We start from the raw sequence: 126105 nt of genomic DNA, 5'->3' as shown, positions 1-126105 counted from the left end.
TTTATTAGTCTTAATAACACCTATACGGTACATAACTTGAACATAGTAAGATTTTTTTTTCAAATTTAGTAAACAAACTTATTTGCAATAATAATTAGTCAGTGATTTATTACAATTGCCAGATCTCAAACTGTATAAAATGTAAATAATTTAAAAAATCTTTTAATGAATTATTTTTTTCAGGAATTAAATCATGATCTCCTCATCAAGCGCCCGTAATAACCATCAGACCAACGTGGTCGTAAAATATCAAACGTAAGTATTATGACAATAATAATAATAATTCTTTAAAACCGTTACTGATATTTACATTTACAAAACACAAAAAAGTAAAAATAAAAAATAACAAAACAAAATATTAAAACCCGCATACCTCTACTTAACACTTAACAAAAACATTAATTCTCGACCACTTAAACTAAAATAACACTTAAAATACAACTTCCTTGAGAACTTAAATTTTTTTTTAAGTACCCAACAATACATTTGTATTCTTGAAACTTAACAATGACTTATCTTTTACAAAGGGTCGTAAACAGAAGAGTGGCAATAAGCTGCAAAACAATATGAGTTTTAAGTTATTGTGAATTTAGAATAAATGCAATAAAATTGTGATTTTCCATCAGGTAATATTTTCTTCTAAGGATAAGGGTATAGTGCCCTTGTGAATGTGTTTGTATTTGCTTATTCTTTATTGGTGGTGGTACTTCACATGGCTATTTGTAATCGCTATTGGGTATTTGTTGTACTTGGAAAAATATTTGACGTACAGATAAAGCCGTGGTAACCTGACTGTTTGACTACCTCTCTAGCAGAGGCCGTGGGTTCGAACCGGGCTCGCATCTGTGAGTTTTTCGGCATTTATGTACGAAATCATATTTTTAGTAATTTTTACGATACTTAGCATTTACAATTTAATGTATTTTTTATTACTATCTCATATAATATTACAGTGCTTTAGTCTCACTACTAGTTACAAAGCTTTATTTAATATGACGTGAAATAAAATCAGTGTTGGGTAGTTGTTCGAGTTTTTAGATATATTTCAGACTTTTTTCTCGAAAAAATTGTTTCAATTTCTATAATATTTTTATACATTCTCCATTACTCTTTCCGGTGAAGGAAAACATGTTGATGAAACCTGCACATCGCAAAAAGTTCACGTCCTTCAGAAAACCTGTGAAATCCAATTCGTACTAGGCCAGCGTGGCGGACTATGGCCTAAACCTTCGCCTGAGAGGAGACCCGTGCCCAGCAGCAGGACGTATAAATGCGTTGATGATGAAAATAATTAATATGACTATAGTATGGACGGTTTCCTTACGTATTTGCCTATTTGACTTCATTGTTTGCTCTATTTGTCGAATACAATATAAATATAATATAATAAAACATAGCAAAATACTTTGCCCCACATGCCATGTACACATGGTGATTATTCGCCAAATATTATATCAAATACGCAAATAGAAATAGCCATATGAAGTGCCACTATAATAATAATATAAATATAAGAAATTTCAGATACGCTACTTAATACTGGGAAATAAAATGTTTCACTTACTATTATTTCGTTAAAGTAAAATTTTTGTTAATGTAATTTTTGATTAACAATTGTCTTAACTCTAGAAGAAAATTATAAGAAAAACTCAATTGTTCGCTAAATTAATCAGTTTGCATCGTAAAATATATATATTTTTAATTCTAAAATTAAGTGATTATGGATTTATTTTTGCCGGGTCTAAGTTACCTTTTGTTTCTCAACTAAGTACTTAATTTGATTCGGTGTAAGATGCCTATATGTTAAAAAAATATTACTCAAAACCAGTGGTTCGATGGCATTAAGTAAATGGAAATTTAGTATATAGCAGTAGAGCTCCTTGTGATACAATGCGTCAAAAAGAAGGTTCTGCCACCATATTTATTTCTGCCGCCAAGCACTAATGTGAGTTCTTCAATTACTGCGTTCCATAAAATTACAGGCACATGGGTATTTTAAATTTATATGTTTTTGAGATTTAAAGCTCTGAGTAGCACTGCAACTTGTTAAAGACAGGACATTGTTGGGACACTTCTATTTTTCTTCTTCTTATCGTATCGATGGCATACACTTTAATGTTTGCTATCGTAGTGAAAGGCTTTGCCAGGCTGCGTAAGATTCTCGTTGATTGTTACCCAGGATGCGCCAGACATGCTGGAAAAGAAGGTAACCTGTCACAAACTGCCTCCGTGGCCGAACGGTTACCATGCCGGACTGCCACGCAGAGGTCCCAGGTTCGATTCCCGGGCCGGGAGAAATACTTGTATGGCCTACATTTATTTCTCTCGTGAGTTTGGGTGTAATTTGTGGTTGTCTATGTGTGTGTCCATGGCACCCGCGACACAGGGTTTCCCTAGTGCGGGGCTATGTTGATTGTGAGCGTTATTATTATTATTATTATAAGTCGAAAATTTTTTTGTCCGAAATAACGTTTGTTCAAATTTTCATTACATCGAAAACCGAATTATAACGAAACAGTTGTTCTTTCAGGATACGTTGAATGTTTATCGCAAAGACACGATTAGGTTCGGTAAGGTTAGGTTAAGGTAGGTTTAAAAGAAAAAACCTTTTGCTCTCAAAATTACTTTCGAGGTTATGAAATTTCGTTGTTTCTGGAAAATGTCATTTCGGACTACTAATAGGTAACCGTGAGGCGTAACATCACGTGAACTGTTTTAAAGGGTAGAATGCTGGTGAAATTGCAGACACGTTGGAGTTGTCAACTTTTGAATCAGGGTGAGGGGCGGCTCTGAGAGGCACAGCAACTGTTATGGACTGGCGTGTTGTTCATCACCAGGCGCACGAGTTGTTCTTCCCCTCACTTCGGTATTTCAAAAAATCATTTTCGATATCTAATTGTGAGGTTTCCATAGTAGACATGAAAATAAGACTCCAGTGACTATAATACATATCTATATATATATCTATATATATATATCTTTTCACAATAAATGCAAACAAAACTAAACCACCCCGTTTCTCGTCAAATATGTTTTTCGCAATGGCGGCCGCCCATCAGCGAGCGTTCCTTTGATACCCTTTCTTTATTTCATATTTCAATAAAGCTACTATTTAAAATAGATTAATATAACCATTCCGGAACACAATCTTTTTTTTTTAATATCAAGTAAAATATTAAATACCATTAAATAAATTGGTTCCATTATTTCTGCTCTAACTAAATAAATGATGTAATTATTGACACAATGCTGTATTTGGTAATGTTTTATGACGTCCAGAATCATTTATTGTAAATTTTACAAAACCGACTTCACGATAACATCTCAGGACTTTTTAGAATCTAACGTTAGACTTATTAATACCTTCTAACACAGTTTTAATGCCCGCTAATTGCTACTCGCATCTAAAAATCCCTACCCTTACAAGCGGGTCAAGTAATACTCCACAATTATTAGAAAGGTTCAATTGTACTCCTTCACAATGAGATGACGGAGGGCTTTTATCGCTATGAAGATAACAGCTTCAAAGATAATGACTGATTGTAAAGAGAACCAGTCATGTTTTTATTTGAATTTCAAAATAGAAGAGTCTCGATTTTTCAAACGTATTGTCAGCATGCAGAGTTGTTTTACACAGTATCTTTTAAACAGTATCTTTGATTGTTTAACGAACACTTTTTATGACATTCTTTCTAAATGAAATTATGACATTTTTATACATATAATTTCATTAAGAAAGAAGATATCCATAATATAATCTTAAAAGCAAGTCTAAACTCTTGGTACCACGTTTTTGATTAACTAACTAAGGTAAACGATTATTTTACAGGGAACTGTATATGTTGTTACAATAAGATTCCGGGGCATATATATTAAGATTGATTCCTTTTGACGCTTTTTGCCAGAAACGCAAAATGCCAAACGGACAGAATGCCACATTCGCAAAATACATTATCATTTCCTAAAAAATTTAGATTAAAAGTATTTTAATTGGAAAGTATAATTACGAAATTACATGTTGTAGATAAAGAAGTATGGAAAGGCCACAGGGATCTAGATTCTATACAAATTTGATTCAAAGTGATTTCCAATGTATTTAAGTTTATTTGAAGAATAAGCTCTAGAGTTTCTTGCTCGTTTTTCTCATGGATGTCACCACAGAGAATGATGACCCGTAGCTTGAAAAATGACGTTTTCAATTGTACATTTATTTTACACCTGGAATAAATATTTTTTTTTATTTTCATTTGGACTTTGACATGATTTTTTTATTATTTCCTTCCCATGCGAATTCTGCACCAAACTACAGTTGGCACTGTAGAACTCAAACTGCCGTTTGAAAAAGAAAACAATCGTCAAAATTCGTAACGGAAGTTATAAAAGCAAATTATGTACTTAATCTAACAAAGGGAAAGACTGTATATTCTATTTCTGGGCTCATTAGAGGCAAGTCAAAGATTCTCTCGAGACGGTCTATTTATTTTAACAAAATTTTCTTCTAACTTAATAAGGGGCCCTTAGCAAATATGTTATCGCACTTTCTGGTTTTATATTTAATATTATATTTTAGTGCTAAAGTTAAATTTTGCAAAATTTTAAAAACTTTTCTTCCGTAGTTCCAGTGTTATTTTTATTGCCTTTCTTTTTTTTATTTTTGTTTGTTACTGTTTTTGTTTCTGTATAAGATCGACGGTCCAGATTCTTTATAAGGTAGTCCTGTCCATGTGTTTTTTAGACCCGTTAATCTGATAATGTGTTATTAATAGCTTTTTTACGATATCAAGAAACGAGCGAACAAGTCGTGCGGTTGGTGATAAGCGACATGTCTCTCAAGCAACTGTTATTAGTTGTAGTGTCTGTCACTAACGACCTTTAAAGCGCAAAGCTCTGATGACACCGCTACCTTGACCAAAAATTGGTAAGTCCTATGTGCCTGTAACTTTACCAGCACTCTTAGGCTCGGCGTCCAATGACGGCATAGCACGGAATTTTTAGGTGACGAAATGCTTTCTGTATATTTTTGTCTTATGATATTATCGTTGACATTTCAATTATAATAATGGTCATTAAAAGCAAAGTTGCAGTAAGCTTAGGAATACCGAGACTGCAGAATCCGGAATTTCTCGGCAGCTTGCGAAGGTTATTCACCTAAAAACTTTTCCCTCTCGGACTATGGTTTTCTTTGTCTTCTTCAGCAAGACTGCCATTTTTAAACTGGTAGTAAACCAGCTTCTAAAGTTACGATTGTTCTGAAGAGAAACTAGGCGCGAGCACGACGTCGTGACGATATGCTTCAGATAAAGTGGCATAACCGCCGTCAGTGTGCGCTTGCATGTAAGAATTCTGAAGAATTCTTTGCTATGCCGTTTCGCTGATGGGCGCCGGGCCTTATCCTTCAAAAGCGGAATGCAGTACCTACCACTCGTATTACTATTACTGGTTGGCGGCAGAAATGGGTATCATGACAGTGGTTCCCTGGACGAATTATTTCATAATAATCTATATTCCACTTAAAAAGAATTCACTTCCACTTAAAAAAAGAATGAAAAAATTCAGCCGTTAAGTGGCCACCATGGTTTAACACCGCTGGATTATTTTTATGGAGTTATGTTAAAGACAGAGTCTATACGGTGCCAATCGAATCGATTGCAGCCTTAAAACTCAAAATTCGTGAAACGATTAACGAAATACAACCATCATTTTGTCAAAAGGGATAAAAAACTTCGATGAAAAAATCCACATCTGTAACTGTGGTCTTGGTGGACATTTATCAGATATCATTTTTCATTCATATTTACCTTACTTTTTTTAATACAATAAAAATTTTAATCATTGTCATCTAAATTTGTTGTTTTATTTTGATTTACAAAACAAAATTCTTGTTGAAAAACCCTTTATAATCAAATTTAGTTTACTGTTGTGATAGGATTATGTTTGCATTGTTGTTTTTTTTTTGTTATTTTATTTTTTGTTTTACTTTTGCTCTGTCTTTTTTTACTTCTTTCTATATATTTTTGTGTTGCGGCGTTGTAATAAATGATTTCTATTCTATTCTAAAATTGGATCCAGTTTGTGACTATAAAATCTATTGCTCAGGAGACTCGAAGACTGACTTGAAACGAGTAACGTTTACTAAAAAAATCCATTTTCTCTATTGAAAAACATAATCAATTACTTTTTTTTCCTTACATATTCCGAAACTTAATCAAACAGAAAGCTGATTGTTTAATAACATTAGGGCAGGTGTGGTGAGTCATCCGTTAAGGCGTCAATATAGCCGGCAACAGGGAAAGACAATAGGGTGTTTATATGATGCGTAAAAGTTTTATATTTTAATATTTATTTAGTAAATTACTGAAGGGGGAGAAAGTTTGTAAATATTTTAGGAAAATCCAACCTAAACTAGGTTTAATGGAATTAATACAGAAAATATAGACTTTATTGAGATCGTTATTATAATAATAACAAATAAAGGCGTCCTTTTCAACTGCCATTCTTTCAGAGTATTCTCGATCATTACAATGTTAGATTCTTGTGTGTGTTTATATTATAAATCTTTTATGGTGATGAGAACATTTTACGAAAATTAATAATTATTTTGATTTTTAACTAAGGAAATCTACTAATTTCAATTTTTAAAGCAAGTAAATACAATACATAAAATACTTAAAAAGCACACAATTGTGATCATACAAAAATGCTTTTATCATACGAAAGATGCTTATACCGTCAGGGATAGTACAAATCCGCGCATCTAGTATTGGTAATTGGCTTCGACTTCGATTTTTGTACAGTGAACATTAATTTATGTTGTGTACGGACAGATAACAACAGATTCCCGTAAATCACGCTAATTTGGTTGCCACGACATTTACGCAAATTTGATTTGGTCACTAAATTACCGAAATGGAAACTCATAATCCAATGCTAGTTACGCGTACTATCCCCGACGATATGTGAAATTCTTCTGTATAAGTATAAAAAAAGTTGTCGACTAATTTCGTTTTTAGTAATTAAGCCTCTAAATCTAAATTATCATTTTGAAACATTTGTCATGTGGCCTTGTTAAATTAAAGGTCTTCATCAACCCATTTAGTACGTTCCACTATAGGGCACGGGTGTCCTCTTAGGGTTTAGACACAGTCCACCATGGTGGCCCGATGCGGGTTGGGGACTTTACTCGTTATTCTGAGGATTGTAAATCTTCTTCGACATGCAGATTTCATCACGATGTTTTCCTTCACCAAATAGCTTATGGTAAATTTCAATTTAAATTTTTCACATACATTTCGGAAAACTCAGAGGTGCGACAGACGTTCTCTGCTTGAGAGACGGTATGTCAAAACATTAAAGGTGCGAATTGTAATTTTAAATTTACATTATTTTTGTAACGGTAGATTAATAATTTGTATGTACTTAGAGTCACCAATTAGGTTTATGGTAGAAATTATTTAGGTAATCTTTGATTGGTAGATGACTGATTGATGAAGTGTTCGTTCAGGTAAGTACTGCCACCTTACCTATTTCTGCCGCCAAGCATTAATGTGAGCATTACTGCGTTCCGGTCTTGCGGGGTAAGGGTGCTGGTGAAATTATAGGCACATGGGACTTGTCAACTTATGTCTCAGGGTAACGGGCGCAGCAGCAGTGCCCCTCAGATCTTTGCCATTTAAAGCTCTAAGTGGGCACTCCTACTGTCATGGATAGGCGTGTCGCTTAACACCAGGCGCACGACTTGTTCGTCCCGTCACATATTATTATTTTAAAAAAAGTAGTCGGTCAGACATATTTGATCCCGTTCCACTGGATCAAAGTGAGAAGGAACGTGTGTGTTTGCGTTTGCGCGGACGTTTGCTCACTTTTCAAGTATTGTATGTTGCATAATAAAGACCGATTCTGTTTTTTTTCAGACTTCTATTTTATCGTAATTGATTTTTTTTTATTGTATAGTTGATTTATACGTAGTATCTGTACGACCAACATTTACCTTCGTTCGTCTTGTCGCTTTATGTACGTAAAAAAAAGAAGATTAGGTATACTGTAGTTAGAAAACTTATACAGATTTGTTTCGTGCGTCATTGTGCTATATTATTGTTATTTTCTTGCACCAAGACGTACCTAAATGTGTATTAGCAGGTCTGGTGACTGTTACAATTGGTACTTCTAAATTAACATTAAACGATGACTCAATAATACCACCATATTCCACATTTCCCCTCCAATTAAAACCCGTTGTCTTAAACACGTCCCTAGGTATAAAATAATCATAACTGTCTTATGCCATAGTACTAATACTGTAGTAGCAATCATCCATTTTCTTTGCTATTTAAAGCTCTGAGTGGTACTGCAACTGCTTTGGTCAGGCGCGTTGCTTCCCACCAAGGGCACGACTTGTTCATCCTGTCACTAAATGTTTTTCAATGATTGAAATTGATTAAAACTAATTTCTTGGAAGAAAAGGCATACAAGCCATCATACTATATAGTTTGCAAAGCGAGTGAAATGTTTTGATTCTTACCCTTTTTAATTTTTATGGCATTTTTTACGTAGAAATGTGTTGTTTTTTTACGAAAATTTTCCTTCCCCTAAACATAGGTATAGAACTTGAAAATTTTAGCCAATTAAATCAATAGATTATTTTTCATAAAAAATTTTGGTTTTGGTCTTTTTCTTCCACGATGTATCAAATAATAATATCTACGTATCGAGTTCTTAGGTTTTTTTTTATAACAACAAGTAACGGGGCGAACAAGTCGTGTGCGTGATAAACTACACGCCTGTCTATAACAATTACAGTGTCACTCATAGCTTAAAATTGCAAAGATCTGTGGGTCATTACCACTGCGCCTGTCATCCTGAGACATAAGTTGACAAGTCCCATATGCCTATAATTTCACCAGCACCCTTACCCTTCAAAACCGGAATACAGTAATGTTGATATTAGTGCTTGGCGACAGAAATAGATAAGGTGGCAGTACTACCCTAGACAAATTCTTTCACAAGGAGCTCTACTGCTGTTTTACTCCCACATATTTGTTTTTCCAGACAAACAACATTTCGACTTTAATATCATCTCAGTCAGCCGTGACCTGTGTTTTATTTCGCAATAATGATTATGTATATGATATAAAAGTATAGAGTACTCCTGTAGAGTAAGAAGCTATCGGCAAAAGTAACTAATGTATTTTTTTACGAATAAGAAGATGAATGAAGACAGTACCAACAAAATAGGCTTTATTTCTATGTCAATAGCGAAGGCGAATAAATAGCCTCCTATTATAAAAACAAATAAAAAACCATTGAGACGCTAAGCTTTTTGAATTTACACAGCGTGGAAGGCTAGACGAAATATCGTAAATCAACCAGTGACTCACCAAAACACCCGCTGCCCGTCCAATTTTGAGTATCCACGCCCCATGCGTCAGTATATATCCTGCCGGGCATTCGGGCTGCACGTGTCGCATTCTCATGCGCTCGATTTTGCAAGTTTCGCGTAACGTAGATACAGTAACTACATTACGAACTTCTTCGAGTATTTGTGTTCTGAAGATTGTGTGTGAAGGATTATTACGAAAACCTTTTCAAGGTGAGTTTTTCTGTTGTGAATTTATCTAGTTTAATTATTTGCGGTTTTCTTTCTTTTCTGTTCAATTACAATTGGAGTATTTGTTTTTATTGATTCTGTTTTAAGATTTGATTCAAATATAGTGTATTTACGTGAAAACAGTATTTCTAAATTTATTTCATTACTTCCCATGTGGTATTTACAAATTTATTTTCAAAACTGTACATTTGTTAATATTAAATTGTGGTAATAATTATTTTTATTGCTTACGTTGATATGGTACACATCGCATGTTCAAAGCCATACGTCACTATTACGCAAGTGTCGCTTTTTTCAAATTTAAACTTATGCTCATAAACTTTACGTACGACGTACTTTAAACTTTTCGTTTAGTGACGGTAATAAATTTTACAAATAAAATAAAAAAGTACATGGTTTATTTATATATTAATCCTCTTAAAGACTACATAAATGTGCACAAATTGTATCAGACAATAATTTAATCTTTAATTAAAAAAATAGTCAATAATAATAAGGCTATTGGGTAATATTAATATCAATTCATTGAAACATTACTCCATACTATACCAACCCAGTCCTACTACTGAACACGGGTCTCAATTAAACTCTACATATATTAAAAACAGACACAACGTAATTAATATTATGTTATATACATGTTAGTGGTTATAATTACATATGTACGTGATAAATTGAAGTTTAGTTTATTAATGTACTCAAAAATTATTCGAAACCATTATTTCTTACTAGGGTATTTGACAAGTTTAAGAAATTTTTACTTTAATAACATTTGAAAAATTAGTTAAACAAAATTTCGAATGTGAAACGGGAACTTGGTATTCGATGGAAAAAAATAATTTAAATAACATAAAATATTGTTTTAAATAACCACTACCAATAATACCAAATAATAGCACCATACTACCTACATATTAATGATGGCTTTGCTAAAAAGCGACAGAGAATATATCTACCACTAACTTTATCCATTAATATCCATGGTGTTAGTGGAGAAATAGAAAAATGAATCAGTTTCAGCATATTCACGTGAACTGTTTGTATAAATGAAAAAGTTTTGTCAAATACTCTGTTATAATTACATTTTGTGTGTATTCAGTAATTGTAGAATTTGTTTTAGGCACGAATTATTTCTTATACCTTGGTTAACACTTTACTGCATTATTTAGTAGCAGTAGAGCTCCTGGTGAAACTGTTCGTCCAGAGAAGTATTACTACCTCACCTATTTTTGCCGCCAAGAAGTATTGCGAGCGTTAATGCGTTCCGGTTTTAAAGGGTAAAAATGGTAGTGAAATTAGCAGTACATGAGACTTATCATCTTATGTCGATGAACGCAGGTTGATGAACGCAGTGACAGTGCACCTCAGATCTTTGCAATTTAAAGCTCGAAGTGACATTAGAACTGTTATGGACAAGAGTGTCGCTTACCATCAGGCGCACGATTTATTTGTTCCGTTACTTGTTGCAGTCCATGTGTACGATAGTCCGAGAATCAAAAGCAGCAATTGATATTTTTAATGGGAAAATTGTACAATTTTTTATTTCTGAAACAATTCGATTTTTTTCAGAAATTACCAATGCTAACGATTACTTGAGGGTTTAAATATGATAATGGTAAAATCCGAAGAACAAAGTCCGATGTGATTATACAACGAAAATAGGATATATGTATACATAATCTCCTTATTCAAAATAAGACCTAGCTATAGGTGTTTTCATTATTTGATGTATTATTTCGTTTCGGAAATATAAAATCGATCAATGGTCGCTCTGATATCCAGAGCGAAGAACAGCGAACGAAATGTATAATATCCTGAGAATAAGCAGTCTTGCATATATAAGTCTTTGTTCTACGGATAAGTCGATTTTTTATCGCGAATTCCACTGTAGAGTCGGACGGACTATTACGGACGTGATTTTGTTGACAATTTAAAATAGAAGATTTCGACAGTGATATGCTTATAATAAAGTCAGAATTTGGAATCATAAACGATCTGAATACAGTGGTATGCTACAGGTAACATCCGTGCTTCCATTTCGACTTCAAAAAATGCACTGAGCTCCTGAGTAAGTCAGTGTTGTTGCATGCAGTTAGTTTCAGTAAACATTGCTCGTAATGCAAATGTGTTAATAGAGATCGTTATTAAACAAACGCGTGGGTATCCAACACGGTCTGCTTGTTATTTTCAGGCCTAAACCCTTGCCAGTGGAGTAATCGCCAACCACCTTTATTCAGAGCCCTGTCTTAGGTGTTAAGGATAAGTGGATAGAGAGAAGAATAGAGTGGGACTTGCCTGGTTTGAGAAAACAAATATGCACGATTTTAAGCCTCAAAAATATAGTTTTATTTCTAGAAGAGAAACTTGTTAAATGTAAAAGGGAACCGAATGGAAAAGATGTTTAAGCACCCAATTCGTCACGACAGTTTTCATATAAGCAATATTTACATTATTTTAACTTTAATCTTTCAGGTGTCTATATATATGGTTAATATCTTTTTCACCTCACTAGCTCGGAAAGACTTTCTTTCTCATTAGAAATCAGCGCGCAAAAGCGTTTTTGCATGCTAGCGCAAAAAACCTTTTCCACGCTAGCGTGGAAAATGTTTTTGAAATTGGTACTTGACGTTGAACTGTGGTGAACCTAACTTTTTATTTCCAGAAGAAAGAAGAAGAATTGAAAAAGAAAAAGAGTTTTTTCAATGAGACTGCACAGACTTGTATAAGAAACGGACCACAGACTGCTATAAGCTACTATAGTAGTAGCAAATATGATATAAGGCCATCATAATAATTATGTTGGGTTGGGTATATTTAACAGGTCTTCGGTTTTAATTGAAGGGGTCATTTATGGTTTTACTGTGCCGCCGCTTAATGTTAATTTACGAGGACTAATTACTAAGTTGGCTATATGTAACAACTGTGCAAATTTAAAATTTTACTTTTAAATTTAAAAATATTAAGGGTTTTTTATTACTGCCTTTTTATTTTCTTTATTGTTTTGTTTTCTGCTATAGTCTGTCTTTTTTGAAGACGGAGTAAAATTACATTTGCAAGGTAGCCATATTCATAAAATTTTATATAGTAATGTAGTTGTTATCAATAGTTTTATCGATAGATTGTGAAAGAAGATAACATTTTGTCAAAAATGTCTGAATGTTACCACGTTCTAATGATGCAGATTAACAGGCAGATTTGATAACCTATATTGAATTTTTTATAACACCAAATGACGGAATAAACAAGTCGTGGGCCTAGTGGTAAGCGACACCTCTGTTCATAACAGTTGCAGTGGCACTCAGAGCTTTAAACCGAAAAGACCGGATGGGCACTCTGCACCTGTCACCCTAAGACGTAAGTTGATAAGTCCCATGTACCTGTAATTTCACCTATCCTTCAAAACCGGAACGCAATAATGCGAGCATTACAGCTTGGTGGCAGAAATAGGTAAGGCGGCAGTACTTACCTGAACTAACTCTTTCACAAGGAGCTCTACTGCTATTAAATTACTTTTTTTTCATAACATCAAGTGACGGGGCGAACAAGTCGTGCGCTTGATAGTAAGCTACACGCCTGTCCATAACAGTTCAAGTGTCACTCAGAGCTTTAAATTGCAAAGATCTCAGGGGCACTACCACTACACCTGTCACCCTGAGACATAAGTTGACAAGTCCCATGTGGCTGTAATTTCACCAGCACCCTTACCATTCAAAACCGGAACACACTAATACTGATATTACTGCTTGGCAGCAAGAATAGGTAAGGTGGCAGTACTACCCTGGACGAACTCTTTCACGTGGAGTTCTACTGCTACTAATTAATAATATACTGTTTTAAAAAAACCACACCCATTACCTGGTCTCATACTAGGACATTCGCTTTACTTTGAATACGTGAGCAACGGAATTCCGTCTGGGGTACTTGCCAGAGTACCCAGACCAGAACCAATTTAGAAAATTTCATTTTTTAATTTGGTCCTACGGGGAATCGAACGCGGAACCTCCTCATCGAGTGCCCACAGTAGCACCCGTGCCCGACCCGGGCCACCGAGGTCGTCAATTGTAAGTAATTAAGGTATTGGTACTAAATCATAAATTATGTACGTCAATTATAAATTATTGTGACGCCGCCATAGAGATTCGAACCATCGACCACTCTATTCAAAAACAACCAATACAATACAAATATACTTTATTGCACACAGAACAAATACATTACAAAAAAAACAAAAGACAGGTACAACAGACCTTATTGCTAGTGACACCGTTTATTAACGACTCACCCACACTACGAGGAATTTCAACACGCAGCAGTGCGAGCGCACACAGTACACATAGAAATATTTTTGTACGACGAATGAGTGGTATACGAAAAAACTACTTTAGTTTCTGTTATGGTGGCACTTCACACGGATAGTTGTATTTGCATATTTGATATATTTGGCAAATAATCACCATATGTAGATAGCATGTGTGACAAAAGTATTTGCCTTGTTTGCCTATTCGACAAATACAGCAAACACTAAACTCGCGCTTTTATTATAATATCAAGTGATGGGACGAACAAGTCGCATGTCTAATGGTAAGCTACACGCCTGTCCAGTTGCAGTGCCACTCAGAGCTTTAAATCGCAAAGATCTGCGGGACTCTCCCACTGCACCCGATATCCTGAGACACAAGTTGACACATGTCCCACGTATACGGTGCAATAATATCGTACATTGTGTTTATGCGGCATTTTACGTATTCATGCGACATTTAGTTATAATTTATATTTAGTTCACAATCACTCATCGCGCAGTGTACTCATTTCACACCTATCAAATGTATCATTGTTAGTTGTAAATCAGAACTAATAAACACTCTTAACAGGTATCATACTATCATTTCTAAGTGTATGGAACACCGTATACATCTTTATGGTCCTTCGAGCCGGAGCCTGTCTGTAATTTCACCACCACCCTTACCCTACAAAACCGGAACACATAAATTCTAACATTACTGCTTGGCGGCAGAAATAGGTAAGGTGGCAGTACTTCCCTGGACGAAAACTTTCACAAGGCGCTCTACTGCTACCAAAAGCTTGCTGGTCGAATTCGACACACATCAAAGGGAGCTAAATAGACAAATACGCAAGTAAACCGTCCACACTATGGTCATATTCATTATTTTAACTCCTTATTTGGCTCCGTGTGTAGACGATCATATCTGTCAGTGTCTGCATGTTTGAACGCCAAAAATTTTTCCACGTACAACAAACACCCAATAGCAAATACAAGTAGCCATGTGAAGTGGTGCAATGTTTTATTTTTAGTGCCTTACCAATCTCTTCCATGCAAATGAGTCCGTATTACTGGATACAACATAAATTGACAGCAATTGGAGAAGCAGCAGTTGAGCTAAGCAGTTGAGTTAAGTACTTACATTTGCGCACTACGTCTAATTCGTATCAGGGGGTCTACTCTCGATCTCCGTCCGCAATCCGTCCGAAACAATTACTGCCAAATAAGCAATACTTGATCAAATGAAAAGACGCGTGATGCGAACGAAGCTTCATACTGGATACTTGTCTTTTAATTTTGTCGAATATTACTTATTTGACAGTAATTGTTTCGGACGGATGTCGGACGGAGATCGAGAGTAGCCCCCCAGTTCCGAATCCGACAAAATGGCAATCCGAAATGTCATAAGTGTCATTATTCGTATTTTCTCGGATTCGAATGGCGGAACGGACTTGCGTGCATTAGCGTCATTCGAAGTGGGTCTGAGTTTTCTAGATTTGTTTAGTCTCGTACTCGGAACGATCACAATCCCTACTCCATTAATTACATCACTTACACCCCAAATTTTAGCACTATTATTTATATAGCATTTTCATTTTTCTTCTATTGTAACCAGTATTGACTGTATATCACAGTTACGATCAGCACAATCACCGTCACTTCCGGCCGTCCATAAAGGCGTGCTGAGCCCAATTCTTCGCCCAAATAAATTTGGCATGTCTTTAAAAATATTATCAGCTTGTATATAGGCTACTACTAGTTAGTAGCAGTAGAGCTCCTTATGAAAGAGTTCGTCTAAGGTAGTACTGCCACCTTACCTATTTCTGCCGCAAAGCAGTCATGTCAGCATTACTGTGTTCTGGTTTAGAAGGGTAAAGGTGCTGGTGAAATTACAGGCATGTGGGACTTGTCAACTTATATCTCAGGGTGACGGGCGCAGTGGTAATGCTCCGCACATTTTTGCAATTTAAAGTTCTGAGTGGCACTGCAACAGTTATGGACAGGCGTGTAACTTACCATCAGGCGCACGACTTGTTCGTCCCATCACTTGATATTATATTTTTTAAATGGTACATATTATCATATCATTATGTTAAATATTTAGCTGTAGAAATGTATACGTTGAGAAACTGTGCAACAGGAGTCTCTTGGTTAAGAGACTGATCAGGTCATTGACTGTCGTCCGGGATTGCTTCAAATTTGAAATGTCCTGCTTCCTTTTGTGAGAGGGGACAATGTCTCAAGCGCTAACGACTTTCAGAAGAAATCGTTCACAATATTTGATAAACATTTAGTGATTCAAGTTTCTTTTAATTTATGCCTATAGACTGATCAGATATGTAAATATTTTTATTAATTTCGGTTTTTTTGATGTTCTGTATGTAAAAAGAAATATTTTTGGACTCCTAACTCACAAAAAGGAGAGTAATAAGCAGTGATCGGAATTTAGGGAGTTAATTTAGCTAAACTAAAAAATACTGTGAACATTTCCCCCTACAAATCCCGGGACCTCACGGAACTAATTTTATTCTAATGTGGGTATTATTTATTGAAATTTAAGTACATTGATGACAAATTATTGTTTCCTATTCAGTATTTGCTACAAATTATTATCTGAAATAACTTTTTTATAAAAACAAACAGACCTCAAAACTTCGTTGAATTACGTCATTTTGCCATCTCCTAGGGCAAAAGTTAGCAACCTCCTCCCTCCACCCTTTTTCCAAAAAAAACAGAATCATCAAAATCGATTCACAAATGCTGGAGTAATCGCGTTAACATACACACAAAACAAAATACAGTCGAATTGAGAACCTCCTCCTTTTTTAAGTCGGTCAAAATTATTTGTGTTTCGATAGATACTCAGGTACGCAAAATTGCATATCTCGGTCACGTGCTTCGACACGATGGGTAAGTACCAACAGCTTCAACTTATAATGATGAGAACGGTTGAAGGCAAAAAGACGCGCTGGTATACGTGAAGTCATTGTTACGCAATATAAGGGAGTGGAACGGAGTCAGGTTAGCTTACGGATAGTGTCTTTATTGCCTTTTTGGAGTACATTGTGTTGCATTATTTTTCAAAATTTTTATTTAAAAGTCGATACAACCTCGAATGGCTTTGGTTGATTCCATATAATAGTGAGTGTAGAATCAATTCTCTTTGGAAAAAAATCGACTCGTCCGTAGAACAAAGATCTATGTGCAAGACAACTTGTTCTCAGGACGTAGTACATTTCGTTCGTTCTTCGCTGTGGAAGTCAGATCAACCGTTGTTCGATTTTATATTTCCTTAACGAAACAACATGTATAAATAATCAAAACACCTTTACATAGGCCTTAGTTTGAATAACGAAATTATGCTCGTAACGTACTTATCCTCTTTTCGCTATATGTATAATCACATCGGACTCTGTTCTTCGGATGAGTCGAAATATAGTAAAATTGAAGACATACACTGATTAGTATATGGTGCGAAAACACGTTTCCCAAAAAATATCACTATAGAATAAAAACAAACTTATCTCAAAATTTTACAAGAAAACCGTTGCGGTATTCAATAGGTACTGTACATATCGACCTTGGAAAGGTAAAACGTCGAACGTGCATTTGGCAAACGTTACGGGAGAGCCAAATATAGTATTATTTAAGAAAAAATATCATAACTATGATTTTATTTGTTATTTGGAAAGTTAAAAGTTTCAGTTATCATTCTATATAACAAATAATATTAAAATTTAGATTTTTTTCTTAAAAATATTAATTTAAATCGGTCTCCTGTAATATTTTCCTAATGCACTTTAGACGTTTTATCTTTCCAGCGTTATTAATATAAGCGTTAATAATATTATTATACCAATGTTCTTTTTTGTATCAACTGAACTAGAGAACACGTATAGTATACCTACGACATATAATATTTTTCAATAGGCTTCAATGTTGTTTCTAAAAAAATAAATTCTGAAATAAAGCCAGTGACACTGCGGCTCAACCCGCGCAATAGAAACGAATCAGTACGGAAAAAATTTAATTCGAGTTGAGGTAGTATCAACTCTTAAGTGTTGTATACATTTTCTGAAGGACCGGAGAATAAACAGCAATTGGCTAAGTGGGAAAACTGTTACCTCTCAATTTGACAATTCAAATCCCCATGATGGCATGTACTTTAGGCTGCAAAGTAGACGACAGCGATGCGCAACTTGATCAAAATGCCTAAATTTGTGCTCTTCCCGACGGAAGCGACACGGGCGGCGGTACACGAGCGGCACCAATCGAGCCGTGAATGCACGTTCGAATAGTCATCAATTTGTTGCTGACCCACACCTATTCTTCGACCAATTCAATTTAGAGATGTAGTCGGAGGAATTAATTTCAGTACTTTTAGAAAGACTACCAATATGAAATAGAAAATATATCGACCATAAAAGTAGAAGAATATCATTCGTTCGTAATTAGTGTGATTCTAATTCTGGCTTAATATTTGCAAGAATGTAATGAAACGTTTCCACACACGTTTCCACAGTCATTCAAACGTTATCATAATACTCATCCGGATTTTGTCTTTAGTTTTCGTAATTTTGGCGAAATTCGCGTTGTTGCTTTCTTTGTTTGTAGTACGAGTTCCGTCTTCTTACGCCCATAATAACTCATACTGAATAAAAGAAGTAGGTACTGAAAAGGTCACGTCACAATATCGACATCTCGCTCACACTCTCATTACGTCACTTTACCGTCGCAAACTAAGCGATCTGTTCGCTGACGTCGAGAACAAGCCACTTATCGCGCCTCCGCCCGCATCGCTGCCGCCACCGCGCCGCCGCCGGTTTCTGGCGTCCAGTTTGTGGCCTAAGACTTAATTATGTCACGGATACTTACTACGTAACAGATACATCTCTCTCACAAAAAATCGGAAAGAGGAAAAATTAACCTAAGCACGCGCTCTGAGAGGTGAAAATAAGGTTGCCCGCCGTGTGCAGTCGTGAGGAGCCGAATTCTCATAAAAGAAAGACTTATATGAGCGTTTGCGCCGACGTCGAAAACTGCATGAAGTTAATGCGTGAAGTCGTTACCATCTTCCTGCAGTCGAAGTATCGGATAAAAACTTCACCCATTAACTGCATGCAGTCGAAACCGACTTCATGCAGCCGAGATCGACTACATGCAGTTAATGCGTGAAGTTGATTACGACTTCACATGTTAACTGCAAACATGCAGTCAATCTTTTAGCAGCCTAATAATATAATTAATTTAAAATAAAGTTGCAGTATTTAAAAACTTCAAAACCTCGTTTAAATCAATTTAAGGTCCGAATATATTTAAGACCTCAGGAAAACATAGAAAGTTCCAAACTTGAAGTTTACCAAACTTGTACCGCAACATACAACAACTTATAATTACCCTGTACTATAGAAAGCCTTTGTAGTCTGCATATTGCACGCTAAAAATGGTAATTGGCTCTTGATCTTAATAAACTTCAGTTTGACTTAAGTCTTATGACGTTAAACGGCTTGTTGAAGTATTTGGGATTTATTTATAAATATTCATTGATCGACAAAAGTCAAGTGGAATTTTCTAAATTTTCCAGCAAAAGTAAAGATAGATAAGAAAGAAGATAAGAATAGAAAGAAGATACAAGATAGATAAATAGCTTTTTTCATAAAAATAAACCGACCTCAAAAGTTCGTGGAATTACATCCTATTTGCCAAGTTTTATTGAAATCGATTACCGGAAAGTGCGCGAAACCCGATTCATACACTAGTTTGCCACCAAAAATGGTACCAGTACCCTCTTTCCAATAAAAAAGAAACATCAAAATCAGTTCACAAATTCCGGAGTTATCGCGTAACAAACATCTTAAAAAATACAGTCGAAGTGCGAACCTCCTCCTTTTTTAAAATTTATTATTATTGATACAAAGATCGAACAAACCGCTCTGCCAACTGGCATACGGATCGTAACCACTTTGCTTCGAGTCCAGTCGCATTTGACATTTAATTTTGACGTATGATCGCAAATGTGTCTTTATTATACAAACAGTACGATATAAGACTTCAGTAAAATGGCATAATCGTATTGATACTCGGTGCATAATTTGATTAAATTAAGGTTATTGTTATTGATACAAAGATCGAATAAACAAAGAAAAAATCATTCGATACGATTTGATACGAACCAGCAGCGTTTGTTACCTATACGTGGCTACCCGTGGTGTTAAGTCGCATCGAGGGATTTTTTCTTTGTGTTTGTTCGATCTTTGTATTAATAATAATTATTACAAAGTAATAGAGTATTTTTACGAAAAAATATATTAATATTATGGTAATAAAAACATCATCATATTCAATAAAAATAAATTTATTTATTATTAATAAACTGTTTACACACTTATTGGTTAATAATATAATTATTATCAATCAAATTCAGTGGAACGTAATATTGGATTGGTAATTTACTCACACTGCTATAGCTTTGCCAGCTTGGCCAGCTGGGTGTAATGTCACAATAGATTACTTCCTTCGTTTAAATTGAACTAATAAAGTGTAAACTTTATTATACTCTTCTCGTACGCTAGAAAGTGTCTTTATTATAACCAGTACTAGTATCAAAATTGCTAAAAAATAATTAAGGCGGAGTTTTTTTATTTTCACGGAAAACCAGGAAATTGTCATTTTGACTCCTAGAAATTAAGGAAAGACGTTAAAGCCGAATTAAACTCAAATGTTTGAAAAAGAGGATTGTTACGCCACCCTTCGCGTTAGGGGGTCGTTCCGTACTTTCATTTTGTTTCTTGTATTCTGACTTTTTAAATTATGTAGTTTCGACTAATGTCTTAAAATTACCTTACTTACTTAGTCCACTACTCTCTCACTGACAATTATGAAACATGGTACTAACACATTTCTTTAGGGTTTTCAAACTGTGGTAAAATTTGCTTGTAGCAGAGTATGTCCAGTGGAACAGCTTCTGTCGCAAACTAGAGGATATCCTCTAGTTATCCTCAATTGTGCATATGCACAAAGACGGTTTTTTGTGGTGTTACTTTGATTTTAGAACGTATTCATTTATAATAACCAAACATCCATAGGTGTTTTGAATGAATGGTGTACTGAGTAACCCCCTTATGGGCAAAAATGCTTTTTCTAAATAACAAGTGACGGGAGGAACAAGTCGTGCGTCTGATGGTAAACGATACGCCTGTCCATAAGAGTTGCAGTGACACTCAGTGCTTTAAATTTATTAGCTTTTTCTTAAATAAATTTATATTATATAAATATAGTTCTTTTTTATTGCGACTCTAATAGGATAGGGGTTGATACTGTTTTAAATTTAACTACATATATAACACATGAAAGCTATAAACACTTTGACTTCAATGACTTTGAAATCACAAAGATCTTCGGACACTGCCACTCCTTACGCCGAGACATAAGTTGAAAATAGTTTGATTTAAACTTTCTCGATTTTCACACACCATTTGATTTTTAGTTCGGGACTTAATCATGTAAATGTAAAGTACTTAAATTTTAATTAACTCGACGTTCCGGGCGTATTGCAACGTTCATGGTCTCGAAGGGACTCATAAATGATAATTAACTGACAAGTCTCATGTGCCCGTCATCTCACGGTTGATATTTGTTGAAATCAGCGCTCTGGATCTCAATGTTAGCTATAATTTAGGTTACGACAAGAACTCACCCTGAGACATAAGTTGACAAGTTCCATGTGCCTGTAATTTCACCAGCACCCTTAGCCTTCATAACTGGAACACAATAATGCTGACATTACTGCTTAGGAGTTCCTAAATAAATTAAAGAATTAAAAAATATACATTATTTAAATTCGTATTAAATTCATATTCTATTATTTTTTGTGAAATTACTCCAATACAAAGATAGAATACTTACAAAAAATTCCTTTGATCCCACTGCGCTTGTTGTTGGATCTTTGTATTTGGTTTTGCAACGACTTTTTAGAGTAGCGCCATCTATGAGAAATGTACGAAAGTATTTCGTCACCCACTTGAAGGAACTATTTTTAAGTGTTCGATATTTGTATTAATAATAATAAAGGAAAGCTCAGAAGTTTTATTTCGCCGACTTGACCAATATCTAGGCTGTCGTAATACACTGTCAAGTTCTTAGGTACGCGAGAGTGGCCAACAGAACAGCATACATTTTGTCTTATCTAAATTCTCTACCAGATTATTAAATTGTAGCTATTTTACTATATCACTATGTGTATTGTCTAAACTTGATTGATATTTATTAAGACGAAGTATTTCAACGCGAGCCTAGATTTTAGGTGAGATGTGCGTCACTCCTCGCGTCCTGCAATCCGCGCGCTGAAAATCAACACAAATAAAATAAGAACAGGCGGAGAAAATTTGACACACATCAGACGTCGACAAGCGCCTGATAGCGACTGGCGGGGCAGCGGGCGACGCAGCGTTAAACCGCAGGGAAATTTGTAAATTTTGAGATAAATGTGAATTTAATAATTACGGTACTTCGGTTAAAACCAAAATTTAGCAGGTTCTCTGTGGTACTTAAACATAAATATCTCCATATAAGAAGTATGTGCAAAATTAGATATTTTATTCTTAAACAATTAGTTTTAATCTTTTATTTTAGCCTGTTTACAGGATTTTATACGATCGGATAAAGTATATCCTATCGCGTAACAAATTAGCACATTCTTTAGATAATATCCTTAGACGTATCGCATATATTTTTTTTAAACTTATTAACGTTATTTAATAATAAATACATAAACCATTTGATCTAGCATAACAGATTTTCCCGCTTCTCCTTCGGAGACTCACCTTAATATTAGAAAGTATTTACCATAGATGAATCATCGGGGATGAGAACCAGTTTGTGTTTAACGTAGCCTGGTAAGTTATTCATTATATATCCGCTCACGCGATACATGCAGCCGTAGACGCATACAACACCTAGAGGTGCCGGTGATGATTTTATACCGATTTATCGGATATCGAAGTTATAATAGGTAAAACAACTAATATTAATTGCTGTTTCGGTAACTACTATTGCAAACCATAAAGTTTTTAATGCCTGGGTCTGTCATTAAAAAAATCTTCAAAAATACGTCACGACAATCGCGAGTGTTATTGTTTGGGCTGGTGATGTCGGTGTTTGTTTATTAAAAACATACCGTAAGTAGCGTTTTTTAAGTTTGCCCTGAATATAAATGTTTATAAACTATACTTTAAGGAGTAATTTCATGATAAACGTTAGAACCACTCCAACGGAATGTTATTATATTTATCCAAGTACACCAAAAATTTCATTAGTGCTTTTTAAGTGCAAGATTTGCGGTGTATTACTGCATTTTATTTCAGATGTTTTTGTTAGTAGTACGGAGGGTATTTATTTAGCAATGCAGAATAATAATTTTTATTTATCTAGACTTGTATTTAAACTGAATGCTTTTCTAATTTGCGAAACCAAATAGCCGCCATTTTTCGATAGGAGGAGCGCATCGCGTGAGCGGCTAATAGTAGCAATAAAGCTCCTTGTGAAAGAGTTCGTCCAGGGAAGTACTGCCAACTTACCTACTGCTGGCGCCAAGCAGTAATGCGAGCATTACCAGCGTTCTGAAGGGTAACTACTGTATCGACTCATCCGTAGAACAAAGTCCTATGTGCAGGACTGCTTGTTCTCAGGACACAACATTTTGTTCATTGTTCTTCGCTGTGGATATTAGTTCGATAGTTATTCGACTTTATACTTCCAAAACGAAATAAGATATAAAAATTCTGATATATAACTATAACTAGCCTTGGTTAGAATCATGATATTACGTATTTGTCCTCTTTTCACGTAGGACTCTGTTCTTCGGATGAGTCGGTATACTGGTGAAATTACAGGCACATGGGACTTATGAACTTATAATAAAGCACACACTCTTACAACCAGGTGTACAAGGACGAACAAGTCGTGCGCCTGATGGTAAGCTACACGCTTATACATAACAATTGCAGTGTCCTCAGAGCTTTAATTCGCAAAGATCTGAGGGGCACTGCCACTGCGCCCGTCACCCTGAGACATAAGTTGACATATCTCATGTGCCAGTAATTTCACCAGCACCCTTACCCTTCAAAACTGGAACACGGTAATGCTGACATTACTGCTTGGTAGCAGAAAAAGGTAAGGTGGCAGTACTTCCCTGGACGAACTCTTTCACAGGGAGCTTTACTGCTATTAAAACTATGGTACACCGTTTCCACAATTTTCATATTTGGTTTTACGTCTTTACACATACGCTTGTATTTGCTTCTAACAATTTTGAAGTACAAAGAAGACTTAGTAAGTTTGCAATCTGGATATAATTAATTTTACGTGAAAAAAATCTCAATTTGATTTAAGATCAATTTTCATAACGAAATTTTACCAGGCACATTTTCAGCAAAAAATGAAAAAGGAAGACAGAAAATTTTCATGTTGCCCAAAAATTATCTTTAATAAAAGCATTTTCACCGCAGCGAAAAGCCCCGCAACCTATCAACAAAATCCTTGACAATAATATGGCAAAGTACTTTTCGTGACAAAAGCTGAAAAATGTCAATTTTCCACACACCACTTAATGTCTCGAGAAACTTTCGAACATATTGTTGTTTTCCATCCAACGTAGCTTGATCTTTGATATTGTTTGTATTGATTAACGTCGTTCGATTAAGCACAAGTACTTTAGAGTGTCCGCTAATGAAAGTTTCACTATACAATGGCGATCAAGATCTTCACACGCCTTTGAATACTTTTCTATCTTTAATCTGTATAACCAGATGTTTTCCTTCACCGATACGAGGAGTCGGGTACGAAGTGTAATTGTATAACAAAATCATTAAGGTAAAAGCCTCAGGATTTATTTTAACAATCTGCGCTTGAAACACTGCGCCATCTATTGACTTGATTAAAAATTAGCTTTAAAATATGAATATTGACAATAACAAGTGTAAGAGATCATCTAAGGGTGGCTAACGCCAAAAATGCGCTTTGGAAATGTTCCATAAGAAACGGGCGAGCGTAATACGACAGTTTTCTTTAGGATTTTTAAAGAATTTCCATTGTGAGTGGTCTCGACGCCGAGGAGCTCAACACCAATTAGTGTCAGTCCTTTATTATTTCGCTGATCGCTACTCGATTTATTTGATAGGATGTAGCGGGGGCGGTTTTTGTTTCACATCATTATTGTGTCTATATCATTGGGTTTAACCACCTCGTTAAAAACATGTCTTACCAGCTTATTTTATTGTTGTGACAAGGTATCATGTCAAGCTAAATATTAGCTTCCTTAACTGTAATAGGATGAAATGCCCAATGTTCATTAAGATGTACTAAATATGACTGACTACATGCTTCAGGCCCAAGCAAGTATATACTCAGTTTTGTAAGAAAAACGTAATCTCTATTTGTGAACCGATTTTGATGTTTTTTTTTGTTGGGACAAAATACCTCGGTATTGATCCCATTTAAATTTGAAGAAAATATTCCACCTCTAAGGATGGCAAAAAGTTATAATTTCCATATGGTCATATAGAATGTATAACGCTAAATTGAATGCGATATTATCATTATAATGTCTAGTATAGCAGTTATGTGAGCTTAAGGATAATATTGACGGAATATGCAGGGCTAGCATGAAAGGGCGCGACTTGCGCGAGAGCGACATAAAGCGCGAAATAATTTTTGCAACATTAAGTAGTATCCAGCACCTTATGTCACATTCACGCAAGCCGCGCCCTGTCGTGGTAGCCCTACTGAATCACGTATTATGTACATTTTGATGTACACAGGGCTCAGTAGGACTGATTGTACTGTGAGAAAAGCTGTGAAGTACACACAGTATACAACAATTTAGAAATAGCACGTTGTTTTAAAATATTACAAAATTCACGCTGACAGCTTTTAGGCTGCATGGGCAACGCCAGGGCGGGTATAGTTCATGTGTTAAATGGATTTAGCAGTAAAGTTAAACGCTCTGCTTTTCACTTCGAGAAAATAAAATAATATATAATAAATTAAAAATTTGCCAAGGACTACTTTCACGCCATTATCATTTTCTTTTTCTTCTTTTTTTTATTCATTTTCATGAGTAGAACACAAAGGCAAAAGGAATTTAAGGTATTTTATCTCGTCATAGTTCCAATTTAAATTGACTGTTTATAATTTTTCCACGTCCGAAAATTAATTTTAACAATTGAAAATCCATTGGAAATAATAATATTTTCCCAGATCTAAACCTACATACACACATACATCAAACACAAGCATCTAGTATGTTTTTACCAATTACGGAAAAACAGGTTTTTTATTATTTTTTTTAATGCCGATGGATTTATTTGAATAGTTTTATAATTTGAATACGAAAATGAAATTGACCAAAAAATAAATCCATTGGTGTTAAAAAAAAACTAAAAAAACATAATTTTCAGTAATTAGCAAAAACGTGCTTGATCCCTAAATACATTTAATATGAGTATTTGTTTTTTCAAACGAACCGACGTTTCGTATAGCAATCGCGAAAACTAAGAAGAACTGGATGAAATATCGTTTTTTTGACTGCTTATCCCATACATGGAAACCTACTTTTCAAATAGCCTCGAAAGTCGAAAAACGATTTTCCCGGTATTTTCGAGATCGCATCGACTCTCGACATTTTTTTCCAAGACGCGGAAGTGCAACCAGATGAAAGCTCTAGTAGCAATCTTACATGTCTAAGAACTCGATAAGTTAAATGTAATTAAAGCTTAAATGTCCAATGTTTCTTTCTCTACATGAAGCATATTTGACGGACTTCATGAACATAACAAGTTAAAAAAAAATTCTACGTAACTACCGCTGTGTTACTGTCGTCATTCTTCTTTTCTGGTGTTCATTTTTGTGTAAAAAAGTTTTTCATATCACACCTTCAATAATAAACTATAGCGCATAGCGTCTGACACGGTTTGCTGGAAGACGATGACTCGAATCCAGCCGGATCGATGGACTTTTTCTACATGAACCTTTGTGTTAATAATTATAAGAAACTAGTGGAGTAATTTCACAAAAATAATTGAATATCATGGTGGTCAAACATCGTGATATTCAATAAATTTAAAATTGAAATTAATCATAATAAAAAGTTGAGGCGGTTGGATTTTTATTATGTTGATATGGCACATATTGTTCAGTCCGGTTCTTGAACCTGAGTCCTTAACTCCGGCCGACTGTGCAATTGCCAAGAATACTGCCTCTCCCATTCAAAAATTCGAAATTAATCTTTTATGCCACGAGGCAGGCGAGAGTCTAAAATAGATAATAATATTGTAGTAGTTTAATGTCTTTCATTATATATAAATACATAATGAAAGACATTAAAACACGAGTGACGGTTTATGAAACGAGCAGATGGGCAAGTTTCCTAAAAACATCTAACGAGTGTTTTGATGCCTAATTATGTACAGTTACATACACTGCTTTATCTACATACATATTATAAGTTCTCTATGATGTGTTCAGGAACCGCATGTTACGACAGGTGAAATGGCAGCAAATAAAAACTTTTCTCACGCATGTCATACAACCGTAATTTTTATTTTTAATTCATAGACAATCTAAAATCGGCCTCAACTATCATATCGTTCGATATCAAGTAACGTGTGAAATTGTCAAAATTGTTTGCTATTGACATTTCATTTCGAATAAAACTTCATCTCGTCTCGCAATAATAGCATTTTCACAGATAAGAAATTTGTTCTAACAAAACAGTTTGTCTTTATGCTGGTCATAATTTGCAGTTTTTGAACACATTATAGAGAGTTTATGATATGTGTGTAGATAAAGAGTTTTATTTATCTACATCACGATAATAGTTTAGTCTTAAATAACATCATCAGTAGGGCTAATAGTAGGCGCGACTTGCGCGAGAGCGACATAAAGTACGAGACCTATAGAGGTCGGGAATAGTAGTATCTCGAGCTTTGTGTCACTCTCGCGCTAGTCGCGCCCTACCGTGCTAGCCCTACTGAAGTAACACACATTATGTAGATAAAAAGTCTCACCTTGAGCTATTTTTTAGACTCTACCTGTTTGGTGAAGCTAATTACATTTTATTATGGTTGACGCGTCTCGACTAACTCCAATAAAATTATCACTAAACAGAAAATATGTACAATTCAAACTTAAAGAGTGAATAGGCGTTATTGGAGTGTGCATGCTCCATCGTCGACCTCATCGTCTATCAAAACAATTAAATTTCTACACTCGTCATTAAGGATTTTGCGAAACGTATTTAATTTTACATTATTTATAAAAGCACAAATACGCTTTATATGTTGTTATCAGTTTTGTAATAATAAAAAGTAGAAAGATACTGCGTAAATCAAACGGATGAATTACCTAGATCCAAAGGCACAGACGCGTGAAAGTGCGTGCATGTACGTCACATTGAAATATCTTTCTTTCTTTCTTTTTTTTTGTTTCTGCCTAGACTGAAACGTGTATACAAATTCACGTGCTGGAAAGGATCACTAGTAACTAGTTTACGTATTTGACCTATATTGACTGCCTCCGTGGTAGAACTGTTACCCTGTGGTTAGATTCCCGGGCCGAGAGAAATATTTGTAAAGTATTCATTTATGTCTCTCGTGAGTTTAGTTGTAATTTCTTGTTGTCTGTGTGTGTGTCCATGGCACCCGCGACACAGGGTTTCCATAGTGCGGGGCTATGTTGAGTGTGTGCGTTTGTGCGTTATTTATATTCAAAATGTTACTTTTTCTTGTGACGGCTAGGGGTATTGTAGGGTCGGTGCCCTCACTTAAGTATCCACTATATGTACTAAGTGCTATTTATACAAATAGTGGATACCTAAGTGAGGACACCGACTGCACTATAATGCTAAATTAAATTTTATTGTAATGCTAAACGAAATTGTGATGTTGCGGTCCGTAACGACAACTATCAATGTACACTCATGATAGAAACTATACCAATCCAGTGCCGGTAGAAAGGTAGAGAAGAAGAAATCAAATCTATCAAAAATTTATAATGAGTATAACGAGCATGTTATTTTACCAATTCAACCTTACCTATTCAAAAGGATAGTGACCTATTCAATCTTTTCACATGTTTTTGCTACACGCTCGAGTAAACCTGTTTTGACTCTGAGACGTAAAATAAATTAAATCAATATATATTTAAATCTGGTTTGAGCTAATGTTTGATTTGTACAAATTAACTTTGATAGTTTCATGTAGAACCTCAAAACTAAGATAAATAAGCATTAAAAAAACGTGAAACCATGTTCGGAAACGCAAGCAAATTCATTTCGGACACTCGCCGGCTGCTGTCGTGTCACGCTCACTTCGTTCGTTCGGTTTATGCTGCTTGTTCATATAGGGTAAAACCGGGGTAGATGGTAATAGCTTTTTCTATACGCTGTCAAAATAAAATTTTAGATATTACATTGCAAATCTTTATTTGTTATTAAACCTTGTACTATTAATTATTTAACAAAAAAAGAACAAATTGTCTTGAGACCAACCTCGAAAATAGTTTTAAAAAAAATTACTATTGGCCATCTCTTCCGAGGTGTCCGGGTGTGATGACCATAGGAATATAGGCAAGATGGCTAGTAATTATTTGTAGACTTAGATAAGTCTTTTATTGGGTTTTTTTAAGTCTTCTATTTTCTTCATGTCGTTAAATTCTCTGTTTTCGTGAACCAAAAAGTGGCATACGACGCATCGGAGCCAATCTTCCATGAAGCAGGTTTTATAGCAGCAGCAGCTTCAATAGCTATCGAGTTCTTGGATTTTCGCTATTGTTACACTTATGAAAGGAAACTATTTTTCCGAAATTAAATCCCGTATATTTGTTTTCTCAAACAAACCAAAATTTCGGGCCTTTTGCAAGTATTGGGAAATTTCCTAAGCATTAATAGCAGCTATTAATGCTTCTTAAGTGCAATTCCCTCTCATTGCGGTACCTTTCTTTTATATTTAGTAGGTATCGAAAACAAGTTCGAAAATAAATAAATTATTTTAATAATGTATAATCGTTTGTATAATCGGTTTAAGTTGGTCACATGGCTATCTTACACAGATTTTGATTGGCTATCCGTCCTAATATTCCGGGAGAGTTGGCCACACATAAAATTTCAACAAGACGAAAGATGACACGTGAAATTTTGAGCTTATAACAAAGCACTGGCATTTAGAAAAAAATAGTTCATTGTAATCCCCTCCCCTCCCCGAAAAGAGATACACAATGGTCCCCCGACACTAAATATAAGGCTCGTCGAACACCAGACGAGCCTTCCAACTCGGGCTCATCCATGCTGGGTAACGAACTCCCCCGTGTCGCTACCCAGGAGCCATGGGGGCGAGGACAACATCCTCTCAACTGTGAAATTCAGGGGATGCTCTCTCAGCCCCCGCAGCGGATCTGTTGGTAGGCTCCGCCGCAATACCCTACACGCATCCGTGTGGACTCTCCGAAGAGAGTCCCTTGGAGCACCCACCGCGTCATGGCCAATCGCCCAAATTCGGCCGCGGAGGACAGGACGAGCGGCAACGACACACCGACATGTTTCTTCCCCCGCAACCCTCCTACCCGAATGCATACGTGCAGACCCGCTCGCCCTAAACCAAGACGAGCACGCGTGTATGCCCTCCTCATCGGGCCAGCCTAGCTCCATCGACCGGCCCGTGGATTCCTCTTAGCATCACCGTGGGATGAAATCGACCACGGCTTCTAGAGCCCCCACGCCACAAGGCGGGAACCCATTCGGCCCCCCGAATAGTCATCTGCCCCCTATGGCCATCTACCCTGGCTTTACCCTATTAACCTAACACAACGTATTGAATGAAGGACACAGCCAAGATTTGAACTATATGAAAAAGAGCATCGAATTTTTTTTACTATCAAATTTAACATTAATTTAGTATGCTTAAACATAATGATAGTGTTAACTCAGTTCATTTATAATTTCTCCATAGATCAACTAATGTAGATGAAGAATCTCAAACATAAAAACGCTCAGTACAGAGAGCACCAAAAAAACCGACCTCAAAAGTCATTCATCCCTTAGTTTGCTACACTTAGAGGTGGAATATTTTCTTCAAATTTAAATATGGCTACTCCTGAGGTAACCTCTTTGTAACAAAAAAAGAATCATCAAAGTCGGTTCACAAATACAACAAGAAACGTACAGTCAAATTGAGAACCTCTATTTTTTTTTGAAGTCGGTTAAAAATATCGCTTATTTAAAAAACTACATTTACAATAGATCAATTACATCTTTGCGTTTCGAATATATCGTTCGAGTATATCGTAATTAAATTTAGCCTTTTATTTAAACCCTAACCTCTTTCAACTTGTTTCAATCGCTTGCACCACGTTAAAGCTGACCGAGGAACAAAAGTTTTTTTGCTAAAAAGTTGTTTATTTTAAACAACATTCGTTCTCGAACGCTCTCGCCGCCGGAACCATTAGCTGCATTTACTAGATGTCTGATTCAAACCAAGGAGATGAAACTCATAAAGCGTTAACTCTTCTTTCTTGAAAATATTTTTTTAAATATTTTTTATATTTAAATATTTATTATTTTATATTTTTACTTATACAGCATTGACTTACAACTGAATGGACGACGGGTCTAATACAAAAACCACGAAAAAAATGTCCCAAGTCAACCTATTCGAAATTTAAATTGTAATGTCATCGCAGTATCGCGCTGTCAGTAGAACAAATGAAGACTAAAGCGGAGTGTCGCGCTCTGTATACGATTTTAGCGCCTTACAAGTGCGGACACTTTTTAGCGCGGACCCGACATCCATATAATTGTAAGTCAATGTTATACAGACATTGACTTACAATGTATACAGATAATAAGCTCGAAGGGTTGGGCTTGGTAATTGTCATAAGAAAACCAACTTAACAAATTTCGCATAAAGGCTCGATCTACCCCATTAAATACATTTTGTGTAAGTATGAAATTGAGGAAAAATAATTGAAAACGACGTGATATTAATAGATTTGATTTTTTTCATATAAATATTAGACAACACCACATACGTTACTCTGGTCCCAAAGTAAGTAGCTAAAGCACTTGTGTCATGGAAATCGGAAACAATGACGGTACCACAAACACCCAGACCCGAGACATAGAAAAGTTAGTTTTTTCTACATTGACTCGACCGGAAGTTGCACTTTCCGGTAACCAATTTCAATAAAACTTGGCAAATGGACGTAATTTCACGAACTTTTGAGGTCGTTTTTTTTTGTAAAAACATTAATTACTATAAGCTGTTTGTACACTTTAAAAGAAAAAAATAGCAAAGTAAGATCTTTGTGGAGAAACCGTACTGAAAGGTAAGAAGATCAAGTGCAATCAACTCAGACTCAATAGGTCAACGTTTTTTGCAATATTAAGGATACTTTTTTAATATTGCAAATTATTATATAGTCAGTGGTGGCGTTGCCGATTTGAATACGTTAAAAAAATGTTTCAATACCGTCTCGATATTTCCGATCGAGATGCCAAGAATTGTCTAAAGAGTTGTACCTAAAGTATTGCCCAAAGTTTTCCTAAGTTATTAGCTTGTTATAACTTCTCCTTATTCGAATAAATTTACGGGATGCTATTGACATTCAAATTAGACTGAGTATTCCTGTTAAATTATTCCGCGTTATTTACTTTGCGAGTTTGCGAATATTTTTTCCTTTTGCGAAGAGATAAAATAGTAAAATGTATGTCAATTTATGATCACGTTTGTATATGAAATTCTGGTGAAATATGGGTTATATAGTGTATTTGCAGTAGTGCGGTAGCTTGCGCTGTCGGCTTTGATGTGAAACACGCGCAAGTGCAGTATCCGTATGCTGCATGCAGCAACAGTCGACCGTAGAGCAGATGTGATAGTTCAAACGAGCTCGCTAAGCCTTTACTTATAAACAAACCGTGTGACGTTTTATGCCGTCAGCTGTGTTAAAAAAGAAAGCATTTTACAGTCTGTAGCAGTCTACTGCACCTTGTGAAAGAGTTCGTCTAGGGCTGCCACCTTATCTATTTCTGCTACCAAACAGTAATGTGAGCATTACTGCGTTCCGATTTTGAAGGATAAGGGTCAAATTACAGGCACATGAGACTTGGCAACTTATGTCTCATGGTGACGGGCGCAGTGGGTGTGCCCCTCAGATCTTTGCAATTTATAGTTCTGAGCGGCACTGCAACTATTATACACAGGCGTGTAGCTTACCACCAGGCGCACGACTTGTTCATCCCGTCACTTGATATTATATATAAAAAGTAATATTCGCGAGACCAAAGAAATATTTCATCCGAATTGGATTATATGTAACTAATCCACTGATTCGCTATATCAATGTAAGCTTAGGGGAAGGTGCGAGGCTTTCCCAACAGAAGCATAAATTTGTTTAATGGGAGAACCTCATCTAAGATATGTATTAAATTTGAGAAATAAATACTTTTTTATCGAGTTCTTAGGTTTTCGCGGTTGTTACACATAGGAAATGAAACTATTTTTCCAGGTTTAAATAGCGTATATTTGTTTTTCAAACAACCCAACGTTTTGTGCCATTTACAGGTCCCATGGTCACGGTTGACTAACTACATACACTGCTACATTACTACATGACTAACCTCTGTGTCACTACTACTTTTCATACAATATCTAGACTGCAAAATTGACGCGCGCGTGGTTTTTATCTTCTGGTTTTAACCCTCTGTCACTTTTTTCAACAATAACACAGGAAAAAGGATACTTCGAGATAGAAAGATCTGTAGATGAGAGGTAAACGGCCGTAATTCAATATTTTGGAATATAGATGTTTTTAAAAACATTACTTTAAAAATTTAAAAATCACGCAATGGTATGACACAGAGTCCTATTCTCGTTTGTTTTTATATTTTTTTAACCAATTTAAAAAGGAGGAGGTTCTCAATTCGACTGTATGTTTTCCTTTTTTTGTGTGTTTATTACGCGATAACTCCGGTATTTGAGAACCGATTCTTTTTTTGTTGGAAAGAGGGTACCTCCATAGTGGTCTCATTTCATTTTGAAGAAAACCATCCACCTCTAAGGGTGGCTGATCACGCATGAACATTCATTTTTATTAATAGCGCCTAAATTTTACTTAAGGAACAATTATTTTAATGGTTGGTTTTGCTATTCTCCAATTCAAGGCGTTTTTCTCTCTCAATATACTTTGAGTACTGAGAACCGATTTTTATAAATTCCTGTGTCAAGTCCCGTATGGTGGCGAACTAGGGGATATTTCAATAAAACTTAACAAATTGACGTAATTCCACGTACATTTGAGGTCGGTTTTTTTAGTACTCTGTACTGAGATTATTTGAGTGTAAGATTGATTCTTCTTCTTCGTAGCGCGTCGACTCTGACGTTTATATTTGTGAGTACTGAGAACCAGTACTTAGCGACTGACACAGCGTTATCAGTGGCGTTGTACAGAGCCTCACATGTGCAGGTGTAGGGGGACATACACGACAAAATATGTGCCATTGTTCGGGGACCGACACCACACTTAAATGAGCTCTCCGAGCTATAACCCTACCCGTGCATGCTAAGACTGATTACCGATTTTCCGAACGCTCAGTATTTAAACTTACGACTTGCCACTAAAGGTTCTTTACCTCTCACGCACAGTACACGAAGTAAAATCCGAGGCTCTTTTTCTCTTTTTCCAATGTTAAAGGATGAGAGAAAGAGAAAACAACAGTCATGATACTGTATCTAAATAAATCAAAGTTTTTCCAATATACGGCGTACCCGAGGTTTTCCTTAATAAACATAATATAAACTTCACCAACCTACACATCGTAATTCAAGCTCCAAGTGGCACCATCAATCAAATCTTAAACTAATTGCCTTAAGTGAAAACTCCAGCTTCAGCATACTTGTTAACTTGCGAGTTCAACTCAGTTTGCATTAATTTTGTAAATGACTAAATATTCCTTTTGGTTTCGAGGAGCGTTTAGACTGGAAAGTAGAACCGTGTTACTTCGCCCCTTACAATTTCGACGGAAACTTATTTACATAGCTAAGTTCACAATTTGATGCTCTATTTTGTTATGTAAATAATTGGTTTTAATAAGTAACTTTCATCAGGGTTTTATTAGCGTTATACTATGGCTGCCTCCGTAGCCGAACGGTTACCATGTCGGACGGACACGCAGAGGCCCCAGATTCGATTCCCGGGCTGGGAGAAATATTTGTATGGCTTACATTTATTTCTCTCATGAGTTTGGGTATAATTTGTGGTTGTCTATGTGTGTGTCCATGGCACCCGCGACATAGGGTTTGCTTAGTGCAGGGCTATGTTGTGTGTGCGCGTTATTCGCAATACAGCTATTTTATGAAACAGTTCATCCAGGGAAGTGCTGCCATGTTACCTGTTTCTTCTGCCAAGCAGTAATGTGAGCATTACTGTGTTCGGGTTTAAGGATGCTCGTAAAATTACATGGGACTTGTCAAGTTATGTGTCAGAGTGACAGGCGTGTCGCTTACCACCAGGCGCACGACTTGTTCGTCCCGTCTCTTGGTATCATAAAAAAACCTTTAAATGATATGCCTATATATTGCATATCATTTAATGGCACAATATAAAGATGTGTTCGCTAGGAAGATGTGCTACTTTACTATTCAGGAGGCGAGTCAGGCGTTGAGTACAGTGCCAAGAAAAAATGTTGCAATTATTAGTTACATATGGGTAGAAAAGAAATACACAGAAGCAAGTTTTCAGGAAATATAAACACAATATGAAACGCATGAATGATCTCGTAGAAGATTGGATTCACCATTTACAAGCAGCTCATATCATCATTTGGGCAGTGACTTTATAATGGTAACAAACATGCCGTACTAATACATTTAAGGTTAAATCACACTGAAAGATGAGCGCCCGGAGGAGCATTTTGGTGTTTTCAAAGAATTTTGAATCTGATCTTCGAAGACAAAAGTTCAAATTGATTTGAAGTGATAGAATGTATAGCGTGGCACCGCAAGTAGACTTGTAGCCACTAGTTCAAAGAGGCACCGTGCTGGCTCCTCTGCCGCGCCGCGCGCCGCCGCTGCGCGCCCCTGCTGTTTCAGTGTAACTTGACCCTAAATGTAATTTAGTTCTTAGGTTTCCGCGGTTGCTATACTTTGGGAATTAAACTTTTTTTTTCACCGCATTAGCTCGGAATGACTTTCTTCCTCATTAAAAATCTGTGCGCAAAAGCATGCTACCGTGGAAAAGGTTTTTGAAATTCGAACTCGACAATGGACTGGGAACTTTTTGTTTCGATGAAAAAAAAAACATTATGACACGTTCAACTACGCAATTATTATATATAATATAAATTCGTTGGTGTATTTTATTCTTATTATTGTTGATATTAAACTGATAACGATAACTAATTTTATTTATTAAAAATGATATGTTATAGTTCACCTGTTTTTTGTTTTATCTTCCATTTTCTACGCTATAGTGAGGTGAAAAGCAACTTTGCAGCCTTGCTTGACAAATAAGTACTACTGTTCTAAAATCCAAGCCACTCATGGTCACGTGACCTGTAAGCTCTAAGCGTTGGTTTGTTTGAACAAATTTAATATTAATAAGAAAGATATCAGCCTGCAAACGAGGCATGGAAGTTGAACGTTGTCACTGAATTCAAAATTAATAAATTAAAATAAACTTCGTGTGTAGTCGATATTTTAGCAAGTTTTGAATATCAAACTAGATGGCTTTATGGGGCTTTGCTTATATGTACTAATGTGTAATGTACGAGTCTATAATAATAATAATGGTTATGATAGTGTGCAAAACAACTACATCAATAACCTGGTCTCGAACTAGGGAACTCCCTTAACTGTGAGTATCAGAGCAACGGAATTCGCTCTGGGGCACTTCCCAGACTAGAATAATCTAGAGAAGTTCATTTCATTGGGATATGGGAATCGAATCCCGGACCTCCGCATCCAGCGAGCAACGTGCAAATCGTTCCTTGCTCGGACAGCCATTTGTCCAGCATGTCATGCTTCTGTTTGGGTTTTTGTGTGGAACAATGATATATAATTTAACTTACATACTTACTAATCACCTCACTTACACTACATATACTCACCTCACTTACACCAATTTGTACAATGTGTTAACACTAATCACCTCACTTACACTACATATACTCACCTCACTTACACTACGTATACTCACCTCACTTACACTACATTATAATCACATTTTTGGTATTTATTTCATTTTTATTATTATGTATCTATGTTAGGATTAGTTTATGGTTTTGTTTAATATTTTAAGTTTTGATTTATATTTGTAATTAAGTTTTATACCTAATCCTTATATTTCTTTTTTGTTTTATTTTTATCTTACCGCCTGCTTGGACGAGGCGCCATCTTTCTTTTTGTCCATATATGGCGCCACTGAAAACCACCGTAATTTTACATTTAATTCAACAAATTTCTCGAATTTCTCTATGCTTTTGTTACAGACCTTTGTTTTTGGTTTTTACAGTTTTTTGCCGTAACGCCACGTATGAGAAATCCATGAAAGTTTCACTCGACTATCAACTCTTATTGTTATTATTAATATTGACACAAAATTCAAACAAACGCAAAGAAAAATTCCTTCGATCTGACTGGACTTGACCCAGCGCCTGTCAGTCTCTGGTATCTGTAAAGACTGAGTGAAGAAACTTTCATAAATTTCTCGCAGGTGGCGTTACAGCAAAAAAAGCCTTTCAAACATAGATCTGCAACGGGCATATAGAGAAATTCCTAAAATGTGCTGACTCAACATATACTCAGTCAGCAAGAGCCGTAGACACTGCGAGGCAACAGATCTACAATGTCGAACCAAAACAGCTGAAAAAGCCGCAAAAAGAATTTTCGCTTTTTTACAATTTTTTACGTAAATAACATGAAAATATACATTTAACTTACTTCGTATATTGGATATTACAAAAATCTATCCAGCCATTATAATTTTGCTTTGCAAAATAAGTTATTTCTATTGAGAAACGAATAAATGTCTTTTCGCTTATAGACTGAAAGGTTCTTGTCGTAATGAGGTTACAAAACACTGTGCTGAGCATTGTAGGGTTTTTTTTGACACGATAGAGATGTTGGTTCAAAGGAAGTTTTATGTCTGTTTGTTCGATCGTTTTATTCATAGAAATATATCGAGTTCTTAGGTTTCATCGATAGCTACACATTAGAAATTAAACTATTTTTTGATATCTAAATCCCTTATTTTTATTTTCTCAAACAAACCAACATTTTGGTCTCTTTACACGTCCAATTCATCAGCCGTGAACAAGGGACTTGATAAAAAAAAATTAAAAAAGTCAAAAGTGTTTTATTCAGAGAAGCTCAATCATTACATTTATAGTGATACAGACTCCCTTTTAAGTATGTAAATACTTGTGCTAGGGAAATATTTGCGATTTAAAGCCGGGTACCCATTAGCGTGCTGTAACTGTAACGTGACAGAAACAGTAACGAGGTTATAATGTGTACGCGTGTAAACAGTCTTCACTTGCTAGAATGAGTACCTGGTTATCGCTGGCTCACTGTGAACCTCACGCGAACTCGCGTCAGGCTCGCGAACCACGTACACACTAATTTTTGTAACATAACAAGCAACGGTTACTTTTACATCTCGCTAGTGAGTATCCGGCATACAATATAACTAGATGTAACATGGCTTTTAAAATAAAAACGCAACTTAATTACAATCTCTTCGGTACCCGCTCTATTTGCTGCGTAAGCCAAATCTCGCAAGTCGTGCAATCCTCTGTCTTTGTCTACCGTATTTTTCACATTTTCATTATATCATTAGCTATGTACACGCCTACGCTGTTCTGTTGAAATACGCGCAAGAAACGCAATAAAATGTAATAAGTAATGCTATTGAATATGATCTTAGACGACTCAATTTGCACGTTTCCAAGAAAACGTGACACGTACGTTCGTAATAAGAATTTTCATGGAATTTTCCCTCCTTAACACCGCCAGCATTTTTGTATCACCGTGTTGGTTCATGAAAATGAAGTGGTGAATTAATCAAATGATGACCTAGTAACGTTCTTTGTTCATCTTAATAGGCTTGAGTATAGGTAAAACTAAGAAACTAAAAACACGCTTCCATAATCGGGACTCCATTTCCGGGTGCTGCTGGGGCTGCCTCGCTTCTGTAGCGCGTCAGGGATGTTCGCACAAGCAAAACTTGACTTCTTCTACGCGACTATGCGCAAGCGAAACACGTCTCTGATGCGTCGGGTGCGGGCCAGCCCCAACCTCATCCTGAGGTCGATAGCGGACAGGTTCGACTGTCCATACGTGATGCTGCTGTGAATTGCATGTTTGTAGCAGTGTCTATTATGTGTAATTTTGCACTTACTAACATTAGCATGTTACATAAAATAAATGAATTATTGTTATTATATCTCGTTATTTTTTACTTATTAGACATCTGTATTGTATTTACCTAAATAAATAGGTACTGTTATATTCATTTCTATAATAATCATAGTAGTTACCCTATTAGCCACACTGCTAGGCGCTCCTCTTACTGTCGAAGGGATAATAATAATAAAATAGAGTCTAAAATAGACTTAATAATAATAAAAAATATTATTATTTATTTATGTGTTCTGTGTTATTATTATTATTATAACGCACGCACTCAACATAGCCCCATACTAGGGAAACCCTGTGTCGCGGGTGCCATGAACACATACATAGACAACCACAAATTACACCCAAAAATCACGAGAGAAATAAATGTAGGCCATACAAATATTTCTCCTGGCCCGGGAATCCAACCCGGGACCACTGCGTGGCTGTCCGGCTTGGTAACCGTTCGGTGATGGAGGCAATTAATCGAGTTGTAGTTCTCACGAATTTGAACCATTCCCCCTGGTTGAAGGGCGGTAGGTAGGAATGCGATTTATGAAGATGGATTCAATTGCATACGATCTATCGATTTTTTAATCGATTCATTTCAATGCGATTTGCGATTCGAAATTGAGGTGAATTAAATCGTGTAGACGTATACATAATTCAAAGAAAAAATTAATCTTATAAGTGATTTCGTCAGAAAGACACGGAAAATAAAGAGAATGCTTTGGACATTAAGTTGTATTACATTATTATTTAAAAGTTTAGTTAGATGCAAACGATTGGCATCTCAGTGAAAAGCAAAAAAAAATTAAAAACGATTTTCATGAGATCGATTCAGTCACGTTACGATCCAAAATCTCGATTCAAATCAAAAAGTCGTGCATCCCTGACGGTAGGTCAATCCATTAAGCTACCACAGCCACACTTTTTTCACACACATTTATTTCAATACTGAAATTTATGTAGTGTATACACACAAAAAAGATGATTGTGGTGACAACTATGTGGCACTCATTTCTTACATAATATACCAACCATCACGATTGTGTCTAACAAAGGTAGACCAACCTTCACCTACTACGTCCCTGACATATTTCTTTCGCTTTTTCTTTGGCTCTGTCTTTTCACACACGCCCGTTTATTCTTCGAACTTTTGATATTGTCTGTTTCAAGGACATCCAGAATCTGGTCGAAATACTCACGCCGAGGTAGATCGCAACCATTTTTTTTAATCACACTGCTTACGTGGTCATAAACTAGGGCTACATGGTGGAATTCCCTGTCTGGAGACTTTCCCTGAACGGTATAGCTTGAGGGCCTTTCCAAAGTCAGAGAGAATAGGCATAATGTAGGTATATTCTACATTGTCGAACTTATCGTCACTTCTCATCAGGTGAGATGAAAGTAAAATGCGCACTTATTTTATTAATAAAAAAAGAACCTGTAGTGTACCAGCCAAGAAAAGTCGCTGCGGCTCGCTCATTACTACGACGATAGATATCGGTGTTAACAACGGACGTGTCGCATGCGCACGTTACTAAACCAAACGTTGTTTTATTAAGCTATCTCTGTACAAAGAAGCGTACATGGTTCAGGACTTCACTTCCATAAACACAATATTCTCACGCTACCCTCAATATATATAAATAATCTTTGAGATTTGTCCGAAAAAATCAAGATTTCAGGTAATCTCATCAAAATACACAACAGTTTACAGTGGAAACCGCTGGGTCACTAAGGTCCCAAATTCCTTTCGTTTTGTGATTTTTATTTTATTTTTTTATGATACCAAGTGACAGGACGAACAAGTTGTACCTGGTGGTAAGCGACACGCCTGTCCACTCAGAGTTTTAAATCATAAAGATCTGAAGCACACTTCTATTACGCCTATCACCTTAAGGCATAAGTTGACAAGTCCCATGTGCCTGTAATTTCATGTAAATACATTTGCGCACTACGTCTAATTCGTATCAGGGGGTCTACTCTCGATCTCCGTCCGCAATCCGTCCGAAACAATTACTGCCAAATAAGCAATACTTGATCAAATGAAAAGACGCGTGATGCGAACGAAGCTTCATACTGGATACTTGTCTTTTAATATTGTCGAATATTACTTATTTGACAGTAATTGTTTCGGACGGATGTCGGACGGAGATCGAGAGTAGCCCCCCAGTTCCGAATCCGAGAAAATGGCGATCCGAAATGTCATAGGTTAACTGCCTCCGTGGCCGAACGGTTACCATGCCGGATTGCCACGCAGAGGTCCCAGGTTCGATTCCCGGGCCGGGAGAAATAGTTGTATGGCCTACAATTATTTCTCTCGTGAGTTTGGGTGTAATTTGTGGTTGTCTATGTGTGTGTCCATGGCACCCGCGACACAGGGTTTCCCTAGTGCGGGGCTATGTTGAGTGTGTGCGTTATTTATTTATTTATTTATAGGTGTACGAAGTACCATTATTCGTATTTTCTCGGATTCGAATGGTGGAACGGACTTGCGTGCACTAGCGTCATTTGAAGTGGGTCTGAATTTTCTAGATTTGTTTAGTCTCGTACTCGGAACGATCTCAATCACTACACCATTAATTACATTACTTACACCCTAAATTTTAGCACTATAATTTATATAGCATTTTCATTTTTCTTCTGTTGTAACCAGTATTGACTGTATATCACAGTTACAATCAGCACAATCCAACCCAGGCGCATTTGTTTTGACACGTTCCGGTCCTCCACAAAGGCGTAATGCCCCAATTCTTCGCCCAAATAAATTTGGCATATCTTTAAAAATATTATCATTTTGTCGGTTTCAAGTTCTCACAAATATTTTTAAGGCTACTACTAGTTAGTAGCAGTAGAGCTCCTTGTGAAAGAGTTCGTCCAGGGTAGTACTGCCACCTTACCTATTTCTACCGCCAAGCAGTAATGTCAGCATTGCTGTGTTCCGGTTTTGAAGGGTGCTGGTGAAATTACAGACACATGGGACTTGTCAACTTAAGTCTCAGGGTGACGGGCGCCGTGGTAGTGTAGTCATCTCAAAATTGTACATAGCTCCTAAATATTGTAGTACACGTCTCAAAATGTGTTTTAGTAGACTGGACCATTTCTGCATAATTACAATATAAATATAAAATAAGCAAACAATATTTAAATTTTAGGCCCAACAAAAAACTTAATTAAATAATTTTTAAAGCGACTCACAACTTCCTATACAAGAATTCGGTACCCTCAACCATTTATTCTGAGAAGCGAATCATGGCGTCGGTAATGCTCAACAATACAGTTACGAAGTCGTCACACAACTTTATAACCTTTTCGAGGCGAAGAGCACGTAGGATCGCAAATTTGAAGAATTCCAGGTAGCGAGACAGGTAGAGATTGTTTAAGGGCATTGGATAAAAAAATGGTTAAGTGTGAATTGGACTTCATAGTTAAAAGTTCTGATTTATTAAAAGTTCAAAACGTTCGAAATTATTATGTGTGTATGTATTTTTTTCATGATATTAAGTGACGGGACGGGACATTCAAGTCGTGGGCCTGGTGGTAAGATACACGCGTGTCCATAACAGTTGCAGTACCAATCAGAGCTTTAAGACGCAAAGTTCTGAGGGGCATCGCCACTGCACCCGTCACCTTGAGACATAACTTGACAAGTCCAACGTGTCCGTAATCACCAGCATCCTTAAAACCGGAACATAGTAATGCTCACACTACTACTTGGTGGCAGAAATATTTTAACACTATATTGTACCATAAAAAAAAATTATGTGTAACAACATTTTTAAAGATTTCTTTTTTAAATAGGTATTATTTTTATTAAAAAAATCTCAACAATTTGTGGAATTACATCAATTTGACAAGTTTTATTGAAGTCGGAATCTGTAGTAAAAAAAAAACAAATTTACAAATAAATATTATATGCGTAATCCAATTATTTTTAACTTGTAACATCTAGAGTTCAATCAATTCCAAGACTTCAAAAGGGCACTTTGAAAGTTCGAACCGAAGGTGACAGTCTGATTTTTTAAATTTATTTATTTCATACAAACAAGGCATACAAAACATAACACATTTCTCACCATACAATTGTCAAGTCTTAATTTTTCGCTCACATAGATATCTCGTTAATAATAAATGTTTTTAAATGATGATCAATATTTTTTTCCCTTCGGTCTAATGAGTGCAACATAGACAATAAGCATCAAAATGTAAATTTGTACAATAGCTTTTTAAAAACAGATATTAAAATTTGAAAATGAAAACCTTTGTATAGTATATTTGTTCGAACGGACAACGGCACATTTTAGGTGGGTATGTTATTTACGTTCGAAAAACTCTGCGTTCTAGTGAATACACAAAGATCATTTTTAAATAGCAATACTTCGAATTTCTATCGAATGTGATATCGTGCCTGTGTCGATATAACTGTTGTTCAAGATTTTGTCCTTTTTTACGGCCAACAGAAGGTCCAATCGATTGATGGATAATGATTACCGACTACAGGCATACATTTGCAATATTGGCCAGGACACCGAAGATACATTCAACACGTTACCATTGCCAGCACCTGGCAACGATGGTCAGATTGAATGGCGTTTAAAGGCCAGATCATATTTTTATTATTAACTAGGCTTAAACAAAAAAGGCACAAAATAATTGTAACTTTTTGTTTAAAAAAAAACAACTCAAAAGTTTGTGGAAAAACTACAAATAGAAAGTAGAACTACTTTCACCTACTTTCTATTTGTTAGTAGAAGACTACTTTCTACTAACAAATAGAAAGTAGGTGAAATGCAACAAACCAGATTCATCCCCTAATTTGCCACAATCAGAAGTGGAATATTTTCTTCAAATATGAATAGAACCATTACTGAGGTACTCCCTTAAAACACTGAAATCGGTTTACAGTTGTCGGAGTAATCGTGTAACATAACACAAAAGAAGTACAGTCAAATTGACAATTTCTTCCTTTTTTGAAATCGGTAAAAATAAGGGACGAGGGTAGCTACAATCTCCACTTTCAAACAAAATGGAAAGACTTCAACTTTGCCTGGAGAGTAGTACATTGTTCAAATCAAATCTAATCATTTATTTCTTTGTGATACACAGGTTATAAAGTTGTTACAAGAATGAATTTTGAATCACTGTGATCCGCCTTATGGCATACAAAGTTTTCTTAGTTTTAGTAATTCTCATGCAATAATTTGTAATAATATTATAATCGTGCAGTCCAATTAATGCAACCTAATACTAATGAAACATAATAACAATAGTAAAAATATCAATAACGAATTTAATAATATGAAATGTAAATTTTATAAGAAATCTTCAATATTATAGAATGTCCTATCATTTAGGTAATTAAATAATAATTTCTTAAATTCTGCACAATCGTTGCAAATCCTAATTTCAAGTGGAAGTTTGTTATATACCTTCGTAGCCATTACTATTACATTCTTTTGAAGTAGAGCAGTTTTACATGATCTACTTTTCAGTTGATGAGAACAGCGGGCTCGTGTGACGAATTCAAATAAATGAAGATGACGATTTACGAAAAGTGAAATTTCAAATATATATAAGCATGGTAGAGTCAGTATTTTCAAATTTTTAAAATGTGGTTTACAGCTATCTGTTTTGTTTTTGTTATTATACTAATTCTTCTCACCCTTCTAATATAAATACAGCAGTCCTGCTTTAAAGCATAACTACCTAGTCGAAGTCACCTGACTTCCAGGTATCTATCCGGAATCTACATAAATAAAACCATCAGTAAATTTTATTCCGCACTCAAAAAACATAAATATTAATCCGCAAACGTCTCAAATTTTGTAACTTGTATAATGCAGAACCCTAAAACCAATTATTACGGACAAGGTAACAGGTAGATCAAGATCCAGGTGCAGGTAATAATACCTTGCATACTTATTTGGCACAATGGTTTCAAACCGGGTTTTTGTACATTCTCCTTATTCAATGGAATTTTAAGAAATTTCATGACAATGCTCAGTTTTTATGTCGAAGCTGTTCTCCTCGTGAGGTATAATTGTGAGCAAATGTCATGGTCCAGTTTTAGCTAGTAATATACTACGTAAATATGTAAATTAATCTCAGTACAGTGTACTAAAAAACTGACTTCAAAAGTTCGTGGAATACATCTATTTGCCAAGTTTTATTGAAATCGGTTACCGGAAAGTGCGACAAACAAAGTTTTGAAGTCGGTTAAAAATTGATGGTGAGGAAGAGCCACCGTAATCAAAGTCTCGTATGCTTATGGTTGTAACTGCTCTATAAGATCTAACGGCCTGTGACGTATTAGCTATATTTTGAAAGTATTCTTCAGTAGACTCTACATTTATACAAACATAGATTTGCAATAAAGAGCCCCCATTGACCACTTTACATCGTATGGACTGTCTGTCTGGTTAAAAATATTTATGTAAAATAAATGACATGGATATCATTTTGTCCTAAGTTTCATTGCTCGACAAAAAATAATAAAACTTATGTTAAATATTTACTGAATTCATGTTCAATTATTTTTGTGAAATTACTCCACTAGCTTGTTATAATTATTGATACAAAGATATATATAATAATACACAGAACACTTAGAAAAAATTCCTTCGATCCGGCCAGATTCAAACCGACGTCTCCTAATAAACCGTACCAGACGCTATGCCAACTAAGCAACGGAACGAACCAGCGGACCTGACGAATTTTTCTATGTGCTTGTGTTGAATCTTTGTATTTGGTTTTCATCGACTTTTCAGCCGTAGCACTATCTATGAGAAATCTATGAAAGTATTTCGTCACCCAGTTAGACACCCTTACAGCTACCAGCCCTGGCTAGAGATGTCGCTATTAATTGTAATTAATTATTTATTCAATTGATATTCAATTATTTTTGTGAAATTACTCCACTACCTTGTTATCATTATTAATACAAAGATCTAAACTAAAAAGTGGTTGAAAAATCTTTGTATTAATAATTAAAATTTATGTTATTCTATAATGTATTTTTTTGGTGCTCTATAAAATGTAATTAAAAAGTACCAAATTGGTTCGCGTAAAATACATTGCCATTGCGTCCTCGTTTCTTTTCTGAATGATGACTATAACGAAAAAAATGCTAGATAATAATATCAAGTGTAGATTTAGTAGAAACTTGGGGAAAAAAAAATTAAAAATCTAGCAACACTTACCGCAACTTCTTATCATATTAACTAAAATAACGGATAACTCGCGTATTTAAGTCGAATTTTTGCTCGACATGTTTCGAATCAATTCGTGGTCCTTAATCATGAGATTCCCCGGTGGTCGGGGCTCTGCAGTCACGAAACACTCATTGGATTCTGTTTCGACGCACTATATTCGTTTTGATAAAGTGTTCGTACTGGCGAAGAAAAACATTTCATTCCGCGGAAAGTAGGTGAAGTTCAGTCGTGATAGTGAATGGCCGGTCCCCCTGGCTGGAAAACAGTGTTACGTACCATGTCAGTGGTTAGTGTAGACGAGATTTTATAAGGTGACGTTGTTAGTGTAGTGTGCAATCCTACATAATATGACTATAATAAAAATACACTCACGGTGGTTTTCTATTTAAAATTTTTATCATATTGACTACGTTTTTCATTTCCTTCACCCCCAGGGAGAGATATTGCTACTAAACATTTACAAATGTACGAGTGGGTGCTGCCTCAATTCGAACCTTCGACCTCTAGATCGAGAAACAAACGTTCTTCCACTGGGTTACCACCGCCTTTTTTTAAAGTCCTAACGCCTCGTGTACATCAAAATGTACATAATATGTGACGTAATTCAGGCGTAGACAATATTTTTACTATAATGACGTAAACGCCCAGTAGGTACTCAATATTCTAATGAAAATATGTCATTCAAATTAGCGCTATTTATTCTGCCTCTATGTGACCATAGCGTGTCTAGAAAAATATGTTTAACATACAAAATTGAGGCGGTACTTGCATGGACCTAAGAGTGGTTGCACACGGTGACTTTTAAAAGCTATGCAAACGCGATGCAAAACGCGGTACAGTACCGATGCAGTCATTAATCTTCTACCTTTACACACGCGCGCGATTTTAAGCAGCGATGCATGCTCGCGGCTGCATCGATGCAATCGCGCCTTTGTGTCGATGTAGTCCCGCGCTTGTATCGATGCAGTCGCGCGTTTGCGTAGGCGCAATCTTCTATAAATCGCAAATGTAGCGATGCAATCGCGCGTTTCACGAGCGCGCGTTTGCATCGCTACTGAAAGTCACAGTGTGTAATCACTCTAAAGCATAATTAAATTTATGTCAATTACATTTAGCATATTTTATCGTACACTAGGCGTTTAGCTCTTTTCCTATTGTAGTTTGTTGGGTTTTAGGAGGTTAAAACAAAGTGAGGTTACTTTTTTATTTTTTAGTCCAATACAGTTGCTCAGCGTTGCATCGTGGTGAAAGGATTTGCCAATTGGCGTGATAAGTGTGAAACACCCACAGAGAGCGGGTGCTTTCGGGACCGCGGCGGGTCTAATTCCATGTATGTATATGGACACGCACCCTGTGTGTTGTCGTCAATTTAAATTCATGGAATTAGACCCGCTGCGGTCCCGATCCGACACGCGCTCGACCCTCACCCGCTCTCTGTGTGTTTTACGCTGCCAACGAGATCGCCAGACGTATACGGGAAAGGAACGGTATGTCTTGCGGGAAGGCTCCTTTTGTGCACCCCTGCATAACTGAAATAATCTATCAATGCTTGTAATTTCTTTAATATTTTTCCATGCGAACGACCACATTTTATTTAGTAAATTTACTTTTAATAAATGTGTTATTACTTACAAAGTTTGCGTATAAGAAATACCTTACTACTAGGCGCACAACTTGTTCGCCCCGTTACTTGATATATAGACAAGTTTATTAAGATATGTGTAACCATGATATTCAATTATTTTTTTGTGATATTACTTTGTTACTATATTAATAAGTTCATTAACAAATGAAATGTACAAATATCTCCGTAAAATACAAAATTTCTATAAGAATCTCCTGAAAAAAGGGAACTTTTGTCTCGTTCTTACAATACGTACTTAATAACATTATTTGATTTTAATTTCGGGGCTTAATCGTGTATTTATATATACATTTCATATAACTCGACGTTTTGGACGTGTTGCAACGTCCATGGTTTCGAAGTGAAGGCACAATTGGAATATAATATAAGAATAGTAAATTCGAGTTTAACGTGCAATTACAAATAAATTGAGCATTTATTCGGTGATCTACGTGAGCTACGAATGATTAAATATATTACAGTAGTATGTCCTTTATCAAAGCAAAGCCAGAAACACCATATAACTTAATGGAGCGTTAAAGTTAATGGGTGTTTGGGCAATAAAGCGTATTCTTACATCGTTACCTTTCCACGTAAATCTTTTAATTGAAAATTGGGGAAAGCGAGAAGTAAATTAACCGTATACTATTTTTGTATGTTATCCTGGTCGCTTTATATACTTAATATCAAACAAAGAACCGTGAATGAGATGTACGAGTACATAACTAACATTCAAAATTACGGAAATATAAAAGCACAAAAAAATTGCCACAAAAAATTCCGTAAAAATCCAAGTAAACTAAGCAACTCTGTATAATTCAAATTTATTCCGCCCTCATTATGCCATTCGTTCTTTTGTTAATACAGCCAATTTTGAAAGACACAATGTCTGCAATCGTCTTTATTAGTAAAGCTAACTAAGGAATTTTCATTCTGGTTGTTTTATAAGTTGCTATAGCGAAATAAAATGTCATATTCTTATTATTGGTGTTTATTTGGCAAAAATAGAGCAAAATAGTCTATATATAAAATTCTACAGGCGCAGTGGCTGTGTCCCTCTGATCTTTGCGATTTATAGTCCTGAGTGGCACTGTAACTGCTATGGACAGTCATGTCACTTACCACCAGGCGCACGACTTGTTCGTCCCGTCATTGACATCATAAAAAAAATCGATCACGGTCTTAACATGTTAATACGGGCCTTCGTTTCCCTCTAAATACAATACAGATTGCCCAAGGGCATAAAACTAAGAATCATGTAGAGTATGTATAGATTTACGACTTCAATTCGGTAGTGCAAGTTTTAACAATGAAATAAAATTATTTTATGTTTTAAAAGCAACAACCTGTACAATGTACATCACAACTTGTTCGTCCCTTCACTTGATGTTATAAAGAAAAACCTAAAAATCATATTTGTTTGTTGACAGACAGAATATGCGCTTCTACTTGCCGGTTGCTAGAACTCGATACAAGACATATATAATATAACATTTAGTAGCACTAGAGCTCCTTGTGAAAGAGTTCATCCAGGGAAGTGCTGCCAGCTTACCTCCTTCTGCCGCCAAGCAATAATATGAGTATTAATGCGTTCTGGTTTAGAAGGATAAGGGTGCTGGTGACATTACAGGCGCATGGGACTTGTCAACTTATATCGATGGATGATGGGCGAGTAGGCCGTGCTTCACCGATGTTGCACATCGAGATGAACGTGTCTATGAATCCATTTCAAATACAGTATTGGTATAAAGATTTTACTTAAGATTCAATACAACGGCTTTGGTTGATTCAGCATAACAGTGACAGTGTTGAATTAATCACTTTGGAAAAATGTATAGTAAAACTGAGGATATAGACTGATTAATCTACGGTGTGCAAAACACAAACTTACCTCGAAATTTTCCAAAAAAAACCACTTCAATAGGTACTTTTTTTTACATATACCAATATTTTTTTTATATCAACTGAACTAAATACAACACGAATACTATACGATATACATTATTCTAATGGTTTTAATTTCGTTTGTAAAAAAAAGATTCTGAAATTAAGCCAGTGTCCCTGCCGCGCAAAATGAACCGTATTAGTATGGGAAACAGTTTAATTCGAGCTAAGGTAGTATAGACTTTTAACGGTCACGCGGTTACTAGCTCGCACCTCTCATTATTGGAAATTCATTGTAGATGTATCTGTTTCCCCAGAGAATGCGGTTACCCAAAATTTCAACCACATCACAACAAATTACATAGAAAATGCTTTAAAGAAAGTAATTTTAAAATATACCACTGAAGTCATTTTTAGTAAAACATTTATCTTTATGTGACGCGACGTGGTTCATTTCATATTTACGACAAAAATAGAAAGATACGAGTATGTAGCTTATTTTTTATTAAACCATAAACAATTTGGGTCGAGTAGGGCGTAAAATGAGGGTGTCTTACGAAAGATTTAAAAAAAATACGGTTTACGTCTTGAACTACACAAATAATACAAGTACTTTTTACTGCACACAATTACAAAATACAAAAAAAAATTAAAAGACAAAATTTTTCAGGCAACTAAACTGTTTAATCAATAAAACATTTTGATTTAATTGATTGAATAAAATCTTTTTATAGACACGTATGTATATTTTTTGGTTAACAAATATTAACTTTTTACCGACTTCAAAAAAGGAGGAGGTTCTCAATTCGACTGTATGTTTTTTTTGTATATATGTTACGCGATAACTTCGGTATTTGTGAACCGATTTTCATGATTCTTTTTTGTTGGAAAGGGGGTACTTCCATAGTGGTCCCATTTCATTTTGAAGAAAATCATTCACCTCTAAGGTTGGCTGTTCACACATGAAGATTCAGTTTTGTAAATAGCGCCTAAATTTTACTTAGGAGCAAGTATTTTAATGGTTGATTTTGCTATTTCTTCAATTCAAGGCGTTTTTCTCTCAATATACTTTGAGTAGTGAGAACCGATTTTTATTATCTCCAGTGTCAAGTCCTGTATAGTGGCGAATTTAAGGATATTTCAATAAAACTTAGCAAATAGACGTAATTCCACGTACTTTTGAGGTCGGTTTTTTTAGTACTCTGTACTGAAATTATATATACATATTATTATATCGTACTCCGGCTTAATTTTTGAATGATAAAACTATAACTACATAAATAACAATAACAATTATCTTTAAACATTCTTTCATCACAAGACATGTATCGCACATGACAACTAACATAGTGTTATCTCAAAATGGCTTTATGTTATTTATTATTGTTATTTTACCTATTTAGTTTCAAAGCGACAGTGTTCTCCTGTCACTTTGAAATTAAATCGTTTAAGAATGACACATCAATATAACGAAATTTTGAAGTTAAATTATTAATATAACGCAATTTTTGGGATAATACTAGGTATGCTAGTTGTCAAGTGCGATATAGGTTTTCCGCTTTTATAATATTTACTAGTACTGAAAAAGACAATCATATATAACGATTTCAATATTTTCCTCGTCTTCAACATAAGAGCTTTAGTATTGCTGTTGTTAACGCCATTATGGTTTCTCCGAAACCCCCTCAAATCCCTTTTATGTGATGTGATACCTACTTTTATCTTTATCTAATCAAGAAGTCTTTTCTACGTCTTGTCACACACGCTTGTGTTTCATATTTCCTTCATTTTAATTTCTAATATAATGTTATAAGGTGATCTGTACTGGTGACTCCGTTACCAAAATCATTCTCATAACTAACCTAACACTTGATTATACTACGGTGTTACATCCTTCGGATTCAGTATTCACTATGTAGTCCACTTCTCAATGTATTAGGCATCGCATATGATTTTAGAGCCAATGCTTCCCTAGGTCCCTCCCAGATCTAGCTATGCAAACACAAACTTCATTAAAACTGGTTCAGCGGTTTAGGCGTGATTATGGCGTTATGATGAAGACAATTTCATCCAAACATCATACTATTCTATAAATGAATTTCTAACTAAATTATAACATTTTTATAAAAAAAGACCTCAAACGTTAGTGGAAGTTTATATTTATTAGCCAAATTTTACTGGAATCGGTTACCGGAAACTGCGCGAAACCGGATTCGTCCCCTAGTTTGGCACAAATCAAAATCGGTTCACAAATTGTGTAACATACACATAAAAAATGGAGTTGAATTTCCTTTTTGGAAGTCGGTTAAAAATAAAATCGCAAGTCCCAACGTTTATAAGTATAATTAGTATTATTAGTACTTAGTACGTTTTTAAGTCACTTTGCAATATCCTGACTGGAACATATGCCATATAAAATGTTATTATAAGATCTTGTAAATGTACATGTGCAATATGGAAATAAATTAATAAATACACTTCTTCGTACATACCCTATTTACAAAAAGCGAATGAAGGCCCTTCTTCACAAGTATCGTGGCATCCTCCTGTCTTGTGCCGTCTTCTTTGCTTCACTCCATGTCAGTCGAACAGTCGTGACTGGCTAAAGTATTGTATTATGTAACGTTTGTACATTATATTTTATATATCAATTGTTTGTAGGCAATAGGGGTGACCCCTGACTGAAGAAGCCGATCATGTTATATCATTATCCTATTTAAGAGCCAGGCTCTTGCCGGTGAAGTCTTTCTCCACTCCTCACTGTCCATAGTACTTTGTTAATTCTTTGGCCTCTTTATAGTTCTCTTTTACCGATCACCATTAATGGAATAGACCAACTGCGTTCCGGTTTCGAAGGGTACGGGTGCTGGTGAAATTACAGGCACGTGGGACTTGTCAACTTATGTCTCAGGGTGAAGGGCGCAGTGGCAGTGCCCCTCAGATCTTTGCGACTGTAACTATTATGGATGTATCGGTTACAACAACGGACATGACTTATTCGTCTCTTCATTTTGTATCATAGAAAAAAAATAATTAAAATAAATTTGAATCGTAATTTCGAGGGCAGAATCACACAATGTTGCCTAAATGTCCCAAATTTCAAACGATGACCTTTAAAATATTCAGCAAAAGCAAAGGATACTCGGAAAGAATTATTCCTCAGGGAACAACAAATACTCGAATTTATCTTAAACAAATACCTTCCTTGGGGGACAGTTAGCTTGATAAATGAGAGCCTGTTTTATTTATTTAGTTGGCCTATATACCCATTTATTTAATTTATCACTCGTTACGGACATTTGTTATTTTACCATTCAAACGTAAAAAAGCAACGTATGTTTATATACTTAGAGGTATGTCAGTGTAGGCTTATATATCTTTCCTTTAATAAATACCTCAAATAATTCTGGATACAAAAATCGAATAAAGACAATAAAAAAATCTTTTCATCCAACTGGCACGAACCAATGACTGTTGCCCCATTATAAAGCAGCAATCACACATATTTGACTCAATTGGCGTAACGGTAACCAAGTTGAGGCAACAGGCACTGGTTTGTAGCCGCTCACGCGATGCGCTCCTCCTACCGCAAAATGGCGGCTATTTGGTTTCGCAAATTAGAAAAGGATTCAGTTTAAATACCAGTTTTTATAAATAAAAATTATTATTCTGCACTGCTAAATAAATACCCTCCGTACTACCAACAAAAACATCTCATGAAATTACTCCTTCAAGTATAGTTTATAAACATTTATATTCAGGGTAAACTTAAAAAACGCTACTTAAGGTATGTTTTCAATAAGTAAACACCGAAATCACCAGCCCAAACACTAACACACACGATTGTTGTGACGTATTTTTGAAGTTGCTTATTTTTCTAAATGACAGACCCAGGCATTATAAACTTTATGGTTTGCTGGAGTAGTTACCAAAATAGCATTTAATATTAGTTCTTTTACCTGTTATAACTTCGATAGCCGATAAATCGGTATAAAATCATCACCGGCACCTCTAGGTGTAGTATGCGTCTACGGCTGCATGTATCGCGTGAGCGGCTAAAATAGTTTTTTTTAAATTGGTAACAGTAGAGCTCCTTGTGAAAAGGAGGTATTATCACTTTTTTTACTGCTGCCGTCAAGCAGTAATATGAGCATAACTTCGTTTTGGTTTGGAAGGGTAATGCTGGTGAAATTACAGGCACATGGGACTTTTTATGTCTCAGGGTGACGGGCGTAGTGGCAGTGCCCCTAAGATCTTTGCGATTTAAAGCTCTGAGTGGCACTGCAACTGTTATGGATAGGCGTGTCGCTTATCACCATGCTCACGACACACGTCTCGTCACTCGGTATTATAAAAAAAGTTTTCTTTTTTAGTTGCAAAACTAGATCACAATAATACTGCCAGTAAATGTTTGTAGCCTTTTGTTTTTTATCATTTGTCGAACTTCAACAAATAACTCATTAAATATATTTCTACTTATTTTAATATTATTTTCCAAGTTACCAGCACGATTTCATGGCAAATGTAATGTATAATGCTGTCGTAGAAAACCAAACGCAAATCCCAGTACGGTGTTTTGTAATCTCAGAACATCTAGAATCTTTCAGCTGTTATCAAGGCAAAACGTATTCGTATTCCAAAAATATAAAGGCGGTTTCATAAACACGTAATTTTAAGTTTTAAAAATTATTTTCATTTTTAATTTAGATCTCCTTATTATGCAACAGACGTTACTTATTTTTAATTAGCGCAAAAATAAAACAATTAGACAAGGTCGATATTCTTTTTGAAGATGGAAAAAACGGAATTTCGAGTATTCCGTCTCATATGCAATCAGAACACCAAAAGTTGTCAAATTATGATACAAACTTTTGCCACAACCCCGTATTCACGAGATTTGTCCACATTGAACTTATTTTTTATTTGCATCAAATGATGAAGTGATAGCTGAAACCGAGTCTTATTTTTCAGCTTGTCTTAATATATTTTTTGATGACTTGAACAAGCTGGTACATGCTGATTTAACGTAAACTTTTAGTAATGTATAAAGAGATTAGGTAGAAAAATAAACCATAATTTAAAAAATATATATATGTCGAGTTCTTAGGTTTTCGCGATTGTTACACATAGGAAATGAAACTATTATGAAACTATTAAGGAAAAAACAAATATACGCGGTTTAAATCCGGAAAAATAGTTTCATTTCCTAAAATATATATGTTTAAAATAAACACATTTAATTCGAGTATGATGGCTAGATAAAATTCTTTTCATCACACTTGCTTGTAAATAGTATGATTGCATGGGGGCTAAGTTGACTACATTGCCCCAAATAATACCCTCCGGCCTTTTTTCTTTCCATTACAGCCATTGTCGGTAAGGAGTTTCTTTTTGTTGAAAAACATGTAAGTGTCGCGGACGGTAAAAAAATACAAAACTCGAGTTACTAAAATTCTAATAGACCCTCGTTAGCAATTTCAACAGTGCATTGGTTTGAAATGGTAGAATGAGAAACCACACTATTGATATTGCAATTCGTGTGTAGTAATAATAACTCTTTCAAAATTAGAACTTATTAACTGCCGAACGGCTACCGTACTGATCTGCTACACAGAGGTCCCGGGTTCGATTCCCGAGGCGGCAGAAATGTTTGTACAACCTTTTTTTATTTTTTTCGTGACTTTGGGTGTAATTTGTGGTTGTAACCATGGCACCAGGGATGGTTTCTCTAACTGCGGGGCTATGAGTGCCTTATTTTCCGTTATTAAAAATTTTAAAATCTAAAATATATTTCCGTCTTAGCATATTTTTCAATGAGGGCAAAGAATTATTTGCAATTCATGAGCAGCTATAAAATTAAATAATACTAGATACGTCAAGGATGGATTTCTCAAAAGATATTTGCACACAATTTCATCATTATATATTCAAAAGCTTTCATACCATCATACAGTCCCTAGCACTCTAACTTACGTTCTAGGCATCGTTACCATTTTATATTTAAGGTAGCTAAGTAAATATTTTGTGAATGGGCTCGTGAAACGTGCTCCAGACTCCATTCTATATTTTATGTTGACATTTGAAAAAGCGATCCCTCGAGTTTCTTACTCATTCTTCTCAAGAGAATCTGCTTACTTAAGTAGTTAAGTTAGAAAACATGACATTTTCTAGCTCCTTGTGAAAGAGCTCGTCCAGGGAATTACTGCCACCTTACCTACTTCTGTAGCCAAGCAGAAGCTCAGCGTCAAATTACAGGCACATGGGACTTTTCAACTCATGTCTCAGGGTGACGGGCGCAGTGGCAGTGCCCCTCAGAACTTTGTTAAACTACACCTTCAAGTTCTGAGTGGTACTTCCAGACACACGAGGAGCAAGTTTTCGCGCAGGTCGAAGAGCGGAGTCCGTGGCGGCCGTCGCGCGGTCGAAGAGCGGACTCGGCGCCCGCGTAGACAAAAGACAAGCTAGTGCCTTCCACTTGGTATTATATAAAAAACAAAGTGATCCAGATAAAATGAATGTTATGGCAATTATGAAAAATGTAATGTATTTATCATACTTTTAAGCACAGCAGGACACAGTGGTAATGCCTCTCAGATCTTTGCGATGCAATGGACAGGCGTATTGCTTACCATCAGGTGCCGACTTGTTCGGCCCGCCACTTAGTATTATAAAAAAGTAAGGGTGCTGGTGAAATTACAGGCACATGGGACTTTTCAACTTACTTAACAGGAGCAGTTTCTGTGCCTATCTGGTCTATTAGATTTAAAGCGCTGAGCGGCACTGTAAGTGTCATGGACAGGCGTGACCACCGGGCACTTGTTCGTACCGTCACTTTGTATCATAAAAAAAATTCAAGCGTGATTACGACTCACGCTTGAATTGTATAATATAATACTGTTTTAACTTAATGATAATTGTGGTAGTCAGTAATTTCCTTGATTAATACATTATGTTCGTATATACGAGTATTTTTGTTGTTTGTTCTAATGTTGTCTGATATTTCTTCCCCGAAGTCGCAGAGTGTTAAAATATACGAAATTTTCATTTGGCTATACGCCATTGGCGTAAAACAATCCCTGCGGCAAAATTAAAGAAAAACAAAGCAGAAAAGCATTGCATTATGCAAACTTCTTGACAAAATTGTAAGGAAAGTTTTTTCTTAACAACAAAAGAGTAACTGTCAAAATGACTTCAATGAAAAGCAAGCCTGGAAAGAATACTGGCAATTTTTTTTTATAAGGGCTAGGGATATTGGCTAAATGGCTCCGCTTCACTAACAAGTTTTGCTTTTTAATTAAAAATGGGGAGAAATACGCCATGTTGGCCCAATGTTATTGAAATATACACATATTTCCGGTTTTTTAAATTATTATCAGGTACCTAGACGAACAAGTTGTGCACCTAGTGGTAATCATCATACCAACGCATAAAAACTGCAATGGGTAACCTATCACAAACTCGAATTTATTTTTTCCGAAATAATGGTTAATGCAATAAATATCAATTCTGAATGAAACATTTAAACCAATACAATAAGTATATTTACAGATATAAACATCTTGTCTCAGCAAATATAGACCATGTAAGCAAAGCCGCTTACCATATCTTCCAATCATGGATCGCTTATCCCGCCTTGAACTTTTTAAAAGACGCCTAAATTACGCTACTGAATTTTGGCGGACGATGTAAAAGGTTTAAGTGTGTTTTGTGTATATAAAATATAACCCAATAGTATCACGAATTTCAGAACCAAAAAAACTACGACACGTTCCCATATAGTCTGAATAATAAATAACTAAAGTACACCATTTTGGGATAACTTGTTACGAGGATATTTTTACGCAAGTGTCACGTATACACGTGGACGTATTTTTATATTTGACTTTACTTAAGGCTATGTAGCCTTCCTGGTCATAAACAACGCATTTGTATTTTGGTAACTTTCCAAATTAGGCACTATCATTTTCATTACTTATTAATAAAACTGAAACTAAATAATACATAAAGAAACCACTTATAGGAAGTAGTAGATCTTGTTTCGGTAATTCCAGGTACCTATGGCAATATCTTGACGACTTCGAAAGGGAGACGAGGGCTTTATCTGTAGGAGCAGACATGATAGCCCGTAGATTCGCTAGGTGCACACGTGAAGTGAAAATAGTATTATTTAGATCATTCTGCACCAACTTTTTTTATAACCTATGGACTAATTACAGCTGCTGCGCATTTGAAGCTCTTAGCGCCCAGTATAATAACGCGTTCAGGATGGTACTGCTGACCCGCTGCTGCAGAGCCTCGGGCATGTTCTGCGAGACGCGCGTTGACGGCTTCCATGCCGTCTGTATTCTGTGAATTATTAATACAAGTTGTTGATATTTATGAATTTCATAGTGTCTTGGTATTTTGCTGTAATACTGGCTAATTTTTTGCAATAAATAAATGAATTAAATAATTAATTAATGGATGGATGAATGAACAAATAAATAAATAAATCATGCGCAAGCGCGCCACCTCTATGGTGTGTAGGGTGTAGGCCAGTTCCAGTATCATCCTGAATATGATTGCGAACAGACTGGACACGCATACACGTCAGTCAATTATTTAAAATTAACCCCCAGTTTATAAACTACACAAATATGAGTCACGTAAAAGTTACTCGGAATAAATGGTTTAAAGTAATAATAAAAAAACAATATAATAATAATATAATAATAATAATAAATCTAAAAATTCAAAATTAATTTTTTAGGCCTTGGGAGAGGCGAGAGTTTAAAATAAATACGATAATAATAATAATAATATTATAATACTAATAATAACATTTTAATAATAATAACGCACACACTCAACATAGCCCCGCACTAGGGAAACCCTGTGTCGCGGGTGCCATGGACACACACATAGAAAACCACAAATTACGCCCAAACTCACGAGAGCAAATGAAATAACTATGGCCATACAAATATTTCTCCGGGCCCGGGAATCGAACTTGAGACCTCTGCGTGGCAGTACGGCATGGTAACTGTTCTGCCACAGAGGCAGTTAAATAACTCAATTTCGCGAAAAATGTCGATTACGTTGTTAATGATAAGGCATGCTGTATAGATGACAAGAGTTTTAATGCGTGTTGAGCTCGCGTTAACAAAACGCTTGTCATATAAACCGGCCCTTAATTTTATACACGAATATGTGTTACAAGACTGACTAATAGACGGCAAGTGAAACTCAAACTCAAATAAACTTTTCATCTGTAAGCAAATTACACTTGAAATCGGCCATATTGATTAAACTCTACTGCTCATTCGTAAAGCAGAATCCCTTGAGAAAAATGATTATGAAAGAACGGCGTAACTTTTTAACCGACCGAAACCGATTTTTTTTTCGTATGTATGTTACGCGGTAACTCCGGTATTTGTGAACCGGTTTCCATGATTTTTTTTTAATTTTGAAGAAAATCATCCACCCCTGAGGGTGGCTCAGCGCTATTTATAAAAAGGAATCTTCACGCATGAAGATTCATTTTTATAAACAGCACCTAATTTTTTTATAAGGAGCAATTATTTTAATGGTTGATTTTGCTATTCTCCAATTTAAGGCGTTTTTCTCTCTCAATATACTTTGAGTAGTTTGTGTCAAGTCTCGTACAGTGGTGAACTAGGGGATGAATCACGGTTTGCGCACTTTCCGGTAACCGACTCCAATAAAACTTGGTAATTCTACGTACTTCTGAGGTCATTTTTTTGTACATAAACATTTTTTTTATTATACCAAATGATGGGACAAACTAGTCGTGCACCTAGTGGTAATCGACACGCGCCTGTCCATAAGAGTTGAAGTGTCACTCAGAGATTTACATCTCAAAAATCTGTCACTTCCACTGCACCCGTCATCCTTAGACCAGTCATAAGTAGACAAGTCCTATATGCCTGTAGCCCTTCAAAACCGAAACGCAGTAATGCTCACATTACTGCTTGGTGGCAGAAATAAGTAAGGTGACATTCCTTTAAGAACTCTTTCACAAAAAGCTTAATTGCTACTACGTCATTTACAATCTGCATGAGCTAAACGGGTCACTACCACAAATTTTTGTCATCCGAGTACGCAGAAGCTGAATAATAATATTTTAAATTTTTATATTATAGTGTTTGTTTCTCTATAGTTTTGAAAATCGTGAATCTTATTATAGAAGCATCATTGCCCTTTGAATTAACTCAAAATTAAGAGATGGTAGCTGGTTACTTCACCGACAAGAGGCTAGATTTTTAATAAGAAGAGACTGATTAATGTAGAACCGCCTCCTTGCACAACCTATGTGCCAACAGATTTTGGCACCGTGAAAGAGATGAACGAAGTGGCGGTACTTTTGCTGCTTTATCCGTGACTGCGAATAGATGTGATTATCGCGATTGATTTTCTTAAATGTAACCTCATCGATCAAACAATTTCTCGACTTATTTGCCTATTGGTAATTAATATCAAAGATTTTATTGAGATTATTTCCTTATACCAGTACGGGTTTCAACCAAATGTTTTTCAAAACAATGTTTGTTGAAATAAATTCATTTCAAATCGACTAGTGCTACTGCCTCTGTGGCCGAACGGTTACCATGCTAGACTGCCACGCTGAAGTCCCTGGTTCGATTTTCAGACCGGAGAAATATTCATACAGCCTACATCTATTTCTCTCGTGAGTTTGGGTGTAATTTATGGTTATCTATGTGTATGTCTATGACACCCGCGATACTGGGTTTTCCTAGTGCAGGGCTATGAATGCGTGCGATATTATTATTATTATTATTATTATTGTCGTTGTCGTTGTCGTAGTCGTTTTCGTTGTCGTTGTCGTTGTCGTTGTCGTTATTATTATTATTTATAACAAATAACCATGTACCTATATAGCAGTACCTATACCTACATTGTATATTTGCATATATCGTCACTGGAAAGGCGAAAGTTCCAAAGCGCCATTTTGGCCTTTTTATCAGTTAGTAATTTCGCCTTTATAAATATATCTACATGAACTTATACTTAATAATAAATACTCGTATATATGTAGTTGTACCATTTTACCATATTTAAATATTCAAACTTTACAATCATTTTGTGCATTCCAAATAAAAGAAAAACCAACCAGCGTTGCCGCTTGTTGGTTTTGTGTTGTTGGTTGTTGGCTGTATGGATAGCCTCTAATGTTTTATGCATAAAATATTATTGAATAGGGTTCTCCTCAACATTTTAAAAGGGGCATTTTTATTAAAAGTGACTGCAGTAAATGAACGGAGTCACGTGATATGTTCGCATTACGCACTCCCCACAAATTAGAGTGCACGACCTTAGTGATGTATGAATGCCACGCATCACTATAAAATGATTTATTCATTTTTATAAGTCTACTTTTGAATACAAAGTAAACGTTAGTTTTGTAATATAATTCAAAGGTGACTTTATTATATAAACGTCAAAACTTCTGATATGAAGTCAAACAAAAGCCTCAAATATTTTTTTGTTATAACAACAAGGTAAAGAGCCCTTCCATATTTAAAAACAAGCAAGCATGACACGGGTTACGTCACCAGAATAGCATAAAATCCCAAAAAGTTCAATGGGTCAACCCCAGCCAGGGCTGCAGTTTAGTAACTGTGAAACCCTAACCAACCAAAGGGTGAACGTTACCAGCCTCTTTTCGAAATTTTATACGTTTACCAAAACGTATCTGGCTAGAAAATGTAACTTTTAATCATATGATACATACATTTCACGCCCTTTTCCCGTCGGGGTAGTCAGAGAATACAGCCTGCCATTGCGGCAACCCTGACACACACGTCTTTCTATTTAACATCATAGGACTTGCCAAGTTACGTCGCAGCTTAGCAGGCGCAGTGGCAGTATCCTTCAGATCCTAGCGACTTAAATTTATGAGCGGCACTGCTCTTGTTATGGACAGGTTACCACCAGTCGCACGACTTGTTCGTCCCGTCTCTTGCAATTTTATCATAAAAAAATGTTAGTACTTGTTATTCACTTTCCTACTAGGTTAAAAAATATGTATACAGTAAATGCATTGCTCTAAATTTACAAAGAAATTCAGTCCTCATTGTCTACATCAATTTAAAAAAAAACTTTCATTACAGTGGCACGATTTCCCCTAAGAATAGTGTATGTCATAGTCCACGAAACTGGCCCATTGCGAGTTTCGCTAACCTTCTTCAACTTGCATAATGATGTTTGCCTTTGCTGTTTAAACAAGTTATAATTACGTATATTTGTGGCAATGGGACCTGTAAAGAGCTCGAAGCGTGCGTTTGTTTTAAAAAACAAATATACGCTATTTAGATCTGAAAAAAAAACTCCTTCATTTCCTCACACTGACAAGGAGGGCAGAATAATTAGTAAATTAATCTAGATGATTTAAAAAGTCTCGACACAAGTTAACTACACTATTCATTTGAATCAACATAAAATCCACTTAATGTTATTCCCAGCCCTAGCAAAGACATACACGTCAATACATGTGACATTGTAAAGTAATGATTACGTTTCGGAAACTGACACATTCACCCTACCAAAAAGTCGTTAATTTTGTTTTAATGACGCTTAATTATACACACGTAGTGATTAATGTGTCCTTTGTATGTATTGTTCGAGTTTATGTTCTTCTATTCTGATGTTGTTTTATTTTCCTATATGGATTTTTTTTCGTAAATACAATTTTTTTCTGTATCAATTAACATTGAAAAGAGATCTCAAGAGATCAGTTAGACGAGTTATTGAACAATTATTTAGAAAAAGCAACCCTTCATTTTATTTTTTTAAATTAGATACTTTACTCAAAGCCCTTTTTAATAGCAATGTCTAATGCGTCGATTTTTTTTTGTTTCAGAATGAAAGCTAAAGGAATGGAGACGGTCGTCCAATATTTGCTGCTAGCTCTGGCTCTGACCTCAGTGCAAATATCCTATACTGAGAGCAGACTAAATGAAAAACGGAGGGATAAAACTGAAAGGCGGTATCACGCACCACAAAGTAAAGACAACATATGTGAAAGCACAGATAGAGATTCTAAAGTCCATTGCTATTGCGAGAGCACTGATGTAAAAACTGCAACAAGAGCAGATTGCTGGGTATTTAATGGTGGCATCGACGAATCAGACCCAATATGGAATAGCTTTAATTCTCAACCTTTTCTCGAAAAACTAACTTTCAACGTACGATCAGATGGAGCACTCAAATTTGTCCCATTACACGTCATACACCGCATGAAAAGGCTCCAAAAACTGTACATCCACTACGCAACGCTAAGCAAAATAGAAAAAAAAACATTCTCAAACATCACAACTTTGAGAGACATAACGCTAATGAACGACAAAATAACCGAGCTGGATTTCTCTGCATTCGCAAACCTCCCTTCACTCGTAAACTTAACCATAAAAGAGAATAAAGTAACAGAAATTCAGAGAGATGTTTTCGTCGATTTGCCAATGTTAAGGTATTTAGACTTGTCATTCAACAGTATTACATTGGCCCACGATGGTTGTTTTGAACATTTGACGGTCCTCAATGATCTGATATTGGAGAGCAATTCAATTACGGTGTTGACTAGAGACACTTTCCGGGGTTTAGGTAATTTAACGCGATTGGATCTACGGACGAACAAATTGTCTATGATAGGAGATTTGACTTTCGCGGAACTATGGAATTTAAATGAGCTGCTTTTAGACAATAATGAGTTGAAGTACTTATCTCAAAGGGCATTCGACGGGCTGACGATGCTCCAGAAACTATCTATGACAGGGAACAAGTTGAAGTCAATTAATGAAGGACTTTTGGAAGGCGTTCGAGGACTCGAGCTCCTGGATTTGAGGAACAATGAATTGGAATTCTTTACTTACGAAACAATTAAGCCGATTATAGACAACTTGAAAGTGAAGACGTCGGTACTTTATCTGAGTGGTAAGTTGAAACTTTCGTGTTACTTTGTGATTTTACACTTCTGAGGAAGAAAGAGCCTTGTTGTTGCCGATAACAAGAGAAAATTCAAGCTAAATAATTCTCATTTTGCTAACAGTTACTCGGTGTTAACGATAGTAATTTCGTATTAAAAAGAAACAGGTTAATAAAAATATCATTGTATAGAGGCATGTTTTATGGACAATTATAAATGTGTACATTTCTAGCTGAGAATTTAAATCATTATAACATCATGCACGTGGATGCCAAACAACAATAAATAGGTTAACATAACTTCAAGTACCAATTTTAATTTCCAACGTAAAAAACTCATAGACATAGATGCATTACAACTGTATTTAAGTACTCTTTGTTCACATTCAGCTATGGGAAGATAACTATATTCAAGGGCACACAATGCATTCCCTACTGGGTGGTGATCCCTTCGAAAGCACCCTTCGTATTAGGGACAATTAATGAGTGTTGCAATCCCCTTTATCAAGTCAACAATGGTATAATAACTCGATTTCGGACTGAATGGAGTTTTATTAAAAATCAGCCTTTTGACTACTATTATATAATATTGTGTATAGACATTCTAAGTTTCTCTTGATGTGGAAAGGTACAAGTAGTATGTTTTAAATTTTTTAAAGTTTATAACGTACATATTTACAGTACAGTACAGGATTCGTACTAGCGCCTTCAGCATACCATGCTGGACTGAGCGAACCAGCAGATCTTACGAATTTTTCTATGTGCTTATTGTAGATCTTTGTTTTTGGTTTTTGACGACTTTTTGTCGTAGTGCCATCAATGAGAAATCTAAGAAAGTTTTTCTTCATTCAGCCACTAGCGGCTGACTAGAGATGTAGCTTAATAATTGTAATATTAAGTTTATTTAATATCACCATGTTTTACTATCATGATATTAAACTAGTGGAGTAATTTCACAAAAAAAAATACAATCGAATATCATGATTGTAACACATCGTGATATTCAATAAACTTAATATTACAATAATATAAGACGGTTTAATCCAATATCCATCAGTCTCCAGCTATGGACAGTTTGTTTTCATAGTCCATAGCTGAGTTGGCGGGCCCCCCATGACCTTACTCGCCCTTTAACGACCTCCGGAGACTTTAAGGGTCTATTTAACCTTAATAATTAAACTAAGCACCGCGTGAAGAGGTTTACAGTATTAGAATTAACTTTTCATGACAAATTAATCTCTTTTCCCTTTCCTTCTTGCACAAGAGTTAGAATGTCTATATGAATATTATTATTATTTTTACAAAAATCGACGTCCTATTCATACATGTCTTCTACGTCGTGGAAATCAGTATCTCATTTTCTCATGATATGATTATCCTTTGGCGCGTGTTTCGGATTTACTATTATTAATGCTATTGTGCGATATGGTGTTAGTTTGTTTGTCAAATGGACTAGTAAAGTAAATAAAATAACATGAAAATACCGTGTACCGTGCGTGCAAGATTGAATCATAGGAATTGTGGGAACAATGGAAGTGCTTTCTGAGACTAGAATTCGAATCTGGGCTAGCACCTCCGAGTTGTTCGGAATTTATGAGCGAAATTTAATTTAATTAGAAATTTACCATGAGCTTGAGGTGAAGGAAAACGTGATGAAACCTGCACGTTGAAGAAGATTCACAGCCCTTGTAAAACGTGAATTCTCCAACCGGCATTTTATTTTATTTTATTTATTTACTTTTTACTTATTACGACACACCAATTATAATAATTGAAGAAACATGATTAACAACTTAAAAATGATCTTATAAGATATTTAGGTACTTACCCTTTTAAGCATCCCTTTTCACAATAACGCAAAAGTTCTGACGATATTCCTGTGCCGCAAACAAGTGACATTCAGGGTTGGTGGCACGGAGAGAATTGACAGGAACAGGAACAGGGGGCACGCTACGGTTCGGGACTACGGGGTGGTAAACAACTTGTATCTTCTACTGCAGTGATAGTTGTTAGGCATTGGGTCATCGTAGCGGACGATGGCCTAAACCCTTGCCTGAGAGGAGACCCGTGCCTAGCAGTGGGACGTATAAATGGGTTGATGATGATGACGATAATAAAACCTACATTATTAGTCTTTCGTGAAAGATACGGAATTGCGTTCTCGGACTACGATAGGCTTGGTAGTAGTTGGTGAACGATGTTGTACTGAAATTTTTCGGTTACATCCATTGACTTACAAATAAATGGACGACGGGTCTAATACAAAAACCACGTAAAAAATGTTCCAAGTCAACCTATTCGAAATTTAAATTGTAATGTCATCGCAGTATCGCGCTGTCAGTCGAACAAATGAAGACTAAAGCGGAGTTTGGCGCTCTGTATACGATTTTAGCGCCTTACAAGTGCGGACACTTTTTAGCGCGGACCCGACGTCCATATAATTGTAAGTCAATGGTTACATCAGACTTTCATAGAAACAATTCGATTGGTGTTTGAAGGTACACTTAACATTCTAAAACCCAGTAAAATACAATGAGAAAAACGCTAAATGTCCAATGTACGTTTAAAAATGTAATAAATATAATTATTATGCTTCTGGTCCAAGCTAGTAAAGCCATCAATGTTGTACGAAAAACATATTTTTCTTATAAGCCATATAGCGCTAAATTTGAATTCGATATTTTATTTACAATGACTGAGCGTTTATGTAATCATAGGAATACTATTATCTGGGTTTGAATCATTTCACGTATTATGTACATTTTGATGTACACGGGGCCTTAGGAGGTTAATATGAATGGTGTCGAACAATTTTTTACTTCATCCATCTGCTAGTTTGCCTGTTTGTATATCAGAAAAAAAAAACAATATATTGACAACAATTTATCTTCCGAAAATCCCCCAAAAAGTCGAACAACACTTAAACACCCCAATTCCGTGCGCGGAAGCGGTTAGGTGCGGCAAGCCTCAATTAAAGTTATTTATTGCCAATGCATAAATGCCCCTTGAATTGTTCATAAGCTCACTATAAACGTTATATCGACCTGTTTCTTGAATGGAAATATGGATGGTTTTTCTACTTACTTGCTCATTCCGCTGGCTGAGCGACACAAAATGTGTCCCGGCCTCCGAAACGAGATGATAGTTTTTTAGAGCCTGCACTAACTACTAAGTTTTTGTCGTTTTACGTGCAGTTTCATTTTTCAAATATACTTGATTTACTTGAAGGAGAAGAACGTGATAAAACCTGCACGGTCAAATAACTCTTTGAAAATATCTGAAGTTTCCAAACCTCCCGGGTAACTGTAGTAACTGATGAATGAAAACTTTGTGGTTTAATCACCTAACGATGAGCTAACAAGCTCGACACTTAAATTAACTTACATTCACTGTAATATTAATTAGTTCTCGAGTATATGTTAAGATTTAATTAAGCACTATAGATATTATACTACAAATCAAGATAGTGTCTCTTTAAAACAGTTTTGCATTTCTTGGCACCACCTTCAATGTCACTTAGCACTGTGCCTGTAGATAGTCCGGCCTGCGCATTCCATATACATTGTTGTAGCCTGGCAAAATATATGTTGGTATGTATGAAAGCGAGCGCAATTGTTCATTCGTTTTGGCAGATTGTGTTTGAAATGATCGTATTCCTGATACGAATAGCATTTTTGTTTTCTAAAATACATTTAAAACTCTACAGTAACGTATTGCAAGCAGATGTAGAGCGTACGTATTTATACCGCCAAGCAGTAATGTGAGCATTACTGCACATCGAAGGCACATGAGTAACCGCCAACGTAATTATAGGTAATGGCGGTGGGTGGACAGGCTTTTATATCGCCACGTTTAACATCGGCTTTACGCTGATTTTCAAATTCGTGGACTTGCCTCTTCACAATCCCCCGCTATTCAAGGCGCAGTGTTGCCAAATTTAGTCTATTGATCAATTGATTGCCAAAAATATGTTTGTTTTATTATTCCAATGAAAGTCCCCATCTATTTACGCAATGTTCTCTTATTGCATTTGTCAAAAAAGTGAGGTACGTGACGACGCGCTTCGCCGAAGCTGAACTTGGCTACGCCAATTTTTCTTCCAAACATCGTTTCGTACAACTCACGCATTTTCCACTAAGCGACTAGTCGCAGGCGGTTGGCCTCCGCGACTCTGAAATACGAGTAAAGCTAGCCGCTACGGCTGCGATCGTTCGCGACTAGTTGCTTATTAGAAAGAGTGCCACTTTACGAAACGGACGTATTATGTAATTTTGACGAGAATGAATTGTCGACATTACAACATGGAACTTGAAACTCTGAATCAAACTATGTCTATAACTTTTTCATTTAAAATTTTAAGTTAAGTCATTTCGTACTTTAAGGTTTCTAATGTCACTATTATTTATATAGTTTCCTATACAGTACATAATTTCGCGTCCGTTTTAATTATTTTTTTATATTTGCGGAAACGGATTCCAAAAAATGTTTATTGATTAATCTATATGCACATTAGTTATTAAGTAGAAAAAGTAACATTCCGACAAAAAATAGGGTATATACTTTTGCATGAAAATAAGTTTATGTAATTATTTTATTTATTTAAATAAATCGATTTTTATGATTATGTTGTGTATATACCAAATCTTTGAAGGAAGTTTCATGGATTGATAAAGTGTGCTGAATAGACTTATTATTGTGACGGCTCTGAAGTTGCGCTCTGTAGGGCTAGCACAGTAGGGCGCGACTTGCGCGAGAACAACATAAGGCGCGATATACTGCTATTCTCGCATAGAGATCTCGCGCTTTATGTCGCTCTCGCGCAAGTCGCGCCCTTTCGTGCTAGCACTACTGGACACATTCCTTCAAAAAAGTATACCTTTTTGATGGGCATTACACTAACGCCATAATGTAGCAATTGCGGCGTCTGTGAGGACATTTACCACGTTTTGACGGAATGTGTTGGGACCGAGAGACTCAGGAGACAGTAGGACAGTATGATTAACATACGACAGACTGGGTGGTGTAACAATATACTGGCCGTTCCGTCGTCGAACGATGCCAAGATACTGTACAAAATATACTTAGATAGTCTTAATCTAGGTCAGATGTATAAATTAAATAGCATTCCGGAGCGACTTTAGCATTAACCCACACGATAAAGCTCCTTAAATTTAGATTCACGAGGCTTGACAACTCTATTAAAACACATTATAAGTAATATTCTGTAGGTGAGAGATAAAGGAAGTTAAGTATTTCATTTGGAATTAGATGTATTTACAAAAATGCTTTAGGATGCAAATTTTTTTTATGGTACAAAATGTATGCGAGACGCATGCCCATAACACTCGCAAAGCCTCTCAGAGCTTTAAATCGCAAATATCTCAGGGGCACTGCCACAGCGCTCGCCACCCTGAGACATAACTTGATAACTCCCGTGTGCCTGTAATTTCACCAGTACCCTTACCCTAAAACCAGAACGCAGTAATGCTCACATTACTGCTGGCAGAAAAAACGTAAAATTCTTCCCTGAGCGAACTCTGTCACAAAGAACAGATCTACTGGGATATTAAAGTCCTATCGTCGTTTGTTTTTTACCTTAAGACTGATTTTAAAAACCTAATTAAGGTCTTCATTCACTTTAAATCGGTATGTAGTAAAAAAATACTATTTGGTACTTAAAGCCTTTACCTCTCACCTAAAGATATAAAAATAAAGATTACAATTACCGCCTACAATGAATAACTGTAAAAAGTAAATAAACTTAAAAAAAAACAAATAATGCAAATACTTAGTTATAGCACATTTTAGTGCTTTCGTAAAAGCACTAGAATGTGGCTTTTAAAAATATTCACCGACCGTCATAAAATTTACATTCCATTACGTGGCGCAATGCAATAAAATCAATAATTTTTCTTGCAGGCAATCAACTAAGCTGCGACTGTCGTCTATCCTGGGTCCAAGTTCTGCGGAATGAAACAAAAAGCGAACCACTAATACAAGCTCTTGACGATGTAACATGTGCTATGAAAACTATTGAAACAAATGACGTTAGCATTGACAATAAAAACGCCCTAGGAGACGAATTTCAGAAGGACACTGAAGAAATTCTTACCAAAGAAACTATTATTATGGAGCCTACAGAAATTGATCAAGTAGTATTAGTAAATTTGCCTGTTGATACTTTACCTTGTCCCAGTGAATTAAACGGTGAAGATTCACTTATGTTGTCGTCTAAAGACGAAAATTATTGGCGTAGTCCTTCCAGAGCCACAGTTGTGTCTAGTTTCGGACTAGTATTAAACATTGTTCTTGCAATGGTAGTTTAGAATGATGAAATAGCTGGTTTTGGGAATGTTTAGAGAAAAAGTTTATTCGGAACTATTTAAAGAGGGGATTCGCTTAATGTAATGCGATTTCGTATAGCAGAGCAAAATCAGATTTGCGAGATTTTATTGATTGAAATTATTTTTTTTTTAATGTCACTTTCCAGAGCATATTATGCTTTTAAGGGTGGAAAGCAGTAAGACACTTAATTTATGTCTTGATCTTTTAACTCGGTTGTGCAATTCATTGCTCAAAAATTACGACAATATCATAATTTGTAAAAATATAAAGCAATATTTTCTTGGAAATTACACTTTATAACAACGTCGCAAGAGCAGAAACTTCTAAGCGCATCCAATATTGAAAAGACGTTACAATGAATTTTGAATATAAATATCAAACAAGACAAAATTAAAAATCTTCTTAGATTCTTTTCATGCAAACTTTTAATTTAAGAATTCATTCTATGAATGAAGGCATATAATATAAATTATTTCGAATTGATAATTTGGTTATGGCTCCTTGAAACAAAATGTGTATAAAATTTTCATTTTTGGGTTTGTAATTTCTTAACAAAACGCTTCTAAAATAAACTCACTCAACTTTTGTGTTACGAATTTAAAAAAAAATGTATTTTACACACAAACCACCAGGTTTGACTCAGTAAGCGAAGACTACGGGTCGCCAGACATATTCGTAAGCGTAAAAGTGATAAAACTACATATTTCATTCATTTCAATATATTTGAAGACTATACATATTTTATATTGCACAAGAAAACAAATTCTGTTGTAATTTCAAATTGTGGAATGGACAAAACCCGATTTGAAAGTTCAAAAAATTACTGAATGTAAGTAATAAATATATATTCTCGTGTATAACTGGATCCATAAATATTGTGTATAAGTAAAAATAATCATATTGTCCGCAATAAGATCCATTCGGTTTCTTTTTTTCAATTTTCAAAACGTGTTTTCTCAATTCTAAAATTTTAGGCTACGGCTGTATTTCATTTCACCTGGGATATACATCCCTTTTTATTGTAATTGTGCCGTATTGTTTATCCCTGGTCTCAATTTATTAGTAACTTCCTTTTGAAGGCAGGTTTAGTACTAGAAATCAAATAACTGTTACTTTATTGACTGTTAAGCTCAATGGGAAATGAAACTATTTTTCCAGATTTAAATCGCGTATATTTATTTTTTCAAACAAATATACGCGATATATGTTAAGCTCAATTTACAATACCGCAGGAAGCCAATTTTTGTAACCATATCATAATGAAATTTATTTCAATGGTGTAACGTATAAACTAGACTAGATTAGACTTCTCGCGCAGTCTCAATTCCCCCTAACGTATCGTATCTAGTTTGTACATTACACAATTGAAATATAGTCCATTATGCTATGTTCAATTTTATAACAAAACTCCGCTTCCATTCCGTTGCGCGGCAATCTAATTTGAGCCTTACCGCTAATAAATCGCTTAGTCGATCCAAATGTTCGAAACCGCTGCTTTATTCCCATAGTCCATTTTTTTTTTATTTCGTATCCTCGAAAGGTTGTCTGCTAACAAATTACGACCTTATACACAAAAGATATTAATTCAATTAGTATTTAAGGGTACCTAAGTACGTCTTCATTTATTTATCATTATAAACATTTATATGGTATAAAAAATGTACGTGTAGTATATGTACGTGACTCACCTCGCCCTCTTCCTAGACAATCACAGCGAGTTGCAAAAAACAACTTCGAGACTTGTTAACTGATGGTGGATTCATGGTATTGTACTTGTTAAGCTCTTGTAGGTTGTCTCGATGATAAATGTAAACAAATATTTTATTTACAAAGAGCAATCCCTAGAGTTTCTTGCTTCTTAGGGGAATCTGCCTTAATTAACGAGCAGGAGAGTTTCATTAATATGGCGATTTCAAAAGTATTTTGAAACCTTTGAAATAAAAATATTTGAGCTCAAGTTTGATGAAGCATTGCACTTAATAGTCGTTGTGCAGTTGGGTGGCGTTAGCCCATAGAATTAATCGTGACAGGTTGACGTTTCACTTGTCGCTTGCCTTTAGTCATTTATGCAATTGGGCGATAGTCAATGGAGTTTATTCTAAAAAATTTAAGTCTCATTGGCGCTTACGCCTGGTCCCTACATCGCATTATTTCCCAAATTCGATCGCATTTTCATTTATTACATTGGTAGAGTCTCACCATGAAATGTATCACGATAAACATATAAACAGGGCATCCGACGGCTATAACGACGTAAAATTGTTTCATTTATGTATAATAATCGCGAAACCCTAAGAAATCGATAGTACCTCAATTCAAAGGAATATTCTTTACAAAACCTCTGAATGCATAAATAATTACTTACTTTAAAAAATGAAACAATAATCTCAACATTGCCCCGCACTAGGGAAACCATGTGTCGCGGGTGCCATGGACATACACATAGACAACCACAAATTACACCCAAAGAAAGAAATAAACTAGGCTTACAAATATTTCTCCCGGCCCGGGAATTGAACCTGGGACCTCTGAGTGGCAGTCCGACATGGTAATCGTTCGGCCACGGAGACAGTTATAAAACAATGTATCTATGAAACAACATATCCCTCAAAATAACATTTTTGCTTTTTAACATATCCTTTTTTATGAAGATCACAGGTTTCGTGTTTGAAAGTAAACATAACACTAAGTGATTTCCTCACTTTTAAATGGTATTTTGACTTACAGTTACTTACATGGGAGGTATCGATATATTGTATTAAATTACTTTCCCCCCGTATCCTATAGCCGTAGATTAACTTGTATAATACAAGAAAAGAGGCTATTTGCGCTACATATTACACTAGGAACTACTAGACGTTCGTTTCTTATCTATTTTATTTGGTAAAAGAAGCTATATCTTCTTTGGCTGCGTAATAAGGTAATGTATGTGGGGTACATGTGGTGCGCAACTAGAGACATTGGCGCCTATTTTGCATGTGGTATGTGGGGTATATAATCCGCATTTTCCCCAAAATCGAACGATTAAGTAGTTTATAAGAATGAAGACTGGTTAAGATATATAAATTATTTCTAATAACTCTGTAATAAACCCAGTGAAGTAAAGAAATAATTGGATATGTATTGAGTGTAATAAGTTTCCAGTAATGTTTTCTTACGACAAATTAATTAGTCGCACCGTATAACTACGTTAGGTTATAAATAGTATTAATATTAATTTAATCGTATAAATTAATTTTCAAAGTTAACCAAAAGTCGAAATAGGTGATTGTAAATATATTAAATAAGACTTATTAATTTGTAAGAATTATAAGTATGAATACACTTTTCGAATGATTGGATTCTGTTGTTTTAATGATTTTCCATAATCCTTTGCAGTGTACGCAGCATAGATGACATAAATGACACTTAAAAGCGCAATAACGCTTATATATACATAATATAGCAATACTTGCGCCTAAACAATAGGCTACTCCAATAGAGTACCACAAGGTACGGTCCTGGGCCTACTGCATCGCCTTCTCTGGATCTTCGCTAGATTACTAGTCGGGTTAGAATCATAAAAAATAATAATTGATCCACCTAACATTTGTTACAACAACAACATTTATACTTAAGGACCCCTGAAGTGTATTTAACTTTTCTACGACCAAACGAAATGGCAACTACTTGAACAATCACGTCTTGAAGAGGTTTGTAATATTATACGTAGTTACTGAATAATTAAGGGACACGTAGTTTTACCATATTTCATCTTATCGTATCGATGGCACACACTGTACACCCAGGTCTTGCGTAACAATGATAGAAACGCTCAGTCCGCATGGATTTAGTAGAAGGAATAAAGGAATAAATAACAAAGTAGGGAAAAGATGAAGAAAAAGGAGAAGAAATGCTGTAACAAAACAATGGTATAAAAACAGGTACAATAATATAAAAACACTCCCTACAGATTAGACATAAACGTAAGTGAACTGACCCCAAAAGGGCCTGTATTAATTTGTATATTGCTGCTTTCAGTTAGGGTTACATGATTGAAAGACACGTCTTTTCTCCTCGAGAATTTTGATGGCAGTGACGACAGAACGAAGCAAAGTAAGAATGACGAAGAAAAAAAAATTTGAGTACGATTCAAAATTTCAAAAATGGCCACGAACCAGAGAGAAGGGTGATAAAAAGTTAGGATGACGATAAAAGAGGTCGCATCGTCACAACACTATACTATTGTGGCCCAGAACTCAGCCACACCGACTGCGTCACTAGCAGCCGCCATTAAATCCTCAAGTACGCAGGTATTAGGGCACGCAAAGCACAATGTGAGGTGGGCATCGTTTGAATCGCATCGCACAAACAATCCAGGTTAGAAACATCCGAAAATCCCCACTTGAACAAATTGTCCTTACTCCGACCACTTAAGTCCGCCTATTTAAAAACTTCCAGATTCGCCATGGCATTTCGCGTCCAGGAGACGAATGTATTTATAGTTCACATTATGGAATTTGTTTCTTTTTTAAGTGCCATATTGGAGGTTAACTAAAATTAGAGCCATTTATACTTTAAGCCTAATTTGACTTACTGCTTCTCAAGCAGAGGGTCGTGAGTTCGAATCCGGCCTCGCATCTTTGAGTTTCTCGGAATTTATATACGAAATTTAATTTGAAATTTATCACGAGCGTTTTGGTGAAGGAAAACATCGTTATGAAACCTGCACTTTGAAGAAGATCCCCAACCCGCATTGGGCCAGCGGACTGTGGCCTAAAACCTCGTCTGAACGGAGACCCGTGCCCAGGAAAGGAACGTATAAATGGATTGTTGATGATGATACTTTAAGCACAGCTACATGTAAAACAACGTAACAAAGGTAGTAAGTCCGCGATATCATCCAATGTGCCATCCAGGCCTTCTTCTGCCATTTATCTTCCATTGGAAGATACGTTAAACTTGTAATGTCTTATGGGAAATGATTTTATTAAAATCTAAATCGCGTATACTCGTATATTTGTTTTTTCTATCAAACCAACCTTTTGGGCTCTATGCAAATCACGCCTGACTGTGATGGTGAAGTCATCAATCAATTAAGTTTAATGCTAATGAACTCTATTGGACCCACCGTATTCTGAACTGTAGTTGCCATTCGGGATAGCACCAATGGTATCATGGAGGTTGTTAGGAATAAGCATGATTGTCTTTTTGTAGACATTTCATAGGGAAACATAATAATAAATGCTCCCGAAAGTATTTGAATCAGGTTTAGACATTAAGATAATTTAAAGATACATAAGATCTCTTTGGATAATCCGGCCGGAATAAAAAGTTTTATTTATTTATTGTTTATTATTATTTTTTTATTAATTATAATTGATAAATTAAGAGGATATTATTATATAACTATTTTCATTTTGTACTTCAAGTAAAGAACACATATTCAGTACAAATTATTTTCCCTGACTATTCAGGAAAATAGATAGCCGTCTACCCTTTTCGGCAGACTTCCCATTCACGACAGAACATCATGAACGGTCACTAACACAATCTACTGATAAGGAAAGGAGTCTTAAAATAGAAACAAGATATACACACCAATCAAAAGGCCAGATTGTATCTCCTTGCAGTCCCAAACCACTTAACCCGATGGGATCTCTCCGGTCCGTTTATCACACATCTCAAAACTTTAAGGTAGCTGTTGAAACTTTCAAGTACGGTGCGTAACTGATACGTGATATGGTTCAAGTCTTCAATTTGGTTAAAGGATTACTTATTTAAGTATTTTGCTATTTGGTAGTATTTGGTAGTATGATCATCAACATCATTCTTAGTACATTTATACGTTCCAATACTGGATGGATCTTCTCACAGGTTTAGATCATAGTCCGCCACCCTGGCCCAATGCGGGTTGGGGACTTAAAAATTTTTGATGGTTTTCAACATTTTTCAACATGCAGACTTCATCACGAAGTTTTCGTTCACCTAAAAGCAAATGGTAAATTTCGCACTTGAATTCCGAGAAACTCAAAGGTGCTAGCCCGAATTTCAACCAATGGTTAATGCTTGAGAAACGGTCGGTCAAGCTATTAGGCTACCACGGTTTCAATTTATTGATAACTATTAGGTATTCTGCTATTCTAACACTTACTGGGAGCTATATAGTGTAGATTTTTTGATGCTACGTGACAGGACGAACAAGTTGTGGGTCTGGTGTTAAGCGATACACCTGTCACCCTGAGGCATAAGTTGACAGTTAAGTAGTACTTCCCTGGACGAACTTTTTTACAAGCTCTAAAGGCTGGAAAACCACGATATATGACATCCAGGTCAGCTTGCCAAATTAACTCAGAAAAAAAGAAAATCATTCACCATCACGCTGCGCAAACGTGTATCTTGTGTTTTGATACAAGCAACCGGCGACTATACTCTAGCCAAATTCGATGATGTAGAATATTTAATAACAAAATGTTACGAGGCAACTAATAATGGCAGAAAAGAACATTTTTTTCGATGCTCATTATTAAGGCTTGCTCTGCCCAAGGCCTACTCCTTTAATTGGAATTTAAATAGGTAGGTAGGTATCGAGTTCTTAGGTTTTCGCGATTGTTACACATAGAATATGATACTATTTTTCCGGATTTAAATCGCGTATATTTGTTTTTTCAAACAAACCGACGTTTCGGGCCCTTTACAGGTCTCATGGTCACGGTTGACAGTCAACTATAGGTAGGTAGGTAATTAGGTTATGCAAAAGTAATACTTACCTAGCCAACCGTTATAAAGTATACAAAATACCTATTGATAAGTATGATTTAGGACTAAAAGTAAGTTTTTGCATCCTATTAATATTTACTGCTAGATGGTAGGTAATGGTAGATGAAAAGAACAAAATTATAAATTTTTTTGATATTAATTTACATATTATATCATCCAGCATCTATTTCCGATTCTGAACCAGAATTACCACCAGAATTCGACAGTTTGCAATCTCTCCCTTCAAATCAAAAAGTCACTAGGGATGACACAGTTTTACAAATAATTAATAACTGGTCATTTTTAAATCATTTTTAGGTGATTTGAAACTTCTGTTGAATAATATTCATTACCACCATAATCTAGTTGAATTTCGTAGGAAAATATTGAAATTGTGGTAACCGTGACTGCCTCCGTGGCCGAACGGTTACCATGCCGGACTGCCACGCAGAGGTCCCAGGTTCGATTCCCGGGCCGGGAGAAATACTTGTATGGCCTACATTTATTTCTCTCGTGAGTTTGGGTGTAATTTGTGGTTGTCTATGTGTGTGTCCATGGCACCCGCGACACAGGGTTTCCCTAGTGCGGGGCTATGTTGATTGTGAGCGTTATTGTGAGCGTGACAGAGTCTGAGATGAACCCCTGAAAATAGTATGTTTTTGCTTGTTGACATTTATTCTACATTGAATTTGGCTAGAGTATAGTAGCGAATGTTCCATTTTCATATAATTAACACGAAATCGACGTAGTCGCTGGTTGCAGCAACTGAATAGTTTTTTTTATAACATAAAGTGACGGGGCGAACAAGTCGTGCGCCTGATGATAAGCTACACGCCTGTCTATGACAATTACAGTGCCACTCAGAGCTTTAAATTGCAAAGATCTGAGGGGCACTGCCACTCACCCTGAGGGGTTAGTTGATAAGTCTCATGTGCCTGTAATTTCACCAGCACCCTTACCCTTCAACATCGGAACACGGTAATGCTGACATTACTGCTCGACGGCAGAAATAGGTAAGGTGGCAGTACTACCCGAGACGAACTCTGAAAGTTAGCCTACATTATAGTCCCGCTGCTAGGCACAGTAAAGCTAGCACTACAGGGAGCGAATTGCGCGCGAGCGATATAAAACGCGAGAACTCTATGCGAGAATAGCAGTATCTCGCACTGTATGTCGCTGTCGTGCAAGTCGCACCCTGTCGTTCTAGCCCTACAGGCCTCTCTCATTAGAAGGCTTGGGCTGTATTTTCCACGTGAGCCCACTGCTGATTGGGAACTTCACACACAAAAAAAAAATATTTTCTAAAGGTTGGCCGAATCGACTCTGAAAGAAAGAACATCATTTATTCCTCAAATAATCTCAGTACAGAGTACTAAAGAAAAGCCTACCTCAAAAGCTGGTTGGTGGAATTACATCTATTTGCCAAGTTTTATTGAAATCACTTACCGGAAAGTGCGCAAAACCGGATTCATCCGCTAGTTTGCCACCCTGAGACTGGAATATTTTCTTCAAATTTAAATGGGACCATTACTGAGGTACCTAGTTTGCAACAAAAAAATAATCATCAAATTCGGATCCCAAACTTCACAAAATATGGCCGGAGTTATCGCGTAACATACAAAAAAAAACGAAAACAAAACTGTCGAATTTAGAACACATTTCTTGTTCAAGTACGATGTAACGACTAAAAACGTAAAATTCATTCAATCGGAAACTAGCATAATAGAATGTATACCGTGCTATTTTTTATTCCATCTCGTCCACTCGGCGTGTCTCGCTGTAAGTGCTACAACACTGATATTCAGTGGACCGGGTAATAGAATACGTTATAGTCAACGCTCATTCTACCTTCAGATATATTTTAAGCTACTTCAAAAAAGAAGGAGATTCTCAATTTGACTGTATTTTTTATATGACTATTACGCGATTACTTCAACTTTTATGAGCCAATTTGGATTATTCTTTTTTTTAAAAAGGGGGTACCTCAAGCTCCCGTTTCAATTTAAAGAAAATATCTATCTCTCAAGGACTACCAACACATATCAAGGCCGTGCCCGGGACGTGAATGGATCCTACTCCGTTAGGTGCTCAATCTTAGTAGCAGTAGAGCTCCTTGTAAAAGTGTTCGTCCAGGGAAGTAATGCCACCTTTCCTTTTTCTGCCACCAAGCAGTAATGTCAGCATTACTGTGTCCCGGTTTTGAAGGTTAAAGGTGCTGGTGAAATTACAGGCACAAGGAACTTGTCAACTTATGTCTCAGGGCGACGGGCGCAGTGGCGGTGCCCCTCAGATCTTTGCGATTTAAAGGTCTGAGTGGCACTGCAACTGTTATGGACAGGCGTGTAACTTACCATCAGGGACACGACATGTTCGTCCCGTCCCTTGATATTATATATCGCTGCGTATTTTTTATACGAACTCGTTCACACAAGTCCGTGTCCATGCCGGCGCCGCGACGGGCCCGCAGCTCAAATAAACTAGTACAGCCCATCTACGTCCCGGACACGCCCCTGATGTGTGTGGTTACGTCCTTGTGTATGGCAAATTTGGGAATGAATCCGTTTTGTTATATAAAATTATATAAAATATAAAAAGCATTTTACTTCACACAACAACAATTAAATGCACTACAAAACAAATTACAAATTTCATCACACTAATCCCATAAAGGAATTTCTTCCAATTAACCTTTCGGTCCTGCCAAAGGAGTGAGTATGTGAATGTTTCCATTCCATTCACATCTACCAGACTAATATTAATCAATGTATAAGACTGGTAGCACCGACTAAGCTTAACGATACCCTTGAAACTTAATCTCCACGAATGCCTAATTCTTCAAAGGGATCAGGACGGCGCAGCACTTAATTATTTTAATTATACAGCAAACATTTTCATCTTATCGCCTACAGAAAATCGGATTGAATCACCACACTTATTGACATGGAATCGCATTAAGCCGGCCAGAAAAAAATCTTTATGTCAAGGTAATAAGAGCGAAAATGCTATTGTGCGTTTAGTGTCGGCGATCCGAGCGGAAGCAAAATACGCAATGTCTTTTCCGCTCTTATTGCATGGACATATATACCGATGGATCCTATGTATAAGGGCCAAAGCGCAAAATCACAATTCTACAGGAGAGGCTTCCAAATTTTCAATCTGATATATTTTGAAGATTTCCTTGTATTTCGAGGATTCCTTAAATATGGTTCACTTTGTTTTAATGCTACCGTATAGGTTATAATGAAATGAAGCATTTCCCACAAAAAAGTGAAAATTATTAAATTGTTAGTTTGGCCCTTATACTTGGGTCCCATCGATATTTTTCTGACATAAATTCTACAATACGTTGAGTGAATGTTTTTTGCTTCACGTTCCAATTTTAAATTATAAAAATATGAATAAAATTATCGAATTTGGTATTCTACACCCTTAATTAAAATAATCAAAGAAAAATATAAATAAAGTACATCGTAGATGGAAGTCGACTGGTAACCCAAGAGACTATGACGAATTTTCATTGCTCAGAGCAAGACACCATGGAGTTCAGGCTCAATGTCTTAAATATTTCACTGATAATGCTGAAAAGAATATCAGACACTCTCCTAAATTTTTTTGGAAGTATGTAAAATCGCAGATAGGCGGTTCTTGTTATCCTAAATATTTTACATAGAATGCTAATGAATACAAAGACGGACGTGAAATTTGCTCTGCATTTAATGAGTTTTTCGAAAGCGTTTTCATTAAAAGGACAGCTAATGTTCACCATAAAATTTCCACTATTACTTATTCTAACTCCAAATTTATATCACAAATCAGTATTACCAATGATTGTGTTTATAAATTGTTAACGTCGCTGGACAGAAGTAAGGGGCCCGAGTGTGACGGTATTCCACCTATATTTTACATTCCTGTGCGGCTAGTTTATCATTGCCTATTGCTCTTTTGTTTCGACAGTCCTTGAGTGAATGTGTATTTTCTGAAGTATGGAAGAGAGCTCTCATAATCCCCATCCATAAAAAAGGCTCCAAGTCATCTATAGAGAGTTATCGCCACATCTCAATTTTAAATGTAGTTAGCAAACTCTTTGAGAAAATAATTTATAGCTTTATTTGCACTGTGATAGAGCGTGGAATACCTCATTCACAGCATGGTTTTTTTAAAAGGTCGATCAACAACATCAACTTTGTCAATATTTTCTGACTTTGTTATTAGACATATGGAGCGAGGGGGGCAAGTAGATATGGTCTACACGGATTTCGAAAAAGCTTTCGATCGTTTAGACCACGATTTCTTGCTGGATAAACTACAGCCTTAGGAATCCATGGTGATCTACTGCGGAGGATTAGCTCATATTTAGCAAATCGATCTCAAGCAGTTGTATTGGGAGATTATAGGTCAGATTTGATAGATATTTCGTCTGGTGTGCCCCAGGTATCGTATCTCGGTCCCCTATTTTAGAACGCATATATATTTGATATTGCTAATTGTATTACACATTCTCGCCATCTACTGTATGCTGACGATAAGAAAACTTTTCTTCCGGTGCGTTCTGCCGCGAACTGTGAACTTCTAAAACGAGACACGTACTATATAAATAACAATATCACGGTCAGCATCGGAAAGTGCAAGTGCATTAGTTTTACTCGCAAGAAAAACCCACTTTTATTCCAGTATACTTTTAATAACGCCATTATAGAGCGAGTCAAGGTGGTGCGTGACCTGGGAATTAGTTCTTCTAGACGATAAAATGCAGTTTACCTCTCATATTAATTACATAACTGATAGATGCTACCGTAACCTAGGCTTCGTAATGCGAACGTGACAGCCATTTAAAGGACCACTGAGTCTGAAAGTCATTTATTTTGCATATGTGCGAAGTGTATTGGAATACGCAAGTCTCGTGTGGTCACCCACGTATACTACGCATAAATGTCGTATCGAACGTATTCAGATAAAAATATCAAACACCTTAACTATAAATGTAAACATTTTACGAATAATTATACCAAAGACTGCCGCGCTTATGGTCTCCTCACTCTTGAAGAACGTCGTGACATGCTGGACATGGGCCTTCTATATGACATTGTGCGTGGACGTTTGAATTACCCAGAATTGCTGGAGAGCGTATCACTACGGGTACCTTTACGTCGCACTAGACATACGATACTTTTTCAAGTCTCCTTCCACTCCACGAACTACGGCAAGAATGCTGTTCTCACGCGTATTCTTCGAACGTATTATAGCCAATTTGGACATTTTGACCCCGTCGTAGATTCTAAACACTGCTTCAAAACAAACGTTAAATTAAAACTATCAAATGATTAGTCTGCTGTACTGAAATGTCATTTGGTCATTTGCATAATATATTCAAGGTTCGCAGTCTTACAAAATGGTAGTAGGACGTTATATATTTCTATATTAAATACATAATAGTGTTGTGTATATAAGTTTAATGTATTATATGTATATATTACTGTATTATTAATATGTACTGATATTCATGGACTATTTATCTTATTTTAGTGTTCTTTTTCTCTTACTTTCTCCTTTGTTTTTCTTTTATCAGAGACAGGATTATTTAATTTCGTTTAAATTTATTCATTCCTATTTTTGATTTTACTCTCTTAAGTAATATTTTACGTCTATTTCTGTAATTACTTCAGGGGATAACTGTAATTGGCATATCCAAAATGTAACGTATGTTAAAGTTAGTATTGTATTAAGTATGGCTATTGTTATCACAAATAAATAAAAATGAAATAAATAAAAATAATATCGAGTTCTTAGGTTTTCGCGATTGTTACACATGGGAAATGAAACTATTTTTCCGGATTTAAATCGCGTATATTTGTTTTTTCAAACAAACCGACTTTTCGGGCCCTTTACAGGTCCCATGGTCACGGTTGACTTTTTGTTTCTTTTTTGTTGGTTTGTTTGAAAAAACAAATATACGCGATTTAAATCCGGAAAACTAGTTTCATTTCCTAAATAAAAATAAAATAAATATTTTTCTGACCGGTTCAAGATAGCCTTGTGAACAAATGTTGTGAGTCCCTAAAAACGATCTTACACCCACGACAAACACATCAGGCAAATAACAAATAACGATCAATTGCAACGTTTAAAATATCTTAAAATAATTTCAGTAAGAAATAAACATAATGTCATGGAATATTAAACTATTTTGTCGCACCTAGATCGCGTATATTTGTTTTATTGATCCCGAAACTTTGGTTTGTTTCAAAAATCAAATGTACGCCACTTATATCCGAATATAATTGAATTTATAATGTGTTGAATTCGTGAAAACCTAAAAACTCAATATATAACATCATTATAATTGCTGCATTGCAACTTTTAAGCGAAAGTAAATTGGGTAAGACTGTAAATTAAGTTTAGTTTTTACACTTAGTTGCCCGACTGCGATACTTGTAACTTAAGCTCTTTGTCCAAACTACTTCAATACTTAACTTGTTATAAAATATAGACTAAATTCATCGTGTTCCAATTTTAAATACTCTCTTGGTCATTACAATGTTCCACAAATTAAATTTAGAACATTTAACATTCACTTTGTAACCCGATCGCCTCCTGTGGTAGAAACTATTCGGTGTTTCCAGAAATTTCTAAATAACGTCGAATTATAATGAATTCTTGATAGAGTATTTCACAAGTGTTTGATTCGGCATAATGTAATTCGTGATTGACGTCGAACAACTTTGAGGAACAACCAATGCTCAATACTGCAGCACATACCGAAAGCATATTTTTTTTAAACTACGTTTTTCATCACGACGTTTCCTTCATCGTTAAGGAGAGATATTGCTACTAAATATTCATACAGAACTGATAAATGCAGCCTCAAGAATTCGAGCCCTCGGCCTTTAAATTGAGAAGTAATCGTTCTCGCACTGGGCTACAACCCCCTTTTTTTGAAAACAAAGTGAGTTTTTTTTTCCGCTCATCTTTAGGTAAAGTTTTTCATCTGAACGTTTTTGTTACGTACTTCTTTATTCAATATTTAATTATTTTTTTACATTCAAGGAAAATTCACGAACTAACTACAATTCAATAATATACGAAATAAACGATGAAGAATCAAACGCCATAAACGAATTTCCACATTATATATTTTTTTTATGATACCAATGGACGTCACGAATAAGTGCGCCTGGTGGTAAATGACATGGACATGCCTGTCCATAGCAGTTGCAGTGCCATTCAGTGCACTAAGTTGACAAGTCCCACGTGCCCGTTATTCCACAAGCACTCCTACACTTCAAAACCGGAACGCAGAGCTCTACTGCTTAGCAAGCTTATTTATTAGCTAATTATTAAATACATTTTCCTTTCACCGACAATGTGACATCTCAAATTTGCAACGCGATGGCAAGAAATCGAGATTTAGTTTCGGAATTCGGTGAAATGTTATCCATAATTCCAACCCTACTCTTTCGCCTTTGAGGACGAGATGGCAAATTTAAAACGAGCATTTCGACTTTGAATATTAATATGAAGTAACATAATATAACTAACTTCAAAGATTTACAAAAGTATGGCTTCGGCAACGAAGTTGTTGGAAATTTCGCCCGTTAGAAGCTCGTGCGTCTGATTTATATAGAATATTCTTAGAATTTATATTTATAATATACACCGGCAGATGAAACGCAAACAACTAAAAAGTTAATAATTCAACTGGCCTATATGAGAATATAGATGTTAATGGTGTAACGGAAAAGATATGAGCGTAATAGGTCAAACAAGTTGGGATGTACGAAAAGAACCTCCCCGTTCGACATACCATTCCTTTCCTGGACGTCTGGCGTACTCTGGGCAATAATCGGCAAGTACCTTATGTCGACAAAACACTTTCATCACGATGGCAAGCATTAGAATGTATGCCATCGATACTATAAGCGCCCACTTACCACGCCTTCATGTACGGTAAGTGAGAATCTGAATTCTACTTACTAGACAACAACATTTAAATTCCTCTGAATAATACAAAAGCGCCGCCGTGACGCGTAGACCAAATTCAATCCAGGCTCGCCCGCGTGTCCGGGACGCTCATTTAAGATAGAGCGTATTTTGCCAAGACTGTTAGACACACGCGGCCGCTGCGCGGCGGCAACACGGGTTCCGCTCGGCGAACGCGCGGCGGCTGCGCGGGGTGAGCGCGAATAAATGCGCCCTGAGCCTGGTAACAGATTGACTGCAATTAATGTGTAAAGTCGTAATCAAATTCGTGCAGGCGGACCACCTATATGCAGTCGATCTCCGGAAACCGGTAACCTGTCACAAACTCGTTTTTTTTCAGAAATAACGTTTGTTTGAATTTTCATTACACCGAAGACCGAATTATAACGAAACCGTTGTTCTTTCAGGATGTTACGTTGGATGTTTATCGCAAAAATACGATGAGGTTTGGGTAGGTTAGGTTAAGTTAGGTTTAAAAGAAAAAAAAAGGATTGAAAGAAAAAACATTTTCCTCTCAAAATTACTTTCGAGGTTATGAAAATTCAAGCAAACGTTATTTCTGGAAAATATCATTTCGGACTACTGATAGGTAACCTCGGAAACCGGATTCATCCCCCAGTTTGCCATGCTTATAGGTAGAATACTTTCTTCAAATTTAAATAGGACCAATACTGAGGCACCTTGATTCCAACAAAAAAAGAATCTTCAGAATCGATTCACAAATTATCGCGTACATACATACAAACAAATTCAGTCGAATTGACAACCTCCTCCTTCTATTTTGAAGTCGGTTAAAAACTAACTAACCTGGAAATTACTCTATTAATACCGGCGGAATTACCCCAGAGCTAAATCTGGTATGTCATTAAACTATGAAATTATATAAAGTAAACTATTCTAGCGGTTTCTATGTCTGAAAGTTTTCGTATTTGAAGACTAATTTAATCGTGATGGTTCTTAGTTATATTTCATGAAAACCTCATCATCTACATACATATAAAGGTAAATAAAATAACAATTTTATTATTTCGATTTCTTAGGTTTTCGCGATTGTTACACATAGGAAATGAAACTATTTTTCCGGATTTAAATCGCGTATATTTGTTTTTTCAAACAAAACAGTCAACCGTGACCATGGGACCTGTAAAGGGCCCGAAACGTCGGTTTGTTTGAAAAAACAAATATACGCGATTTAAATCCGGAAAAATAGTTTCATTTCCAATTTTATTATTATTATAATAACAGCAACGACAGCGACCGTAGCACACCGCTCAAGTTTAACAGCAGTAGAGCTCCTTGTGAAAGATTTCGTCCAGGGAAGTACTGCCAGCTGACGGTTTTTTTTTATAACATCAATTGACGAGACGAATAAGTCATGCTGCCTGATAGTAAGCTACACGCTTGCCTATAACAGTTGCAATGCCACTCAGAGCTTTAAATCGGAAAGATCGAAGGGTCCCTACTACCACTGCACCCGTCACCTTGAGACATAAGATGACAAGTTCCATGTGAATGTAATTTCACTTGCACCCTTATCCTTCAAAACCGGAACACAGTAATGCTGACATTTCTGCTTGGCGGCAGAAATAGATAAGGTGGCAGTGCTTCACTGGACGAACTCTTCCACAAGGACCTCTACTGCTACAATACGTGTTTATGCCGCCCAGCAGTAATTTGAACATTACTAATTATTTAAAGGGTGATGGTGCAATTAAATGAAAGAATGGTGTTAGTAGGTACTTGCAACTATCATCATTATCATAGCAGCTGGAAGACATCCACCGCTGAACATAGGCCTCCCCAAAGATTGCCAGACCAGCCGGTGGGACGAGATGTGCATCCATCGGTTATCCGCCGCCCTTACCAGTTCATCCGTCCATCTATCTAGTAGGGTTCCACTGAACGCCTTCCGGTTCGTGGTCTCCATACGAGAACCTTTTCAGTCTTTTCAGTTCGTTCCACGAGCTACGTGCCCTGCCTACTGCCACTTCAACTTGCTAATCCTTTGAGCTAACTAACAACTGTGGTACTTACTAATGATTACTAGTTTTATAAACCTTCAGCTGTGCTGTAGAAGTCCGACTATATCTGACAGGGAACATAGGCTGAGATTGAAAAACAGTAATTTGCTGAATCTCTGTCCTTTTCTTCCATATATTATTTAGTATTGTATGTAAGACTAGTTTTTTTTTATTTATGATACCAAGTGTTGGGACGAACAAGTTTTACGCCTGGTGGTAAACGACACTCCTGCCCATAACAGTTGCAGTGCACTCAGAGCTTTTAAACGCAAAGATCTGAGTGGCACTGCCACTGCGTCCAACACCCCGAGACATAAGTTGAAAAGTCCCGTGTGCCTGTAATTTCACTAGCACCCTCAGTCTTCAAAACCAAAACGCAGTAATGCTCACGTTATTGCTTGGTGGCAGAAATAGGTAAGATGGCATTACTTTCCTGAACGAACTCTTTCACAAGGAGCTCTACTGCTGCTAAAGATCATAAACTTATTTTTCATGTTATATTAAATAATAAATCTTCGGATAACGATAGTAATATAAAAAACCATGGCCACGCTAACTCCTCCTTATAAAAAGCTTGTTGCAAACTCACACCTAGGAAACCTGAAAAATATAATAAAAGTGCGATTAACCTACTTTCAAGTCTTGGAGATAGAGGCTCGAAGCGCAGAGCAGCTTTCAAGAAGTCTAAAATAAAAGAGAGTATATATTTGAGGCAAAAAAGCAAAAATGGAATATACACGAAACTCGGCGTCTTAAAAATTTTTCCGCGGTAATAAGTACAAGTATTTTTACTAGCTACTGCGCCACCTTGTAGCCCCTACTACTGGTTTAAGTCTATTAAAATAAATCTATTAATAAGTTAAGTTTCATAAGTTTTAGATCCGCTTAAAATACTTTTACAATAGGGGGATTAAGTTAGAAGTATGAGTGAATAGGCATTATTTAGGTATGCATGCTACATCGTCGACACTTTTCCATTTCTAAATACTACGAATGTCAAATAAAAACAGTAAAAAGATGTACTCGGATACACCACCAGTTATGATAGAATCCAAATATTTGAAGACTTGATTTAATCTAGTTATGCCTTGTCAGCGTGGTCGTGGATGTGACAATAGCTATGGCATACAGGCAATTTTCGTTGGAATTAACAGATACAGGCGTTACTTTGCGGAAATCCATGTTAATAAAAATGGAAGTCAATTGCTTTGCTACTCCGCGAAGCCAGTGAATGTTAAATCGAGCAACATGTAAATGACAATCGGACAACACCACATACGTTACTGAGATCCCAAAGCAAGTAACTAAAGCATTTGTGTTCTGGAGATCGAAAACAACGACGGTACCGCGAACACCCAGATTCGGATCTGAGTGTTTGCGACAATATTGAAAAGTTAGTTTCTACATTGACCCGGCCGTGGATCGAACCCAGGAGCTCAAAGATGGCGACTCCATTATAAAGGCATGTGCTGAGGTGGTGAGCATACAATAATTGGTTGTTTTTTGTAAAGACTAATTTTTACTCGTTTTTTCTCTTTTTTTTTCATGTTTTTACCTTTTCTTTTATGTATTTTTGTGTCGAATAAATAATTTTCTATTCTATTTTATTCTAAAACCAGTGTGCACCACTGACCACGGATGAAGTCATAACACTTTTTTCATGCAATAAATTTTAACATCCGCCGCATAAAATTAATAACGCAATCGCAACTACAGTCATACACACCACCACCAAAAATATTCCCGACACGTGTGAACGAGGCATCCGCCGAAGTTGTTGATTGTTCGAGCCTCGACTGGAAAAACATTCTTAGGTTCAGCTCTCAGTCGTCTGTTCGTGTCACTGCTCTTTATTCTTTCGAGTTACTACTCTCTTAATCAGTCATGTTCGTCGAGTAGGTAACCGCCATCACATTGTCATTGCTTTACTAATCTTTCTATTGAATTTAATCTAGAACAAATCAGTGAGTTCCAATTCAGACCAATGGTAAAGGGAATACTTCGCGATTCTCATCTCGGCGGATGTTAATGCGTCGTCCCGTGATGGGCGCCATTTACCGTTATTACGCTTCCTTTAGAGGAAATCTCTCTATCGCCGCACAAAAATGACTTTTGGAATAATTTATTTTGTCACCTTCCATATTTCTTAAGCATTTTCACTTCATGATGCGTGATTCACTCGTTTTTATTAAGAATGATTGACGCATTCGTATTTGCGTTATTTGATATTCTTCTAAGTTCAAGGAAAGGCATTTGTTTTCATAATTCTTTATTTGAAATAAATACGATTAAAGGTTATCAAAATATTTGTGTTAGCATAAAAAGCGAACAAGCGTAAATAAAAATTGCTTCGATCCTACGGGACTCGACTCAGTGTCTGTTGCCAAAACATGGCTACCGCTCTTAGCAACTGAGTTACGGATCGAGTCTGCAAATCGTACGAATTTCTCTATGTGCTTGTGCTAGCGCCATCTGTGAGAACTTGTGGAAATATCTTCGCTCAGCTTCAGTACTAATAAATTAATTAATAAATAACGCACACACTCATCATTAGGGATACCCTGTGTCGCGGGTGCCATGGACACACACATAGACATCACACCCAAATTCACGAGAGAAATAAATGTATTTATATATAATATTTCTCCCGGCCCTAGAAACGAACCCGAGACCTCTGCGAGAGAGACTACCACGCCACGGAGGCAGTTAAATATAAATGTAACTGAGCCGTGATAATGGAAGTTATAAACGGTCCGTAACGTTGGTTTGTTTGAAAAAAAAAACAAACATAGTCGATTCAGATCCCAATCTCAATACTTTCAGATTTTTATGCACGCGCGCACATACCAATACACTCACACATATAGACAATGTACTATTTTATTTTATTACTTTAATTTAATTTATTTACAATAAATAAAAGCTGTAAGCTGTAGTCACTTAGAACCCTGAAAAGGAAGAGCGGGGTCTCCTAGCACAAGCAATTATTTTGCTTAAAAACTTTGCTGTTTTGCTTAAAAATTTTGCTGGGGAACTCTAACGCTAAAAAAGGTTTTTATTTTTTTATTACAACGTGCATATTACATTTACAAAACTTTGAATAAATATCAATATAAAAGTAAAGAAAGAGCTTATCAAGTAACGTTAGAACTGGAGGAATATTAACAAGTAAAAGTTAATTCTAGACAATTACTTGACTGCTACTCGAGGTAGTGAATATTGAAGCAGTTAGATTGCCATTTCGAAGCGCCAATTATAATTTAACTTGGAGCGTTTTAGTTGTCAATATTGTTTGGTACAATTGAGAAGTAGTTCAATTGATTAGCACAATTTTATTTATTAATTTTCTGTTTGTAAAAGGCTCGCCTGGATAGATACTACCAGCCTACCTATTTATTCGCACTGTTGTACTCTAGATTTAGGATAGGGATCCAGTGCTACAAAAGATAAGGCCGTTTCAAGGCGAGAGTGAATAGGCATTATTTAGGACTGCATGCTATATCGTCAATTTCATCGTCACTTTCGATCAGGTGAGATAAAGTCAAAATTAAATACGCATTTAAAAAGTTGTAGAAAAGTTCTGATATTCTTAAGTTTTAAGTCTTAATCGGAACTGCATAGTATAATTCCCATCATCGGATTAGACATAGGCTAGGGTTCCATCCCTATGTTGTGGATATTTCAAAAATTCGCACGAAGCGGTTCGCTTACACATTTATATGGCGAAAGGCTAATGAGTGAAATTCTCTGCCTACAGTTTTGTTCCACGATCGCTTTAACATAGGCATTTTCAAGGCAAAAGAGTGAATAGGCATTATTTAAGTGTGTCACTTTCCATCAAAGTGAGATGGAGGACAAATACGGAATTATTTTTTATAAAATAAAATAACGCGGCTATTGTCAATTTCCACAGGAAGACCGTTTTATTCTTTATTTAAGGACCATAAAAAATAAACTATGACGAAAAGTGAACGCATTATGTCAGTTTAGGCGAAAATGGTGCTACGTTATTTCTTTGTGTATAATACACGTACTTCACTTGTTAAAATGACACATATCAGTGCCAATTGTATTTAAATAGACGTAGGCTTAAACCTTAAGGCTTAAAATACTCACGCCACTTGCCACACGTAGGCTCTATCAGCCTACGGGCTTGTAACATATCACCCTATCTTTGTACTACGATGAAAACTACGTGTTATGTTTTGCAGACCTTCAACGCGTTTTACCGAGATCGAACCCAGCGGCTAGTATTGAGATTCTATGTTTAGAAATATTAAAACTTCATTTAAACATGAAAAAGGTTGACCGTTTCTGATTTTTAGAATTATGTATTTTAATGGAATTAAAATTATTAGATTCAAAATTGTTCTTTGATAGACTTACATAGGCAGATGTTTTAAGTCCATGAAAATCCACTTTTTTTCTTTAAATCGCAAATAGAAATGTTATAGATTTAAAAAAAGAAACTATTAATAACAACTTGTAAACAATACATAACCGTGATTTTGTTTAACAACAAACAGGAAGTCAAAATAGATTAGATTGCTGTACATGTGCAAAATTACAATCGAGCTTTATTTTAACTAAAAATGGAAATTCGATTAGACGAGTGGGGTGATTCACGTAATTAAACCGTTACGATATCGTGGCGATTTAGTCGTTGAACTGCTTTTTCGTATTCACGTGTGACAGTGATCGTCAACGAGTCCAATTTTAAAGTCGTTCGGTCCAAATGTCGTTAAAGCGGTTTCTGGTACTTGAATCGAACTTAAATAGACTCTAAACGACAAGTCATACGTATTCTGCTAAAATTTTGACAGTTCTTTCAATAGACTTTCGACGACTAAATGTCAAATTTCACAAACCAAGATGTCGTTCATTGGTCGTTACGTTTCGATTCTACTCATATCAACGTTCGTTCAAGTTATACGTGAATACCCATTTTGAATAGGACTTCGATCAACTTCAACTATATTTGATAGCTTGAACTTACGTGAATCGAACTACAGTATCAGCATACATAAGTTTTTTTTTTTTTTCAGAAAATTAGACCTATAGTTTAGTAATCTGGGCGCTAAATGACACTATTAACATAAAATGAAAATGCGGTAAGTAATAATTGACTGTTGTTTATTTTAATTTTCTGACACGTTTTTTATAAATCACCTTAAAAGAATACGCTTCATAAATTCCTTACCGTTAAAAAACAGAACGTTAAACTAAAATTAGGTTAGTTTGTCACGGCGGCGGCTTGTACAGAAAACTTATAACAATCACAGTTTTGTTGTTAGTTACGAGTTATTACTCATAAAGGAGGAGATAAAAGTTCTATGTTTGCTGGTCTACCTAGTTTACAATGATGTCGTTAGTTCTGCTACCTCTGTGAATGTGTTTAATGCAACAAAGTGTACATTGCGTGTACAGTCCAACTCGAAAAGTGGTTTTCGTTTTAAATGGTCAACATTTTAACATTTGTAACCTATAGGTACATACATATATTAATTGGATGGACTTTCTGTGACCCGCTATCGTTATTATTGATCGAACGAACACAAAGAAAAATTGCTTTGATCCGTCTGGACTGGGGCTATCGCTTTCCCAACTGAGCTACGAAGCTAACTTTATCGTTTATCGTTACAAATTTATCGTTGCAAATCTTTACTTTCGATTATAACGATTTTTTGCCGTGGCGCCACCTATAAGAAATATATGAAAGTTTTCTTCACTCAGCAAACCTTTAGAGCTTCCAGCGACTGACAAGAGATGTCGCTTTATTAACAATTAAATACGCCAACGCTTTTCACGAATTTAAATATTTGGCGTGATGTTCCAACCAATCCTCTTAAAACGTTCCAGTTAAACATGGTAACACAGGTTGTGTAAGACTTTTGGAAATTACTTTTTTTTCAGTTTGCCATGACCATCGAGTATATAACCAGAAATAGAGACAAAATGTCATTTAATTTGTTTGAAAACTGTTCCGCCAAATCATTACTGTGATAATTGCGCTCCGATTGGCCAGCCCGAATTCGAAACAATTGACGGGTGTCGTCAATTGTTTCACTTCAGATCGGCCAGTTTAACTTGAGCTTTACTATAATGGAAAATAATTGCAAAATTACATATTTAATATTTAATTACCGATGAAATGTGATTCGTAACGAAGATGTATTTTGTAATTAGATGTTTTGCTGTTTTTTCCGCACCACCGAAAGGAACGGCCCCCATTGCTCTAAAAATAATATTATCTTTATTACAATAAATACAGAATATTTTTGGAATATACGGAGACGCACATACAGGTCCGTTGTTGGCACTGTATTATTTCAGTTTTCCTAATTTGTGATTTCAGCGCAAACGAGAGTTGATATTTAAAAGTGACATAAGGCCCATTCGCCTGATGAGTTGCCAGGGATGAATAACCCTTATTTCGTCTCTATTTGTGGTTATATACTCGATGACCGTAACCATGGGATATATATATATATATATATATGTTATATTATATATATATATATATATATATATATATATATATATATATATATATTCATCATATAAAAACAAACATATGAAATTTAGATGACATCCAAATTGAATTCCAAAATGTAGCTAAGAATTCAATTTTTCTTAATAATTAAAAAAATACTAGCCTGAAAACTGGTGCAGAAGCAACTTCCATTCTTATAACTTAAACCGGTTCTTTTATAATTAGGTTCCACGTAAATGAATAAACGGAACAAGCGGGTACAATTCCGATCAGTACCAAACCAGCTACGGCAATTACAGACCTATTAACCACCGCAATAATGTTACAAATAATGATACATATAACTAAGTATAGCTCATGTATAACTTAGTGTACAATACACACATAATTATACAAATATAATACATACACAAGATATATTGAAGTCTTAGTTGGGGTTATCACTTGAGAGCGGAAAAGTCAAATCTCAAAGAAGTAATATAATTACTTATACAGAGTAGTTTGTAACCTCGAACTTTAATAATATACCAATAATAAGTTTAAAGGTACGGGTGCTGATGAAATTACAGGCACGTGGGACTTATCAACTTATGTCTCAGGGTGACGGTCGCAGTGGCAGTACCCCTCAAATCTTTGCGATTTAAAGCTCTGAGTGGCAATGCAACTGTTATAGACAGGCGAGTAGCTTACCATCAGGCGCGTGACTTGTTCGTCCCGTCACTTGATATTATAAAAAAAACCTTGTTAACCAACTTTTTCTGACCCGGGCATATCGAGTAGGGCTGTTGTAATTTATTCCGTTGGTCTAACAGTCATTGTACAGGGAATTTCTGGTTTTAAGACTAGGTATTTCGATAAAAATATACAATATCACATACATTGCTCTGATCCCAAAGTAAGTAACTAAAGCACTTGTGTTATAAAGACCAATATAGAAAAGTTAGTTTTCCAAATTGCCCCGTACTGGAATCGCAGCCGAACCTTAGAGATGGCGATACCACGAAAGCCGAAGTACAAGCCACTTGAACTCTATAACAAAGATTTTTCAGTTGACTGTACCACTTAGATGAACTCGAGCAGAGGAGTGGAAGTTAAATGTGTTTGTAGTTGACTTTTGGTGAAATAGAGCAATAGTAAAAGTTTTAATAAGCTTTTATTTCAGTAGTGACATCTATGTGCAAGAGCTAACATAAAATGTGCCATACAACACATCAATTACTTAAACTCGAACTAGGACATGTACTATGAGTGCCATAGCAACGGAAACTTCGCTACCCAAATTGGTCCCATTGCGTATTTACTAATCTTTGTGTCAAATTAATAGTACGTTATTGCGGAGGCCGGGAAGCAAGGGCTTGCCGGACAAATATGAGTTACAAGGCCATGCGCACCAAGACCTTGTATTATACGAATCAGGCAATCTCCATTCCCGCCGATGTATAATTTTTTTTATTATAATAATGCACACACTCAACATAACCCCACACTAGGAAAACCCTGTGTCGCGTGTGCCATGGACATACACATAGACAACCACAAAATACACCCAAAGTCACGAGAAAAATAAACGTAGGCCATACAAATATTTTTCCCGGCCCGGGAATCGAACCTGGGACCTTTGCGCGGCAGTCCGGCATGGTAACTGTTCGACCAAGGAGGCAGCCCAAGGAGCACTCTTTATAAGCCTTAAAACTGTTGTATCTATAAACAGTCTTAATATGGTATAGATTTAGATAATAGTTCTCTATAAATGGTTTTAGAAAAAAGAAATTGTTCTTATTGACTTATTTCACTCAAGTCAAAATTTTAACACCTTTTTAATACCAAACAACTTAATTGAGTGCAATCTCTCTTAAGATTTATGCTTATAGTACTTATTTTAAGTTCATCTGTAGAACAACTGATTATTTTTAGTAAATTTGTTCTATACACATCCAGTATAGCCTATTAATACACTAAAAACTAGTGTTCTTAAGTTTATTCTAGATATATTTAATTCTAGACATTCTGTAGTGTTTGTACTTATTGACAAACACGTTATAGCGCGTCTTCAGTAGATGTTGTTTAAAAAAATACTACAATTAGGGTTTTTACTCTTTTGGACGTTGTAAGAGTTCATGCAAAATGGATAAAGTAAAGAATATTAAAAGATCTGGTGGAGGTGGTTAACCTTAGATATTAAGTCACATCATTCGATACAATCAGCGTTGCCAATGCCAATTGTTCAAAATCCCCAAAAATCACTATATAATAATAATAATAACGTACACACTCAACATAGCCCGGCACTAGGGAAACCCTGTGTCGCGGGTGCCATGGACACACACGTTGACAACCACAAATTACATCCAAACTCACGAGAGAAATAAATGTGGGCCATACAAATATTTCTCCCGACCCGGGAATTGAACCTGGGATCTCTGCATGGCAGTCCGGCATGGTAACGGAGGCAGTTATAGTAATTATAATATAAATTAGATTCAATATTAATCTGTAATCAGTCTGAACATAAAATTATTTTTCTTTGCCTTACAAAATTAAGTAAATTGATTATTTGTTGTGCATTTGGTGATACTATGTTAACGTTAGAAATAATCAATGAGTTTCGACCTATATTTAATATTTGAAGTTGACGTGTGGTAAGTTGTGGTGTGGAAGTACTAACTGCTCGGCTTTGTTTATCAATAGCTGATTTCTAAGTCAGTAGCTGATGTCCTAAGCGGGAGAAAGAATCGCGATCTCAACATGCAACGACGTAATTTTACAATTCAGAACCAAGTACTCTAATAATAATTCTATTTAAGCTGCTTGTTAATAATACGAGTGATGTGCGATGTTGAATGACACGTCGATATAGTCCATCACAGTGTTTCTAACAGTAACGATCAAACTAGCGATGCATCAGCAATTGATAGATTAAACGAAATGATAAAATGTTAGAATCCCAACATTATCCTCACATAGCGCCAATCCCCACAAAATCCCCAATCTAGTTGAAACTCCCCACAATTTGGGGAATTCCCTACAAATTGGCTACGCTGGATACAATAGTCGTAATTTGCGCTCGGGCCAGTCATGGCCGGCATTTGTTTGTTGACAAATAAATAAACATTGTGAAGTAATTCCGTGTTGTGAAATGATAAAAACAATTGAAATGTGCGCGTAAACGACTGTACTTCAATGTTGTGTATGTGTATTGTGCCGTCTATCAATAGAATACAGTGAAATCATTGTGTGAAATGTGGTTGGCGTGAAAAAATAACCTCAATTTTGTAATGAAAATTTTATTTCTTCCATCATAAGTTAGGTATGTCATTAAAATATTCCTTATATTTAAATGATAGGAAATTTATCCACCTTTCTAATCATATTATGACACATTCCATATAATTATACATAATAACTTTTATTTGCGACAAATTGGATTTTTTCCTATTGTTTTTTTAACCTAGTGTTTTGAAAAGTTTTTTATTGCATAAAACGCTCACTTTTCATATAACCTTATAAAGGTTTTGTAATACTGTGAAAAGAAAAAATCGCTTAAAAACATCGCATTTTGTAGACAATAATAAAAACCTCATAGGAGGAATATTCTTCTACAATATCAACTACACTAAAGCAAGTAAAAATAATCTTTTCGTATTCTAAAGTTTTTCTATAGATAAAGCTATAGGCAAAATGCTCCCAACTGTGTTTTCAAAAAGCTTTAAATTATTATCGCCATTTTTATTTTCAAAGAATGACTATGAAGTAGCCGAGAAAAATTTCTTTTCTTTTTAAAAAGTAAATCTAAGTTGAAATTAGCTTGAAGAAACCTAGAACTTCTTGGAAATGGTTTATTTTGTGAGTTATTTTGCATATTTCTATAAATATTTAAAACCGAAAATCGATAACTGTATTTTTATTAAGTTTATATTTTATACATAAATATTTAAAATTTAGCAAGCGCATTTCTTTTGTGGCAGGTTTTACATCACTTTTCACAATGTATTTAAAGTCGCACGTCAATTTGCGCTTTCTAGCCGATTAAACATTGCGCGAAAAAGTCAGAAATATTATATCCAATTTCGACATATTGCAATTTTGATAGTTTATATTTTGTAAGCCATTAAACTTAAAATCTATTAGTATTAAGAGAATTGCGTCCTATGTTTATAATAAATAATAATAACCCACACACTTAACATAGCCCCGCACTAGGGAAACCCTGTGTCATGGGTGCCATGGACACACACATAGACAACTACAAATTACACCCAAACTCACGAGAGAAATAAATACAAAATACAAAAAAAATACAAAAATATTTATTCATCAACAAATCATACAAAACAAATTAGTGGCAAGGGTACTTCTTTTAAGTATATAAATACCTGTGTCAGGAGACCCCGCTCTTCCTTAGTAGAATGTACAAAAAGTTTATGATTTATTTCCAATTATTTGTTTTAAATCTAAAAGTAAATAGTTCAAAAATAAAAACAAAAAGAGAACATAGCGAAAATGTCTGAATGTGTGTGTGTGCGTGTGTGTGAGTGTGTGTGTGTGTGTGTGAGTGTGTGTATGTGTGTATGTGTGTGTGTGTGTGTATGTGTGTGTGTGTGTGTGTGTGTGTGTGTGTGTGTGCGTGCGTGCGTGCGTGCGTGCGTGCGTGCGTACGTGGTGTGTGATTTTGTCACGTTATAATTTGTAACAGACTTTCCACTTCACTGTATTTTTGTGTTTTAAGCCATGCGTTCAGGGTACTCTTACACTCGTATAAATTCATAGGGCAAATGTTCAATTTCTTATTTATCAAATTATATAAGTCAGCACTTTGTCTTGTAAATTGTCTTTTAGCAAAACTTGTTTTAACAGGTATGACAGACAGAACAGTACAATTTCTTCTTTTATTTATTATATTTGAGGCATATGTTAGAGTTTTATGTATTTTTAGAATGCAACCCAAAATATATAGTTTTCTAATCGACAAGAGATCAGCATACGTATACAACTCTTTAGTGGGAAACCTGTATGGTAAAAAGTACATCACTTTAAGTAGGGATCTTTGTACTCTTTCTAACTCTAGAAACTTTGTCTTTGCAGCGCCACCCCATACAGAAATGCAATAACATAGAAGTGACTGAGCTAGTGCTATGTACACTTTGTTTACAAGGTCTTTACCAGCAACATGTCTAAGTACTTTGAAGACCCATGAATAAATGTAGGTCATACAAATATTTCTCCCGGCCCGGGAATCGAACCTGGGGCCTCTGCGTGGCAGTCCGGCACGGTAACCGTTCGGCCACAGAGGCAGTTTGTAACGCTTTAGTATTTTGGTTTTAAAAGAACATTACTAAGAAAACTATCATAGACTATAAATTATCTAAAAACTATCTACAAGACCAAATAAAAATTGTCTACAAATGGTCTTGTAGCATTCTAGAAGGATTACTTCAGAAAAAAGATAAGAATCACTCTTAACACTACCTACAGATCGTTTCTCAAAGCACTCTTGTGATCTACTAATAAAGTTGTGCCCACTTTTACTTTAAATTATCTAGAAACCGAGATATCTTGAGGGAATTTGGACTCTTAAAATATTCAATCGAATTAAATTTATATTATAGTATATATTTAGATATGGGTGTGCTGCTTGGGAGTTCATGTAGAGCTTTTCTCAAATAATGCGAAAAAATAATAAATGCATAAAAAGTGAAGGAGAATGTATAATAGAAAAAGTAACAAGTTTGATTCTTGTTTCAAATTAGGCAAACACACTTTATTTATAATATCAAAGTGACGGGACGAACTAGTCGTGCGCCTGATGGTAAGCGACACGCCTACCGTGAGACATTTGTTGACAAGTCATATGTGCCTGTAATTTCACCAGCACCCTTACAGTAATGCTCACACTACTTCTTGGCGGCAGAAATAGGGCAGAAATAGGTAAGGCCCATCCCTGAACGAAGTCTTTCACAAGGAGCTCTACTGCTACTTAAAATTATACTCAAACTCAGGAGAGAAATAAATATAGATGCACAAATATTTCTCCTGCCCGGAAACCGAACCTGGGACCTCTACGTGGCAGATCACCATGTTCTTTAATAAAATTAAAATAATGTAGTTAAATTAATAATTCGTTACCCATCATTCATACCCCGACATCACGTACTGCTAGATGTTTAAGCCTCTCGTTCTTCCACCACGATCCAGTGCTAGTCTCACCCACATACGGCAACTTTGATGATGTCGTCCACAAATCTGGCTACATGAAATCCCACTTTTCTATGAATTAATAATTAGATTCTGAAATACAGTTTTATTTTTAATATTCAATCTTAATTGTCTACTACAATAGTCGTTTTTAGACATTCAACATAAGTAAATAACCGTGTTACTTCAACGGGTACATTCCGGATCCCATTATTAATTCCCCCTCGAACTTTCTTAACAACTTACACAACGGTAACAATAACAACAAAAAGTACACAATAGCTCTATAGCTACAATAACGATAATTTTACACAATAATAAATATGAGATCCAAATAACGTTTTAATAAGGAGTCGAATTACATTGCGAGATGGGGTAAGACCCTACACTGAATTATTTGGCGAGATTATTTATATTTTTTTCTAACAGGCCTGTTCAAATAGCCGTCCAAGGGATGTGAGTAGAAGTCAAAATGACGTAGATATTGCCATTCACTTATCATCAACGCATTTATACAACTCACTGCTGGGCACAGGTTTCTCTCTCAGGCGAGAGTTAAGCCATAGTCCGCCACGCTGGCCCAATGCGGTTTGGGGCATCACACTTTTCCGATGGTGGTGAACATCCTTCGACGTGCAGGATTTCTCACGATGTTTTCCTTGATTATGACTATTACTGCTCTTAGTCTTACGTAGTAAGTCCAGTAAATTCATATTTTTAATTATCCTACTCTAATTGAAACTACTTTTTATCCGAGTCAAGAAAAGAGGAGGTTATACGTTCGTCTGATGTTTTCCGATTTCTCTATCAGTTGTGGACCGATTTACAGAATTCTTTTTTTCATTGAAAGGGTGCACTCTCGCTGTGGTCCCACTGTCACCTAATCAGAATCTGCTGAGGAGGTCCCATGGAAACCGAGGGAAATCCTCAAATTATATAGGCATGTCAGTGTATTCACCGATTTCTCCGTCACCAGTGGACCAATTTTGAAAATTTTTTATTTTTATTTTTGAAAGGGTATACTCTCGAGGTGATCCCTTGCTTGACGCTGTTTTGGGCTTGTTTCTGCTATTACAAATTACTAGTTATTTGATAATAATCTCGAACTCATCAAGTCAGCAGTTTATTTTGAATAAAAAATAAAATTTTTCTAATTCTGTTGCTATTCGGTTCAGTGTTATTGGCGACAAAAAGGCGACAGATTGCACTTTATTATATTTTAATGTGTTGAGTGTTACCAGATGTATGAGTTGCAATACAGCTTATTTATAAGGAAAGGTTTTCGGAGAGATCACAACTAGCTGGAAGAGCTTCCCTACGAAGCGCCGTTATATTTAATCGTATTTTTTTACGTATTTTTACTGGGTATAATTGTATATGGAACGTAATATGTAATTCTATAAGTTTGTCCGACTATGAGACTGTCATAGGTTAGGAAAAGTAGTTTTTATTATTATTATTAAATATACAAAAATCCGCTGCTTTGAATGAAAATCGATGAATAGATTCAGAATCAAGTTTTATGTGCTTTAAAATGCGCCATATGCAACTTATGGGCGTGCCAGTTTTAGGTCAGGGCATGCCTCCATATTGCACCGGTCATCGTCATGTCAAAGTAAATTTCGCATACCAATTCCGAAAAATCCAATAAATGAGAATATTTTTTATCAACAGTTCATGAATGTAATTTGTGCCAAATTATTTTTTTCACACAGTTCGATTTTTAATTTCACGCTCTACGTTACAATGTAAATAATTAATTAATTTTCGTCGAAATTACAAGTTGCGTCCGCTCGTGTTGTAAAGGGCGAAACGTTGTAAGTAACGGAAATTAGGAGTTTCATTAAAAGGGACGCAAATTTTTTTAATATTTCGCCAGAGTGTTGAGGGAAATTCAGTCTTATTCTTCGGGGTCCATGCAAATTTGACTGCTACTGTACTACTTATATAATTTAATATAGGTCTTGGGTATAATTGTCCAGCTCTAAATTAAGAATTATGTTCAATGCCAACCGTACACGTCTAGGGACTAAAATTAACTATGTTTAAATTTCTGAAGTTCTGGTTTAACCGTTTACCAAAGCATGGTTGTTTACGACAAAATGTGCCACTTCCCTAACAAAAATACCGATTGCGAATCAAAATAGGTATGTATGTTTAAAGAAAATAAATACCTTCCTCAACTCAACTTTGTATGTCCTACATTTATTTCTCTCCTGAGTTTGGGTGTAATATGTGGGGTCGCACTAGGGTTTTCCTAGTGCGGGGCTCTGTTGAGTGTGTGCGTTATTAATATTATTATTATTAGTGTTACTGCCACTCGACTGAAGCAAAATGAAAGTATTAGTACGCGAAAAATTTAAATTCGAGCTGAGGTAGTGTCAACTCTAAAGTTTTTTAGCATTTGCAAGCAACGTTCAATATAATTCATATCTTATTAATTACTTACAAGATTTTTTTAATAGCACAGTTAATCAAATTTACCATTGTTCCAGATACTTGGTTACGCGAGCAAGCCAACTCTCCAAAAAGCAATAGCAACTTTTTTATACTCATCGAAAGTGATCTAATTTTGTCCAAATTGAACCCTGTCTGTCGTCGAGCTGTAACTAGATCAGGGTAGGACTTTAGAATAGATGACGTCGAAATTCGATTCGTGACCGCCTTACATTTCAAACCTATATTTCTTTCTGGCAAATACATTTCTGTCCAGAAAGACCAGAAAAATATTTGTATTAAAAACAAACTACAAAGAAAAGAACGATCGCGTAACGCTTTTTTTCTCCTTAGAAAGACTTCGGCATTTACATATCTTAATAATTTTTTGGGGAAATGCACCGTACATTGAGCGCATACTCAAAGCTCAAAAGAGATGTATTCTGCCTATAATGCGGCTTGAAAAAAACTTATAGGCTCCGTGGTGGATTAGCTTGCACACCGGTTTTCATGGTGTCGACATCTCTGAGGTCCCGGGTTCGATCCCCGGCCGAGTCAGTGTAGAAAACTTACTTTTCTATATCGTCTCGGGTCTGGGTGTTTGTGGTACCGTCGTTTCCGATTTCCATAACACAAGTGCTTACTTTAGCTACTTATTTCGGGATCAAAGCTACGCATGTGATATTGTCTAATATTTATTTATTTATGTTATCAACCTCATCTTAAAATTTGAAAATATTGACTCTACAATTTTTATTATATATATATATTTGAATCTTCACTTTTCGTAATGCGCCTCTTAATTTGTGCGCTGATCTACTGAAAACTAGACCGTGTAAAATGTCTCTACTTCAAGAGAGTGCAATTGCAATATCTACTAAGGTCTACAACAAATTTCCTCGTAAAATTAATAATTGCAATAATTGTCATAAAATTTACATTTTATTATTTATTATATTTTATTAACATTATGTTGCGATTAATTATACCGCATAATTATATTGCAATTACAAATTATTGTACGAAAATTACTTAAAAACTTTATATGCCACAAGGCGAATCACAATGATTCAAAATTCATTATTGTAACACCAAAGAAACAAATTTTTGATTTCATTTTGTGGAACTCCTTGTGAAAGTGTTCGTTCAAGGAAATAAATACTGCCACCTTAATTATTTCTGCAGCAAAGCGATAATATGAGCATTACTACGTTTCGATTTGAAGGGTGAGGGTGCTGATGAAATTACAGGCACATGGTAGATATCAACTTATGTATCAGATAAACGGGCGCAGTGGCAATGCCCTTCAGATTTTTGCGATTTAGTGCTCTGGGCTGCAAATGCATCTGTTATAGACAGACGTGTCGGTTACCACTACGCGCATGATTTGTTCGTTTTGTCACTTGATATCATAGAAAAAAAAACACAATATTATTTTTATAACATCAAGTAAGGGGACGAACAAGTCGTGCTCCTGATGGTAAGCTACACGCCTGTTTATAACAGTTGCAGTGCCACTCAGAGCTTTAAATCGCAAAGATCAAGAGAGTCACTCTGTGACATAAGTAGACGAATCCCATGTGCCTGTAATTTCACCAGCACTCTTGCCCTTTCAAACCGGAACACAGTAATGCTGACATGACTGCTTGGCGGCAGAAATAGGTAAGGCAGTATTACCCCAGACGAACCCTTTCATAAGGATGTCTCCTGCTACTTGCTTAGTTTTAACTTCTAATATTTAAATAGAAATCTGAAGGTACGTAAACAGCGTATATTCTATCCATCAATAAACTCTACGATCAATCGTTAGCTTTGTACGACATCGCCCCGTCCATAGTTGTTACAGCCAGGAAGTGATTTCGACCCCGCCGATCACAAAGAAGCGCTATAACGCACCCGGATATGATCAATTGGAAACCGTAACGCGCGCGTTAACGTAATGAGACTGGACTTAATAATGTAATGTCAATAATCAAAAATTCAATTGTTTGTTCGTTTTCTTTGTTTTATTCGTTAATATAGATCATCAGAATGTATGTAGCCAATGTTGACTTTTTATACGAATACGACGAAGTCGCATTGAGGGCTATGATTTGAGATTTACACATATGTGCATAACATATGTATGAGTTCATCTACTCACCTTCTGTTTTGGAACTTGTAAAGAACCCAAAACGTTAGTTTGTGTAAAAAAAGCAAATATACGCGATTGAGATCTCAAAAAAATAATATTATTTTCTATGCTTAACAATCCAAAAATGTGACATATGTAGTAATTAACTTGACAATACCATAAGGTGAAAGAATAACCAATGTCCAAGGTCGTATTTTTAAGGGTAAACTTTCAAAAAAGCGCAATTACTCGATTCCCATCAAGCTGTCCTTTGGAAATTAGAAATCGGTTGTGCAATGGTCTATATGAATAAACGCTATATAAATAACACACACACTCATGGCCATGAGTGTGTGTGTGTGTGTTTTGTGTGTTATGTGTGTTTACTCATGCACACTAGGAAAACCCTGTGTCATGGGAGCCATGGACACACGTATACATATATAACCACAAATTACATCCAAACTCACGAGAGAAATAAATGTAGGCCATAGAAATATTTCTACTGGTCCGAAGATCTAACTCGGGACCTCAGTGTGGCACACCAGGATGGTTAAGTTCGGCCACGAAAGCAGGTGATACTGACTCGCCCACACATATAACCATAAAAATAACTAATGAAAACATCGAAAACTACAGAGAATCGCTGAAACAAAACAATTGTACTAACACGCACGAACAATTCGCCTTTCCATATTATTTTCAACAAAAGCAATGCCAAGAATATTTCACAATTGTGACAATAATACCAATAATAATAACGCACACACTCATAGCCCCTCACTAGGGAAACCCTGTATCGCGGGCGCCATGTACACACACGAAAGAAACATATCGCACTTGACTACTAACACATAGTATTATATCAAAAATTGCGTTTTATTGTATTTTATCTCACAATTGCGATATATTAACAAGTTATCTCCAAAATTTCGCTATATTTGTATGTCATTCGTATATGAAATATTAAATAATATATTAAATAGGTACTTGATATTAATATAACTTAAAGCAGTTTGGAGATAACACTATGTTAGTTGTCATGTGCGAATGTAGGAAATACAAATATTTCTCCCGGCCCGGGAATCGAACCCGAGACCTATGCGTGGCAGTCCAATATGGTAATCATTCGGTCATAAAATAAAGTAGTGCAACACCACTTGTTAGGCGCATAATGCCTACATCACTCGGAGCATAGGGTTGTCACATTGTTATTGTAGGTTGTAATTTAAGAAAAAGTTAAGGTGTTAAATGCAGTATTTATATATTGATATTTGTATATTATCATCGCAGATTGTTATTTCAATTATGGAAGCATGATTATGAAATAAAAGTGAAATGATTAACGATTCTGAATTTGAGGTACTCTTGTTCAAACAACTCTACTATTTGATGTCATTTTTTAAACACCTGTAGGGACACATTTAGCATTATAAGCATTTTCAGGTTTAGCATTGGTACGCGCCCTACACGCTAGCAGTCGTTCCTTCGCCGCCGTCGCATTACTTGTGTGTAATCAAAAATGTAGTTAAATGGAGACCAAATTACGCGGTTTCCACGCAGGAAATCATTGTGTTATTAATTCGCTATGAAGAACACAACATCCATACCTTAAACGCTTAAATTCTATAATGAATGGTGTGTGTGACAGATATCCCATGCGAGTATACCGCGAGGTAATGCGAATGTGAGCGTCCGTACACAGTACGCGGCAGTCGGCACACATATAAGCCCCGCAGCTACGTTTTTATGGAGTTACACTACTTGTCTTGTTATTGTATGGCAAAAGTGCAACTCACTCTTTTTACGACAGAGTCGAAACAATCTACCTTTCTCGCTTGTACCTTACTAATTAGAGTGACTCTCTCATAACTCTATCTATTTGTCCTTGCTATATAAATTCACGTAATTGCAATTATACGGAACATGTAGTTTTTCCGTATCAGTGAAAGATACAGTTGCTCACTAGGCTGTATTTTACTATAACAAGGAAACTCGGCGATAGGCAGCTTAAGTCGTCGAACAAAACAGTCGGCCGCTTTGTATAGGAAACTACGCGTTGTTGAGTTGGATAATATAGTCGGCCGTTTCTTTTGTTTAGAATTGAAAGTAAATATCCTCATTAGAGTATAGCTTAAAGTATTATACATATTATAGTGATATGTAGCAAGCAACTCGTTTTCACAAAGACACTAATTCATTTAAGTGACAATGTATACGCCTCTGCAACAAAACTCCAATTGACATTCTCGAAGTTTAAAACCATAGTGAAACCAAAACTTAACAAAAGGTTATTGACCTAAGATGCCTAAAAAAATTTACGGTAGTGACCTGTTTATTTCTTGCAGGTCGTCTCGATCTATAATGTTTAAAATAAATATTTTAAATAATAAATATGTACAAATATTTATTTACAATGAGCAACACCTTGCTCATTCTTCGACAGAGAATCTACTTTACGAATGAGCAGTAAAGTTTTGATCAATGTTACTATTTCAAGTCTAATTTCCTTACCTATAAAATAAAAAAAAATCTAATCATAAATTTACAGAATACAAAATCAATTTTATAAAAGTTACATGAAATAATCTAACTCACAGCAGTATGATAGTGTATTTAACTTCGTATATTTCATTGCAAATTGTACTAAACTCGTATTGAGGTAGCGGATAGCCACTAAATCCAAAATCGAGCGCTCGCCTAATTTCCGACTACCCACGCCTTCTGTAACATATTTATTATACGACTGACTGGCAAAATCTGTACAATACTAATATGAAATGGAATAATAAAATATCAAATTTATATTAAAATGTCAAATGGTATTTTAGGGCGGAAACACACTCGATGATTGGTTTTCGATTCTTGCACTGAAAGATTTGATGCTATATCGAGTTCTTAGGTTGATGATGGATGTCGCGGCCATGATTACATACAACAGTTTTTGCGCGAATTGTTTAAACGTCAACTGTTCTTTTCCGTTATTTTACTTGTGTAAATTTGTTTAATCAGTACGACGGTCTCAAGTGTAATTTACTTAATTATTGAATAAAGATTTTTTTTACTATAACTTTGATTTTTTACAAATAAAAATGACCCGCTGTCTATCAAAATTTGTTTTCATGTGCAGAACACCTCAGATATTTTTTTCTTATTGTATTACTAAAAATTGTATTTATATTAATAACAACAAGTAATTGACATAAATAACAAACACTGAAAGCTTAAATTACTGTATTAACAAAACTGAAACGAACTTTTCAAAATTAATTCAAAATTGCTTTTTTAGGACGTCGTACAGTTTTAGAACTCAGAACCGACAGACACGAACAATTTCCATCAAAGCAAGGGGATGAGGAAGCAATACAAATGCTTTTCTGGAAAGTGCAACCCATGTGGAAGTTGGAATACATTTGTGCAGTACCATTTTGAAACTTTCAATGAAGCTGAATATTGTTGTTAAATTGCAAAGCAGGTTGCGTGCAATTAAGTGACGGTTGTAAATTGCTTCAGTTTCATTATACTGACGCATATACTTACCTTTAATAAACGCCACTTAAAGGCCGGAAGGCACAAATAATGTTGTGTTTAGTACATTATTGTGGAAGCCGGTAAGTAAGGAATTGTTGAACGAGTATGAGACGAGTCAATCAATACCCGTTCCCGCCAAGGCATATATAGAGTTTTTCTCAAACAATGTGAGGAATTGGTTAAAGACCAAACTGAGGAAGATGTATAATAGAAAAAGTAAAAATATATTAATTAAACTTAAATTAATATTTGACATCTTAGGACGATTGCTAAAAGAAAATGTTTTTGTTTTTTCAGGCCCTTTTTTTATTTTTATTTATTTATTTATTGATGTCAGGTAACAAAAAGATCCATGTATACATACCTTATAGACGAACATACATAACAAATATAAAAACAAAATACACCTATATTATACCTTTAAACTAACATACATACGATATAATAATAAAAAACTGATCTACACGATTTCACTTATCGGCGACGTGTGGCGCAATCTGGTGTCAGGTAACCGGCCACGGAATCGCCGATATATGACACCCTTCGGCCAAAATTCCTCTTTCATGAAGGTCGAAAGATGTTCGGTCGGTATTCTCACCACAAACGAATTAAAGTTCACGTTGCGGCGAGACTCCAACCGCTCGACCCTCAGGTGTAATTGGCTTTATACCTGATATACTCCACTATCTCCTCAGACTTCGTGGAGTAATGCAGCCGCGACAGGTACATCAACGTCGTCGGTACGGCCGGACGCAGCAGGAAGTTCGGTCCTGTCGGTGCTGTGCCACACTGGTTACGGCTGGTGGGCTTCCTCTTCCTCTTCACCACCTTTGTGAAGCCATCCTCGTCGCACTGGACCGTCTTTTAATAATAGTTCTTATTAATAGTAGTCTGCTGAACTTCTGATGATGTGGTTGAATGTGTACCATTACTGTATTTTCGTTATCGCTCTTCACACTAGAACTCATTTTCGCAACGCAAATACGAAAAAAGACGAAAAAACAGAAAAGAATACCAAAGCACATTAGTTTACTTTACCACCTATCAAAAAAAGTTTTTTTTTCCAAGAAACTATTTACGCAATTACGTTATCTGAGTAGTTGGCTGTATGAGCTTTTCTTTTGCTTCTTTACATAGTTCATTGTAAGTAGATAGAAATCTTAGAGAAAAGGACAGTAATGGATTTTCATATTCTTTGGAGGCCTTGGCTGGAAAGAAGTTGCACGATCCATAAATGACAAACTTACCGTGTTTGTTTTTTAAAAGTAACGGAAACATTTCCGAGCATATTTGAGAAAACTACATTTGTTGCAGAAAGTTTAGTAGCAATAGAGCTCATTGTGAAAGAGTACGTCTGAGAAGTACTGCCACCTAATCTTTTTATGCCACCTAACAGTAATGTGATCATTACTGCGTTCCGGTTTTTAATGGGAATGGTAAAATTACACATGAAACATGCTAACTTATGTCTCAAGGTGACAAGCACAGTGATAGTGTCCCTCAGATTTTTGCGCTTTAAAGCTCTAAGTAGACATTGCAACTGCTATAGACAGGCGTGACGCTTAAAATCAGGCGCACGACTTGTTGATCCCGTCACTTGGTACCTAAGGAAAAAGAAAGTTCATTAATTGTTTTTTCAGTTACTGTGAACATATTGTAGCATTAATTTACCTAAAAGAATGATTCAAATCCACTGTTATTGGTGAACCAAATTGGCTGTTCAACTTCTAGATATTAGTCAAGTATGAAAGTTGGAGATCGAATTCGCCCATTTGCAAACAGCCTAAGTTTCGAACGCAGCAAAGTAAGGCGGATATTGAAATTCTGCTCGCGCTCGAACATTCATCCGTGTTAAATATTAAATGCCTTAAATAATCCGTAATATATACATTTTTGATCGTGTTCTTACCACATAACTTTAAGTGACAGGTATTCTAGTTGTAATAATTTTGATTACAAATACTGTCACAGCTAGATTTACATTTTATACATTAAAGGAATTTTGCTAACTAATTTCACATTAATTTATTATTGAGACGAACGTGACTGTATGACATTGATTTATTTACATTGATCAGGTATTATCTTAATTAAATTAATTTTGTTTTGATATCCTAACTGTTGTAGATTTTAAGACTTAGTCCTGTGGAAGCCTATAATCAGTGGTTTATGACTATTTAATGATAATTATTAGTGTTATTTTATTATTATTATTTGGAAGTATTGGACAAGTATAATTAATAATAATAGTATAATTCGTATGCCTTGATGGTACGTCATGGCGACCATAAAATAAATGTTATCATCTTTATTGTACCCATGATGACGAATAAAATGATTTGATTTGATATGATTTGATTTGAATAATAAGAAATCGTAAGGTTGCATATTTATACATACATACATATACTTCACGCCCTTTTCCCACCGAGGCCAGGTTAGCAGAAACAACAGCCTTCCATGGTCCTCACAGAACACACATTGTGCTTTCATAAATGCTCATCGGATAAGAATACTCTTGACCTGATCTTTATTTAGGATGGTCTCAATTTGACTATGGTAATACCACTTTGGTTAGCCATTACTAACATTCCAGCTCACACTCGCCTTACAAATCTGTTTCGTCGGTCTTCTTTCATTCATTCTCACTACATGTCCGAACCATCATAGCATCTGCTTCTCCATCTTTGTCCACGCCACAACGCTCTCTTGTCTACCCTATATGTATAAGTGTAGGAACCACCATATTTTGCATACTGGTGGACTGTATTTTATTGTACTTAGTTAATAACAAACAGGATAATGACATCATTATATGGTAGTTTTAGACGTTGCTGATAGCTAATATACCTAATAATAATAGTAATAATGCTAATAACGCCATGCATCCACACCCTACTTATTATATGGTTTCAAACTAGGCATTTCGCGGCACTACCCAGGGAATGTTCCTTTCCCAAATTGGTCCTACCAAGAATCGAACCCGGGACCTCGTCATCTAGCGCCCGCTGTGTTAACCGCTGAGCCGTTGAAGTTGTCAAATATAGTTGAAGATTGTGTCCAAGCTATATAAGGAGTTCTATTCTGTCTCTTTGGCTTTTTGTTTTGTAGCATTAATTTGGCGCTCGTTTAAATATATGAAGAGGCTGTATGGTGGAACGTTTGCCTATCCAAATGAAAATAAAAATGAAAAATTGGGTTTGTTGTCATGGATTGAATAAAATATGTATACTTTAAACGTTGGTTGTGTTTCGTTATTTTATGTACTCGTAGAAAAAGTATTGTGTGCAATCATTACATAATTGGGTCTTAAAATCTCGTACCTACTACGGTACTCGCCTTTAAGAACCCTCATAAGGTAACGATTGCATAAAATACTATTGGAAATCTGAAAACATATGACATTAATAGGCTTCTATAATTTGAGTGATAATGCATCTTTGCTACATGTAACATATTATTGGTTTCTGTACCTGTGCACAATGTATCATATTCACCCATACGATACACGGTGTGCAGATCCAAAATACCTTGTACACGTACACATACATAAGTCTCTAACTGCGACGACGACGTCTCGCAAAGAGCCGCGCGTCTTTATTATTTACACTGCCGCAGACGCGTTGATACAAGTTAGGGTGAGGTTTCATTACTGCGACATTTAAGTCTCGTTATTTTTGTCTGTTCACATGTTAAAGAATAATAATTGTAATATAACTCACACACTCATAGCCCGTACTAGGGAAACCCTCTGTCGCAGGTGCCATGGACATATATAAATTACACCTAAACTCACGAGAGAAATAAAAGTAGGCCATACAAATATTTCTCCCGGCCCGGGAATCGAACGCGAGACTTCTGCGTGACAGACCAGCATGGTAACCGTATCGCCACGGAAACAGTTAAACACGGAAGAAGTTACCTTATGATGATTAAATAATAATTTTGTGCCAAAAGCGAGTCATTTTAAGGTACAGATTGCAACAGCAAGCTGAAATTGCATGAATTTAGCATGGATTGTAGTAATTAAGAACTGTCATAAAACAAAAATAATACATAAAGCGCCAGATCTTAAAGACTATCCAGTCTGCTGGTCTACTTTGATATCAGATACTTTTAAAAGAATATAATTGTACCACAGTGCGTTGCCGTTATCAATTTTTAAGCTCGTTATTAATTAGTGTTTTATTATATTTTACGCAAAATTGAACATTAAATTGCGGGCAACGGCACCATCTTCCTTTAGAGTTAAGATTGAAATTCATCGATATTATTCCCAATAACGTCATAAGTCTAAAGCCTACTGCACTGTTAACTATATTGAAAGAAGCTATTCAATAACATACAACCTAGTATAGACCACTGGCGAACACAGATCTTTACAGAAAGGGGACTTTGCCATAATCTCCAGCTTAACAGAAGGGATGACAAAGCTGCTAATGAAATCTACTTACCTAAGGGAAATATACCAACTCATCTTGAGGGACTTTTTTAAACATATTCTTTAATCGGTTTTACGACATCCATAAAGGAAATGGCGTGTAACTAATTTAATCGAGAACCTTATGATAAAAGGTATACGTAGTCATAAAGTCGTTTTTGGCATAAAAATGATTATCATAACGAATTATTTATTATACTGAATATTATGATGTTTTACTCCACTAGTTTTTTTATTGTTATTAATACAAAGATCAAACAAACACAAAGAAACATACCTACGATCCGATGTAGTCCGATGCTGGTTCGGGTAGAGTCAAATAATAATGTCCTAAAACATGTTTAGTAACTACTAGTAATTGTTACTGTTTGTTGTCTGCCTCTGTGGCCTAACGGTTACCACACTGGTCGGCCACGCAGAGGTTCCGGGTTGGATTCCTTGGCCGGGAGAAATATTTATATGACGTACTTTTATTTCTCTCGTGAGTTTGGGTGTAATTTGTGGTTGTCTATGTCTGTGTCCATGGCACCCGCCGGGGTTTCCATAGTGCGGCGCCTTGGGTGTGTATCTTATATTATAATACATATTATGTTATTATATTTACATAGTTAGGTACGTAAGTTCGAGGTAAATACATTTTCGAAGAAATAACTACCCAAACCTACGAAAGAACTATTTATAAATCAGTTTGATATTTAATTCTTTAAGTGGATATTAAATAGGAGAAAACGTTATTAGAAAAACGGCAAGAAAATTTAATGGACAAAAATAGAAAACCATTTATTCGTGTTACTATCGCAGTCGCTCATATATAACAACTGAGCCTCAAATATGAAGTAGCGCTATGAGACCGGGTGTAAACCACACTGCACATATGCCGTGTTTTACGGGGATTGCTTTCAGACAAAGGGTCTTTCTCCATCTAAACAGTAATAGCGCTAGTGTTAAATTTTTTACAACACCTGTTTTTGTTTCTTGGTACCCTAGTGCTATACCCGGGCATTTAGCAGGACAAAATTAAAGTGAAAATATGAAATAGTAACTTTTATAGCCGTAGTAGCCTATTGATTGGACCTACCGCCTCTCAATCAGAGACCGTGGGTTCGAATCTGGGCTATGAGTTTTTCGGAATTTATGTGTGAAATTTAATGTGAAATGTAGCAATAGTAGCTTTTCGATGAAGGAACACATCGTTATAAAACCTGCACGTCGAAGAAAGTTCATAACCCTGAGAAAATGTGTAAAGGTCCCAGCCCTCATTGGGCCAGCGTGGCGGACTATGGCTTAAAACCTTCGCCTGAGAAAATACCCGTGCCCAGCCACTGCTGGTCACACTGGTCCCACTGGACGTATGGGTTGATGATGATTTTATATTTGAATAAATAGAATTAGATGTAAAAGTAGCCATTTTATTAACATTTAAGTAGCAGTAAAGATCCTTGTGAAAGAGTTCGTCTAAGGAAGTACTGCCACCTGAACTATTTTTGCCGCAAAGCGGTACTGTAAGCTTTATTGCGTTTAAGTTTTAGCGTTTAAGTGACAGGCTTTTTTTCATAATATCAAGTGACGGGACGTACAATATCCTGGCGAATCTGATCTGGCATTACCACTACATTACACTACATTTATGAAAATATAATTTATGTTAAAAGAAATAGTAATTTCTTTATGAAAAATAGTGACAGACATAACATTAATACGAGGAATAAAAATAAACTAGCTTTTCTTGATAGTCGTCTTCGCAAAGTCAAACAATCATTTAAGGGGCAATGTATACGCTTCTATAACAAGATTCAGGTTGATATACAAAATTTGCCTTTCACGAGGTTTAAAACTATAGTGAAACAAAAACTTTATACTAAAGGTTATTATACAACTTCTGCGTACTTGGATGACAAAAATCCGTGGTAGTAACCCGTTTAGCTCATGGAGGTAGTCTCAATCTGATGTTTCAAATAAAAAAATATTGTAAATATTATTTACAAAGAGCAACCCCTAGAGTTTCTTGCTCATTCTTCTCAGGGGAATCTGCCTTACGAATGAGCGGTAGAGTTTAACCATTGTGACGATTTCAAGTGTAATAATGCTTACCTATGAAATAAAGATTATTTTGAATTTGAATTTGAATTTGAACTACGCAGCAATGCTAACATTACTGCTTGGTGGCAGAAATAGGTACTTCCCTGAACGAACTCTTTCATAAGGAGCTCTAAATCTACTGTCAGTGCTGGACTGTGAAGCAGCATTGACTGTGGACGAGTGCTACTTTGTCAATTCTACCTTATTAGCATACAAGTTGTGAACAATTTTGCAGGCGTTACAAAACGTATTAAGGACGCATTTACTCGACACGAATTTCATCGCGATCACGCGGAGCGGAGACCGCGTGCTTCTAACTGTCATGGCAAAATACGCTTTATTTAGCTTTTACGTTTTAAGTTAAACGACTGTCATAGGCGCGCGGGCGATTCTGGCTTGTCCTTGATCTACGCGGTGGCCGCGTAACGTCCGCGCGGCGACCACGCGGTTGTATTATTCAGAGGAAATTAAATGTTGTTGCCTAAAAGAATTCAGATTCGCCAAAAATGTACGTGAAAGCGTGATAACTAGGCGGCCACAGCCCGATTGCCGCGCGAAAACTTTCGCGTCGTGTAACTGGGCGCTGACAGTTTTGTCTGTCGATACCTATTATGAACAAGTATTGGCTGAATATCACTTGTGTGCACGTCAGTGCATTTCATTCATTTGATGATTCGGTGCCCTCGAACGTTCATCCGATAATCCGTTAAATATAAATAATTTTATCTTCAAAATGTTCTCTTGGAAATTAATAATAATGATATCGTGCAATTGGCGCACGTTTCTGTGGAACGATTTGAATCGCCCTCAGGCGAAGGCATTGAAACTCTTTAATGTTCGGCCCAATTAGATGAGTCATTGAGGATCGTAGAAAGTTTTCTGGTGTATTCCTATTAACACCTAAATGTAACAACCTTTTTGAATACATCAATAAAAATTGTATTCACAATTACAACTTATCTCCAGTGGTATTTTCTAGGCAAATCAGATCTACCGCTATAAGCGTGCCAAGAGGCTAGTAGAAACGAAGGTGCAGAGCCTTAAACACCGCCGTAAAGTTGCCTGCTTATCGGTATTTTACAGGATATATTACGGAGAGTGTGCGATGGAATTGCATAAATTAATTACGCCTTCTCCTTTTCATCATCGGAGGACTAGAAATAGGCTGATGACGAGAGCCTAGAGAGTGGAATTCCCTGCCTGCGAACTTATTTCCCGAACGCTATAACTTTGACCTTTTCAAGACAAGAGTGATTAGGCATTATTTGGGTGTGCATGCCACATCGTCGACCTCATCGTCACTTTCCATCAAGAGAGATGGAGGTGAAATGCGCACTTGTTTTTTTATATAAAAAAATCTAGTTTTACCAATAAGAAGTCAACTGCATAGTTAGAGGTTTACAATAGATTAAAACTGACTTGTACGTGACTAAGAGCACTTCAAGCTTGACAGTTAACTTGGTTTAAGTCTTAAGTGTCAAGCTTGACGTGCTCTTGACTGTGCTAACTGCTCTTGGAAGTAGAGTCCTATAAGAACTGGAACAATGATATATACGTCAAAGAAGAAAAGCAAATTATACACACTCATCTCGATTTTTTGCTTCTTGTGCTTGAATACGGCAACAGGAGAAAACTTCACAAGTTCACTACCGAGCACAGTCTTGTTACGAAAAATGAACTATTAATGCCAAGTCATAGGTTGGCCATCGGCCGATGAAAAAGACGACAGCAGCAAAGTGCGCATGTTTGAGGAAGATGGAGGTAACAAAATGACAGAAGTTCTTGTAACTGCTACGACCTACCCTGTACTATTTTTGATAAATGTCATAGTGTCATATTTGGCAAACAATCAAATGCAAAAAATAGCAAATGTGACAAAGTATTTTCCATGTTTGCTATTCGACATATACAGCAAACACCAAAAGGAGTCAAACAGGCAAATATGCAAATAAACTGTCCTGTACTATGGTCACATTCACTATTTTAACTCCTTATTTGGCTCCAAATGTAGATGCTCATATTGTCTGTGTCTGCATGTTTGTCTAAACGTCAAATATCTTTCCAAGTACAACAAATACCCAATAGCGAATAGAAATAGCTATGTGAAGTGCCACCATAAAATGCAAAAAATAATTATGAAATCTAACACAAGTAAATAAAATTATTTATTAAAAATTAAGTCATGACTTAATTTTTGCCAATGCCAACGAGACAATGTCAACAGTCAATGCCATGGCATTGACTGTTGACATTGTCTCAGGGTGACGGGCGCAGTGGCAGTGCCCCTCCGATCTTTGTGACTAAAAGCTCTGAGCGGCAGCGAAACTGTTATGGACAGGCTTATAGCGTATCAAAAAGGCACTTACTATGAATAAACAATAATAATACTAACGCACACACTCAATGCCCCGTACTAGGGAAACCTTGTGTCGCGGGTGCCATGGACACACACATGACTGGCACAAATCACACCCAAACTCAAGAGAGAAAGAAATATAGACCATACAAATATTTCTCCTGGCCCGGGAATTTAACCCGGAACCTCTGCGTGGCAGACCAGCATGGTAACCGTTCGGCCGCGAGGCAGTAATTGAATATTTCGAAAACAACACACATATAAACTGTAATGTTAATGTTATAGAATAATTTAAAGTTGTTGATCTTTGAATAAAGTACAAATTGCATGAATTCACTAGTATTATAAGGTGAAGGAAAACATGTTGAAGATACCTGTAATTTAATCAAGTTTCCACGATAATGGAGTCGCTAATATAATAGATGTCAAAACCCGAAATTCCCTCTAAAGTAACTTATGATCATCTATTAAATGAACCGAGCATTACAAAAACAACTACAACATCAAAAATAGCAACAACAATATTACAACTAAGACCGATGCCACACGGGCGATGCGCACGGGAATGCGATGGCTATGAGACTTGCCACACGGGCGTTGCGTCGTCACAACTGCGTTGATTTCAACGCACAGAGTGCCACACAACCAGTTCCATCAACGCGCGCTGTTTCAATGCACCGCGTGGCTGTCGTTCTGATATATGTTGTACAACGCAGCCTCTCTATGGTTACAATACATCGAGTGCCACAAGAGTAATGCGATGTTGCAAAGTAACGCTGCTTACTCCGACGTGGCGCCGTACCGCACCATCAGCGTCATCTCACCGTTAGTACCCCTCCCTGCTTTGTGATCTCGCACCATTGTAAGGTACCATGTGGCATGTTGTCCTAATTTATACGTTGTACAACGCGGCGTCACCGCTGAGGCGTCGCAACGCCGACCCAACGCTATCTCTAACCTAATACCTTTTAAATGGAAAAACCAAAACAAAGACTTCTTTATTTAGCGCCCTAATGCTAACCGGTGGGCTACCGATCGTTAAACCTGAAGCTGTTCATAACCTGTTAGGTCGTAAATTAATTTAAAAAACTCATCATTTTATTAAGAAGTGGTTAATTGAGAGTAACCCTGTTAGAACAGGAGTACAAGTAACCTCATTAAAGATTAAGATCGGACTGTATAGCACCTGATAACTTTACTCATCTGTGGAGCGTTTTCATCAGTTAATAAACTTGCTGTCAATTTGTAAGTATTTAGTTTAACCTGTATTATTAATATTTCGAGCCATATCGTTTATAGTAGGTATTTGAAAAATTTAGTCTTCTACATTTAGGTCAGAAGTAAAACACCTAAGTATGTAGGTAATATAGTATAGTAGAACATAATTATATAAATATAATTATGTTCTCATAATGGGTTGGTCGTCCAGGGAGGTAGTTGGTATGTCATCTGGTTAGCGACGTATACTGAAACAGAAACAATTGTAGACAGTGTGTTTAGTTCATTGTACTAATAGAAGTGAATTAATAATTCAATTACAATGTAAAGAATCTTATGCCTACTCAACATTTCCTTCAATATGAAATCCAGCAACCTACTCAAGAAGTCACGTTGCTTCCACACATTACAATGTTTATTAAGTATAATCTCAGTACAGAGTACTAAAAAACCGACCTCAAAAATACGTGGAATTACGGCTATTTGCTAAGTTTTATTGAAATATCCCCTAGTTCGCCACTATACAGGACTTGACACTGGAGATAATAAAAATAGGTTATCACTACGACACTACTCAAAATATATTGAGAGATAAACGCCTAAAATGGGAGAAATAGCAAAACCAACCACTAAACTAATTGCTCCTAAATTAAAGTTAAGCGCTATTTATAAAAATGAATCTTCATGCGTGAACAGCCACCCTTCGAGATGGATGATTTTCTTCAAAATGAAATGGGACCAATATGGAAGTACCCCTTCCCAACAAAAAAGAATCATGAAAATCGGTTCACAAATACCGGAGTTACCGCGTAACATACATACAAAAAAAAAGAAAAAAGAACATACAGTCGAATTGAGAACCTCCTCCTTTTTTGAAGTCGGTTAAAAAGAGTAAATACAATGGGTCACAGAGAGGTTTTGTTTTTCTAAATATTTTTTACGTCATAATATAATTGTTTTCGACTGTTATACATTGAAAATGAAACAATTTTTTCGAATGTACATCGCTTAAATTTCGCGCCAGGCAGCGTTACGCTTCCACGTTTACATGGCCAACAGCTATGGAGTCGAATTCCTTGTCTGTAGAGATATTCCCTGAACGCCAAATATAACTTGGGCCTTTTCACTGCGAGAGTGAATAGGCATTATTAAAATTGTATTTGTTTTTTGTAAATAAACCAACACTTCGGCTCTTTACATGGTTACTAAATTTTTCTTATGGTAGAATAAGTGAGCATTTGTTACGGAAGAAAAAAACAATGGAAGTGCCTTATGCCTCGATCATTATCTGAACCGACGTCATCAAAACTCACACATTCTTATTTGAAACATTACAAAATCTTGATATTGATTGGTCGCAGTTTGAAATTTAAAAAGAAATAACAAATTCTGGATTGTTAATATATTTTAAACTTTATCGTGTTGACATATCGTTACAAGTTCTCATCATTAATACCTATTATTGCAACTTACGTCGTTTAGATATTATATTAAAATTTCAATCAATGTTCTGCCATCTAGCGGCTAATTGTTGAACGACGATGAATTGAAGTTATTAATTTAGTCCCAGCGACGACGAAGAAGCGACCATATAGATTAGGGGTATAAGCTTTCTTTTCGTTTCTTGTAACAAAAAAAATATTTCGATAAACAGAAAATTGAAAATTTATTAAAATAAGACTTTCCGTTGATATGAAATACCATCACGGGTAATATTTTTAGTGCGGTTATTATTTTTGTACTCCAAAACAGTACAATAATTTTATCTACGATTTTAGAGAATTTGCACGAAAGAATGACACAACCATACCATACAAAGCGAAAATGGCGGACTGTGCTCAGATAGGTCTTTCAAGACCTATAAGTTCGTACAAGCCTGACGCTAACTAACTACTTCTACTGTATCTATTGTTCTGTGGTATTTATCTTCCCACTCACCTGATGGAAAGTGATAACGAAGTCAACGATGCAACATGCACACCTTAAATTTAGGTCAAGTTAAAAAAAGTCAGTAATCATCATTGACTTACAAATAAATGGACGACGGGTCTAATACAAAAACCACGAAAAAAATGTCCCAAGTCAACCTATTTAAACGTAGTGACATGTAAAGGAATATGAAAAAATTAAAACGTTGAATTTAAATTGTAATGTCATCGCAGTACTGTCTAATTTTGCTTGCTTCGCTATCAGTCGAACAAACGAAGACTAAAGCGTGAATGACGCTCTGTATACGATTTTAACGCCCTATCAGTTCGGACACTTTTTAGCGCGGACCCGATGTCCATATAATTGTAAGTCAATGGTAATCATAGAACCTGTAATGTTACCAACATTTTTTTTTTTAAATACATATAATTTGAAAATCTAAATACAATTTTAAAAGATATAAACATTTTTTTCCCTACTGCGCGGCCGATACGTAACAAGCTTATACTGTGTTCGTCCTATTGTTTTATCATTTAAAATCATTTATCTTAACTAATCGAAATCAATATTTATATCATCATAAAGCGTGCTACGCGATCTTCACAAATCAAGTGTTAGTTTTGGTGAAAAGACAGTGGCAATAGTGAAATTTAACAAATAATTAAACTATACGTCGGTAGTTTGTTTCCTTAGTATCGCTCGTTAGTGCGGTGAGTCACCCACCCATACCGCCGTCCGTTGCGCGGTTTTTTTTTTTTTTTTTATACATGACAGGCAAATGACTCCACTCCACCTGATGTTAAGTGGAAAGTGGTATCCGAACGCGAAGGAACCTAGTGCAGCGATGGAATCCTCACTGCACTAGCCACCTCCACCCTGCCTGCCTACAATATGCCTCTTCACGCCTCGTTTGAAGGACCCCATATTATAAGAGGGAGGGAAGACATGTGCCACCTGAAGAAAGGAGCCACCGAACCTTTTAGTACGCGATGGAATGCGGCAGGTAGTGAAACGGTGACTACGAAGGCCAGCACGCGTGCTTCTGAGCAGGAACGGGGAAGGGGGGATGAGGTTGAACAGCTCTTCAGAGCACTCACCATGGTACATGCGGTAAAAGGCGCTAAGCGATGCAACATCTCTACGCAGTTGCAGAGGTTCAAGGCCTGATGGGACCCCCCCCGGGTTTGCCCCCGTACCACTATATCTCAGATTTTGCGACAGCTGTCGTTTATTCGTCGCTTCACTGTCGCTTGATTACTTAGTACGGGAAACATGCAGTGCTCCGGATGTCTTCAGGCGATGCGGAAAGGCGAGGTTGGTATCACCTGCTCTTCAAATTTATGCGGAAAAACATCCCATGTAGTGTGTACAAAGGCAGAGGCCTTGTAACCAGCGGAGATAAAATCGTGGATTTGCCCAAATTGCAGCATTAAAGCAAAAAAGGGTGGTGATAATACCCTTACACCGTTTCGGCAGATGTCTGAAAATGTCACACTTCGCAAGAAGAGCCAACCGTCTACTGTTTCGGATGAGAACCCCGTCACGGTCTCCACAGATGCACTTCAATCTCTCTCTTCTGATGTAAGTTTTATGAGGCAGAGTATATCAGATATGTGGAAATTTATTAGAGAACGTCTTGATAACCTCGACTCGAAGTTATCAAATTACGATTCAAGGATTAAATCTCTCGAAGCCTTAGTAAGTGAAAATGCTCTTCTTGAGGTCACCATTGCTAACATGCAACAACAATTAATTAGTGAGGCTCAAACGCACTTAAGAAATGAGCTAGAAATTTCAGGATTAGAAGAATCCCCCGGTGAAAATCCCTATCATTTGGTAATGACAACTGCTTTGAAAATAGGTATTGAGCTACACGACAGTGACCTGAACTATGTATCTAGAGTTGGACCTAAACGCAGACCCCAGGAAAATGATGCGCTTGACAAGCGCCAATTTCAACGCCCTCTGGTAGTATCTTTTACTCGTCGAGTCAAACGTGATGAGTTTCTGAAACACGCAAAGGCACGACGCTCTCTAAGGAACAAGGATATTGTCGGACAAGGGCAAGGGCCGGATCGTCAGGTCTATATTAATGAAAGACTCACTGGGGAAGGTCGCCGCTTATTTCGTGAGTCCAGAGCTTTTGCAACCAAATATGGATTTAAATACTGCTGGCTTAGTCGTGGATGTGTTTTCCTTAGAAGGGGAGACGCAAATGAAGGATACCCAGCAAAACGAATTAACTCAGAAGCTGACCTCAATCAGGTGCTCAACTCAACTACTCAGCCAAACCCAGGGACATCAAAAGGACTACCGGAGTTTTCCCAAATATCTATCCAGTAATGTACTGTGCGCGTTTCTTTTTATTTTAGCAGCTGATTTCTCATATTTTGTTTATGTTACTTTTCTTCATTATTTATACAGACACTTGTTAGCAGGCACAACATGCTACAACCTACACAGTCGACACAACCACCTTTACCCACAAACTCTATTACACATAACTCATACACTTTACTCCAAAAAGAATATTTTTGTAAAGATGGCAATAACCACCCAACTATTATGTATAAAATCATTTTTATCAAATTTATTCCCATGGGTACCTTAAATCTACTAGAAAGTATTGACAACTCCCTCAAGATCAATTTCCATAAAATCCCGAACCCTGAAGACTGCTCAAAAATACAATTAAATAATAAATAATAATAATAAGAATAATAAATACAATACAATACAATACAATGTAATTTCCAAATATACCCTAAAAATATTAAACATAAATATTAGAAGTATTCAAAAAACTTCGACAATTTCCTTGTTATTTGGAAAAGGTTAAATACAGATTTCGATGTGATTATTTTTAGCGAGTGCTGGCTAAATGAAAATTCTATTATTGGACAAATTCAGGGCTATACTGCCTTCCACTCAAAAAAATATATAAACAAATCAGGAGGTGTCACGGCTTACGTAAAAGATACATGGTCACCGATTTTCTCAGAGCTGGACGTGGACGAGGCAAACTGTATTTCTATAGAAGTTCCCAATTGTTTTAGAGTTATTGCCGCATATAGATCACCCAGTTTTCTAAACCCCAATACGTTTATTACCTCTCTAGATTTGGCTCTTAGACACATTACGCAAACCCCGTGTCTTATTTTTGCTGGTGACATAAACCTGGATATTTTAGCTTCCGCGTCATCTAATACTCACACCTCGGAGTACCTGTCAATGCTGGCTGAATACGGTCTCTTTCCTAGTATAGATACTGCTACGCATCAGAAAACTTACTTGGACCATATTTTTGTACCAATCAAATGTCAGGCAGTGTCAGTGGTATGCACGACTGACTTAGCGGACCACGACATTACCATGGCGGGTATCACAATCAGTTCCAATAAGCGACAAAAACCAGTTCAATTAAAAACGACAATAGACTATGACGCTCTCAGGCTCGATCTGGAATCTGTTGACTGGTCTCCTATCATTAAAAATGATAATCTTGAAAACACCATTGCTTCTTTCTCGACCATAATCACTAATTATGTATCAAAACACTCAAAAATAACAAAGATTAGCCGCTCGAAGTTTATTATGAACTCGTGGATGACCCCAGGTTTGATTAGATTCTCAAAACATAGAGATAAATTACACCAGGAGCACCGTAAAGATCCGAAAAACTCAATTAAAAAGGTTATTTACACCCGTTACCGAAATTATTATATCACCCTTTTGAGGAACTTGAAGTACGAACATGATAACCGGGAAATTACACAAAACAAACATGCACCCAAAAAGGTATGGGATACAATAAGACGGATCATACATAAAAAATAACACAGTCTCCGTTGCTGACGCTTTAACAAAAACTAAATCGTCAGTCAAGGAGTCTCTCGATTATTGCAACTCCTACTTCTCTTATGTGAGTGCCAGTCTTGCAAGTTATATATATACTATATATAGTAATATATTGACTATAGTAATATATTGTTATATATCTATATATAGTAATATATTAACTAAAATAAACGAAACGCAAGAATCTTTAGCTGCAAAGATCAATATCAGTGACTTTAATTGTACATCATTCTTTATTGAACCTACTGATGAAAATGAGGTCTCATGTCTTATTGAATCTCTTGACACAAAAAGCGCTTCTGGAATAGATGGTATAAACAATGGTCTCTTAAAGGCAATTAGAGGGGTTATAGCGAAACCTCTAGCTGCAATCTTTAACCTTAGTATATCCACAGGCCGCTTCCCGCAAAACTGGAAAACAGCTACGGTGATTCCGATACATAAAAATGGACGCAAAGATATCCCTAACAACTATCGTCCTATATATCTTCTCAGTGCATACTCCAAAATCCTAGAAAGAATTGTCAACAAGAGGCTAATCAAAGTTCTAGAAAAAAGTCATTTACTGTCACCCCGTCAATTCGCTTTTCGTCAAGGTAAGTCTACTGAGGACGTCGTAACACTTTTAACAAACACTGTTGTCTCTCATCTTGACGAGGGTCGAAGCTGTACTGGCATCTTCTTAGATCTCGCCAAAGCGTTTGATACGGTTTCGATCCCTATACTACTTCGCAAATTAGAAGCATATGGTGTTCGTGGTACGGCCTTGCACTGGTTTTCCAGCTACCTGGCCAATAGAAACCAATGTGTGAAGGTTAACGGTTTGCTAAGCTCTCAAAAATCTATCTCCTTCGGTGTCCCGCAGGGCAGCATCTTAGGTCCCACACTTTTCATCACGTACATCAACGATCTCATGTCCTTACAAATCCCTAACTGTGAAATCTTGTGTTACGCAGATGATACGGCCCTTATTTTCCATGGTCAATCGTGGAACAGCGTTCATGATATAGCGGTGGAAGGTATGCATGAGACTACTACATGGTTAAATCGAAATCTTCTTACGCTGAATGTAGAAAAAACACATTTCTTAAATTTTCATAAAACCTCTATCACCAGTCCTCCATCTAGAATGTCGTATTTAAAACTTCACACCAAAGAATGTGTGGCTTCAGACCCTATGTGTAGCTGTAAAAGTATACAAAGAACCGATTGTCTTAGGTATTTAGGGGTAATACTAGACGAAAACCTTAACTTCAAAAAACACATTGGATTGACAGCCGGTAGGGTACGCAAGCTTATTTACACAATGAAATTGTTAAGAGAGGCTACAAACGGACAACTGTTGAAAACTACATGTCTTGCATTATGCCAATCGACTTTAAGCTATTGCATTCTTGCATGGGGAGGTAGCGCTAGCACATCTCTGTTAGCTTTGCAACGAGCTCAAAGAGCTGTTTTAAAGGTGTCCTTGCGTAAGCCACGTCGATACCCTACAGTAGACCTATACAAAGAGGCGCAAGTTCTTAGTGTTCGTAGGTTATATTTATTGAGAGCTACCCTTTATACGCACCAGAAGACGCTAAATATGCCGACATATACTGATCTGCTGAAGAAGAGAATTTTCAAGATCCCTACAGTTGCTGTATGTACCCGTTTTGCGCAGCGTTTTCAAATGTTCCTCTTTCCTCGCATCTACAACACACTGGCAAATAAATGTAACATACGGCTATGTAGCGTTTTGGAAGCAAAAAAGAAAATCCAGGCTTTTTTGTTATCATGGGACTATGAGCAGTCTGAAGCGATCATACGCGTGTTATCGTAAAAAAAAAAAAAAGAAAAAAAATATTTCTCTCATTCATATACATATAAACACCCACCCATATATAGAAACACATGCATACATTAACACATACATACATTAACACACACACATGCAGCGTAAATTGCTTGCTATAAAATGTTTAAAACTTAAGTAACTTGGGAATGATAAAGTAAAATCAACCACTTATTAATGTATTAATTTCGTTATATAAGCACTTACCTATGTTATTTACCCTTTTTTTTGTGAACTATTATTTTGTTTTAATACTAAGCCGCAGTCGATTTCGGTAATTTCATAATAGTTTTGGTGCCCACGAGGCAGGCGTAGCCTAGTGTGGGGATCATAGTTTTTATTGTGTAAAATTGTTACTTTAAGCTATGTTAAATAAATAAATAAATTAAATAAATAAATAAAAACATAACTGTACGAAAAATGTCTAAACTTTGGCAAGAAAATAAAGTCATAAGTATAATTATAGCTTACCCATACAAACTGTACGAAGACCATAAAAAATTCTTTAGAATCATTTTTTTTTCAATTTTGAACTATTTCTATCCAAATGTTG

At 36.1% G+C, this 126105-nt stretch overlaps 1 protein-coding gene across 1 annotated transcript; it reads left to right on the top strand.

Annotated features, from left to right (window-relative positions):
- Positions 1-9438: 9438 nt before the first annotated feature.
- Positions 9439-70432, top strand: LOC113239676 (connectin-like). Its single transcript, XM_026476759.1, has 3 exons — positions 9439-9586; positions 62931-64000; positions 69911-70432. The coding sequence occupies exons 2-3, from the start codon at positions 62932-62934 to the stop codon at positions 70315-70317; spliced, it is 1476 nt and encodes a 491-aa protein (XP_026332544.1). The 5' UTR covers positions 9439-9586; position 62931; the 3' UTR covers positions 70318-70432.
- The last annotated feature ends 55673 nt before the right edge of the window (positions 70433-126105 follow it).

The sequence above is a fragment of the Hyposmocoma kahamanoa genome, unplaced genomic scaffold (genome assembly GCF_003589595.1).
Source record: "Hyposmocoma kahamanoa isolate Upper Pololo Valley unplaced genomic scaffold, ASM358959v1 114, whole genome shotgun sequence".
NCBI classification, from domain to species: Eukaryota; Metazoa; Arthropoda; class Insecta; order Lepidoptera; family Cosmopterigidae; genus Hyposmocoma; species Hyposmocoma kahamanoa.
This window is presented reverse-complemented; position numbering and strand designations above follow the sequence as displayed.

Excerpts from the sequence above, each read along its gene's own strand:
- LOC113239676 (XM_026476759.1), top strand. The coding sequence starts at position 62,932 with ATGAAAGCTAAAGGAATGGAGACGGTCGTCCAATATTTGCTGCTAGCT. Across the intron at positions 64,001-69,910 it reads GTCGGTACTTTATCTGAGTG|GCAATCAACTAAGCTGCGAC; the intron begins GTAAGTTGAAAC and ends TTTTTCTTGCAG.